The sequence below is a fragment of the Felis catus genome, chromosome E1, assembly GCF_018350175.1.
Source record: "Felis catus isolate Fca126 chromosome E1, F.catus_Fca126_mat1.0, whole genome shotgun sequence".
NCBI lineage: Eukaryota > Metazoa > Chordata > Mammalia > Carnivora > Felidae > Felis > Felis catus.
The window spans coordinates 19,941,682-20,066,510 of record NC_058381.1 but is presented as its reverse complement, the minus strand read 5'-3'; the positions used below and the strand labels follow the sequence as shown (position 1 = coordinate 20,066,510).

At 39.2% G+C, this 124,829-nt stretch overlaps 2 protein-coding genes across 4 annotated transcripts; one reads left to right on the top strand and one right to left on the bottom strand.

Annotated features, from left to right (window-relative positions):
- Positions 1-9,609: 9,609 nt before the first annotated feature.
- Positions 9,610-53,082, top strand: CRLF3 (cytokine receptor like factor 3). The gene is made up of 8 exons (XM_003996532.5): positions 9,610-9,816; positions 24,766-24,973; positions 27,925-28,012; positions 28,504-28,681; positions 31,232-31,454; positions 32,135-32,267; positions 50,654-50,766; positions 51,626-53,082. The coding sequence occupies exons 1-8, from the start codon at positions 9,700-9,702 to the stop codon at positions 51,880-51,882; spliced, it is 1,317 nt and encodes a 438-aa protein (XP_003996581.1). The 5' UTR covers positions 9,610-9,699; the 3' UTR covers positions 51,883-53,082.
- Positions 53,083-61,681: 8,599 nt separating this feature from the next.
- SUZ12 (SUZ12 polycomb repressive complex 2 subunit) lies at positions 61,682-111,244 on the bottom strand. Of its 3 annotated transcripts, none has more exons than XM_023244425.2 (16): positions 110,732-111,244; positions 108,305-108,351; positions 108,153-108,217; positions 103,825-103,893; positions 92,770-92,819; positions 88,334-88,419; positions 86,489-86,720; positions 85,481-85,574; positions 79,209-79,314; positions 75,727-75,904; positions 73,802-73,893; positions 73,453-73,596; positions 72,497-72,654; positions 71,915-72,113; positions 69,867-69,946; positions 61,682-61,953 (listed from the first exon to the last, which is right to left on the bottom strand). In XM_023244425.2, the coding sequence occupies exons 1-16, from the start codon at positions 111,000-111,002 to the stop codon at positions 61,890-61,892; spliced, it is 1,935 nt and encodes a 644-aa protein (XP_023100193.1). In that variant the 5' UTR covers positions 111,003-111,244; the 3' UTR covers positions 61,682-61,889. The 3 variants fall into 3 exon arrangements, with proteins under 3 accessions (XP_023100193.1, XP_011287366.2, XP_023100192.1); XM_011289064.4 differs by lacking the exon at positions 61,682-61,953 and adding an exon at positions 65,025-67,387; XM_023244424.2 differs by lacking the exons at positions 61,682-61,953; positions 103,825-103,893 and adding an exon at positions 65,025-67,387.
- Between the last annotated feature and the right edge of the window lie 13,585 nt (positions 111,245-124,829).

Here is a 124,829-nt window from a genome sequence, read left to right as displayed (position 1 = left end):
GGCTTCGGAGGGAATTCTTGTCAATTGGGTTTTCGCGCCGTCTGGAGCGCATGGGGCGGAGCTTAGGATTGCTTCTAGAGGCTGCGCGGACGGTAAGCAGAGAGGGCCAAAATACTTCTCGGACGAAACTGCAGGAGGCGGGATTGGTTTTACCAAGGGATTTCAGACTAGCGGGGCTTCTCCCGCCCAGTTTCACGGATGAGGACGTGAGTTGACTAAAGTCCGTCGGTGACAGAATTAAAACTGTAGACTTTTGATGCCCTAGGCTAGCCCCTTGTAAAAAGTGGAAATTCAAGGGCGCCTGGGTGGCTCAGTGGGTTAAACGTCTGATTTCCTCTCTGGTCATGATCTCTCTGTTGGTGTATTCGAGCCCCACATCGGGTTCTGTGCCGACAGCTCAGACCCTGGAGCCTGCTTGGGATTCTGTGTCTCCCTATGTCTCTGCCCCTCCCCCGCTCACGCTCTGCTCTCTCTGTCTCAAAAATGAATAAATGTTAAAAATAAATAAAAGTGGAAATTCAAGGGGTGCCTGGGAGGCTCAATCAGTTAAGCAACCCACTGGATTTCGGCTAAGGTCATGGTCTTGGAGTCCATGGGTTCCAACCCCGCCTCTGGCTCTGCGCTGTCAGCTCTGAGCCTACTTGGGATTCTCCGTCTCCTTCTCTCTCTCTCTGCCCCTCCCCTGCTGGTGCGCTCTCAGGAAATAAATAAATAAATAAATAAACAAATATTTTTAAAAATCTTAAAGAAAATTCTGTCTCTTCCCCTCCCCTTTCTCTCAAATTAAAAAAACAATAAAGTGGAAATTCAAAAAAATAAAGTGGAAATTCAAAAAATACAGAAAAGGAAATAATTGATTACATTCCACCCCCATGGAATAAAATGTTATTTTGGCAAGCGTCTTACCTCGAAATACACACACAGGATCCGAGATTTTGACTTTTTTCCCTAAACTGAGCAAAAGAGGGCATTGTTTCCCACGGATTTCTTCCTCCCTGGCAGCCAGGAGCCCAACATCATGGCCTCAGCTGGTTGGAGTGCATGCCAGTTGTTCCAGGGGTTTGCTGGTTTGTAGTGATGATAATCTCATACTTCATTTGCATTCTTTTCACGGATTTGTTTAGCTTTGACTTTTTTTTCCACATGAGTTTATTGTTGCAGTGATATAGACATAGAGTATGTTTATTTTGTTTGAGTGCATACTTTTAACTGCATGGTGTGTAAGAACTGAGTAGGTCAGGTAAAAGGATATACCAAATAATAACGGGAAGCCACCTTGTTGCATCTGGCTATGCAAACTGATTTTAACTACGGATGTCACTGTGTCCATCTCAATACCATAAAGATGGTATTGCTATTGTTTTCACAACATAAAGGGTGCAAATTTCTCCAATGAAATTGGAGGTAATTATTTTTTTCTTTTAAAACTGTTAGCCAAGGGGCACCTGGGTGGCTCAATCAGCTGATCATCCGACTTCAGCTCAGGTCATGATCTCAGTTCATAAGTTCCAGCCCTGCATCAGGCTCTATGAGGACAACCCAGAGCCTGGAGCCTGCCTCAGATTCTGTGTCCCCCTCTCTCTCTGCCCCTCCTTGCTCTCTCACTGTCTCTCTCTCTCTCTCTCTCTCTCTCTCTCTCTCTCTCTCAAAAATAAAAAAAAAAAAAGAGGGGTGCCTGGGTGGCTCAGTTGGTTAAGCGACCGATTTCAGCTCAGGTCATGATCTCACAGTCCATGAGTTCGAGCCCCGCGTCGGGCTCTGTGCTGATAGCTCAGAGCCTGGAGCCTGCTTCAGATTCTGTGTCTCCCTCTCTCTCTGACCCTCCCTCATTCATGCTCTGTCTCTCTCTGTCTCAAAAGTAAATAAACATTAAAAAAAATAAAATTTTTTTAAATAAAAAAAATTAAAAAAAGACTAAAAATTTTTTTAAATAAAAAAATAAAACTGTTAGCCCAGAATAAGGTTTTTCTAAAATAGATACTGTTTTGTTGATCTGGTTTTTTTTTTTTTTTCCCTCACTGTAGAGTAAGAACACTGCCCAAGGAGAAGGAGAAGGAAGAGGAGGGGGGAGGAGAAACAAATGAGAAAATTACAGAGAAAACTGAAAGTCTCCTTGACTTCTATCCCCAAATTCAATCTCCACCTCTTGGCCCAGTGGTAGTCATTATTAGCTGTTTGGTGGGTAGCACTGCACACTTTTCATATTTGTATGTATATCCATAGAAAATGCTTTACTATTGTTTTTATTTACATAAACAGTAATACTGTAAATATCATTCAGCAATCTGCTTTTTTCATTCATCATTGTTTTCAAGAGCTATCCATGATACATGTAGATCTGATTCACTCCCTTTCATTCTTGAGTATTCTGTCCAATTATACACATTTTATTTATCCATTCCCTTAGTGATGAACATTTGTCACCAGTTTTCTGTCTCAGTGTGTCAGCGAACACTCTTGTCTATGTCTCCTTGAACATGTGTAATGTTTCTCTAGAAGACACATCTAGAAGTGGAATTGCGGGGTTATATGCTATATATCTCCATGACTATTTATTCTTCTAAATTTCTAAGTATTTAAACTGCATTGTTTTGTTAAGCATTTGCACTGAGTTTATTTTGAGATATGTAGTTCTTCTTAAGGAGCTCATGGCATTTATACGTTTTAAATTAAATAAGCTCTAACATTTGCATAGCAATTAAGTATTTACAATGTGCTCATGTGGTTTTTTATCATCTTCCCCATCTAGCTAACTGCTACTTTTAAGAATTATTATTAACCCGGGGTGCCTGGGTGGCTCAGTCGGTTGAGCGTCCGACTTCAGCTCAGGTCACGATCTCGCGGTCTGTGAGTTCGAGCCCCGCGTCAGGCTCTGGGCTGATGGCTCGGAGCCTGGAGCCTGCTTCCGATTCTGTGTCTCCCTCTCTCTCTGCCCCTCCCCCGTTCATGCTCTGTCTCTCTCTGTCTCAAGAATAAATAAACGTTAAAAAAATTAAAAAAAAAAAGAATTATTATTAACCCTTATATTTATCAAAAGTAATGCCTGTGCTTGGTTAAGAAATGTCAGAGAGCATTATAAAACTTACTATCAAAAAAGAGCTAATTTCTTTCTTTCTTTTCTTTTTCGAAAGTTTACTTATTTACTTTGAGCATGCTCAGGGGAGGGGCAGAGAGAATCCCAAGCAAGCTCTGTGCTGTCAGCAGCACAGAGCCCCATGTGGGGTTCAATCTCATAAAGCTTGAGATCATGACCTTAGCCAAAACCAAGAGCTGCACATTTAACTGAGTGAGCTACCCCTCTTTTTTTTTTTTTTTTTTTTTTTTTTGATGTTTATTTATTCTTGAGAACTTGAGCTGGGGAGGGGCAGAGGGAGAGGGAGACAGGGAATCCAAAGCAGGTTCCAGGCTCTGAGCTATCAGCACAGAACCTGACACAGGAATCGAACCCATGAACCTGAGATCATGACCTGAGCTGAAGTCGGAGGCTTAACCAACTGAGCCACCCAGGCACCCCTCCCCCTTTTCTTTTTAAGTGGACTCTATGACTAATGTGGGGCTTGAACTCACCACCCTGAGGTTAAGAGTCACATGATCTACTGACTGAGCCAGCCTAAGAAAGAGCTGATTCCCATTTCATAACCTGGTGTAATTTCCCAAGGGCAGCCACTTTCAAAAGGCTTCCAGCACTATAAATATCTCTTTTATTTTTTAAATATTTTTTAATGTTTTATTTATTTTTTGGAAGAGAGAACATAAGCAGAGACGGGACAGAGAGAGAGAGAGAGGGGGAGAGAGAGAGAGGGACAGAGGATCCGAAGTGGGCTTTGTGCTAACAGGCTGACAGCTGTGAACCAGATGTGGGGCTTGAACTCACCAACTGCGAGATCATGACCTGAGGTAAAGTCAGTCGCTCAACCAACTGAGCCACCCAGGTGCCCCTAGATATCTCCTTATTTTTAAATACTGTAATATGCTTATACAGATATTTCTTGATTTAACTATTTTATTTTATTTTATTTCATTTATTTTTATTTTTTTGTTAATTTTTTTTGATGTTTATTTATTTTTGAGAGAGAGAGAGAGAGAGAGACAGAGCGCAAGCAGGGGAGGGGCAGAGAGAGAGGGAGACACAGAATCCCAAGCAGGCTCCAGGCTCTGAGCTGGCAGCACAGAGCCTGACATGGGGCTTGAACTCACGAATGGTGAGATAGTGACCTGAGCTAAAGTCGGACGTCCAAGCGACTGAGCCACCCAGGCGCCCCTTGATTTAACAATTTTAAACAGTATTCATTAATGTCCTTTTTTTCTGGTTAAAGATTTAATTCTCATGTACCACTACCCTCCAATATAGTTTTTATTTTAAATTTTTATTTAACTTCTAGTCAGTTAACATACAGTGCAATATTGGTTTCAGGAGTAGAATTCAGTGATTCGTCACTTACATACAACACCCAGTGCTCATCACAAGTGTGGGCTCAAGCCCACAAACCGGGAGATCATGCCCTGAGCCAAAACCAAGAGTTGAATGCTTAACTGAGGGGGTCACCCAGGTGCCCCTATAGAGCATGTGACTCTTGATCTCAGAGTTGTGAGTTCGAGCCCCACTTTGGGGGCACAGTTTACTTAAAAAAAAAAAGTTATTAAAAAAAAAAAACTAGTTCAGAGATATTTACAAAGTGTTTAGCCAAGTCTCTTAACTTCTTAGCTTCTGTGCTTTTTTGCAATGTTACATTGTAGTCAGTACATGGAAAGACTGTGAAAGATATCCTTTTCTCCCCAATACTATATCTCCTTCCCTTGATAACCATTACTGTTGTTATTCTGAGGTATACACTTGTCCCACTTGGTCAATTCCATCCTTGGTTCTGGATCCTTTGAAACTAATCTGCATAATTCCACCTCCTGGCCAGTTACCATTTCAAAGGTGGGCATGTGTTGGGGCGCCTGGGTGGCTCAGTTGGCTGTCTGACTTCCGCTCTGGTCATGATCTCACGGTTCAGGAGTTCGAGCCCTGCATCGGGTTCTGTGTCTCCCTCTCTCTCTGCCCCTCCCCCACTCACATTTTGTCTCTCAAAAATGAATATACGTTAGGGGCGCCTGGGTGGCGCAGTCGGTTGAGCGTCCGACTTCAGCCAGGTCACGATCTCGCGGTCCGTGAGTTCGAGCCCCACGTCGGGCTCTGGGCTGATGGCTCAGAGCCTGGAGCCTGTTTCCGATTCTGTGTCTCCCTCTCTCTCTGCCCCTCCCCCGTTCATGCTCTGTCTCTCTCTGTCCCCCCCCAAAAAAAAAGTTGAAAAAAAAATGAATAAACGTTAAAGAAAAATTTCAAAGGTGGGCATGTGACCAAGTGTAGGCCAACGTAGGATTGTTACATTCCAAGAGATCTTCTGGGTGCTTCTGGGAGATAAGCAAATTTGGACTACTGATATAGCACAGAAAGGGGTCCTTTCCCTCCTTCCAGAAGGTGGGTAAGATTAAAATAAGGTAATGGTACCTTACCAATGGCAGAAAAAGAGTTGGGAAGTTTGACCTTTGAATCAGACTAACGCTAAAGCCTTTTGAGTTACACCACGTTAGGGAATGGATCCCATTTATTGTCAAAGGCAGTTTGAGTCTGCTGTAACTTGTAACTGAAAGTATCATAAAGAATGCAAGATCCAAGAAGGCATAGAAAGGAAAACTTGGGAGACTGAATGTGTAACTAACTGATCTTTGTAAAACATGTAAACAGATACTAAAGATATTTAGAAACATTCTGAATAAATCAAGAGGCCATTGAGGTAACCCAGGAAAGACTGACAAAACCAAAATGTATTAACATGTATATACTCCCAGCCTTGGCTCTTACATCCCAGCCTATCAACAAAGAGAATTTTGCCCTCACTTTCTCACCTGCAGCTTGTTTTCAGCCTGGCTCCCAAGATTCTGTGGCACAGAATTGAGAGAAATGACCGAAGAGGTAGGTAGGAAGGAGGGAGCTGGGTATCAGGAGATTTGCATTGAGTAGGGAGTAGGAGATTTGCAAGAGATTGGGGAAGAAACTCCAGAGCACTAATGGGGAATTAAAACAAAACGGGAGTGGAGAAGAGAATATTAAGAATGGCTGTGACTTGGGGCGCCTGGGTGGCTCGGTTGGTTAAGTGTCTGACTTCAGCTCAGATCACGATGTTGCGCTCCGTGAGTTTGAGCCCCACGTTGGTTGGGCTCCGTACTGACAGCTCAGAGCCTGGAACCCGCGTCAGATTCTGTGTCTCCCTCTCTCTCTGCTCGCCCTCTATCCCTCTCTGTCTCTCAAAAATAAATAAACCAAAAAAAAAATTTTTTTTTTTTTAATTTCTGTGGCTTAATATGAATTGGAGACTGTCATGACCTATGACAATTCAATGCAACCCATGATTCTGGATTGGATCCACTTGTTATAAGGGGCATCATTGTGGCAATGGATTAAACTTGAATGAGATCTGAAAAATAGACGGTATCAATGTTAAGTTCCTGTTTTTGAGGGTGCATTGTGGGTGGGTTCATAGAAGAATGTACTGAAAGAATCTGTCGACTTATTCTCAAATGGTTTACTGAGGAAAAAATATTTTTTGAACTGTATTTGCAACTTTTCTGTTGACTTCTGAGATTCTGTAAATGTGAGTCCTCAAAATTAAAACTAGATGGCATTAATTAAAATGCTAAGAGTTACAGTCAAAATTAGAATTGTCTCTGAATTATTTTTGATTGGACAATAGTGTTTATTTGTATGAGTCCCTATTAAAAAAAACAGGTATTGGGGCACCTGGGTGGCTCTGTCAGTTAAGTGTCCAACTCTTGATCTCAGTTCAGGTGATTATCTCAGAGTTTGTGGGTTTGTGCATTTGTGCCCTGAGCCGGGCTCCGCGTGGAGCATACTTTGGATTCTCTCTCTCCTCCTCTCTCTGACCCTCCTCCACTCGAACATGCATGCTCTCTCTTTCTTAAAATAAATAAATTCATTAAAAAACAAAAAACTAGACACTAAGGTTTACTTAGTTGTAGCCAGTTGATTTTAAACAATGAATTAATAGTTTTAAGTGTGTAGAAAGGGGAGTCAGAGTTAAAAAAAAAAAAAAAAAAGTCAGTACATGCCCAATACAGTTAGAAGCTTTCTGAGAAAAGGCTGGAGTGAGGAGAGAGGAAATCTTGGCTGACCAGATAATCAAAGTATTCTGGACTGAATCCATGTTTACCAAATAACTCTCTGGTTATAACTTGATTTTCCAGCTGTTGTAATCTTCAGAGCAATTATATCCTTATGTAAATAAATAACTTAACAAGTTGCTTTATTTGTTTCTTCTAAGTCTTATTAGCATGGGGAGTCTGTGACCCTGAATCTGCTTACCTCTGGATAACCTTGAAAAGTCAATTCTAGACCAGTGTGATGTGAAAGAGATAAAAACTATGGCCTGCTGGCTTCTATCATTCCCACCTCTAGATCAATCTTCCTGTCATTGACTAGAGTATTTACTTTGCTCTAAAGCTAAAAACAAAACAACCAAAAATTTTAAGCCTGGGAGGAGTGGTTTCACAAGATTTTCCTTAGTTCGTATTATTTTTTTGTATAATGTGGCTATATTAAATACATATTTCCTGCCTCCCATCAGGTGGTACAGATCAAGGAAAAAAGTTGAATGAGACCAAGATTAGAGTCTTGGCCTTTAGACATTTTCTTTCTTTCTTTCTTTTTTCTTTTTTTTTTTTAATTTCACACAGTAAGCCTTCTGGGGTAGGATCCAATTCTGTTCAATTAGCTTTAGAGAGCACACAGAACACACTGTGTTCAAGAACATTTAGTAAATCCTGTGTGCCTACCCCCTCCTATTCCCTCGAACCATTTGACTATCTTTTCCTCTGCTTTACTTTCAAACCTCTATAAAGGCCAACATCCTAATTCAAGCTTCTATCACATCATAGCTGGACTGGTGCCTATGGTCTTTTCTTATTTACCACTCCGTCTATCTATCTTATGTATTTTCATTTCACTGAACAAATATTTACTGAGAATTTACAATTGGCACCCCCTTCTTTATCTTAAGACACACCCAAATGCCAGGTCTGTCATTTACCATCCTGAAACATTTTTTTTTTTTTGCAAATGTAAATGCAAAAATCTTTAATGTCTACTCATTAAAGTCAAAATGTTTTTTAATCGTTTATTTATTTTTGAGAGAGAGAGAGAGAGTGAGCAGGGGGAGAGAGAAGGGGACAGAGGATGGAAAGCAGGCTCCTCACTGATAGCTGAGAGGGGATGTGGGTCTGGAACTCACCAACGTTGAGATCATGACCAAAGACGCTTAACCGACCACCCAACCGCCCCTACAGTCTAAACTTTTTAACAGGAATTCCATGGCCTTTATTCTTCTCTCAACCTCATCTCGCAATATATTATTCAGCCCTACCTCTCCAAAGTGGTCTGTTCTTTTTTCTTAAACAATTCGCTTACATTCCTGTCTCCAAGACCTATATACCTTTCCTTACTTAATTTTGTCCTACCTGGGATGCCTTTCCACACCCCTTTTGCTTAGTTCATACCTTGATTCATTCCACAGATACTTGTTGAGTATTTACTAAGTGCCCAACTTCCTCACCTTCAAGATAAAGCTAATTTCCCATTTTCTCCAGAAGGGCTCCCCTTTTCTAAATTTCTCTAGTTCCAAGTGTCATTAACCTAGCACAAAACACGGTGGTAGAAAGAGCTTTATTCTGGTCAGAAAAATTGCGATCTAGCCTTTATCACAGTCTCGTTGTGTAACCTTCAGCAAAACCCGTTCTGTCTGTTCTCTTTCCTGGCCGAGGCAACTTTCAGCTCTAACATCCATGGCCAGGGGTCAGGAAACTACGGCCCACGGCCAAATCTGACCCACCGCCTATTTTTGTAGGGCCCCTTGGCGAAGAATGATTTTTATTTTTAAATAGCTGAGAAATGATGCAAAGAATACTTTGTGACACGTGCAAATTATGTGAGGTTCAAATCTGTATCCATAAGGTTTAATGTGCACACGATCACGCCCATTTACTCACGATGTTGCAAGAGACACGGTGGCCCGCCAAGCTCCCAATTTTTACTACTTGCCCCTTACTGAAAAGGCTTGCTTACACCCATCTTGGCCGCTGCTCATCGCCTTGGCTCCCTCATTAGTCTGCGAGCTTCTGGACGGTGGGGCTCTCGTCTGACCCTCTGAGCGTGGTGCCTGGTTCATAGTAAGCCGCTGCAGGGACGCTCCTTTGCTTAGGAGGTAGGACAAGGACGATTTAAGAGCCATCTGGGCTGAAATCTCGAGAAAGTTGATTTCCCTCTCAGCCCGTCTCTTCCTCCGTGAAATGGAGACACAAAGGGGGGCTGGCAGGGAGGCCAGAATGAGATAAGATGTGGGAAGCACCCCGCGAAGTGTCCTTACTAATCCTTCCCTGACCCCACGCGTGTCTGGAGGAAGCACCACAGCCAGGGGCTGCGCGTGCACGCGGTCATTGCGCGGTGGGACTGGAGGCGGGCGGCGCTGGGACCCGGAGGCGGGTCGCGCCGGGCGCCGGCGCGGCTGTCAATCAAGGCGGCCGTGGGGCGGGGCGGGGCGGCGCTTCCGCCTGCGCGTGGTCGCGCGGGGCCGCTCGCCGGCGCCCGGTTCAGTGGGGAAACCGCGCCCGCAGCCGCCGGCCGCGCGGCCGGACGAGGGGGCGATGGAGCTGGAGCCGGAGCAGCTGCTGCAGGAGGCCCGCGAGAACGTGGAGGCGGCGCAGAGCTACCGGCGGGAGCTGGGCCAGAGGCTGCAGGGGCTGCGGGAGGCGCAGAGGCAGGTCGGAGGGCCGCGCCCGTAGGGGCGCCGAGGGCCCCGGGGAGGGCTCGGGGTGCCCGGCGGGTGGGTGGAGGCCAGGAGGGACGGAGGGGCGCGAGTGTCCGAAAACTCTGAAGGGAGAAAGGAGGGGGCTCTGAAGGTGCGGGAGGCCCAGCAGGGTCTGGGAACGAGGGAGGTGGGTGCTGGCGGGGGGGGGGTGCGGTAGTGGGGAGTCTTAAGGGGAAGAGACAACTTTAGGGGATCGCGGGAGAGCGTGAGGAGCGTTCCCTAAACCCTGTGGGGGCGGTGATGGGGATAGGGGTGGGGTCCGAGGTTGGGGAGAGAGAGAGAGAGAGAGAGCAGAGCAAAACCCGAGGGCGTCACAGAGGAGAGGGCAGAGAGGACCGTGGAGCGCTGGGGGAGGTGGGGATTCTTTGGGAAAACCTGCCATGGGGATGGAGACTGATCTTAGAGAGCCTGGGGAGGATATTGGAAGGGGAGGATTGAAGACACAGAGACAGAGGGTGATTGAGAAGCAATTGAGTTAACACCAAATGAATGGGATTAGTAGTACTTAATATCTCATATAACCTTGGATGCATTAAAAAAAAAAAGTCTTTAGCAGAACGCTATTCTATATGGTTTAGAATTTAAGGCGGAGCTATGTTGGAAGGGCAAAAGGAGATCAGAATACTTGAAGGAAAGAATACAAAAGTGTAGGGAAATGGAAAAACAGATTTAAAGAAAGGAGTGCTGAAAGGCGAAGCTAAATATACTTTCAAGTGACAGTTTTATCTGTTCAATGGGGACGTGGTTATCAAAGATAAAGGAACACCCTGGAACGTAGAAGATACAACCCACTGCCAATGTGTTACTAGGACGGATAATCCTCAAGCTACTAGTCACGCAGGTCCTTAGTAAATGCTGTGTGAGTGAATGGGTTCCATCTGAGTGGAATCATTTGGGTGAATGGGATTTTTCTACATCACACTTGATATTAATCTATATTGTTATCCTAGTAACTCCCATGCTGCACAGAATCTGAAAATGTACAACTGGTAAAAAGTGCTATGATAACAGTGCCTTTGGATATTTTCCTCATTAAGGATATTCAGCATACTCTAGGTTTTATATATTTTTAAAACCTTGTAGGGGCTCCTGGGTGGCTCAGTCGGTTAAGCATCCAACTCTTGATCTTGGCTCAGGCTATGATCTCAGGGGTTCCTGTGGGTTCGAGCCCCGTGGTGGGATTCTGTTTGGGGTTCTGTCTCTCCTTCTCTCTGCCCCTCCCCTTCTTGTTCTCTCTCTCTCTCTCTCTCTCAAATAAACTTTAAAAAACAACAACAAAAAAACCCCCAAACAAGCCTTATAGAGCTCCTGTAGGCCAGGCATTATTTGTAGCCTAGTAGTAAAACTGGGAGCAAAATTTAGATATGGTTTCACCAGTCTGGTGAATGCTTTTTATGGCCTTCCAATGCGTTCATCTTGATTTCCACTTGAAAACATCTGCCTTGGGGCGCCTGGGTGGCTCAGTTGGTTAAGCGGCCGACTTCGGCTCAGGTCACCATCTCGTGGTCCATGAGTTCGAGCCCCGCGTCGGGCTCTGTGCTGACAGCTCAGAGCCTGGAGCCTGTTTCAGATGCTGTGTCTCCCTCTCTCTGACCCTCCCCCGTTCATGCTCTGTCTCTCTCTGTCTCAAAAATAAATAAATGTTAAAAAAAAAAATTAGGGGCGCCTGGGTGGTGCAGTCGGTTGGGCCTCCGACTTCAGCCAGGTCACGATCTCGCGGTCCGTGAGTTCGAGCCCCGCATCAGGCTCTGGGCTGATGGCTCGGAGCCTGGAGCCTGCTTCCGATTCTGTGTCTCCCTCTCTCTCTGCCCCTCCCCCGTTCATGCTCTGTCTCTCTCTGTCCCAAAAATAAATAAACGTTGAAAAAAAAAATTAAAAAAAAAAATTAAAAAAAAAAAAAGAAAACATCTGCCTTATTCCTTCTGCTATTTTGAAATAGAGGTTCATTGTTTTGAAAGAGATTAAAGTGTCTCTCTTATTATTTGACTAATGTTTAAGCCAGTTAAGATATCTTATATATGAGCAGGACTTTTGTTTAACTCATCTGCAACTAAGAAACAGTAGTGTTGACGCTAAAAGAATGAGTTTAGCACCTGGGAGTAGTACTTACTAATTTCTTGTGTAATATTGAATTCACTTAACAAATTTAGTATGATCCCATTCTGATTGGGTTAGAATTCAGTTTCCAGGCCTATATTCTTTTAATTCTTATATCCAGTCATTTAAATACAGGACATACTTTCCTGCCATTTGGTGTAGTTCAGTATGGGTTTTTGTTTTGTTTTTTGAGGCCCATTGTGTCAGACTTGAGACAGAAAACACCAAGAGAACATCCATCACAGGTTCCTGATGACGCTGCCTTCTGACTAGACTAATAGCGTAGTTTTCTCTCTTGTGAACTGGAATGTGTTTTGTGCCAGGCCCAGTTACAAGGCGTCTCCCCTCAAAGCTAATTCTAGTGGACTGTGTATGTTTGGGTTTGTAGAATAAGCCCTCTGTCAACTTGCATTTTAAGGAGAGTCTGTGTTACAAAAATGTTATCAAAATAAGCAGCTGCTTTTGTTTAGTGGCTAGGGTATTTTTAGGGTCCCAGTCATTTTCAGAATAACTACATAATATTTGGCTTTTTAGTCAAAGATTTTGTATGGGGGAAGGATGAGCACAGAGGAGAGATCCTCCCCTTTGTGTATATTTTTTTATTCGTTGGTTTTGTTTCCTTTTGGTGTATGATTTTTTATTGATATATAATTTACATACCATAAAATTCATGCCTTAAAATGCACAATTCAGCATTTTTTAGTATATTTGCAAAGTTGTGCAACCATCACCACTAATTCCAGAACATTTTCATCACCCCAAAAAGAAATCTCCTCCCTGTGAGGTATCACTCCCTCTGTCCCTGACAGCCAGTAAACTACTTTCTCTATTTGGATTTGCCTCTTCAGAACATTTCGTGTGGATGGAATCATACAGTATGTGGCCCCTTGTGACTGGCTTCTTTGACTTAGCACAGTGTTTTCAAGGTTCATCCTTGTGGTAGCACGTTATCGATACTTCAATCCTTTTTATGGCCGAATAACATTTGTTGCGTGGATATACCACATTTTAGTTATACATTCATCAATTGATAGATACTTGGACTGCTTTCACTTTTTGGCTATTATGAATACTGTTGCTGTGAACATTCATGTACAGGTTTTTATGTGGATACATGGTCAGTTCTTTCAGTATATACTTAGGAATTGCTGGGCTGTATGGTAACCCTTTGCTTAACACACTTTTGAGCACTTTTTATTTTTTCTTTTGTTTCTTACCCTTTAAACATCTCTCACGAAGGGGTGCCTGGGTGGCTCAGTCGGTTGAGCATCTGACTTGCGGCTCAGGTCATGATCTCACAGTTTCGGCTGAGGTCATGATCTCACAGTTTGTGAGTTCGAGCCCCATGTCAGCCTTGCTGTTATTATCAGTGGAGAGTCCTGTTGTATCCTCTGACCCTCGTTCTCTCTGCCCCTCCCCTGCTCATGCTCTCTCTCTCTCTCTCTCAAAAATAAATTAAAACATAACAAAAAAAAAATGTCTTAACGAAGTTTGTCTCATGTTAAGAAATCATGTCTATGAAAATCTAGAAGGAAGAAGAGTAAAAATATTTTGTTATTCTGTCAGAAACAACTGCCAGCATGTAGCAGTTTCTCCTCTTGTGGTTAGTTTAGGCCCTACCCTCTGTCTTTACAGAAAAGGAAGTTCTGTGTAGGAATGCACGGGTACTCTATAACTCTTGCTGTTTAAATAAGTTAAAGACTAGAGAGGTATGTTCCTTGTCTTCAGGAAATCAGATGATGTTTACAGCCAGCCTGGCCTAACTGATGTTGAAATCATTAAGAATAATTCTCTATAGTTCCCTGGAATCCTTGGTACTAAGATGTAAATACCAGAGCAATTAACTCCCACTCTCCTTAAATACTCATTTGTTCATTCATCAGTAAATATTTATTAGGTGCCTGCTGTGGCTCAGAGATACTTCTAGGTCTTAGAAATACTGTGGCTAGGGAAACAGACTAGTGCTCTCATGGATTTACTCTTCCCTTTGTTGGTGGGTCTTGGGACTGTTACCCCTAAAAACAAAACAAATAGGAAACACCTAAATCCTTGTGTATTCATTTTCAGATTTCACTTCCATTGTGTTTTTCCTCACTTGTTTATTTCTGCAGGGTTGGTTTTCCTGCTTGTTGTAAGTAGAGATAGCTGATCAAGATGTCACGTAGCGATGTCATCTGGCCAGTCAGATGTGCCTCACAGAGTGACACTGCCTTGATGACATTGCCACTGTCTGGGGCCTGGTCCTTAAGCTTTGCAGGTCCAGAAACTCCATCTTTGTATGTGATAAAGGGGGATGGATTAGTTTGAGGTACGGGAGGGGCCTACAGTGAGAAATACCAATTTTCTAGCCTGTGTACAGTTATAATGCATGCTAGAAAGTGAACATGTTGGCCTTCATATACCTTTTTTTTTTTTTTTTTTTTTAAGATTGATTTGTTTATTTAAGTAACCTATGACCTCGGTGTTGAACACAAGACCCTGAGATCAGGAGTTAGTTGCGCTCTGTTCTACTGACTGAGCCAGCCAGGCATCCCCTTCATGTGCCTTTTGGTATGATTCAGTGTCTCTTGGGGCATTGATGAAAGCAAGTCTCTGTTCTTTGAGAATAGAGGGCCAGATCTTGTTACCTAATTAAGATACTCTGGTGAGGACCCTGCATAGCTCTGGACAGTGGTGTCCTTTGTTTTTTTAATGTTTGTTTATTTTTGAGAAAGACAAAGAGCGTGAGTGGGTGAGGTCAGTGAGGGGGGAACGGAGGATCCCAAGTAGTCTCCACGCTGACAGCAGCAAGCCTGATGCAGGGCTCGAACTCACGAAATGTGAGATAACAGCCTGAGCCAAAGTCAGAGACTCAACCAACTGAGCCACCCAGGCGCCCCACAATGGTGTCCTTTTGATCCTCGCTACCACAGATGTGGTTCGTGACCTGAGAGCTTATGAAGAATATAGCAATCAGGCCCTGCCCAGACCTACTGAATCATAGCCTGTACTTGCACAAGATTGTCAGGTATGATATGCCTGCACATTAAAAATTGAGGCATACTCCCCTCTCGGGGCTCCATTCCAAGACTGTGGGATCATGACCTGAACTGAAATCAAGACTCAGACACTGAACCAACTGAGCCAACCAGGCACCCCGAGCCCTCTACTGATTTCCCTAGTTTAAATCCATAGGTGTGTTGTTAAAAATTGCGTCCTTTATCCTCAAGGTTAAAACATTGTTTGAGGGGAGCCTGGCTGGCTTAGCTGGTAGGGCATGTGAACTTGATCTTGGGTTTCTGAGTTTGAGCCCTGCATTGGTTGTAGAGCCTACTTTCTTTTTCTTTTTTTTTTTTTCAACGTTTTTATTTATTTTTGGGACAGAGAGAGACAGAGCATGAACGGGGGAGGGGCAGAGAGAGAGGGAGACACAGAATCGGAAACAGGCTCCAGGCTCCGGGCCATCAGCCCAGAGCCTGACGCAGGACTCGAACTCACGGACCGCGAGATCGTGACCTGGCTGAAGTCGGACGCTTAACCGACTGCGCCACCCAGGTGCCCCGAGCCTACTTTAAAAAAACAAAACAAAACAAAACAAAACAAAACAAACATTGAGATAGCATAGGTTTGTTAATTTTTTAAAAAAAAAATTTAAAGTTTATTTATTTTTGAGAGAGACAGGGCACAAGCCAGGGAGGGGCAGAGAGAGATGGAGACAGAACCTGAAGCAGGCTCCAGGCTCTGAGCTGTCAGTTCAGATAATTTTTTGATTCAAGTAGCAGTCTTGATATTCTTAATGCATAATGCCATGTCCTCTATAGATCATTATTTCCACAGGGTTTGAAAACGCATAGCATACTAAAGACTGGGACAGATCTAGAACTCAGTGGGGAGGAAAAAGTCATTTCAGAAAAGCAGGGCAGGAAGTCTTTAGTAGCTTAGCAAAGAAAAGAAAGCTATCATTGCTTCTTTTATCTCCCACTTCCCCTTCTGTTACCCATTTTCAAAACAGTCCAAAACTCTGACTGAAAATGATGTTACTACAGTAGTAGTGATCATAGTGTCCTAAGAAAAGGTTAAATCTAGAGCTGGGGAAAACCAAGAACAGATGAACTAATTTTAAAATAACCTATAATTCTACTACTTACAGGCAACCACTGTTAACATTTTGGTGTATCCTTCTAGGCATATTATTTTGCAAAACTGAGAGACTCCTGTATATACAACTTCATATTCATTTTTTTTTTCCTTTTGGTTAGTTTTATATGGAACATTTAACAACTTAGGGAGCATTTGTTGGTAGGCTAAAGCTGTATTGACGCAGGTATGCCAGAATACTGGAAGTGACGCTCTAGAAGCAAAACTAACCAACAGCCAAGGGGGAAGAAAAAAGCTGCACACATATTTGTGTGCAAAAGACCACGTGTTTACATTGGCTTTCAAACATATTTTCTCAATTCTTTTCACACATTAAAAAAAATTTTTTTTATTACGTTTCTTTATTTTTGAGAGGCAGAAAGAGACAGAGTGGGAGTGGGGGAGGGGTAGAGAGAGAGAGAGAGGGAAACAGAATCCGAAGCAGGCTCCAGGCTCTGAGCTGTCAGCACAGAGCCTGATGCGGGGCTCGAACTCACGGACCACGAGATCATGACCTGAGCCAAAGTTGGATGCTTAACCAACTGAGCCACTGAGGTGCCCCAACAAATTGTTTTTAAACATGGCACTCTGAAGGCACCTGGGTGGCTTAGTTGTTTAAGCATCCGGCTCTTGATTTCGGCCTAGGTCATAATGTTATGGTTCATGGGATCAAGCCCCAGGTCAGGCCCTGCACTAAGCATGGGGCCTACTTAAGATCCTTTCTCTCCTGCTACCCTGCTCGCTCTCTCACTCTCTAAAATAAAATTAAAAAAATAAAATAAAGCATGCCTTCTGAATCAACAATGTTAAAATCAGTGATGTTAATTACAGAGTGTGTGAACGTCACAGAGGTGCCCAGGTTTTCTCTGTGTAGATGTTGTTTTCGGTGTAAATGTAGTGTACATATAATTTTGATAGAGAAAAACTACTTATTGCTATAAATCTGGTTAATCTGGCTAATTTATGATCTAAAAAGTCAACCAAATGTAGGACAGGCTTTTATTGAGGGTTATCAAGGGGTCACTTATATTTGCAGTTATTTTACTTTGCTAGCATTTGCTCCTATTAGCCATGAGACCTTGAGAAACTTTTTTTTTTAATATATATATATATATTTAATATTTATTCTTTTTTTTTTTTTTTTCTTTCCAAGAGAGACAGAATCCGAAGCAGGCTCTGGGCTCTGAGCTGTCAGCACAGAGCCTGATGCAGGGCTTGAACCCACGAACCACAAGGTCATGACCTGAGCCAGAGTTGGACACTTAGACTGAGTCACCCAGGCGCCCCGAGAAGCTTATCTTTTCTGATCCTCACTTTTCTTATCTGTATGGTGAGGATAAAGATAGTACCTACTTTGCTTGGCCAATGTGGGAATTCAAATGAGCAATGTATTTAAAATGCTTAGCACAATGCCTGGGACATATAAAGCACTTCATAAATATTAGCCATAATAATAATACCACTGAATATCATTGTTATTCAAGGAGACATTCCCTGCTTCTTCAAATGTCTCCTACTGTGTTTCCCAGCAGAATGCTGTTTTTGAGTGTAGATGGCAGTTTGTGGCCATCCCACTTACGTAAGAACTTAATACATTTTATTATAGTTACGTGTGCATGCAACTATCTCTTTTACCAGAATGACAGTTTTTTTGAGGTCAGGCCCATGCTTTATTCATCTTTATAACCCCAGCTCCTGGCACATATTAGACTTCAATAAATGCTGAATAAGTGCCTTTATGAATGATGTGGGTGTAATTTTGCAGACATTCTTTTTAGATTATTCATGGTCTTGATTCATTAATGCAGATAATCAAGAATTAAATTTGTTTTATCATACAGTTTGGTTATTTGTTGTTACATAATAAACTATGCCTAAGTGTAACGGCTTAAAAAACAATCTTATTTGCTTACTGTTCTGGGGATTGACTGGGACTGGGTTGGGCACTTCTTCCAGTTTTGCTGGCGACACTCGTGTAATTGCAGTCAGATGGTAGCTAAGACTGGAAAGTTCAAGAAAGAACGTTCACTTACCTGTTAGGAGCCTTAGTGGCAGTGGGACTCAGTTGGAATGCTGTCATGGCTGGGCTGGATGCTAGTCTCCCTCTCTCCTCCCTCCCTTCCCGCTTCTCTCCTCTTTCCACTCTTTACAAAGGAGTGGCTCAAGACCCTCAAAAGTGCAGAAGCAGCAGTTGCCAGACCTTCTAAAGGCTGAGAGCTGGAACTGACACAGCTTTAGTTCCACTGTGCACTTATGCCTGCAAGTGCATGTCACAGCCCAGCCCGTACTCTCGGGGACTGAACAAAGATAGAGTATCAGGACGTGTGGTTCTTGGTTCCCTGGGGACCACTAATAAATGTTTCTGAATGTTCTCAAATAGATATTAAAAAAAAGAAAGCGCCTGACTCTAAGAGAGGCAAGGAGGAAATGTAGCGGCACTTACGAGTGAGTCATGCAATTCAAATTCTGTCACTTTACTCGCTTTGTGATGTGGACATGTTTATCTCTCTGACTCCACTATGTTACTCATCTACAGATGCTTTCTTCACAGGGTTGTGGTAGCATTTAAATGAGACCATGGCTGTAAGTACCTGGCACACAGTAGGTGTTCAGCAGATGATCGCTGTTGTTGCTGTATTATTATTGCCATCATCATTATTATTTTCAGTGACTGATATCTTGGTGTCCGTGCAAAGACAAGTGGCTGATGCAGTACATTTCACATGAATTGAGAAGAAACATTGTGGTTAGCTCTTCCAATTTCAGTGGACTATTTTATATCTTATTTTTGATCGTTATGTTCTTCAGCTAAGTGTTCAAAGCCAGTCCCTAATTTTAAAATAATTTTGGGGTGCCTGGTTGGCCTAGTCAGTGGAACATGTTTCCTCAGTCTGAGGATTGTGAGTTCAAGCCCCATGTTGGGTGTAGAAATTACTTAAAAATAAAACCTTTTAAAAAAATAACAAAAGAGTTTTAGTTGCTTGTTTGTTAATTGGGAAACTAAACTTGGAGGATAAAAATTATTTTCTTCTATAAAGTCAAAATTGTTTTAGAGGAGATGGAGGAGATTTCAGTTTCTTAATTTTCTGAAATATGCTATTATATTTATTATATCATATTGTTTTACATTATATTGATGTAGCAACTGTATATTGCCCCTGAAGACCACAGATGTTTTAAGTCGCATTCTACATAGGTTTTATAACCTTTTTTAGTATCTAAACTCATGAGGAAAATATATCAGTCTCTGTTACCTTGGAGGGCTATGAAGTATGCATTTACTAGGCTTTTGCAAGCCTTAGTATTGATACGTAAACTTGATGACTTTTTGGCATTTTGTGAACCCATCCTCATGTTAAAACATTAAAAATACAGTTGCTTGGTGGAGCCTGGGTGGCTCAGTTGGTTGAGTGTCCTGCTCTTGGTTTTGGCTTAGGTCATGATCTCACGGTTTGTGAGTTCAAGCCCTGAGTCAGGCTCTGGGCTGACAGTTCAGAGCCTGTTCGGCATTCTCTGTCTCTCCCTCTCTCTCTCTGCCCCTCCCCTGCTTGCATTCTCTCTCTCTCTCTCTCAAAAATAAATAAACTTGAAAAAAAAAAATCACAGTTGCTTAGGGGACACTCAATTAAACATTCAACTTGATCTTAGCTCATGTCTTGATCTCAGGGTTGTGAGTTCAAGCCCTGGTTGGGCTCTGTGCTGGGTGTGAAACCTAGTTAAAAAAAAATTTTTTTTTAATTTTTATTAAAAAAAAATTTTGTTTTTTACATTTATTTATTTTTGAGAGACAGAGAGAGACAGGACACTAGTCGGGGAGGGATAGAGAGAGAGGGAGACACAGGATCCGAAGCAGGCTCCAGGCTCTGAGCCATCAGCACAGAGCCCGACGTGGGGCTCAAACTCAAGAACCATAAGATCATGACCTGAGCTGAAGTCGGACACTCAATGGACTGAGCCACCCAGGCGCCATTCCCCCCCCCCCACCCAGTTTAAGGATTAGATTAAAGGATTAGATTAAACTGCAGTAGAAACTTTGTAAGTAAACTTTAATGGTCTGTTACAGTAGAGGTTTGATGGAAAATTGGTTTGGAATATTATTAATCAGCATAAACAGTGTATATGACAACTTCCTTTTTGAGACCTTGAGTTGCTTATCATTTGTATTCTATTTAAATGTACTTTGTTACTATCACAGTTTTTTTGCCCTAGAATGGCTAGGTAGATTGTGGGGGCTGTTTGGTAGTCTACCATGATTCTTTTTTTTTTTTTTTTTTTTAATTTTAGAAAGAGAACATGAGAGCTGAAGAGAGGAGCTGGATGGAGTGAGGGGCGTTGGGAATCTCAAGCAGGCTCCATGCTGAGTGTGGAGCCCCATGTGGGCTGGATCTCACAACCCTGGGATTGTGACACAAGCTGAAATCATGAGTCTGATGCTCAGGGCACCTGGGTGGCTCAGTCGGTTAAGGGTCTGACTTCAGCTCAGGTCATGATTTCACAGTTTGTGAGTTCAAGCCCTCATTGGGCTTGGTGCTGGCTGCTCAGAGCCTGGAGCCTGTTTCAGATTCTGTGTCTCCCTCTCTCTCTGCCCCTCCCCGCTCATACTCCGTGTCTGTCTCTCTAAAAAATAAATACACATTAAAAAAAAAAAAAAAAAGAGTCTGATGCTCAACCAACTGAGCCACCCAGGGCCCCCAACCACACGATTCTTTATGCAAGGATAAGAAATACAGGGGAGCCTGGGTGGCTCAGTTGGTTAAGCATCCGACTTTGGCTTAGGTCATGATCTTGCAGTTGGTGAGCTTGAGCCCTGTGTCGGGCTCTGTGCTGACAGCTTGGAGCCTGGAGTGTTTTCAGATTCTGTATGTGTCTTTCTCTCTCTCTCTCTCTCTCTCTCTCTCTCTCTCTCTGCCCCTCCCCCGCTTGCACTCTGTCTCTCTCAGAAATAAATAAACATTAAAAAGAAAAAAAAGGATAAATACATGTTATAGCAGGAAGTGTTTTCAGTCAGTACATAATTTATAGGTTTACCTGGGAACTCCTGAAAATGGGAAAAGTGGAAAGACCATGGTCCTTGGAGTCAGACTGTTTCTGGCACCATGAAGCCTTGGGAAAGTTATTTGATTTCTTCAAGATTCACCCTCTTCAGTGTAAACCATGGAGACCCACCTGTTAGAGTCATTGTGAAGTTAATGAGCTAACGGTGAACACGTTGGACCATGGTAACACGTCAAATAAGAAGAAACCACTCAGCAGTCAAGTCTGTGTTGTTTAGTTTCATAAAGCCAAGCAAATGAACTTGATTAGTTACATGATTGGATAAAAGGTGACTGTAGCTTAAATTATGAACTGTTTCAAGGGTGCTGCGTGACTCAGTCCATTGAACATCTGACTTGATTTTGTGCAGGTCCTGATCCCAGGGTTGTGGGGTTGAGCCCCCCCATTGGGCTCTGCGCTGAGCATGGAACCTGCTCGGAATTCTCTCTCCCCTTCTCTGCCCCTCTCCCCCACTTGGGCCCTCGCTCTCTCTCTGTCTGTCTCTTTCGAAAAAAAAAAAAAGGGGGGGGGGGAACCATTTTGTGGAGAAGAAAATAATGCCAAGGTAGGATCAGGTCTGAAACGGCAATGATTGGGATTCTGTGAACAAAAGGGACCACACTTACAATGGAAGCTTAGGAAGTAGATTTGGAAGTGGAGTCTCCCCTCCCTGGCCCTCTCACTGCTTTATGTTCACATACTTCCTTTTTTTTCCCCCCCTCTGAGGTTCTGAAGTAAAAACAACATATTTGGCCTCTGAAACAGTTGAAGGAGCTTTTGAATTCTTTCTAAAGAGGAAATTGACTTTACCTAACCAATGCACTTCCTGTGTGTGCAGTATCCGTTAAAGAGTGAGACAGGACCTCATTGGTATACTTCTCAACTGCAGAATTTCCTCTTGGTGCTGGGAGTGTGAACTGTACTACAGGGTTTTGACATGTTATCTTCATTTATTTTGGAATCTGTAAGGTCTGTCATGATTCACCTAGGGATCTTGTTTAAAACGTAGGTTCTGATTCTGTGGTTCTTGGTGGGGCCTAAGACTCTGCATTTCTTTCTTTCTTTCTTTTTTTTTTTAATGTTTTTATTTATTTTTGAGACAGAGAGAGACAGAGCATGAACAGGGGAGGGGCAGAGAGAGAGGGAGACACAGAATCCAAAACAGGCTCCAGGCTCTGAGCCACTAGCACCAAGTCCGATGAGGGCTTGAACTCATCATGACCTGAGCTGAAGTCAGATGCTTAACTGACTGAGCCACCCAGGCGCCCCAAGAGTCTGCATTTCTAACAGCATTCAGGTGATACATCAAAGTCATAAGGCATTCTTTCCCTAGTTCCTTAAAAAAGGTCTTAAAAATGTACATGATTAACTTCATTTTTATTCAGCAACATTTATTTCCCTGGTGCTATGTATGTTAGGGCCTGAGTCTTAAAGATCCCACAGGTGACTCATGAAGCAAATCAAGTACATTTTGAATATGGCTCCCTCCCTTTTTTTTTTTTCTTCTTCAACCTTGGCTTGGGCTAATTTCATAGAAGTTCCTTAGTAACTGCACAGTGATCAACAAACTTAAATTAGAATCTCTCTTTTTCCTTTTAAAAAAAAAATTTTTTTTAATGTTTATTTATTTTTGAGACAGAGAGAGACATAGCATGAACGGGGGAGGGCCAGAGAGAGGAAGACACAGAATCTGAAGTAGGCTCCAGGCTCCTAGCTGTCAGCACAGAGCCTGACGCGGGGCTTGAACTCACGGACTGCGAGATCATGACCTGAGCTGAAGTCGGCCGCTCAACCGACTGAGCCACTCAGACGCCCAGAATCTCTCTTTTTCTTTATGATTTAAGGAATTCTTTGGGGTGCCTGGGTGGCTCAGTTGGTTAAACTTCTGACTTTGGCACAGGTCATGATCTCGCAGTCTGTGAGCTTGAGTCTGGCATCAGGCTCTGTGCTGACAGCTCAGAGCCTGGAGCCTGCTTCAGATTCTGTGTCTCCCTCTCTCTCTCTGCCCCTCCCCCACTCATACTCTGTCTCTCTCTGTCTCCAAAAATGAATAAACATTAAACAAAAAATTTAAAAAAAAAGGAATTCGTTCACTTCACACATACTATTGTAAGTTAAATTAATGTTGGAAGGAGAAAAAATTATTTCCATGATCCTTCCACTTCATCTAATCATCAGACTGTCCCTGTATTTTCCTCCCTGTATTTCTTTGTACTCTTTGAGCATAGGCATCTTTTGTTTTTACATGGTTGTGAATATTTCTGGAAAACAATTTTGTATTCTGCTTTTTAAATTTAGTATTAGAGAATAAATGGAAACTTTTTAAATTTCTGTTAACTGTTAAAGTCGTATGCTTTGTGGATTTTCTTGGACTTCAAATGCTCTTGCAAAGATAAAGTTAGCAAAAGAGTTAGAGTATAAATGTAATAATATCATTATGAAACTAATATCTGCAAAGTAAGTATGTGTTTGCTTTAATTCAACTTTTTGGCTTTTGTTAGAATTTTCCTGTTAAGTGGGAGTGAATTGTGTGTTATCCATATTCTTAAAAAAAAAAAAAAATCTTGTATCTGTATAGACAACTGGTTTGTTTTCAAAGTATGTCTGAGCTGTAAAGATTTCCCTGCCCTACCTCCCAGAACAGCAGCTCTTACTCTGGGCTCTGTGGACCTGAGGGCAGTGTTTCTCAGAGTCTGGGCTGCAGAATCACAGGTGTGCTTGTGAAACATGAGAACTGTATCCATATACCCCTTCACCCTTCTCGAAGGTTCTGAATCATTAGGTCTGGGATGGAGCCCTACAGTCTAAATTATAACAGGCAGCCTACATGATTCTTCTGCAAACCAAGTTTCAGAATTACTGTTTCAGGCAAGCCATGGTTGAAATTTGAGGGAATTTGTAGCTTTGAAATTGAATTAATTTCTTTAGGGTACGTATTCTTCATTTTACTGGGAAGAGGGTCTATAAACCTCTTGTTGAGATTTGCAAAGAGGAACGGGACTTGGAAAGGATGAAAGCGTTGTCCCAGAGGTGTGTTTTCATGAACATCCTCTGCCTTCTGTGAGCCTCTTTGAATTCTAAATAAATTCTTAGTTTTACCACAATGAGGGCATTTTATCCATTAGGTAATAAAAAAAAATATATTAATGGCCTTCTAATCTACCTTTTATTTACTACTTTTCAGTAAAATGAACCTTAATCCCCTCCTAATTTAAAATTTTTTTGTACTGAAACATACTGTTGCCAAGAACTACTTTGTGTAGATAATAATACTTTCTAACATTTTTTGGGAACATCAGTGTGCCAGTTATTTTACCAAGTGTAATACATAGATTATTTTTATTTAATCCTTACAGCAACTCCATGAGGTAAGCATTACATTGATTTGACAGTTAAGGAAATTGAGGTGTTAGAGTGCTTAATTAACGTAACCAAAATCGACAGGGTTTGTGAACGATGGAACCAGGATTTGAGCCCATTCAGTTTTACCTGAAGGCCAGTTTTATGCATTTCTGCAAGTTTGTGCAAATCAGTCACATCGGATTTATCAAGAAATGGAAGATGGTTGTTGTGTAGTGCCTTGAGATTTTGAGTGATGCCCGCCCGTGTATTAGCCTATTCAGAGATTCTAAGTTTTTATGTTCTTCCTTTTCAGATCAAAGAGAGTGCATCCCAGACCAGAGATGTCCTCAAACAGCATTTTAATGACTTAAAGGGAACCCTTGGGAAGCTCCTGGATGAGCGATTGGTGACCCTTCTGCAAGAGGTGGACACCATTGAACAGGAGACCATTAAACCTCTAGATGATTGCCAGAAACTCATAGAGCACGGAGTTCATACCGCAGAGGACTTAGTCCAAGAAGGTGGGAGTCCAGGGAGCCTGTTAAGTGTGGCACATTCAGATTGGCACTTTGTCGATTTCTCAGGGTGCCAACAGGCTTCTTGCCATCTGTGGGGTGCTTGGAATGTTCCTGCCTTAGGATGGTTTGTAATATAGGACAGCAGATACTGTGAGGTATCCCAGGGTGAGTGCAGTTAAAGTGTTAATTATAATTATTTACAAAACAAGGAGTAAAGGGTTTTTCTCAAATGTTCTATGTTAAGGTCTTACTCACTGTTAACACAGTGATTTTAAGGTCCTTTTGAGTCTATTTAAATGTTTTTCAGTGTTCAAATAATTTAATTCCATTGTTAGTTTTAGAAGGTTACAAATTACGATTGGTGTTTACTCCTGAAATCATAATAGTTCCATACCTATCTGTAGCCCGTTAATTGTGGTTAAAGCATGCCCAGATCTTGCCTTGCTACCTTCCCGTCTTCACACCCACCTTCCTCCCTTCACATACTTCTTTGTTGAGTGTATTAATTAAAAAGATCACAGTTCTGCCCTGTGGGGTTCACAGTACAGTGAGAGAGGCATACATGCTGAGAGCAATCTAAGACCCACAGGAACACAGAAGGGAAAGCCCTTACCTCCGGGAGAGTGTAGGGTAGCTTTCTGTAGGAGGAGTTGCACAGAAGCTTGAAGGAATTCATTAAGCAGACAAAGGAAAAAAGGAGGTAACAGCACAATTTGAAGCAGAAGTAACATCACGAGTGAAGTGAATGGTGTATCAGGGATCTATTGAAGTATTTTAGGCAGCAGAGTTACACAATCAGATTTGAATTAAAAAAAAAAAAAACAGCAAAATGGTACTGCCTACAGTTTGGAGACTGTATTGGAGGTCATAAGACTGAGGTAAAAGAGGCCAATTAGGAGGTTGTAGCACTAATCCAGACAGGAAATGATGAAGGCAATGACAGGTAGAGATGATGTGGAGCTGATTTTAAGATTTTTCAGAAAGAGAATTGATGATTTTACTTGTCAGTGAGTGTTGATTACTGGTGATTGTCTAGATATTGGAGGATAAAGGGAAGGCCTTAGGATGACCAAAACCAGCCTGATTTTGGATTACCAGGTGAATTGTGCTGTTTATGGACATAAACAAAGGAGAAGGGTGGGCTTCACTGGGTAGTTGGGCATTCAGTATGGGGCAAGATGCCCAGAAGGTAGTTGGGAATGTGGCATGTGGCTTAGGAGAGAGATCAGTATGGCAGTATGACAATTGATGGTGTATATATCGAGTCTGAATCCATGAGAGTAAGTAAATCATCAAGAGTTAGTGTACAATATTGAGAAGAGAGGGTGGCAGAGGGTAGACGGTGGGGGATGCCAGCATTTAAAGGACAGTTGAGGAAAAAGGAGCCAGAGGAGACTGAATACCACCCATTCTGCATTGAGTGCTGTGAATGGCATGAGATAAAAAGGGTGAGTGGCTAACAAGTCTGTCATTCCAACTGGAAATTCATCCCTTTGTGGTAACATTTAGAATGTGGTATTGGTATTATCTGTAGATGCTCATTACATTTTGTCTTCTCTTCAGTGAGAACTGCTTATTTGACACTGACCCTAGCAGTGCCTTTGAGAAAATGCTTCTTAGTGGGACCATAGAACGTCTTTCCCTGGAGGCTTTGCATTTGGAAACAAACCCAGAAGTAGTTCAGAGATCATCCATCACCCTGAGGACTGAGAAATGTTTTTATTTTAGAAAAGAAATCCTTTGAGGCACAAACTTGTTTGTTACAGCATCTGATGCTTAAATTTTTTTATATTTCAGAAATATTTTGAATTTCAATCTCTTCCTCTCAAGGGATAAAGACTTATTGATGGAATTTTGAGGACTTTCAGGCATTGTTCAATATGTCTCTGTTTTCCTGTTGGTGAGGGAGAATGTCATGTTATATGGTCCCCAAAAACTTGAGTCACTCCAGGGCACATTCAGATGGAAAGAGTGTCCCGGTACTGTTTCTTCGGGGTCCTGGAAGGACACGGAAGTTGTCTTTATATAGCTCCTCCTTTTTATTTTTCTGTGGAATAATTTTTTTTTTAATGTTTGTTTATTTTTGAGAGAGAGAGTGTGTGTATGAAAGAGGGAGTGGCAGAGAGAGAGGGAGACAGAGGATCTGAAGCAGGTTCTGCGCTTGAGAGTACAGAGCCTGATGCGGGGCTCAAACTCACTGACCTCGAGATCATGACCTGAGCCAAAGTCAGACGCTTAACCGACTGAGCCACCCCAGATGCCCCTCTGTGGAATAATTTCTAATGTGTGATATTCTTTCAGGAAAATAGCTGTATCATTTGACTTTATAAGACCCCGTGCCCTATTCTTCTGTCAGGGTAATACCTGTACTGGCTCCTATTGGAGTTCTGTAAGTCAAGATTCTGTAGGAGAGATGGCAGAAAGTACCTGCACCTTGTCCATTGCATAAAATTGGTTGACAAACTAGGGGCGCCTGGGTGGCTCAGTAGGTTGAGCATCCGACTTCAGCTCAGGTCATGATCTCGAGGTCAGTGAGTTCGAGCCCCGCATCAGGCTCTGTACTGACAGCTCAGAGCCTGGAGCCTGCTTCGGATTCTGTGTCTCCCTCTCTCTCTGACTCTCCCCCGTTCATGCTCTGTCTCTCTCTCAAAAATGAATAAACGTTTAAAAAGATTTATAAAAAAATTTTCGTTGCTAAACAGTATTTCTTTGTTTAGAGCACATTTTTTAATTTCTGGCAAAATGTTAACCATCATGGACCCCTTTTCCTCATGAGCTTCACCTTAGAGTCACTTCTAAAATAGTTTCTACTTTTGCTTTTTGGGGATTTGACTCTGGAATCACTTAAGAATTGTTTGTAGGGAAACCAGAGACCCACCTTGACACGGGTTGTAGTGATTCCTTTGTAACAGGACCGTTTTTCACTGTACTTGTTCTCTTATTCCTGATTGTAGGGGAGATCGCCATTCTGGGTGGTGTAGGAGAACAGAATGAAAAACTGTGGAACTTTACCAAAAAGGCCTCACACATTCAGTTGGACAGGTAAAGTAGTTAGTGCCTTCAGGATTTGGTTTGAAGCATTTAAACTGTCTGCTTTTTTTCCCCCTCCCTATTAAAGATTCTGAGTAAGTGTGATAGAGAATATAGATTTCAAGGTCCACTGCCCAATACCAGTATTAGTAGTAGGAAATAGTTGTGATTGTAATTTTTGGTATAGTTTTATTATAGATTTTCTTCAATTCTAATGTGTAAGAGAATTGTTAAATTTTAGATATTCTGCACATATTGAAACTGAGTACATTGGATCTTTCAGTATAAACTTGACAGTGGTGATCCTACCAAATTTCTATTTTGTTGGTTATATTTATCTGGGAAGAGAATCTTTATGTAACATCCTGCAAAGCCTCTGTTGCCATTGGCATTATTTCCTGGGGGCTTCAGCATCATTATAGTATGTGACTGATTGAAACTCTGCGTCATATTTTTAACTTCCAGTTAAAAGCCTCATAAACACATAAGCTTTGTTTCCTCAGCTTACCAGAAGTGCCTTTACTGGTTGATGTGCCTTGTTTATCTGCTCAGTTGGATGACTCAATTCTGAACATAGTGAAAGACCACATTTTCAAGCATGGAACGGTAGCATCTCGCCCACCGGTACAGATAGAAGAACTAATAGAGAAACCTGGAGGCATCATTGTTCGATGGTGTAAGGTATGTAATTAATTGTAGAAGTGGCTTCAACATTGTGGATTTGAGATTTGAGCGCCTTTAGGATGTTTTTTATTAATTACCTTTGAAGATTTTCTTCTCTTCACAAACAAGTCTCTTCGGCTTTACAATTAAAGTCACAGGGAACTTGAATGGAGGTAGCTCTTCCAGTTTGAGATAGTTTTGAAGATGCCTTTAAAAAATCTCTGTATCACAACAGTATTTCCCATCACATATTTCCCAAACTTAACCCTTAGTGAGTTGAAGATCTCTCCCATTTCTGTTTATTACGAAAGTCAAAAGGTCGTACTGAATATTGATTGGGTGTCTGATATTTTCTGTTCCACGTTGAACTAATATTTCTGAAATAAAGTTCTTAAAATGTGGTTTTTTCACATTCTCAGCATTGCTGAGAATTTTGTGTGTTAAATCATGTTATGTATATGAGTTACCATATATTTTTTTTAATTTTTAAAAAGAATTTTATTTTTGGGAGAGAGAGAGAGAGTGAGAGAGCATGGGAGGGTCAGAGAGAGAGAGGGAAAGAGAGAGAGAATCCCAGGCAGGCTCTGCACTGTTAGCACGGAACTGGACTTGAACTGAGATCATGATCTGAGCCGAAATCAAGAGTTGGACGCTTAACTGACTAAGCCACAGGCGCCCCTGGACATGGTTTCTATCTAAAGTATGGTAACTTGGGGTGCTTGGGTGTCTCAGTTGGTTAAGCATCTGACTCTTGATTTCAGCTCAGTCATGATTTCACCGTTTGTGAGATTAAGCCCTGGATTGGGCTTGACATTGATAGCACGGAGCCTGCTTGGGATTCTCTCCCTTTCTCTGTTCCCCTCCCCTGCTTGTGCATGTGCGTGTGCTCTCCCTCTCTCAAAATAAATAAATAAACTTAAAAAAAAAAAAAAAACCTGTCTAAATGGGTCATAAGTGTCTTGGCTGTTGACAGATAAATACATCATTCAGAGTGGGTGCTCATATTCTGGAAATAATTTTCTTAAATGGGTTTTCTAATGAAGCCTTATTAATAGAAAAAAAATAGAGAGGTTTTTGTTCGTTCAAAACAAAGACTGTCATTCCATTTTTATTCTTTTGCCTGTCAGTGGACCTAGAGTTTCCAGTTTTTTGCTGTAAACATATTATTATTCATGTTTCCTTGTGTACATGTGTAAGATGTTTTTCTTAAGTGTATACCCAGTAAAATTATGAGGTCTTAGAGTATACGATCCATACTCTGCTAGATAATACTAAGTTCTCTTTAATGTGATTGTACCAGTGTTTCCACCAGCAGTGTATGAGTTCCTGTTACTCTGCATCCTGACCAATACTTGGCTTTCTCAGACTTTGTATTTTTGCCGATATGGTATCTCATTTTGGTTTTATTTCTTTATTATTTATTTTTTTCTATATCTTTTTTTTTTTTTTAAGAGTGAGTGTGCCCATACGTGTGGGAGGGGCAAAGGGAGAAAGAGAGAAAGAATCTTAAGCAGGCTCCATGTCCAGCACCATCTCACCACTGTGACATCACAACCTGAGCCGAAATTAACAGTCGGACGCTTAACCGACTGAACCACCCCACCGGGCACCCATCATTTTGGGTCTATAAATTTTTTTTAATGTTTGTTTATTTCTGAGAGATAGAGACAAAGAGAGGGCAGGGGAGGGGTAGAAGGAGAGAGAGTGAGACACAGAATCTGAAGCAGGCTTCAGCCTTTGAGCTGTCAGCACAGAACCTGATGCGGGGCTCGAAACCACAAGACGGGAGATCATGATCTGAGCCAAAGTCGGGTGCTTAACCAACTGAGCCACCCAGGCACCTCCCTCATTTTGGTTTTAGATTTCATTGTCCATGTTACAAATTTGGTTGAGTATTTTTATATATTTTTGGTTGCTTATATTTTAATTCTATAGAATGTTTATTTTGGTCTTTTGTCCATTTCCTTATTGGGTGGTTTTTAAGTTTTAGGAGTCTTTTATATATTCTAGATATTAATTCTCTTGGTTATATGAATGATGTAGTTGTGGGGTTCTTTCTTTATTTAATTTTAATTTAATTTAATTTTTGTTATTTTAGAGAGAGTGAGAGAGCGTATACTAGTGAGGGAGAGGCTGGGTTGGGGGTCGGGAGAGAGTCCCAAGCAGGCTCCACAGTTAGCATGGAGCCTGACATGGGGCTCGATCCCATGACTCTGGGATCATGATCTGAGCCGAAATCAAGAGACACTCAACCAAATGAACCACCTAGGTGCACCTAGTTGTGGGATTCTTATCTTTGAATTTTGAATACTTTACCTTTGGCTTTATTGTATAGAAAACATACAATTCTTCAAAAGAAGAGTTTTCCAAATCAGACTGGGAAGTGTAAAACAATATGGCTCAATAAAGGAAAGAAGGGAAATAATGATGGCATATTTTCTGTGACCTTCCTGTGAATAGCCCACATTCAGTACATGGGCTTCTATGCTTGGCCCAAGAGTTCTTAAGCCATGATGCTGAGAGAAATTATTTCCTGATTTTTACCTAACATAAAGCCTTTCTCCTTAGGTGGATGACGACTTTATAGCCCAAGATTACAGGCTCCAGTTCCGCAAATGCACTTCAAATCATTTTGAGGACGTATATGTAGGCTCTGAAACTGAGTTCATAGTATTGCACATAGACCCCAACGTTGATTATCAATTCAGAGTCTGCGCCCGAGGAGATGGCCGACAGGAATGGAGTCCTTGGAGTGTCCCCCAAATGGGTCACTCCACGTTGGTGCCTCATGGTATGCTGTTGCCTTCTCACTCCTGAAGCTTCACTGTGTATCAGACCACTTGTACCTGTTCCGTCTGCACACTGACAACCACATTTGCTGACAGTAAACCCTGAATTGATAAGAAAAACATGGAAACTGCCCTGTTCAAATTACTTCATGTGAATTTTGAGAAATTTTCATCAGTTCTTCTCTCCCAGAGTCCAAAAATAGTGCCAGGCGGGATTATTAGCGTTCCCTAAATCCAAGGGCTTAAGTATTGCATCAGAATACTGATTTTTCAAATGAATGAGTATCAGGATGGAGGTCTTAGGATTTGAAATTGGTCTCTCCTAAAAAGACAAACCAAAATGAAATTGGTCTCTCCTGTATTACTACCTTAAAACATTTGGACTTACTTGTTAACTAGTTCTTAATCAGGTTGGAATAAGCTCAAACAGTTATGCTTCACCCTGATTTTATGAGGTAGGAGAGAGCTCTCACTTGATCTTCCATGCCACAGTAGACTAGCATGTGTTTCGTGGTTTGTAGGGTTAACCAGGATACCCTGTCACTGCCTCTCTTCTTTTATGGAACTTGCCCATGACCCCTAAGAGCAGCGTCTTCTGCTTCCAAGTTTTATTTAATGTGTCTGTATTGAAGATACTCCTCACAGGGTTTCAATAATTTCAATATTTTTGCTTTTTAAAAAGAGTGGACAGCTGGCTTTGAGGGCTACAGCCTGAGTAGTCGAAGAAATATAGCCCTCCGGAATGATTCTGAATCCTCAGGTGTCCTCTACTCCAGCGCTCCGACTTACTTCTGTGGGCAGACATTGACATTCAGGCAAGTAGATATTACAGTATCTGTCATGCCTTAGCAGAGTGAAGTGCATAGAACATACATGAGCTTTGGATTCAAAGTAGACCTGAGTTTACTTTGTCATTTGTAGGGAGAGTTACTCTGGGGAGAGTTCCTCATTTCTCTCTGCTTTGGTTTTCTCATGTGTGTTCATAGGGTTATTACGAAGATGAACTAAGATAATGTATATAAGATGTCTCGCTTATGCCTGATCCATAGCACATACTTACGTTTATCTCTTTTCTTGGGAGATAGAGGTAAGTAGACCACCTCTCAGAAGTCTGTCTTAGGGGCGCCTGGGTGTCTTGGTCAGTTGAGCATCCCACTCTTGATTTCAGCTCAAGTTGCGATCTCAGGTTCGTGAGATTGAGCCCTGCGCTGGGTTCTATGCTGACAGCACAGAGCATGCTTGGGGTTCTCTCTCTCCCTCTGTCTGCCCCTCCCCTGCTTGTGCACAGGCATGCATGCACTCTCTCTCTCTCAAAATAAGTAGGTAAACTTTTTTAAAAGTCAATCTTAAAAAATCAGAGGCCAAGAATTTTTTTCCTTTATGAATGAATATGAGCAAGTCTCTGTGAAAGACAACCTGCTGGTGTAAACATAATGAGAATTACATACATAATGTATGTGATGTGTATAATTCTTTGTAAAATAGAACTGAAAGCAAACTCTCCTGCCACCAATCATTTTTCTGTTTCTTCATCCATTTCTTCCTGTATTAGAAAAATTTCCTTGTTTTCATGTTATCTGAGATGCGTTCTCTATAGTCCTATTTCTGAATAGGTCCTGCTAGAAACCAAAGCCCAGTTTTGATTTGGAAAAGCAGGGTAGCCAACTCTTCTCTAAGTTTTAAGTCCAGATCATCAGATTTTATGGTGAATGGTTGCTTAGAGTTTCTGTTGTTCTCAGTCCTTTGTCATATGAAGCTTGGAGAGTATCTGAAAGCTTTATGTAAGCTAATATGGCCATGTTCTCCCCCAGCCAAATCACCTTAACTGTCAGCAGTTCTCACAATATACTGGTTTATGCTTTGTCTCATTTAAAAAAAAAAATTAATGTTTATTTTTGAGAGAGAGAGTGAGTGAGTGAGTGGGGGAGGGGCAGAGGAGACACAGAATCTGAAGCAGGCTCTAGGCTCTAAGCTGTCAGCACAGAGCCCAATGTGGGGCTTGAACCCACAAACCGCAAGATTGTGACCTGAGCCGCAGTTAGAAGCTTAACTGACTGAGCCACCCTGCTCATTTTTGACACCTCCTCTCACACCTTAGGTTTTGAACAATGACTTAATAACCAGAAAGATACCAACAGAGAGAGAGAGAGAGAAATGAGTCTATTACCTGAAGTCTTCTTAGTTACTCCCTAAAGGAGAGTTCATGAGTTTTGTTTGCTAACAAACTCTTTTTTTATCTTATATCCTTTGTTTATAGAAATACTGCCATTAGTGAATCTCCGGAGAACAATGTGCTCCTGTGTAATGATAGGGCTTCCTGAGTTGATAGATTCAGGTCTGATATGTCAGACAGTAAGAATAGTACTCGTAGTAATAATAATTGCAGTTGATAATTAAATGACATTTATTACATGTGGGGTACTATTTTAAGCACTTATATTCATTTCTTTGTTTTCTAAGTTTATTTATTTGAGAGAGAGAGGTGGGGGGCAGAGAGAGAGAGAATCCTAAGCACTGCACGGTCAGTGCAGAGCCAGATGCGGGGCTCAAACTCATGGAACCGTGAGATCATGACCTGAGCTGAAACCAGGACAGACGCTTACCTCACTGAGCCACCTAGGTGCCCCTATATTCATTTGATTCTTACAATAACCCAATAAAATAGGTATAGCTACCCATTTTAGGGATGAGGATATCAAGGCACACAGAAGTTAAGTCACTTACCCAGTGTCACATAACTGGTAAATGGCATAGCTAGTCTGTATTGTTTGCTTTTGTCTTCTTCACAGGAGAATAAATGTGATTGTAGTTAGTGTTGAAATGTACAGTTTCTCTGTCAGTATCCTTAGCTCTTTTCCTTTTCCCTCTTCTGTGACCATTTCCCCCCCAGTGATGGTGACCTGATGCTCTCCTGCTCTTAAATGCTTCCTCTGTGAACACAGGGGGAGGTCTGATAGATGGTGTACTCAGGTTTGTTTCTTATGTCATTCAGTAAATATTTAAGACATTGGAAATGACCCAAACTGGTGTCACTCTACTATCTGTGGACCATGACCTGACATTTAGTAGGCCTCAGTAAACCATTTGTTCCTCCTTTTCTAAAGATGTCTGACCGGGCCCCACTTGGCAGAGTGATTAACCGAAACTTAGTTCAGCTCAGTATTATTGTAGCCAGACCCTTGCATTTTTGTCATTTTTCCTTTGAATGCGGAAAGAAAATATCTTCTCTCCGTGTTAAAAGCAATTGCAGGCATCAGCAGCTAAGTCAGAAGATGTGAGAGATGGGGGGCACCTCCTCTGTATAAGGGGGGGAACAGACGGGCCAACTTGACTAAAGGTAAACTTTATTCAGTTTTTTGAGGGTGTTGGAAGGCCTTGCAGTTAGAGGGAAGATTATAGTCCTGTAGGCACTGCCCTGTTGCTCCCCCCAGTCTATTCCTGATGAAGTTGCCGGAATGTGTAGAGCTGCGGAAGCCAAGAAACCTGTTACTGGCGGGCTCCGTCAGTCTCTAGAGCCCTGTCTCATTTGGTGGCCAGGTCTGCAAAGCAAACTCCTCCTGCTAGGCCTCTCCTTGATTTCCTGCCTGAACATTCCTGCTCCCCTCTCCTTGCTTCTAAGATTTCCTGATCTTCCTGTTTTTTTAACCATATTTTTATTTTCTTTTCTCTACCACTTCCTTTCTTTAAAACAGCTTCTTTTCAAACAACCTTCCTTAATCCTAATAGCCTAGGAGGTTACTGTCATCTTTTATAGATGAAGAGACCAAAGCACAGGGAGTACATGACTTGCCACTATTTAGATCCTGCCAGTCTAGCCCTAAAAGTCTGTGCTTTTACCCACTGTGCTATCTGCCTCCCACAAGTCACATGTGGTGGTAAATCAAGGGGCAGTAGGGTGGCTATTTATTGTTATAAACTTTCTCTTTTAAAGAACATAAAAAGTTAATGTTACGGTTAGCATTATCAATTGCTGTGTAACAAATCACCCCCAAACTTAGAAGCTTAAAACAGCAATAGTCATTTATTTTGCTCAGGAAACTGCAGTTTGCAGTGTCAAGGACAGCTCATCTCTGCTTGTTTGTCGGTAGCTGCAGTAGTTTGATTAGGGATGGTGGATCTACTTTCCAGATGGCTCACTCACATGACTGGCAAATTAACCCTGGTTCTGTGTGCCTGTCTGTGTAGGCCTGTCCATGGGTTGCTTGGGCTTCCTCACAGCATGGTGGCTGGGTTCTAAGAATGAGCATCTCAGGAGATAGGAAGTAGAAGCTGCAGAGGCTGTCACTTTTTAAGGCCTGGGCCTAGAAATTGGCATAGTGTTAACCTTACCCCATTCTATTGTACATTCACAGAGTCTGGATCCCAGGAAGGGAATAGACCCCACTTCTTGATGGGAGAAGTGTCAAAAAATTTGGGGGCTTTATCTTAGAAATGGCATGGTTGATAGCTGTAAGAAAGGGGTTGCTTGGGATTTGTGAATTTGCTTTAATGCTTGCCTTTGGTTAAGCGTTAGCATTACCTTTTCTGAATAAATTTAAGCTTGAGGGGATCTTTCTTTTCTGTATAAGGCTGGTCTCTGTCATTACCAGGTGTATTTTCAATACTGATTGTTAGCCCAACAGGTCATAGTTGAATTAAGAAGTTGATTTGTTTTGGGGCGCCTAGCTGGCTCAGTAGGAAGAGTGTGCAACTCTTGGTCTCAGAGTCATGAGTTTGAGCCCTCATTGAATATAGAGATTGTATAAATGAATAAACTTTTTTTTTTTTAAAAGAAGGTAGTTTGTTTTTTATTAGTCTTTGAAATCTTGTCGGTTCCTCCTTTTATAGAGACAGAATGCTCTGTCCTAGGGAGAATACAGCTTTGCTGGGTTTTGTATTTTGCCAGAGTGGTCCCCTCTAGAGATATGATATGTAGGCCTTTCAGGTTGGAATTTGGCTTTTATGACAGATGTGGAGAATGCCAGACAGAGAGTTTTCCCCATAAACTCTTGATTATGTACATTTGGATGAGATAAGATAGCTCCTTTCCTAAATAGATCTCTTTTAGGATTCTATACCCTAGTTTTTAGTTTGTCTGTAGGTGGAGGGTTACATGAAATCCAGAAGGTGTATCTACTCTGAAGTGTTCACATATAGCAACTCGTCCAAATAATCTAAGGAGTATTTCTTGGACCTTTTTCCTGTCCATACTCTTTCTTTTTTAAACTACTTTATTATTTATTATTTTTAAAATATTTAATCTGTACATCCAATGTAGGGCTTGAACTCATAACCTGAAATCAAGAGTCACGTGCTCTTCCAACTGAGCCAGCCAGGCCCCCCTAAAATGACTTGAAAAAAATTTTTTTTTAATATTTGTTTTTGAAGGAGAGAGAGACAGAGTGTGAGCAGGGGAGGGGCAGAGAGAGAGGGAGACACAGAATCCGAAGCGGTCTCCAGGCTCTGAGCTTTCAGCACAGAGTCCGATGTGGGGCTCAAGCTCATGAGCCATGAGAACATGACCTGAGCCAAAGTTGGAAGCTTAACCGACTGAGCCACCCAGGTGCCCCTAAAATGACTTTTTTTTTAATGTAAGGACAGTTCTCCTTATCACCTCTAGTCTTTGAATGAGGCTAATCATTTCATTCAGCCTTTACTCCATTCAGATGGTATTTACATAAAGTACTTGGTATTGCCATGAGTCTGAAGTTTAGGAAGAAAAAACCCCGCAGAATCTTTGATTAATCGTAGAGTAAGCAGTTTATAAATTAGTATAAGAAAGATCCAAGCTACTCTGCAATACAGAGGGAGGAAAAGTTACTTCTAGATGAGGGGTTGATGAGGCTTAGTGCAGGTAGAGGTGGACAGGCAGTTCAGGTGGGGAAACAAAGCAAGAATCAAAGATACGGAGTAGAAAAAGTACAAATAGTAAGTCATGAGTCTGGATCGGGTTAATAGAGATAGGCACTATAGTCGGAGGATCCCAGAAAAGTAGGCTATACTTTTGAACAGGCTGCATATGTTTCTTTTTTAATTCCTCAAAGAAATACCCTTTTGAAGGTCGCCTGTGGCCATTTACAAGGAGGATATTTGACACTGCATATGGAGATCTCCCCACCCCCCAACAAAGGCCTCACCAAGTGAAGTTTACATTTTCATTCTCTTGGGGAGGGAGACATGCTCTCCTTTTTACTTTTCATGAATTCACAAGTTGAGCTAGATGGTACAAAATAATAATGGTCAGCTAACATTTGTTGAGCTTTGCTGTGTGTTTTTTTTTTTTTTTTTTTAAGTTTTTAAATGTTTATTTACTTTTGAGAGAGAGGGAGAGACAGAGGCATGAGCGGAGGAGGGGCAAAAAGAGGAGACACAGAATCTGAAGCAGGCTCCAGGCTCTGAGCTGCCGGCACAGAGCTGGACATGGGGCTTGAACTCACAGACTGTGAGATCATGACCCAAGCCGAAGTTGGACTTGGACGCTTAAACAACTGAGCCACCCGGGCGCTCCTAGTTCTTAAGGACTTAATGAGTTAATATATATAAATCCTCATTACATCCTCGTCAGGTAGACACATTTTATAGATATGGAAACTGAGATGTAAAAAGATTAAGTGACTTGCCTGAGGTTGTGCCGATTGTTTATAGTGGGGCCGAGATTCAAATCTTGACAGTCTAGCCCCATAGGCCTCTATTCCGACTTAGTGAGGTGAAAGGTCGTTGGAGGGTGTTGAGCAAACGAATGACATCATCTGATACATGTTTTACAGGCCATTTTGGCTGCTGTGGGGAAACTAGTCTGTGAAGGGTGTGGGTACAAGCAGGGAGACCAGTCAGGAGACGGTAACAGTAATCTTGGTGAGAGTGAATGGTGGCTTGGACTAGGATGGAACAGTGGAGGTAACAATAAATGGTTAGAATCTGGATATATTTTGAAGGAAGGACTGGCAGGATGCGTTGCTTGTGGGACGTGAGAAAGAAGGGAGTCCAGTGTGACCGCAGGGCTTGTGGTCTGAGTAACTGTTGACATAGAACTGTCATTTACTGAGGTATGTAAGAGGCAATTAGAGTGTATTTCTGAGTGAATATCAGTTTGTTCTTTCACAAATTAGTAAGTTTGAGTTCCTTACTGCACATACGAGTAAAGAGGTGGATAGACAGCTGGATACAGAAATCTGGAATTCAGTGGAGAGAACCAGGCTGGAGATATTAACTTGAGCGTTTTTAGATTGTAGATGAGTATTTAATTTAAAGCCATGAGACTGGGTGAGATCAACCAAGGAGTGAGTGTAGACAGAGAACATTGAAGGATTGTAACATTTAGCAGCCGGGGAGGGAAGAAAGCCATCAAAGGACTCTGAGGAGGAGGAACCAGTGGATGCCGTGTCCTAGAAGTCAAGCGAAGGAAGTGTTTCAAAGAGGAGGTAGTGTGGGCTCAGTCATGTCAGATGGCACTGATCCACCAGGTAAGAAAAAGACTGAGAATTGACTTTTGGGTTTGCAGTGTGGATGTCTGTCGGTGACCTGACATGAACGGTTCCAGGGACGTTGTGGAGAAGCCTTGGTGAGAGGGCTCAAAAGAGACCATGAGAGCTTCTGGGACCAGTGCCTATGTGGTGGCACCTTAGTTCTGAATTTTTTCCACTCGCAGAAACTTTTTGGAGTAATAAGGAGAATAGAGGTAGGAGGACCCGTGAGTGCTTTTTCAACAAAACTAAGATACAGAAAACTCAATTCCAAATTAGGTCTAAAGACTTCAGAAGCCACAGATAAGCAGGAAGTCCACTGAGGAAATCATGACAGTTTGCTGAGGAAAAAAAAAAAAAAGATTAGCGTGGAGGTACCGATCGTAGAAATCTCCAAATACTCAATCCCAAAAGGAGAAGGCCCCACCCTGGAGACTGTAAATAGGGCTAGGACTGAACAGTGCCTCAGTGCTCTGATTGAGGAAGCAGAGAGAAAAGATGTGGAAAATGCCTGAGCAAGTTTAAAATGCTTGATCTTAAGAAAGCAAGTGGTGACCGTGGTCAATGGTCTGTGAAGCAGCCTTTGAAGAAACCACAGAAGCTGAAGTCTGGCAGTAGAAGCTCTTTCGAAACACATTAGGTCTTGAGTGTCAGAGGAGACAGGACTAATAGAGGAGCCACATTATGAGGCAGTGTAGTTCTGCAGCGATGGGGGGATGACAGGCCATAGAGCTGTAAACCTGAGAGTTACCCGGGTTTCCCACCCACCCCCTTCATCCCTCCTATTACAGGAACCCGATGCATTAATACGAGCAACAAAACATGAATGTCCACGGTGTCTATACAAAGATAGGATAAGGGAAAGAAATGAGAAAGATCGGCAAATCTTTTCTATAGATAATGAAACACCAGCAAAAATAATTGCCAGAAACGAAGAGAAAACTGTATTCAGCATTTCAACCTTAATTAAAAAAAAATTAATCACAGTTATGAAGGAAGATTACAAAGATTAAATACAAGAACTCAGGGAAGAGATGGCTGAATAGCAGGAGGTGATGCACAGAGAGCAGGAGTCTATGAAATGCTAGCTGCCAGAACTTAGCAGAGAGATAGAAGAAAAAGGCACTATTTCAGAAATCAAGACCAAATTACAAGAAGCACAAAGGAGATTGATAGCATGGGAAGCAGGGATAGTAATGAAAAATGAGCAAAGTGAAACAAAAATTAAAAAGGGATTCAAGAGAAAATGAAAGAAAAGAGATAAGCAAAAAGAGATCCAGCAAATGTAATTAGAGGCCCTGAGAAAGGAAATCAGAACCGTGGGAACAGAACACCTTAAAATACAATTCAAGAAACATTTCTGAAATAAAAGTTTCTATTTCTAATTTATCTTGATTTTTTTAAATCAGTAATGGCTGTAGAACTTTGTGACGTATCTTCTCTGCATCTCTCTGCCCACTCTCAAACTCTTAACTGCAGTGATATACACCAGGAGATGTTCTTTTTTTTTTTTTTTAATGTTTGTTTATTTTTGAGAGAAAGAATGCACGTGCACACACACGGGGGTGGGGCAGAGAGAGAGGGGGACAGAGGATCCCAAGTGGCCTCTATGCTGGTAGCAGAGAGCCCAGTGGGGGCTCAAACTCACATACCATGAGATCATGACTTGAGCTGAAATCGGACGCTGAGCCACCCAGGTGCCCTGTGAATAGGTGTTCTAATGTTAAATTAACTCTGCATTCCTGGGATAAATCCTACCTGATGGTATTGCTTTCTGTTTCACAGTACTGGTTTGATTTTGGTGCTATTTTTATTTTTTTTAATTTAATCTATATTCATGAATGAAATTGGCCTGTAATTTTTCTCTTACAATTTGTGTGTCAAGATTATAAAAGCCTCATGAAATAATTGGGTGATCTTTCCTCCCTGTTTTCTTTCTGTTTTTTTGTTTTGTTTCATTTTTTAATTTTACATGATAGATTATCTCTTCCTTGAAGGTTTCATAAAGCAGTCTGGATCAAGTAACATTCTTATATGTATATGGGCAGTTTTTTCACTTTTTAAAATTTTACGGAAGTAAAAATCAGTCTTGGGGTGCCTGGCTGGCTCAGTCAGTAGAGCATGTACCTCTTGACCTTCTCAGGTTGTGAGTGCAGCCTCCACATTGGGTGTAGAGCTTATAATTAAAAAAAAAAAAAAGTCGGGGTGCCTGGGTGGCTCAGTCAGTTGAGCATCTGACTTCAGCTCAGGTCATGATCTCACAGTTTGTGGGTTCGAGCCCCACATCCGGCTCTGTGTTGACAGCCTGGAGCCTGCTTCGGATTCTGTGTCTGCCTCTCTCTCTGTGTACCGCCCACCGCCCCCCACCCCCACCCCCTGCCTGTCTTGCACTTGTCTCTGTCTCTCTCTCTCACTCTCAAAAATAAACATGATAAAGAAAAGTCTTTTTGTAGTACAGTTCTGAGTTTTGACAAATGTGTTGAGTCATGTATCCACTGCCACAATCAGGTACAAAACAATCTCATCACTTCGTAATATTCCCTTGTGTTATCTCTTGTGTTAACCCCGCCTCTCTCTGTCAACTACTGATTTGTTTTCTGTTTGTATAATTTTGCCATTTCAGAATGTCCTATAAATGGAGTGATATATTAATAATATGGAGTTCTCTCTATTACATATGTATGTAGTATGTGCAGTTTAGTCCTTTATTAATATTATTTTATTGTGTGGATATATCAGTTTATTTACTAGTTGAAAGACATGAGTTGTTTCCAATTTGGGGCCATAAGAAAGCCTCTTTAAACATTTGTCTACAGGTTTCTCTGTGAACACAAGCTTCCATTTCTCTTAAGTAAACAAATATCTTCGATGACAATTGCTGGGTCATACTGTGTTTACTTATCTGTCTAATGAACTGTCAAACTGTGTTCCAGAATGGCTGTAACCATTTTACATTCCCTCCAGCACATATGAGATTTTCAATTGTTCTTCATCCTTGTTGGTATTTGGTATTGTCAGTTGTATTGGTTCTTCTTTTCTTTTCTTTTTTTTTCTTTTTTCTTTTTTTTTTGAGAGAGAAGGAGAGCAAACACACAAGTGAGCAGGGGAGAGGGGCAGGGGAGATGGAGGGAAAGATCTTATGCAAGCTTCATGCCCAGTGCAGAGCCCCATTTCGAGCTCAATCTCACAAACATGAGATCATGACATAAGCCAAAATCATGAGTTGGATGCTTAAGACTGAGCCACCCAGGTTCTCCATTTGTGCTTTTTTTTTTTTTAAGTTTGTTTATTTATTTTGAGAGCCAGAGAGCAGGGGACGGGCACAGAGAAAGACTCCCAAACAGGCTCTGCCCTGTCTGCACAGAGCCCGATGATCACGGTCGTGATCTTGAACCGTGAGATCATGACTTGAGCCAAAATTAAGAGTTTGATGCTTAACCAACTGAGCTCCAGGCATCCCCGCTTTTGACTGTTAAGTTCAGCTAGTCTATATACATGTAGTTGTACCTCACTGTGGTTTTAATTTTCTTTTCTTTGATAGCTAAAAGATAGCATCTTTTCATGTGTTCACTTATTGGCCATTTATGTATCTCCATTGGTGAAATGTCTTTTCAAACCTGTTGTCTGTTTAAAAAGATTTTTTTTTATTCCTGAAATTTTATGAATATAAGGTTTTGTTAAGTATATGTCTTGAAAATATTTTTTACCGATGTCTTTTGTGGAGAAGTTGTTAATTTTGATGAAATACAATTCATCAGTTCATCTAATACTTTTGGTGTTGTATCTAAGAAATCTTTGCCCAAATGCAAGGTCATAAGGTCTCCTATATTTTCTTCTAGACACTTTATATTTTTAAATTTTACATTTAGATCTCTGAGCTATTTTGAGTTACTTTTAGTATAATGTGTGAAATATGAGTTGAATTGTGTTTGTTTTGCATCTGGTCCAGTAGTCCCTGCGCTATTTGTTGAAAAGACTGTCCTCTATCCATTGAATTGCCTTTCACCTTTGTCAAAAATCAGTTGACAGTGTGGGGAACTGTTTCTGGACTGTTTCATTGATTTATGTGTTTCTCCTTTCCCAGAACTAAAATCTTGATTACTGTAGCTTTATAGTAAGTTATCAAATCAAGTAATGTGATTTTTCCAACTTTATTCTTTTTTTATTTTGGTTATTCTGGTTCCTGTGTCTTTCTGTTTAACTTTAGATTCAGCTTGTCCATTTCTAAGAAAAATTTTTTTCCTGGGATTGAGATTGCCTTGAATGTATAAATCAGTTTGGGAGTAATTGGTATTTTAATATTCTGATTGTTCCAATCTATGGATATGGTATATTTATTTCTTTCTTTTTTTTTTTTTTTTTTTTTTTGAGAGTGAGCTTGAGTAGGGGAGGGTTGGAGAGAGAGGGAGAGAGAAAATCCCAAGCAGGCTTGGCACTGTCATCGCAGAGTGTGATGCAGGGCTCAGTCTCACAAACCATGAGATTATGACCCAAGCCGAAATCAAGAGTTGGTTCAACTGACTAAGCCACCCAGGCACCCCTGGTTATGGTATATTTCTTAATTTAGTTTCTTTTTTTTAAGACAACATTTTGATTTTATTGTTTAACTTTTTTTAATGTTTATTTTTGAGGGACAGAGACAGAGCACAAGTGGGGAGGGCAGAGAGAGGAAAATACAGACTCTGAAGCAAGCTGCAGGTTCTGAGCTGCCAGTCGGCACAGAGCCAGATGCGGGGCTCGAGCTCACGAAACCATGATACCATGACCTGAGCCAAAGTCAAATGCTTAACCAACTGAGCCACCTCAGCCACCCAGGTGCCCCAATTTAGTTTTTTAAACGATGTCTTTCATCAGTATTTTGTCATTTCTCTCTCTCTTTTTTTTTTTTTTTTTTGCCTCATCACACTGGCTAGGAAGCATGATTCTGAATAGCAGTGTTGAAAAAAAGCCTTCAGTCTTTCACATTAAGTATGAATGGTAGCTGTAGGTTTGAGGGTTTTTTAAGACTTGTTTTTTTATATAAATTATGTTTTTTACATGTATTAATTTTGAGAGAGAGGGAGAGAGAATGTGTGCAGGGGAGGGGCAGAGAGTGAGGGAGAGAGGGTCCCAAGCGGGCTCTGGCTGATAGTGCAGAGCCCGATGTGGGCCTCAAACTCAGGAAACTGAGATCATGACCTGAGCCAAAATCAAGAGTTGGGTGCACAACTGACTGAGCCACCCGGGTACCCCTAAGATTTTATTTTTAAGTAATCACTACACCCATTGTGGGCTCCCACTTAAAACCTCGAGATCAAGAGTTGCATGCTCTCCTGACCGAGCCAGCCGGGTGCACCAGGTTTTTTGTAGATACCTTTTATCAGGTTAAGAAAGTTCCTTTCTGGTTGTGGTTTGCTGAGAATTTTATCCATAAATGAGTGTTTAATTTGGTCTAGTTATTTTTATACATCTATTAAGGTAATCAGTTTTTTTTCTGTTGATATGGGGAATTACAGTGATAGATTTTTGAACATTGAACCAGCTTTACATTCCCCAGAGAAACTCCACTGAGTCATGTGCTATTCTTTAGCACTAAATTTGATTTTTAATATCTTTTTTTTTTTAATATAGGGGATTTTTATGTCTCTTCATGAGAGAGATATTTGTCTTTTTTGCTTACGATGTCCTTGGTTTTGGTTTTAGCTAACCTCACAAAGTGAGATGGGGAAGTGTTTCTTCCTCTTTTGTGTCCAGAACTGTTTGTGTAGAATTGGTATTATTTCTTCCTTAAGTGTTTGGTAGAGTTCACCAGTTAACCATCCTAGAATTTTCTTTGTTGGAAGATTTCCAATTTCTATAATAAAGGACTATTCAAGTTATCAGTTTTGTTTTGAGACAGGATAAAAGCTGTTTTAGGATTTGTATGGTAAGGAACGTATTTCTATTTCAAATATATTTCAAAAATCCTTCTTTGCCATGACTTGATAAGGCATCCCTTCTTTCTCTTACTCCTGACGTGTCAAGCTGTGCCATGACCCTCTTTGTCCACACACGGCTCATTCTCTCTTCTTGGGCCAGTCTTCCTGTTAGCGACACACAGACTAACTGGCTATGTTCTGGAAGCACTTGCAGGCCTCCCGGCAGTGTGTGAGGTACTCATGTCGCTGCAGACCTGGCTGTTTTTATTCCATCTGCAGTTGCTAGGCCAAAACAAAAACTTTATTTTATTTCTTCTGTTTATCATAAAGCTGGGTATTTTTCATATATTTCTTAGCGACGCAACTGAATTTTTGGATTTTTGTCCAAGCATTCACTGTGAAGAAAAAAGTTTGAGGTTGTATAATAAAAAGAGTGTCACTTAAACGCAATCAAAGTTAGCCAAAGTGCAAAATAATAGGGATAATAGATTGGCTTTCTTGTTGCCATCGAAATTGCTCCTCTTTGTGGCCCTGTTCTTTCTCAGAATATTTTGCCTAGGACTTTCTACTACTTTCGTCTATGCAGTGGATGCATTTCTAGTGGCTTTGTGCTCGCACCCACGAACCGTGAGATCGTGACCTGAGCTGAAATCAAGAGTCGGACGCTTAACCGACCAAGCCACCCATTTGCCCTGTAGTTTTCTTTCTTATATAGTTTCTTACAAAACTTGTTATGTGAAAAAACACCTACAGTAGTTTTTTTAGGATATAATGTCCTCCCTACTTGTCTTGTAATTTAAAAATTCAGTTATTTTAAACTTTCGTTCTATTTCTTAGTGAACTATGAAAATAATTCTGTGTTTCAGGCATATTGGCTATTTATTTTCCTGGTTCATTCCATTTTCAGAGCAACTTTTGTAAACTTTTTATGCTGTGCTGGTCTTATTTATTACGTGCTGTTTTGGTAAGATGCTTTTAGGAATTACTTTGTGATTTATTCAAATTAGGAGGGTTTTTTTCTTCCTAGGATTTCTTTTCTCTCACTGCGTTGAGGACCTTTTCTGTATTACTATCTTTAATTAATTTCAAGACATTTTAATTGAATTCTTGGTTTAAAATGTTTAATAACTAAAAAAATGTATACTTGCAACAAGTTGGCCAGACACAAGGTTAAAAGCATAGTCCTCCAGGGGAGCCCGGGTGGCTCAGTCAGTTAAGCGTCCGACTCCTGATTTCAGCTCAGGTCATGATCTCACACTTTGTGAGATTGAGCCCCACATTGGGCTCTGCACTGACAGTGTGGAGCCTGCTTAGTATTCTCTCTCTCTCTCCCTCTTTCTCTGCCCCTCCTCTGCTCAAGCTCTCTAAGCAAACAAACATTAAAAAAAAAAGCGTAGCCTCACTTTAGGTACCAGCTGCAAGTTTAGGGGTCTCCAAGGCCTCCCCTCACTTCTAACTACATGGAAAACTACAAATCCCAGGGTTCCCACGACCACCCTCAAATTCTGTAATTTGCTAGGATGACTCACAGAACTTAGGAAAGCACTACACTATGATGAGAGTTTTGTTACAGCAAAAGGATACAAATGCGAATCCACCAAAGGGAGAGACCCATAGTGCAAGGTCTGAGGGGTTCCAAACATGAAGCTTCCATTGTTCTGTGGGATACCTGGCCCTCTAGCATGACAGTACTCAAACTTTCTAGTTTTCCTTCTGCCATTAATTTCTAGTTTCATTCTGTTGTGGTCAGAAAATGTATGTAGTGTGATTTTAGTATTCTTAAATTTGTCGTGACTTGTTGACCTAACATGATGATTCCAGGAGAATGTTCCACATGTGTTTGTGGAGAACATGTATTCATTCTACTTCTCTTGGGTAAAATGCTCTGTATATGTCTATTACATTCTTTTGGTTTACAGTGTTCAAATCCTCTGTTCCTTATTGATTTTCTGTCCTGTTTTCTTAAAAATGGGATATTGAAATCTCCTACTATTATTGTGTAACTTTTTCTCTTCAGTTCTCTCATTGTTCATTTTCTATATTTGATCTGATGTTGGGTGCACATATGTTTACAATTGTTATCTCTTCCTGGTAAGTTGACCCTTTTTAATTATATAATGTCTTTCTTTGCCTCTTTTGTTATTTTGTGACATAAAGTCTATTTTGTCTGATAGAAGTATGGCCATCTCTGCTGTCTTTTGCTTACCATTTGTATGGAGTATCTGGATCTTTTATATTCATCAGCCACTCCAATCTTTCCAGTGGGAGAGTTTAATCCATTTAGATTTTTTAAATTTTATTTTAGAGAGAGAGCACGCGATGGAGGGATAGAGGGAGAGAGAAAGAGAGAATCGTAATCAGGCTCTATGCTTAGCGTGATGTGGGGCTCGATCCCATGATCCTGGGATCATTACTTGAGCCGAAATCAAGAGTCAGCTGTTCAACTGACTGAGCCACCCAGGTGCTCCAATCCATTTATGTTTAAAGTGATTATTGATAGAGAAGGACTTATTATTGCCATTTTGTCATTGCTTTCTGTCTTGTAGCTTTGTGTTTCTCTTCTTCTCTTGCTGCCATCCTTTGTGTTTTATTGTTTTGTTTTGTGTTTTTGTTTGTTTTTTGTAGTGACATGCTTTGATTCCTTTTTTATTTTCTTCAGTGTGTCTTCTGAAAGTATTGTCTTTGTGGTTAGCATGGGGCTTACATAAAACAGCTTATAGTTATAACAATCTTTCAAGCTGATAACAACTCCCACACTGTACGTCATTGATGTCATAAATACATCTTTTCATATTGTATATCCATTAACATCTTTTAGCTATATTTTTTATCTTTTGCCTTTTAACTTCTACACCAGAATTAAAAGTGATTTATCCACCACCATTACAGTATTATGGTGTTCTATGTTTATATATTTACCTTTACCAGGGAGCTTTATACTTTCACGTACTTTCATGTTGCTATTTACAGTCTTTTCATTTCAACGTGAAGGATTCCTTCTAGCATTTCTTGTAAGGCAGGTCTGCTGTGGATGACCTCCCTCAGCTTTTGTAGGGATGCCTATTTCTTCCTCATTTTTCTAAAGGACAGTTTTGAGATATTGTATTCTTGGTTGGCAGAATTTTTTTTCCTTTAAGCACTTTGAGTGTATCACCTCACTCCTTTCTTGCCTGCAAGGTTTCGACTTAGAAATCCACTGATAGTCTTATGTAAGCTTCCTTGTACATGATGAGTCACTTTTAAACGCTGTGTCTTTGACTTTGGACAGTTTGTAATGTGTTTCAGCGTGCTCTCTTGGGTTCATCCTAGTTGGTCTCCGGTAGGCTGCTTCTTCCCAAAACTTCGTATCTGGGAAGTGTTTAGCCATTGTTTCCTTAAATGAACATTCTGCCCCTTTCTCTTCTCCTGTAAGTCTCTTAGACTTTCTTCATGCTTTTTTTCCCTGTGATTGGATAATTTCAAGAGACCTGTATTTTGATGTTTTTTTTCTTCTGCTTGATTGTGTGATATTGCACTCCTCTTGTGAAGTTTTCAGGTCTTACTGTATTCTTCAGCTCCAAAATACCTGTTTGGTTCTTTTTTATATTTTTCATCTCTTTGTTGGTATTCTCATTTTGTTCGTGTCTTATTTTCTTGGGCTTGTAGAGCATCTTTATGATGGTTGTTTTGAATTATTTGGATATTTTCGAGACCTATTTTGTTTTTTTGTTTGGGTCTTTTTTCCCAGCTTCTTTATATGTCCTATAATGTTGTGTTGGGATCTGTACACATGAGAAAACAGCCACCTCTGACAGTTTTTATGATCTGGTTTTGTATAGGAGGTGACCCTCGCACGTGAACCCAGCTAGAGATTCTGGGGGCCTCAGAAACCTTTTTTTGGGAGAACGTGACTTTCCTGGGCTGAGTGTTGCGGGTCTTTCCGGAGCTCATAGTCTCTTGCTCCCTCTGGTGCCTGTTGGTGCCACGGCTGTTCTCTGATGTGACAGCAGCAAGCCGCCTGCCTCTTTCTTGTACTCAGTGACCGCCAGGTATCCAGAGCCTGCCAGCTCCCCAGTAGTGCCCACATCAAGTGAGACAGATACCATTGCCTTGAGCAGCCCTATGAAAAGTTGGCGCAGAAGCACATTCGCCTCTTCTCCCTTCCTCGCGAGGGAGAGAAGCCTGAAGTTATGAACCTTCTTCCAGTCACACCACTCACATTTCTTTGCTCTTTGCAGCATTTGGGAAGCCATACTATGCTCACTCTGTCAGTTCTCCAAATGAGGCATCACAGAAATTAGTCCTTCAGGCAACCTTCCAAAGAGTTAGAATGCTGGATTATGGGGCGCCTGGGTGGCTCAGTTGTTTAAGCATCAGATTTCAGCTCAGGTCATGATCTTGTGGTTCGTGGGTTCGAGCCCCGCGTCGGGCTCTGTGCTGACAGCCCGGAACCTGGAGCCTGCTTCAGATTCTGTGCCTCCCTCTCTCTCCTCCTCTCCTGCTCATGTTCAGTCTCTCTCTCCCTCAAAAATAAACATTCAAAAAAAAAAAAAAATAGAATGCTGGATTAATGCTTCACTCCCCTCCCTCTCTCTCTCTCTCTCTCTCTCTCTCTCTCTCTCTCTCTCTCTCTCTCTCCTTCCCTCTCCCCCCCACCCCCCCCCCCCCCAAAGAAAAAGTCAGAAGCCAGGTGTTCTTACCAGGCACTGAGCTGTGGTAGCTTGGAAGAGGGACTGACTTGGGAAAGTGAAATGTCTCTTGTTACCCATTGCAGTGTAGCTGTTTTCAGTGTTGTGCTCCCCTGGGGGTACTGTCACTTCTTAACTGGATTCTGGAGCGCTCAGAAAGGTGTTTCTGAGTATCATTGTGAAAGCCATGTTTCTGTGGTAGAGTAAGGACTGGGACTCCCAATTCTGCTGTAACGGTGACGTCACTGTCCTCTTTAAGACTGCCGCCAGTTCACAAGTGCAGTGACTTCAGAAACCTGGCTACGTATTTATCTTGATCTTGCATATTTGCCACTTTGCAACATAAGACATTTTGAGGCTCTGCTGACTAGAAATCATCACCTCTTCCCATGGTAAAGCTACATCTTGTTCCTTGCTAATTTTTCTTTTTCTGTCCTTGCAAAGTCTGGCTTTCTGGAACAGAGGGAAAGATGCATCTGGTGGTAGAGATATAGGTTGACTTTATATTTAAGTTTCCTATTTCTGGAGGGCATGATGATGTATTTTGAGACTAAAACACAAAAAGAAATGCTTCAACTTTCCACACATGAAGTCCTCCAAGCAAAGTATGTTCGTAACTATATTACCCATTTGATAAAGACTAGAGTGTCTATTTTTTAAAGGCTTTAAAAACTTGACAAACAGTAATCAAACCATTGCTTACACTCTCACGTTCAAGGTTTAGGTGATGGCAGTAACAGTCACATTTATTATAATGGCAAGTATGACATGACAGGCTTTCTAGAATATATATCCAGAGCCAGAACATAAAATGGAAATGCGTCGTCACAGCTGCAAGTAGTTAACGTACACCCTGCGATTAGAATGCCTGAGTTGCCGTCATGGGCCCAGCACTCAGCCAGGCGATCAGGGTCAGGGTATTTAGCCTCTTTTTACTCCTGTTTCTTCTCACGTATAAAATGGGTATGGTAATAATGAGGTACTACCTACCTCATGGCTTGTTACGTGAATCGAATGAGGTGATTGGCAGATAGATACAGAATGTTTAGAATAGTGCCTGGAATTTAGGAAGTGCTGAATCATTGTTAGCTATTACTAAGAGCAATTATGATGACATTGTTCTTTTTAACCTTAGTAACTGTTACAGATCATATTTAAGAAAAAAAAAATTAATGACTTTCTCCCTCATTTACAGAGTTGAGACTGTGGGCCAACCAGACAGAAGAGACAGTATAGGAGTGTGTGCAGAAAAACAGAATGGCTATGACTCTCTGCAGCGTGACCAAGCAGTGTGCATTAGTACAAATGGTAAGAGATACACAACTGCTCTCCTCTTTGAAATACATGAATTACTGTGGTAACATCTGAACCTATTCCAACATCACGCATTTGTAGCAGGACACGAGAAAGTTCAAGTCTTTATGACATACCTATATGGCTACTACGTACCAGGCATTATTCTGTTCCCTTTATAAATAGTAAATTATTTAATCCTTTTAACAACTTGTTGAAGTGGGGAGTCGTAGTATACCCATTTTATAGATGATGAAAACTGAGCCACAGAGAGGTTAAGTGACCAGCTTAAACTCCCTTAGCTTAGAGGTGACTGTGGGATCTGCACCAGGGAGTCTACCTCTGGATTCTGTGTATATAGGGCATCTAAACTCAACACAGATCGATGAACCGAAGAGAGCGTTGACTTAATTTGTTTTATCTCCATAGGGTTCTTTGGCCCCTTACTCTACCGTAATCACACTTTTAAAATCCCCTCTGAAGATGTGTTACTATTTCCTGGTATGGGTCAAGCAGTAGGTAGAAAAAGACTCTTTATTTCACGTGCAACAACAGTCTTTCTGTTTCACAGGATGTAATCTTGTAATGGAGTCAAGTTTCTTTTGATCCCATCCACATTGGAAACTCAGTCTCTGTTCTAAAAGAGTAGCACCCTCGACCAGAACTCTGAAATGTGATTAAAGCTTTAATTTTTTCTCCTGCCTTGGGGATGGCAGTTAATTAACATTGAGATGCATTGTCTTTGACCAGTTGGCGTTCCAGAATGTTTTCTTGATGTGAGTTAGGAAATTAGCTGTGTTATCAGTAATCTAGAATCCATTTCATTTCTTCATTATTGCTCACATGTAAATGACTCTTTACCTTAACGTTTTAGGTGCAGTTTTTGTAAATGGAAAAGAAATGACTAATCAGTTGCCAGCAGTTACTTCTGGGTCCACTGTCACATTTGACATTGAAGCTGTGACTCTGGGATCCACCAATAATAACGAAGGAGGAAACTTCAAGCTTCGAGTAACTATTAGTTCGAATAACAGAGAAGTGGTTTTTGATTGGCTACTGGATCAATCTTGTGGTTCTCTTTATTTTGGATGCTCATTTTTCTATCCTGGATGGAAAGTGTTGGTGTTCTAGATTTTTGGATGATTGGCTTTGGTTTGCAGGGTTTTAAATGTAGCTGTCCTCAGCTCAGTTTAGTTGAAATTGGTTAAAAAAATTGTTAGATTCATCTCTCAGTTAAGCCATTGAAAATGGAAATTGTTTACTGGATTTATTTGGAACATTTTAGCAAGAAAAGATTTGACTATTGTGGACAAAACCGTAGTGCAGTCAGTTTTACTTTTAGCGTAGTGTTAATTGGAATATCAACATCACGATAAAAATCAAATTGTCTTTTAAAGTATGAGGAGATACAGAAAGCCCTGTACCCTTCTACTGTACTTCTTTAAAAGCTGGTTATTAGAACAGAAAAACCTAGTGTAACATTATTTTATTAAACCTCTATCTTTTAAGGATCCAAGGCCATGCAAGACTTTAGGATAAAACAACAGGACTAGACCAGCCAGAGGCCAGAGTTCTGTAATATGCCTTCACTTGTGTGCTCTCCACGTGAGTGTTGAGTATGCTCTCCATATTCACGTATCTGTAAGCAGTATTGAATTTTATCTCCTGTTCAGTGATCTTGAAGTCCCAAAAGTGTGATAGGCTTTGTGTTTTTTTAAATTACTGAGCACATGTCTACAATAGGCAAGTACTTGCTTTTTTCTTTCCATGCAGTTCGATTCATGATAGTTTGGAGGATTTTTACAGGGTAAAACTACGAAGTAGTACGTACAGCAGTGGCCATTCACACGTATGTCATGTGCACATGTGCATGTCCAGCCTCAGTGATGTATGTGTTACTCCTGATAGGGTATGAGCTACAGTCCAGTTTAATATCAGTTTTATAAATGGTCTGTTAGTGGACCAAACAAATATAGGCTAAATACTTGACCTATTTTTTGGAAAACTTCAATTTGTTTAAAATATTTATTTGAAGGACTTAGTGTGTAAAATGATTAGCTTAACTTGCTATACCAGCCTACAGATTTTTTTTAATGTGAATTTTTTTCCTTCATTTTTAACAGTAGAAATGTGGAAACGCAAGTTTGATATTTTTGTAAGATAATTTATTTGGGGATTCACATTCCCTGTTGGACAATCATGACCTTTTTCCCTTGCCTTTTTATATACAAGTAAGTCGCTTTCACCTGTTTAGTGACCATTAAGAAGATGTGCTAGAGTGTAGATGTCTCGTCCAGCTGTCTGAACCAAAATAAAAACCTCAAAGTTAAATGTGTGTATTTTTTTCTTCTGTGAGATGTGATGAATCCAATTTTAATCTTTACTTTTAAGTAGAGGGAGGAAAGGATTTCTTGTGTCTCCAGTCATTTTAATGCAAATATCATTGTAACTTGTTGTCAGGTTACTTAGGCTTTATCTTCTGTGTATCTGATACTGAGCATCGTGCCTGACATATAACGTGTGTCTAGTAAAAGTTGGATTGAATGAATATGGATGGGTTATTTTCTCCAGAATGTTTTCATCTCATTTCCTTCATTTGTCAGTTCCTTATTGAACCTCATTATTTCTTATTCTCTGCAGGAGGGTGACATCTTACATTTATATCCTTAGAATCTGCCCTTTCACAAAAATGACTAAAACCTGACTTAATTCTAGATAGGAGTGGATTGCAAAATTTCAGCTCTGAAGCTACTTTAAATACTGCGGGGTTTTTTTGTTTTGTTTTTTTAAGATTTTATTTTTGGGGATGCCTGGGTGGCTCAGTCAAGCTAAGTGTCTGACTCTTAGTTTCAGCTCGGGTCATGATCTCCTGGTTTGTGAGTTCGAGCCCCACGTTGGGCTTTGTGCTGATGGTGTGGAGCCTGCCTCGGATTCTCTCTCTCTCTCTCTCTCTCTCTCTCTCTCTCTCTCTCTCTCTCTCTCTCTCTTTCTCTCTCTCTCTCTCCCCCTCTCCCTAGACCCCCCTCAAAATAAATAAACTTTGAAGAATAATAAAAAGAGTTTTTAAAAAAAGGTTTTAAGTAATCTCTATACCCATTGTGGGGCTCGCACCAGGAGTCTCACATCAGGAGTCTCATACTCCACTGTGACAGAGCCAGCCAGGTGCCTCTGCTTTTTTTTTTGCCCCCTTGAACTGTGAACATAAGATTTTGTTAAAAGCCAACTCATTCTGTTTAAACAGATAAAGGAGCCCAGTATTCCAAATCTATTTGTATGCTTGGAGGGATGAGAGAGTTTGGGTGATGATAATTAAAACGATAATAAGAATTGATCTTTATTGAGCCCCTACTACGTGCCAGGCACAATGCTGAATTTTCAGAATACATTTATTATCTCATTTAATCCACATGATATATACTGTACTGTTATTACTGTTATTCTACTTTAGAGACAATAGAACTTAGGCACAAGAGATGTGAACTAATTTGTCTAAGGTCAAGACTAGTAACTAGCCTAGTCAGGATCCTAGCCCAGACCCGATTAGGTCTGGAGCCCCTACTCATAACCGTTGTGCTCCTGGGAAGAGTGGACACTACGGGGAAAGCCTCAGGTGTAGATAAGAATCAGCCATGGGATCAATGATAGCAGTTGTTGGAGTAGCACGTTATCTTTATATGTTCTAGATGCTGGTGGTTTGTTGGATTTATGGTCTGCAAATACCTGGTCTCTGGCTGGTCTTTGCATCCTTATACCAGGGTCTTTTCCAGAATAAAAGTTTCTACTGTTGATGAAATTGAATTTATTAATCTTTCCTTTTATGATTGTGCTTTTGCTCTCCAGTCTGTGAACTCTGCCTAGCCCTGGACCCCAAAGAGTTTTTCCGTGTTTTTTCCTGAAAGTTTTAGAGCTTAACCTATTACATTTATGTTTGTGATCCATTTTGATTTTTTATAAGGTTAAGTTTCACTTAGGAACATATCTGTTCATACGGCTGATCCGTTGCTCCAGTGTCGTTTGTAGCAAAGGCTGTCTTTCCTCCATTGAACTGCTGTTGTCCCTTTGTCCAAAATCAGTTGGACATATTTGTGTGAGCCTGTTTCTAGGCTCTTTGTTCCACTGATCTGTGGCTCTGTCCCTCTGTCAATACCACACAGTGTGATTACTGTAGCTATATAAGGTTTTAAAATTGGGTAGGCTGACTTCTCTTTTATTCATCTTTTAAAAAGTTGTTTTAGGGGCGCCTGGGTGGCGCAGTCGGTTAAGCGTCCGACTTCAGCCAGGTCACGATCTCGCGGTCCGGGAGTTCGAGCCCCGCGTCAGGCTCTGGGCTGATGGCTCAGAGCCTGGAGCCTGTTTCCAATTCTGTGTCTCCCTCTCTCTCTGCCCCTCCCCCGTTCATGCTCTGTCTCTCTCTGTCCCCAAAAAAATAAATAAACATTGAAAAAAAAAATTAAAAAAAAGTTGTTTTAATGGGGCGCCTGGCTGGCTCGGTTGGTAGAGCATCCTACTCTTGATCTCGGAGTTGTGAGTTCGAGCCCCACGTTGGGTGTAGAGATTACTTAAAAAAGAAAAAAGGTGAAAGAGAAGTTTTAGGTATTCCAGTTTCTTTGCCTTCCCATGTAGATTTTAGAATATGTTGTTTATATCTACAAAAAATCCTGCTGAGATTTCTATAGGCATTGTGTTAAACCTATCAATTTGGGAAGAGTTGACATCCTTGCTATGTTGATTCTTCCAATCCATGAATACGGTATGTTTCTCCATCCATTTAGGTTTTTGATTTCTTTTACCTGCATTTTGTAGTTTCCAGCATACAAGCTAAGTTTTGTTACATTGACACCTAAGTGTTTTGTTTTGTTTTATTTTAGTGATTGTAAATGGTATTGTATTTTTAATTTTGGTTTTCACATGTTCATTCCTAATATATAGAATATGTCTTTGTAGTTTATCTTGTATCCTGCAAAATTGCTGAACTCAGTTTTTTTCCTCCTTCAAGATTTCCTCTTCAGCCCATGGACTTCCTAGAAATGTGTTATTTAGTTTCTGAGTGTTGGGAGATCTTCCTGCCATCTTTCTGTTACTGACTTCTAGTTTGATTATACTGTGTTTGAAGAACAGTGTATATGATTTCCATTATTTCATATCTGTTGACTTATATCCCAGCATATGGTATATGCAGTTTTGGTATATGTTCTTTGGGCACTTAAAAAGACTGCGTATCTTCCTCTTAATGAGTAGAATGTTTTGATCTTGTAGAGTTCTATATATATCTTTCCTGATTTTCTGTCTTGTTGCTCTATCAGTTCTTGAGAAGGGGTTGTTGTAATAATGGGTTTGTCTGTTTCTTCTCTTATTCAATCAGTTTTTGACTCACATCTTTTGTAACTCTTTTGTCTTATGAATACACACTTAGGATTGCCGTATCTTTTTGGTGGACTGACCATTTTTTCGTAATGTCCCTCTCTGATAATTTTCTTTCCTTCGGAGTCTACTTTATCTATATGAATCCAGCCTCTCTTGCCTTCCTCTGATTAATGTTCACTTGATATATATTTTCTGTCCTGTGCTTTCAACTTTTCCATATTAATATATTTGGAGTCAGTTTCCCATAGCATATAGCTGAGCCACAGTTTTTTGTCGTTAATTTACTCCGTCAGTCTCTGAGTTGCGTTTGGTCTATATAGACCATTTATATTTAATTGTTATTATTGATTTGTCAGGATTTAAGTTTGCCACTTTTCTTTTTTGTTTTCTGTTCTCTCTGGTTTTCTGTTTTCTGCATTCTTGTGGGTTGCTTGAACATACTTTGGAATTCCATTTTGACTTATCTATAGTGTTTTTGAGTGTCTCATTCTGTAGCTTCTTTAGTAATTGTTCTAGATATTAAAAATACACGTTTATAACATACACAATTGATATACACAGTATATATACATTAATATATGTATAGCATATACATTACATATATATGTTGTGTATGTGTGTTTCTACAGATATACATATGTAGGTATACCTACATTAATACGGTAATGGTTTTTTTCATAAAAGCATAAATCCTCTTTGGATTTCTTTGCATTAGTGAAAACGCACTGAGGTAGGTCTTCTTGTAAAGTGACGTGGCGTAATGTGAACTTTTAGAAAGCAGGGGATATTGTTCACTTTATGCCATTTCAGCTTACAACAAGTTTTTGTTTTTGTTTTTTTTAAGCTTATTTATTTTGAGAGAGAACCAGTGGGAGAGGGGCAGAGAGAGAGGGGCACAGAAGATCCCAAGCAGGCTCTGCGCCGACAGCAGTGAGCCCAATGTGGGGCTCAAACTCATGAACCGGGGAGATCATGACCTGAGCTGAAGTCGGAAGCTTAACCGACTGAGCCACCCAGGTACCCCGCTTATGAAATAGCCATGCTCCACTTTTGGATACGGGGGATATAAAACTTCCCAGTCTGTTGGTGTCATTGTTTTATCCATTCAAGTGAAATAATCTTTACATGTCTTTATCCTCCCCCATGTACAGTAATTATCTTTCTTAAATATTTTCTCTATAAACATTTAGAACATAGACAATGTTGACCTAACAAAAAATGTTTCAGAAAACTCAAGAGAAGTGTCTGTTGTTATTTATCTGTATTTCTGTTTACTGTTTTATTTTCCTTCATGATGTTCCAAGTTCCATTACCATTTCCCTTCTGTTCCAAGAACCTACTTTCGGCATTCTTCTAGAAGTATAATTATGATGTGTCTGTGCCTGGGATTCTTTGGGGTTATCTTGTTTGGGTTCCTCAGCTTCTTGAATTGTTAGGTTTATATCTCTTGCCAAATTTGGAAAGTTGTCAGCCATTATTTCAAGTACTTTTTTCAGCCCTGCCCTTTTTCCTTTTCTTCTAGGACTCCAGTGACACAAACTTTACATCTTTCATATATCCCCACTGACTCTTGAGGTTTTGTTTGGTTGTTTGAAGCTGGCTTTCTCTGTGCTGTTCATTTTAGGCAATTCCTCTTATTGTACTTCCAGTCCACTGATCTGTCCTCTATCACATTCATTCTACTTTTGGGCCCCTACTGAGCTCTTTGTTATATATTTTGGTTATTGTATTTTTCAGCTCTAAAGCATCCATTTGGGTCATAGTCATATCTTCTGTTTCCGTGCAGATTTTTTTATATTCTTTGCTGAGGCTGTTCATTTTCTCATCTGGCTCAAGTGTGTTCATAATTGCTTGTTGAAACATTTTAATCATGGCTCTGGTGATGTCTAGTTGTACGTGTCAGTTCTTCTGGGTGAAGGGATGTTCGGATGGCTAATTAAAACATTATTCTGGGTGTTCTGTGAGGGTGTTTCTGGAAAAGATTGACATTTGAATTGATGGACTTGAGTAAAGCAGGTGGCTGTCCCCAATGTGTTGGGCCCCATCCAATCTGTTGATGGCTTAAATAGAACAAAAGGCAGAGGAAAGTAGAATTCGCTCTCTGCCTGTTGAGCTAGGACATGGATCTCCTGCCCTCAGTGCTTCTGGCTCTAGGGCCTTCCTATCTGGACTGGAATCTACACCACTGGCTCTCAGGCCTACGAACTACATCACCGGCTTCCCTGGGTTCCCAGCTTGCAGGCAGCAGATTTTGGGACTTCTCAGCTTCTCTAATCGTGCACTGGTTCTGTGTTTTTTGGAGAACTCTAATACAGTGCTTTTTAATCTTTGTCAGATAATTCAAATAGCTTTGTCAGCCTGGGGTTGGCATCTGTTGTCTTTCTTTTGAGATCTTTCTGGTTCTTGATGCAACGTGATTTTCTATTGAAATGTGGGCATTTTGTATTATGTTATGAGACTTTGGATCTCTTTCAGCTGGTCTCTTGATACCACTCCAGCGGGAGAAGTTGGGGCAGGCGGTGGGGGTGGTGGGCACTGCCTCATTACTGCCACGTGGAGATAGAAGATTAGCTTCCCCTTGGCCTCTGTTGACAGCCAGGAGGAGACCAGACCCCTGTTACTGGTCGCATGGGCATGGGGGGTTCCTTCTGTGACCCCCGCTGACACTGCAGCAGGGGTGGCCTCGTTCCCCTCAGCAGTGGTGGAAGTCCTGACTCTTCAGTAGGCTTCTTCTAAGACTGCGTATCAGAGAGGGGGAGAGGGATCTTGGTGGTGGGTGTGGAGGTCCAGGCTCCTCTCTCACCGTGGGAGGTGGCTTCCTTGCTGCCCAGTGGGGTGAAAGTTTTGCCTCCCTATTTGGTCTTCTCTGACACCATCTTGGCAGAGGTGTTGGGGTATCTCATTACAGCCTCATGAATGTGGAAGTCTAGACTACCCCGGGCCTTTGCCAACATGGGCAGGATAAGGAAACAGTCTTTTCTGTAGTTATTTTTGTTAATCTTAGGGCTTCCATAACAAATTTCTACAGTCTCAGTGGCTTAAACAGACAGGAATTTATTCTCACAGTTTTGGAGGACCCAAGTCTGAAATCACGGTTTTGGCAAGACTGTGCTCCCTCCAAAGGGTCTACAGGGGACCGTTCTTTACCTCTGCCAGGTTCTGGTGGCTTCAGATACTCCTTCACTTGCCCCTGCATAACTCCAATCTCGGAGTCTGACCCTGTCTTCTCGCGGCCACCCTTCTGTTTCTTACAAGGACACTTGTCTTGGCTTTAGGACCCATCCAGATAATCCACGATGATCTTATCTCAAGATCCTTAACTTATGTATATCTACAGAGATTATTTTTCCAAATGAGGCCACCATCACAAGTTCCAAGATGTGGGCATATTGTTTTATGGGCCACTATTCAACCCTGTACGGTAGCGTTTGCCTGGAAGAAAGCTGTGGTTGGCTAAAGGCTGTCTTACAAGGCTGCCCCTTTTGTGGTCCTTTGGCTAGAGAGAGCAGGCTTTTTTGTTGGGGCTTTTTTTGTCTTTCTTTGTTGGCATTTCCTGGTTGCTGGCTTCTTCAGCCCCAGCTCTGGGATACACGAGACAAGAAAATCCAAGGAACTCACCACTGTGTTGATCCTTGGGTTCTGAGATTCCAAGCCAGTTGACCGGATCTTCAGAGTCTTCTTAGGTGGCTTTTTTTTTTTCACATTTTTTTCCAGAACTTTTAGTTGTGTTTACCAGGAGGAATAGGAAAGACATGATACTCCGTTTTCTTGGAGAAGCATAAATTCTGAAGCTATGTGATAGATTTAATGTCAAAACATAAAAATAGAACAGTAAATAGAAAAGGTAAATGCAGCTCTTAGGAGGGATTTCCCTGTAGAGGGGTAAAAGCAAGCACCTGAGGGCCTCTGTTATTACATGAAGGATTAGTCCAAGGTCAAGAAGTGAAATGTATTAAATTATTGGTAACAGCAAGCTCTTGTGACGACTGTTACTGACAGAAACACACTCATGTGGGTGTCTCCCAACCTGGCTCAGGCAGCCACATGCATGTAGAGCTCCACGCCGGAATGTGGACTTTGCTCAGCTCGCATCCAGTGCCGCCCTTTCTGTTCCCCACATTCCAGGTCTTCTTCCTTGGATTCTTCCATTATTTTAGTGAAGCGTTTCCTCCACTTCCTGGGAATCATTACCCAGGAGGCAAGATTTTGGGGAAAGAGATGTGGAAATTCCTTCCTTTTTCCTCCACTTGAGTGGTGGTGACTGGTTAAGAATTCTAGATCGGAGATCATTTCCCCTGAGAACTTGAAGGCATCGCTCTTTCTAGCTTCTAGTATTGAGAAGTCTCGGTGCTTTGCTGCTGCCTGTTCATTTGTATGTTGTATGTTTATTTTCTGTCTGGAAAACTTTATTCCTGGTCTTCCCAAGTTGGTGTAACAGTCAGCTGCGTAACCCATTTCACTGGCCTTGTGGGTATTTAAGTTGGTAATAACCTGCTTTGAACTCACTAGATTGTAAGTTCCTTGAGGTTTTGTATCTACTGTAGCAGACGTTCTCAGTCCTGACTGCATACTAAAATTTCCTGGAGAACTTCTAAAAATAACAAAAATTCTGATGTAATCCGTATCAGTGGAGATCAGGCTTTTTGTTGTTGTTGTGTGTGTGTGTGTTTTAAGAAACAGAATGGTTCTATTTGGAAGGCAGATTTGGGAGCAACTACTCCAAAGTAACCAAAAGTCAGTCTCCACAGTAATTCTGTTGCAAATCTAAATGTAGTCTACTAAAAAGACTATCCTTTATTCTGAAATAATCCCTCCTGTTCTTTATGTACTGACCTTTTATAAAGTGAAAGTGCCAGTGGACGTCAGTCAGGTTTGATTGTTCTGTTTGCAAATCGTCTAACCAGACAAAACAAAAAGTCAGCAATGTGAAAAATGTGTATTACTCGTCTGTGAAATACACAACTGTGGGATCTCCTTGACACGCTACATTGCCTGATATCTGGGCATCTGAGAAATACTTTTTTTCTTTTTTTTAAGGTTTATTTATTTTTGAGACAGAGACAGAGCATGAACAGGGGAGGGGCAGAGAGAGAGGGAGACACAGACTCTGAAATGGGCTCCAGGCTCTGAGCTGTCAGCACAGAGCCCGACGCGGGGCTCGAACTCACAGACCGTGGGATCATGACCTGAGCCGAAGTGGGCTGCTTAACCAACTGAGCCACCCAGGCACCCCTGAGAAATACTTTTAAATGAAGACCTAGTACTTTTCTTCTTAAAAGACAAAAGCTGTATTTGCTAAAATAAAACTAATCTCTCATAAAAGCTTTTAATCTCGAGGCACCTGGGTGACTCAGTTGGTTAAGCCTCTGACTCTTGGTTTCCACCCAGGTCATGATCTCGCAGCTCATGGGGTCGAGTCCCACATCAGGCTCCACGCTCAGCATAGATTCTTTCTCCCTCTCTGCCTCTCTCTGCCCCACCCCTGCTCATGGTTTCTCTGTCTCTCAAAATAAGTATTTTTTTAAAAATGGGAAAAGATAAATACAATAGTCCAGTATCAACCCTGTTTTCTAGAACCAGCTTTATAAAGTGATTCATCCCATGTGACATTTAAGTAACAATCTTAGGCTTGTCTAAGAATGTACTTAGTGAGTTTTTAGCCTTTTATAAAAATCAACCTTACCCTCATAGGAAGCAGTACATAGGAACCCAAGATACTCCAGGAATTGGATCATAGACTATATCCTGAGAACAACAGAGTGCATGGTGTGTATTTAACTTCTGCCATGTCCTGGTACTCCACTTGGTTGGAGGGGAGACTGCATACATGAGGTAAGACTGGAAAGATAAATAAAGTCAGGTCAGGAAGAGTATGAATTTCATTCTGACAACAACCAGGAACCATTAACGAGATCTCTCCTTTAATATGGTACTTGGTGTAATTAACAGAACCTCGCATATTTCCACCTTTCTAGGAGCGGCATACTATTTATATTTAATAAAATGGAATTTTAATTTTTTTTTTTTAAGTTTAGAGCATGAGTGGGGGCAGGGGGAGAGAGAGAGAGAGAATGAATATGAATGAATCCCAAGCAGGTTCCATGCTGAGCTCGATCCCATGACCCTGAGATCACGACCTGGGGGCCAAAGTCAAGAGTTGGACACAACCGACTGAGCCAACCAGGTGCCCCCAAATTGAATTTTTAGAAACTATTTTTGACAATGACTATTTTTACTTCATAGAAATTTACTGTGCTCAGAGCTCTGTGCTACACACTTACCCATTTTGCCTTTTTCCTAGTGAGAATACCATCCTTCTTCAATTACCTTTTCTATTGTCTGGACTTAATTTTTTAAAGATTTTTTAAATATAAGAACTATAGGAAGGGGCACCTGGGTGGCTTAGTCGGTTGAGCAGCCGACGTTGGCTCTGGTCATGATCTCACGGTTCCAGAGTTCCAGCCTCACGTCAGGCTCTGTGCTGACAGCTTGGAGCCTGGAGACTGCTTGGGATTCTGTGTCTCCCTCTCTCTCTCTGTTCCTCCCCTGCTCGCACTCTGTCTCTCTCTCGAAAATAAAGATTAAAAAAAACTGGAGGACACCTGGGTAGCTCAGTCAGTTAAGCGTCCAACTCTTGATTTCAGCTTAGGTCATGATCTCAGGGTCATGGGATCAAGCCCTGTGTCAGGCCCTGCGCTGACAGTGTGGAGTCTGATTGGGATTCTCTATCTTCCTGTCTCTGCTCCCCAAACCCCAAATAAATAAAACATTTAAAAAAACATATAAGAACTTGGGGCTCCTTCGTGGCTATGTCAGTTAAGCAGCTGACTTTGGCTTAGGCCATCTCATGGTTTGTGAGTTTGAGCCCCATGTCGGGCTCTGTACTGACAGCTCAGAGTCTGGAGCCTGCTTCAGATTCTGTGTCTCCCTCTCTCTCTGCCCTTACCCCACTGGCGCGCTGTTTCTCTCAAAAATAAACATGAACTATAAAAAATACATAGTAAATTGAGATGTTTCAAAAATGGCAATGTGAAAAGACTCATCTGTTCTCTACTCCAGCTATCTTCCCCCAAAGCAGCTATTTCTATGTATTCTTCAGACATATTCTATAACCAAATGGGGTATATTCGTTTTTCAATTAAATTTGAAGCATGCTAGAAACTGTTCTGTACCCTTTATCGTTGCAAAAAACCTTGATCCTTTTTCATTGCTGCATAGTATTCCACATATGGAGTGTATCATTTAACTGGTTCCCTGGTGACTTCTGTCTAACGTGTTTTCAACAGTGGTAGCAATTTGTCATTTTACACATGTTCTAGTTTATCTGTAGGATAACTACCTAAAGATGGAATTGTTAGGGCAAAACAAAATGCATGATTTTAATAGAACATACCAGATTGCTCTCTAGACTCGTACCAACTTATTTTCCCACTGGAAATGTCTTGAGTGCTTGGTGATGTGCCGGTAGTGACTTTCTAATGACTGTATTAGCAAAACTTCCTCCTTTAGCAAGCTGAGTCCATCTGTGTTCTTGCTCTTATTCTTTCTCTTTCTGGTAACTTTTATCTTTGGCTTCTGTCTCGTCTTAGTCTGCATTCATGCTTAAGCCGCCCATCCATTCTCCCCCAAATTCTTTGCCTGTCTTGGTAGAGCCCCATTTTCCACACACTCTTCATAAGCCTAACTCCTTTCCCATGCATTCAACGCATCAACACTGTTTCCGAGCACTTCACTCCCTTCAAGTGGCTCTTACTCCTTCTCTACACTACAGGACTACTGCTTCCTTTCTGCAGTACTCTTCTTCACCTCATCACTCCTTCATCCCACAACACCGCTGAACGAGGGCTTCTCAGGACGGGCTGTTGCATATCTCACCTGGGCTATTACAGTAGCATCCTAGTGATTGATTCTTCCTGTGCAGAGCCTCTTCCCTCCCAGATTCTTACCGCCACGGCTCACCAAAAACACAGGTTGGTTTGTGTCCTATCTGTGCGGTAATCTCCAAATACTCCTACTGGCTGAAATCCAAACCCATAGCATGGCTTATAAAGCCCTGAGCTTGTGTCACCAAATATCTGAGCACCAACTAAAACCGTGAGGCAGTACTAAGGCCAGTGAGATGGGCCTTGCAACGTAATGAAAGGCGAAGCAACTGCTTAGAAGATACTACATACAGTAAGCTTTGGAAGCACAGGGGCACTCAGCTCAAAGAAGACACAGCAACCTGCATATGGGCCACAGGCTATTACCAATCAAGAGCAGCCGAACTGTCAACTCTTCTGTAAAGCTTCCCCTATCTGTCCAGAGTTAACTTCAACAACTAACCTCACAGAATGTAGTATATAACTTTATTATACGGCGTATCCTTTTAAAGTTTATTTTTTTGAGAGACAGCAAGCGGGGGAGGGGCAGAGAAAGAGCGAGAGAGAGAATCCCAGGCAGCCTCTGCACTGTGAATGCCAAGCCCCAAGCAGGGCTTGATCTCACAAAGCACGAGATCATGACCTGGGCCGAAACCAAGAGTCGGACACTTAGCTGAGTCACCCAGGCACCCCTCATTTTACTTTATAATTCTCATTTGTACCCCCTCTACGAGCTTTTTGAAGGCCAAGATAAATTCTTTTTCATTAAAAAGAAAGAAAAAACCACAGAGATGGATAAGCTATTAGGTTAACATTGCCATTGAACTGTAAAAATATTTTTAGACTATTACCAAAATTACCATAAGTAACATACTAGTTGCATTTGACGTCACTGGAACTGAAAGCAGGATTTTACATTAATTTTTTTTCTTAATTTCTAGTTCTGACCAGTGGGTGTACTTTTTCTGGATCCTTACTATCATAGCCAAAAGAATATTTTAGTATACGCATTAACAATGCATAATAAAACCAAAACCAAAACCAAAACAGAATACAGCTTTTATATTATTGAACTTTATGTACAAAATCATTTGATTTCAAATAAACATTTAATGTAAAAACAAACGTTCTTTTAAACTGAATTTTTTTTTTTTACATCTACTGTACCATTCAAATGCTTTATCATCTTACATGATTTCTTCAAAATCTCTTATCAAGGGTACATATAGAAAAGCATTTTTTTATAAATAGAAACAAAGGGATTTTTTCAGCTTTTATTATAAGATGACATAAAAAGTTTACTCAACAGAAGTAATTTCATTACTATTTGGGGGAGGGAATCACCGACTTTTTGTGCAAACAATGCTAGCCTTCTTTTAAGCATTAAGAGCATAACTGCTTAAGAAATGACATAAGCAATAATTCTACACCTACATCTCCCCTAAAATAATCTATTTTTTTTTTTTTACATATGTGCACAGCTTTAGCAAATTAAAGCCCGAGAGAAATGCTCGAGATTCACTATCCAGAGGCATGATCAGAGTTGACTGTAACTCCTCATGTAGAGAGCTTACCAATCAAGGAGTCTGTAATGAAAGCTGCAGTTTCCCTCTTTCCTATTTTTTTAACACAAAAATCAATGACTAAGAACTTAATACTGGATGACAAATCACATCCACACTATTAGTTAAATAGCCTCACAGTTAAACACATCTTAAAAGACCAATCAAATCAGTATTTACATTTTATAAATTTCTGAAGACACCATTAGAAAGCTTATATATCCCTTCATTAAACAAAATAGGGAACTGCATCTGATGGTGGTGGAATGAAATTAAAAAATTAAAAATACCTGTATTTACAGCAGCATTGATCCTTTATAAATAAAGAATATGAAAATGCAATTATCTTTAAGGATAATAAAAAATTGAGGTGATGTTACTCAACCACAGTGCTTGGAGTTGGAATAAAAATCTATTGGTGCTTGTTAATGTGCCAGTAGTGAAACCACTTTCTGTTGGAGAAAATCCAACTGCAAATATGTGCATAAAACACATATCTCACAGGGCAAAACTGCTCACAATTCAAGTCAGCTTATCTGTATTGGATATTCTAATCATGAAATACATTACAAAGACATCCTTGCAAAGAAAAAAACAAGTTATAACATCTTCTGGTTCATTTTTATAGAACATTTCCTTCCTCAAAAGTGGCATCTTAAAAATCCCAAACTCATTCTTCCCTTAGTTTATAATGAAAAGATGCGGACAGCTGAATTTTCAATGTGATTACCATGTTGGAAAAAAAAAAAAAAAAAAAAAAAACCAAACAGCAAATGTTCAAGTTTAAAAAAATATACTGGGTGAGCAATGCAATAAAATTATCCACATAAAAACAAATGGTCAGTAACCTTGTAAGCCAATATGACATTTCACTGTCAACTATATGAAAAATTAACATTTCCTCAAACAGGCATAAGATGAAGAAGTGCTATTTTAAAATTGTAAAATGAACTTAGATAAAATATCTCATTGTAATCTCATTCCAAATTGATAAATGATTTCAAAATCAAGGATCAAGGTTTGATTGCAAATAATAATGCAACATAATTTTTAAGAAATCTCCAATTTTTAAAAAAGGGAATCACACTCCAATTTTCCCTCCCCAAGAAAAGGTTTCACAATTACAAAGTAGAAAAACAGCCAGTCACAAATGCAAAAAACATTGTAATTTAAATATAGGAAATAATTTCTAGCTTATCAATTCAATATATTTCATAAGACAATTGTTAAAGTTAAAAATACTTTCTTTGAAGTATTGCTTTTCATGCTCAAACTAGAGAGTGTTTTAATGACATCAATAAAACTGATATACATGTAATGCTGCATAATGAAGTGAAGTAGAACCCTGATACAAATACCCTTGTTGAAATCATTTACTTCATCTAACAGTGCCTGTTTGAAACCTATGATTACAAACAAAAACAAAACCCTTCCTAGAGGCTGAATTCCCTAGAATGACAATTTCAGTGTTTGTCCGTAACATGGGGTTAGGCCTTTTCTTTTCAGAGTTTTTGTTTTTTGCTCTGTTTTGAAACCCCTGAGACACCATCTGCTTCCAAAGCTTTCTCTTTTGAGTTAATTTCACTAAATCCATTTGCTGTCCCATTTTGTTCTTCAGTGATTTCTTCATTTGCAGGGGAAGCAGATTCTCCTTTTTCTAATTTTTGCTGCATTTCACGGAGCTTGGTAACAGCTTTATCTATTGACATTATGCTAATAAGATTAAAGTCATGCATGCTGACTAGATGAAGCATGAAGTTTCGACATAAATTCTTCTTAATTATTTTCTGTCCATAGTTTTCTACAAACAGCATACAGGCATGATTCATTTGATTGTCAGCAATAAACCTATTTAATAAAAATAACACAAACATCAATAGTAATACAAAGCATTTTTGTCAAATGCAACATAACTATGACGATACTCCAGTAAAACTACAATGAAGCTGAGATTCAGTGACCTGAATGGGCTTACAGTTTTTAAATTTTTAAGAGATTTAATTTAACCAGAGCTTAAATAGAAATCATTTCTGTCTGTCCTAATGAAATTGCACACAACAGTATTAAGAGTATATAAAGCATTTTCTCTTGCCAGCACCACCTTCATGAACTCTCTACAAACAAGTTAGCTATCCCCTTTATTCTCTCCCTTGACCTTGACACACTTTGCTATTTCAGAAGCAGCATTTCTCTGCATTTTCAGTTCATGGAAAACCTTTAAAGAAACAAAGATGTCACATTTGTGACAATATGGATGGACCTTGTAAGCATTCTGCTAAGTAAAAGAAGTCAGAAAGAAGGACAAATACTGTATGATCTCATTTATATGTGGAATCCAAAAAAAACAGGGGCATCTGGCTGGCTCTGTTGGTAGAGCATACGACTCTTGATCTCGGGGTTGTGAGTTTGAGCACCATGCTGGGAGAGAGTACTTAAAAAAAATAAAAACAAAACTCATTTTAAAAAAAGATCAAACTTACAGGCACCAAAGGCAGAAGGTGGGGGGAAGGGGGGGGGGGTTGGAGGAAGGTATTCAAAAGGTACAAACTTTCAGTTGTAAGATACATAAGAACTAGGGATATACTGCACAACATGATGACAACAGCTAACACTGTTGTATGATATATAGGAAAGTTGTCAAAAGAGTACTAAGAGTTCTCAACACAAGGAGAAAATTTTTTTCTTTATTCTTTGTATTATATCTGTATGAGAACAGGGATTTTAGCTAAACTATTCTGGTAATCACTTCACAATCTATGTAAATCAAACCATCATATGATACGCCTTATAAAGTGATATATGTCAATTATTTCTCAATACAACAGAAAAAAAAGCCACGTTAAAAAAAGATTTGAGGGGCGCCTGGGTTCGGCGTCCGACTTTGGCTCAGGTTATGATCTCGCGGTTCGTGGGTTCAAGCCCTGCGTCGGGCTGTGTGCTGACAGCTCAGAGCCTAGAGCCTGCTTTGGATTTTGTGCCTCCCTCCCTCTCTCTCTGCCCCTCCCCAGGAAGCACTCTGTCTCAGTCTCTCTCTCAAAAATAAACAAACATTTAAAAAAAAAAAAAAAAGATTCGAAGATGTCACAACAAATGTGGTACAGTGTGGTTGTGTTAGTAGAAAGCATGCAGGGTGCACCCACAATGAATAGAATTTGAAAAAATAAAATTAAACCAAACAGGAGAATGGCTGCTCAGTTACCCACTGAAACTGTGAGTTCAACAAGGTCTGTAAAGTCTGCCTGCAGATATCGTAAAATCCAAAGTTTACCCAGCTACCTGCCACTTTATAATGTTGGCAAATCATGAACCCCAATAGTTGTTATTCTAGCAGATTTGGATCAAGGAATGAAAATGGAACTCAATATAGTAATACAACTAAAATTCTATCTTGAAACTGGCATATCAAGACAAAAGAAAAAATAGACACTAAGCTTCCACATACATACTTTACTCACAATGGAGTTTTAATGACTAGACCACGGACCAGGCAAACATTTTCTATGAAAGGACAGAGAAACATTTTAGGCTTTGCGATCCGTTGTCTTCCTCTTTTTTTTTTTCTTTCAACCCACTTAAAATGTGAAGACTATTCTTAGCTCAAGACCATATACAAAAAAAGGCTATGGCTCATGCACCCTAGACATCTGGGCTAGACAGAACTTCTGCACCAATTCCTCTTCACTCCCAGGAGTAAAGAAACAAAAGTGCTCCTTCCCATTTATTTCATTACAAATGAAAAAACCTTGGCTGCTTGTACTATAGAAGAAAGCCTTAAATGAGGATCTAATAATGGAGTCAGAGGAGAAAAAAAACGTGTATTGATGGGCAAACAGTTCCCACAGGGAAGGAGACAGAACTGTAGGAAAAGCAATGTCGTGGAACACGCTTTTAGCCATAAAGGCACAAGAAGTACTGGTCTACCCTGACTTCTATGGAACGGTAGTAAGAAATCAGAAAAGCTACTTATATCTTATTCTTCATAATTAAGCAATTTTAAAAATTATGGTAATAACTGTGATAAGTAATTTTCAGCATTTCCACACATACAGCACAGGACGTTATCTTTTTAATCCTTGGCAATAAAAGAAATGAAAATTGGGTCATTAAAAAGACATATTAAAGATAAAAAATGCCGTTAGAGGTTACACCTTCCTTACATAAATCCCTTTTTCCTTATGCAGTTATAATAGTTTGGATTAGAGTAAGATTAGGGCACATTATGTCGAAGCTAACAGAATTTTAAATAAGATTCAAACAGATTTATAGAATGTGAAGTAGCAAGAAGAGCAAAAAGGAAATGGAATATTTAAATTTAGGAATACCCTACCCATGTTTCATGACATGGAGATTCCATAGTTTCATCACCTCCTTCTCTCCTTCATTAACATCAGAAAATTCCTCAATTTGCTAAAAAAAGAAAGAAAAAATATCTATTAAGTGCACAATAAACAGAATTGGCATTTCTAAGAAAAAATTGTGAGAATGTAAAAAACTGAACTTTTGTAACTAATACCACAATTTACTTACACAGCAAAGTGGGAACATCAAACAGCTTTTATTTTAAGTAGTAATTTTAAAAGGGAAACCCTAAGTTACGAAAGAGTTACCTATTAAAAAATGAAAACACAATACAAAATCACAAGAAAACCTGTATTTTCTTTAGTTAGTAACTTTCATTTTTATTTATGAAAGACTTCTTTATGCCATTCGCAACTTTGTGGATGGAACTAGAGGGTATTATGCTAAGCGAAATTAGAGAAAGACAAAAATCATATGACTTCACTCATATGAGGACTTTACGACACAGAACAGATGAACACAAGGGAGGTAAAAATAATATAAAAACAGGGAGGGGAACAAAACAGAAGAGACTCGTAAATATAGAGAACAAACAGGGTTGCTGGACGGGTTGTGGGAGGGGGAATGGGCTAAATGGGTAAGGGGCATTAAGGAATCTACTCCTGAAATCATTGTTGCACTATATGCTAATTTGGATGTAAATTTAAAAAAATTAAAAAAAAAACAACAAAAAACGGGAAAAAAAATTTTTTTATTTTAAAGTTGATTTATTTTGAGAGAGAGAAAGAGAAAAAAAGAGAATCCCAAGCATGCTGTGTGAAGCGTGACATAGGGTTCGAACTCATGAACTGTGAGATCATGACCTGAGCTGAAACTGAGTGGGACGCTTAACCAACTGAGTCACCCAGGCGCCCCAGTTGATAACTGTTTAAATAACACAATTACAAAAATTGTGGAGGGGCACCCGGCTGGCTCTGTCGGTGGAACATGAGACTCTTGATCTCAGGGTTGTGAGTTCGAGCCCCAAGTCAGGTGTAGAGATTACTTAAAAATAAAATCTTTGGGGTGCTTGGGTGGCTCAGTTGGTTAAGCATTCAACTCTTGACTTCAGCTTACAGTTCGTGAGATTGAGCCCCATTGGGCTCTGTGCTGACACTGTGGAGCCTGTTTAGGATTCTCTCTCTGTCTCTTCTCTCTGCCCTTCTCCTGCTCACACTCTCTCTCTCTAAATAAATAAATAAATAAACTTCCAGTAAATATCAAATCCAATCAAATCTTTAGGGGTGCCTGGATGGCTCGGTTGGTTGAACATCCAACTCTTGATTTTGACTCGGGTCATGATCCCAGGGTTGTGGGATGAAGCCCCATGTCTCGCTCTGTGCTGAGTGTGGAGCCTGTGTAAGATTCTCTGCCCCTCTCCCCCACTCATACGTGCTCTCTAAAATAAAAAAAGAAAAGAAAATCTTAAAAAAAAAAAAACAAAACCTGTGGGGGCACCTGAGTGGCTCAGGTCATGATCTCATGGTTCAAGAGGTTGAATCCCACATTGGGCTCTGTGCTGACAGCTCATACCTGGAGACTGCTTCCGATTCTGTGTCTCCCTCTCTCTCTGCCCCTCCCCCATTCACAGTCTCCCTCCCTCTCCCTCTCTCAAAAACAAACATTAAAAAAATTTATTTAAATAAAATATAATAATAAAAAAATTGCAGATTCCCAAATTCCTTCATTTACTTTATTAATTTTTTTTAACGTTTATTTTTTAGACAGAGAGAGACAGAGTATGAATGGGGAAGCGTCAGAGAGAGGGAGACACAGAATCTGAAACAGGCTCCAGGCTCTGAGCTGTCAGCACAGAGCCCGACGCGGGGCTCGAACTCACAGACCGCGAGATCATGACCTGAGCCGAAGTCAGCCGCTTAACCGACTGAGCCACCCAGGCGCCCCATCAAATTCCTTCATTTAGAAAGAGCTCCTGTACATTAAGTCAAGATTTTAAATCATATTAAACAATAGTTTTTAAACACAAATCCGTAAGATTCTAAAGTCACAGTCAATAGTGATACTAGTAATACTTACCGTAATGGTTTTTTCTCTTAGCCATTCAGGATCCTTTTCATCTTCACTGTCTACTTCCATTTCTTGTGGACGGAGAGGTAAACAAGTATCACTATGGAAATACAGACGGTTGTGTCCACTACTGTACGTTCGCTGCTGTTCCACTTCTCCATCTTCAGATTCAAGAAATTCAGACATGCTTGCTTTTGTTCGTTTTGGTCTAATGGAAAGAGATGTTGATGGAACACTGAGTGACAGGGATTCTTTCTATTTCACATCTCTCAAATAGAGTATGTTCCTTGTTTCCTATCTAGGTATGCACATAGTAACTTCCACTGGAAAAATTCCTTAATCTCTCGAACCACTAGAGCAGTCGTGATATTAACATTTAAAACACAGGAAAAAGTTCTAAGGACGAAGTAAGAAAATCACTGTGGGAGCTGGGGAGGGTTATAAAGCAGTATACCACCCCAGAGACTTAGCTAACAATCTGAAATAATGACTCCCACCTAAATAGTAGCTTTGTCTGGCTCTCCTTTGTTCTTCCACCATCATCAATAAAAGTCAGAGGATAAACTTTTGTTGTATGACCTTTTTACCTACCTGCACACAAGAATGTGTGTGATAGGCGTTCTTTTTACTGGTCCATTTCGGCTAAAAGCAAATCCAGGTTGGCGATGAATATCCTGAGGATTTCCTGCATAGGAGCCATCGTAACACTCGTTGATAGAAACATCTATCCTAGCACCTTTTGGATGATACTGTAAGAAAAATGGCAAGATGCTTATAATAAGGAAATATTAATTATCCCTACCCTGAACACCTAACATGCCAATTTATTTTAAAAAGTACTAGTGGGTTCTTAATGTTTTGGAAACTAAAATAAACTACACATACCAGCATGGTGAAAGGGAAGTCAGAAGATCTGGACTCAAGAAGATCTGTGTTAAAATCCTGGCTGTGACATTCACTGGCTTGGTAATTTTGTACAAATTATTTCTTGTTTGAGCAAGAATAAAGAAATTACCACTTAATTCAAAGAGCTGGTGTGAGGATTATGTGTGTCAATATAGGTGCAATATGCAAATATATACAAACCGAATCACTGTAATTCATGCATTAAGCAATCCATCAAATGCAAAGATTTTGGTATTTTTTGCAGAAGGGAAATTTATTTTATCATGTTTTAATTTCAATATAATTAACGTACAGTGTTATATTAGTTTCAGGTGTACAAAAGTGATTCAACAATTCTATACATTACTTGGTGCTCAACATGCTAAGTGTACTCCTAAAAAAAGCACAATTTTTGAAAATCAGACTGTCTTATATATTACTGGTAGGAAAAAAAAAGGGGGTGCCTAGGTGGCGCGGTCAGTTAGTTAGGCATCCGACTTCAGCTCAGGTCATGACCTCACGCTTCGCTGAGTTCGAGCCCTACATCTGGCTCTCTGCTGTCAGCACAGAGCCCATTTCGGATCCTCGGCCTCCTCTCTCTCCGCCCCTCCCTTGCTCACCCTCACTCTCAAAAATAAACAAACATTAAAAAAGTTACTTACAACATAATTGAAGATAAATCTGCTGTGGCAGAGTTTAAGATGCTTGAGTAAGCTATAAAGTTTGCGGCAATTCAGAGTACACCATGGGCAATGTAGGTCGTCTCTTGCTTCGGTTTGTTGTCTCGTGTTGTTGTTATAAAGGAACTTGAAAATAACAAAAAACAGCAAATCTCCAACTTAAACATCTCAAGATATTGTTTCATCATCCCCTTTAAAAATAGTTAAAACGACTTAAAAAGAAAATCAAATTAGAGACATTCTTTCATTTAAATATGCAAAATATTTCAGACGTGATGTGCAAAACAAAGGTGTTTCATGATTACTTAAAAATGAAGGGCCAGATGTTTACCTGGTAAAATATTCTTAATTTTTGTCGGTTTTCGTTTGAAGTATCTTTTTCTTTTCTTGTTTGTAGGTCCGTATTCAATGATTCTTTAACAGCTGAAAATACATACTTTTATATTTAATGCAAATACCTGCTTATAAAAAGTGAAATAATGCATCTTGTGAAAATAATTAAACATGAAAGGTTTCAAAGAATTTTACTTATGGTACTTAAAACGCTTTTTGTTCTCATCCTCATGTGATGATTATAGGAACGATCTCCTTAACCAGCACCCCTAATCAGTTAAGGTCTTTACTGGCAGGAGCCATTTTTTCCCCTTTAAAAACCACCTCTTATATTCTAAACCATTATAAAAGTACCCCAAATAATTATATGTAGTCACTACAGTATTTTAAGCACTCTGAAGGTCAGAGTGTGGTTCTGACTGGTCTTTGTATTTTCAATGCACAGCAGTGAGCAGACTTCCACTAAGTGTTAGTTTAACAAAAATTAAATTAAAAATGATTGTATTAATTTCATTGCAAATCCAAAAGATAATGGCCATCAATAATTTTGTTCTATTTCTTTATAGACTTAAAATGTTTTTACTTTCCCTGACAGCACAATTTCATATGTACAATTTTGTATGAAACTTTTTTTCTCAGTTTCTTTGAAACTCTTTACCTAGCAGACTGACCACAGAGTATTTTCAGAAGTACCCAGACCACAATTTACTTGGGAAATCTTTGCCCTGACACAGGCCACTTCTTACATCTCTTGGACTCTAACAGTAACCTGCACACCATAAATGGACATGAGGGGTCAATGTGAAAGACAACTGTCCTACACCTTCTGTCTTTAAACAGACTTAGACAAAAACACATAGATGCTCTTAATCAAGGACAGTGTTCCTATCAGGCAGGTACAAGATGACAGAACACTGCACCTGGGCCTTAACTCAGCAGAATTAACTTCATTTAGAAGTGTTTTTCCTCTAAAAATTGACTGCAAAATTTAACCTGGTAAAGGGGCACCTTGAGTGGTTCATTCAGTTAATAAGCCTCTGACTTCAGCTCAGGTTATGATCTCACCGTTCAAGAGGTTGAGCCCCACGTCAGGCTCTGTGCTGACAGCTCAAGAGCCTGGAGCCTGCTTCAGATTCTGTGTTCTCTCTCGTTCTCTCTCTCTCTCTCTCTCTCTCTCTCTCCCTCTCTCTCTCTCTGCCCCTTGCCTGCTTGTGCTCTCTCAAAAATAAATAAACATTACAAATAAATAAATAAATAAATAAATAAATAAATAAATAAATAAATAAATAAATAAATAAATAAATAAATAAATAAATTTAACCTGATAAAATTCAAGTTATGATGATCCACACCTAGAACTGTGAAAACACTCTGAAATACTGAATTCAGTTCTATAACATATACAAATCTTTACATGAATTATAAAAAGCATACAGTTCCAAAACCCTTAATATAGCTGCAGTTCCAAAATCTAAAAAGTTAGAAAAACTAATTGTTTTTCTCATGAGCTTCTGAGAAATGTATTTACTGGAAAAACGTGTTCTAAATAGACATGAGGCTATCTCTAGACCTCATCTGGAGGCATTCCGTAACACATGGCATATATATATACTATATGTTCCATCAGACTTTTAACGTTAAAAACAAAAGCCACAAAATTCTCAGACATATCTGGCAGAAAACATAAAGAACTGCTGAGATTTCTAAAAGAATAATTATTAGCACAAAAGGCAAACAAATTAATCCGAAGCCAAGTCCTAACTCTGTAAAGCATTATTTTGTAATTTTTTACAGTTTATTTATTTTTGGTAATCTCTACATCCAACTTGGGGCTCAAATTCACAATCCAGAGTTGCATGCTCTTCTGACTGAGCCAGCCAGGCACCTATGCAAAGTGTTATTTTGACAGCAATGTTTTCTTACCTATAGTCTGAGTAGGTTTAACTGAACCAGGCTTGTTTTCTTGATGAAGACTCTCTGAATTTCTAGTGGCAAGAGGCTTGGCAATAGGAGCTGTAGATTTATCATTGGTCTCTCCTGTCCAACGAAGAGTGAACTGCAATGTAGGTCCCTGAGAAAATGTTTCAAATGGAGGCAGCCTCTAAAAAACAAAGCATAGGAGAAGAGTGAAGATTCCATATAATGAAAGAAATCATAGGGGAGAAAAAAAAGCCTCCCAATATTTATTATGATAAATTAACGTGGATTTGAAAACATCTAAATGCCTACAGAGATGGCCAGGCAGATAAAGCAAATCCGTGGCGCTGTACAGACTGTAGTACTGGAGTGCTCAGGTTGTGTACAAAGAGCCACTTAACAGCAACAGATGAACTGTTGCGATGTGCAAACAGAAGCCCAGTACCATCACATTTTCAGATTTTTTTCAAAAGTCAGAAATCCAAGTTTGCGTGGGAAATCTTCCTATTTTTACATGTTGGCAATCAATGGAATATGGCTTTAAAGGCAACAAAGAAAAACGTGGTGACCAAAGCCTGCCAGTTTGCAACCTCTGTTAGATGACCAACTACTTTCTTTTTGTAAACTGAACGATTATGGCAATTTGTAAATTTTCCTGGACTTCTTCAGCTTCAATGATAGCTGTCCTTGTTTCTCCTGTTTGGGTTTTGGGACCCGGAACTATCAGCCTTCCTCCTCAACCTCAAATCATTTATAAAACGACTCTTCTGGTCTCCCTTAATTCCCAGCTAACATTTAGCCATCTGCCCTAATCTCTCACCTATCGTCAAGGATTTGCCTGTTAGGCTGATGATCCCAAACTGATCCTCAATTCTTTGTGCTTGAGGTCTAACCCCATATATCTCCAACTGCGGAGACGCTACTGCTTGGATGACATCAATGTCACCTTGAACCAAAAATATGTTTAGATATGAATCTATTTTCTCTCCTTCCCAGGCATAATTATTTTTGTTCCCAGCATTGTCATTCTACTAGTGATCCTAAGCTAAAAACTTTAGAATTGCATTTGACCATATTTTTCTTTTTGTTTCTCTTACATAATCACCAAGTATAGATCCTTATTACATTTTTACTACAGTATCTCACCTGCTCTCCTGCTTCTACTTTTTACCTCTCAATTCATATGTAGGAGACCAAATAATCTTCTGAAAGACTACTTTCATTTTATTCCATAGAAACCTTCAGTGGGCTCCTGTATATTTTACTGCCATACAAGCCTAACCTCCTACATCTTTATTACAAACAGTCCTCTTAAAACTGTAATTTTAGACAGGAATGAAGTAAGTGTGCTTTTATAAACTAGTTTTAAAACAGTTAAGTCTGTATCTAGGTATTTATCTTGTAAATATACTTACAACGCATAAAGATACATGTACTAGTATATTTACCAAAACATTTGTGGAAATGTAAAAAAAATTTAAGATAACTGAATTACCCATTAAAATAGCATTGGTGTAGTAAATTATGGGACATTTATTTAAAAGAATACCACAACACTTTTAAAAGTTAGAACCAAATCTAAATGTTCCAATTTTAGAAGGATGCTCATTTCATATTGCTTTAATTTCCTGGGAAAAACCATCAACTCATATATATATATATATATAATTCTTATTTTCTTGTGAATAAGAACTTTAAACAAGAAACTTAAAACATAATGAAACACTTGCATGAAATTCAAACACTGTAGATAAGCATAAAAAAATAAAAATTTAAAATTCCATCACCTAGAGGTAACCACTATTAATTTTAGAAAAAGTAGGAATATGTATACTATTAAGTAAAAATTAAATACCATGGAAATCCTATCAAAGTATTGTTCTTTTTATGTCTACCTTTGTAGATTTAAGGTACTTCCAATTTCTCATTATTTAAAAATTTTGCCAGGACCTGTTACTTACAACTTATCAGTTAACCAGTTACTACACCTTGTGACAAAATTGAGTAACTGGACTTAATTGCTAATGCCTACATACACAATCTAAAATGTCATCCATATTGCCAGTCTGCCCTCCAGTAAGGGTGTCCCAACTTACTCTTACATTAAAGCATTATTTGAGAATATGTGTCCTCTCACCTCCAACTAGAAACTGTCAATCTTTTTAACTGTCAAACCAGTAGTTAAAATAAGATCTCTGATTTTATGTGTCTTTGAATGCTAATAAGGTTGAATATCTTTTTAAAAGCTTGCTAGCCATCTATATTTGCTGCCCTAAGAATTGCCTGATTGTTCTTTACCCATTTTTCTAATTAGATACCTTATCTTTTTTCTGGTTGATTTATAAAATTACACATTCTTAATACTAGCTTTTTGTATATTACATTTTCCCCAGCCTATCGTTGTCTTAAACTTTAGATTTTTTGCAGTTTTAGAAATGATCCACCTTTAGTTTTTTATGCTTTCTAGCTTTTGCATCATACATACAGTGGCTTTCTTCACACTAAGATTATATTAATATTTACCATTTTTTTCTGCAGTTACGTAGTGTTAGTTTTTACATTTCATTTATGAGACTTCTGGAATTTATTAGGTCTGTGTTTATTTCCAAATGGTTAGAGGCCAGTTTTGTCACAATTAATGACAAACAGTCATTACAAACAGTCCATCTTTCCCACACAGATTTAATACTAATTTTGTCACAGATTAAAGTCCAAATGTACATGAAACTTTTAAAACTATGCTTCAGTAATCAGCACTTCTATTCCTGTTTATTATACCATACAATTTGGGTTTTTTTTTTACCTTTATACTATGTTCTACTATTTATTAAGTAAACGTTCTCAGACAACTTCCACAGTTTTCCTTAGTATTATTATAAATTGTTTTATTTTAACTTGAGACTAATTTTCAGGCTTAAAAAACTGCTGGGATTTTGCTCATGATAGCACACTGACCTAACATATTTAAAAACAAACGACATCATTATTTTGTTGAGTCTGCCTACCCAAGAAATGTTATTCATTCTTTTTAGTCTCTTAGAAAAGTTACTTTAAGTATGGTTCATCTAAGTTCTTGATAAATTGGTCATCATATGTTGCCTGCTGTTACTATGAATGGGATTTAAAATAGTTAACATTTATTGAGCACTTATTTTATGCCAGGCACAGTGGTAAGCATATTTCATTATTTCATTAAATATCAATTCTATGCCTCATTTTACAGATGAGAGAACTGAGACACAAAAGATTAAATAATTTGCCAGAACGCCACACAGTTTGGAATGGAGATTTGAACCTGGCCGTCTGGCTCCAAGGACAGTGCCTTCCTTTAATACTCTGACTAGGTAACTTTTACTTTGTGTATTTTAAGGTATAAAAACAAAGACCTTGTTACTTCCAACAAGAATTTGCATTTGGGAAAGAACACATCGATTAAAAAAATGGGAGTTCGTAACTATAACGTGCTCCACCTTCTAAGTATTCCATACCTTCCCATCAAGAATAGTCTCCCATGTTGCTCTTTTCTTGCTTATTGGACATTCTTCCATTTCCTGCATGGCTACTTCATATTCCCCATCTAAAAGCTGTAAGCGCCTGTTAGACAAACACATACACTTTAAAGTAACCTGTGTATTACTGTAAGTACACAAATCTACATCTTTAGATTTATACTAAAAAGCATTTATTAAATTTATAAACTAGCTTACATACCCAACAAGCTTTTGAAATATACCTACTCTCCACTCCTGACAAAAGCAATTTTAATGATTTGCACTAATAACTATTATTACTAGAGAATTGTTTCATTATTGTAGCTACTCAGATATCAATTTAAACATTTAAAGTATAATACATGCCTCAAGTCTCAAAACTTGGTAAATTTTAAACATTAAGTATAAAGCATAAGTGTAAGCTTTATACTTTTAAAAAAATAGGATAACAACAGTGTTACGATACTTGCCTTAGGGAACCACTAAGAATTATGCCTCTGTTATTTCTAACTATTGAAAATATCTGAACTAGAATTCTTCACTTTCATTCATCATGACCAATAAACTTGATGATTATGACTCTGATAACTACACGATCCTGGGGGCACCTGGCACATATAGGTGCTCAATAAACATTTCATGAATGGATGAATGAAATACCAACTGAAACAAATAATTAATGCCCATATTCACAGTGTAGTTTTAATGTGTGTGTACATGTATGTGTGTGTATGTAAGGTTTATATATATTTTTTTCCATACCTTAATCACTGGTAACACTACTACCCTAAACACCATTCTTCAACCATGCTCAATAATTCATTGTATACAGCAACAATCTGGCTTCTATTCGTCAGTCTTGGGAAAATTCTGTTAGATGATAACAGCTAACATTTATTGAGTGCTTACTATGTGCCAGGCACTATTTTAAAGACTTAACGTTTCATTTAACCTTCCCATCTCCATAAAGTAGATTACTCTGCTTTTCAGAAGAGGAAACTGAGGCACCGAAAGATTAAGTAGCTTGCCTTAAGATGACACAGGAAGTAGACAGAGCTAGCAATTGAACCCAGGTAGTCTAAGTCTGATCTTAACACCAAATGATTTTGAGACTTAACAGTTTTTGTCTTTATGCTATGCTCCTTGTATTTATTCTTTGACAGTACATCAGCAAAGCTATTTAACTTAGTATTTTACAAAACTATTTTTATTTATTTGAATAGGCAATACATTCACATACTTCTAAACTGAAAAGAAGCTTCCCTCATGCGTTTACATGGCTACAAAATATCCTATGTTATAGTTGCACATTTGATAGCTACAATCCAGTTTACTCTCCTACCTGTAATGCATGAGGAGGCCCTTTTTTCCCCACAGCCTCATCAACAGTGCTTTATCAGTTTTTTGATCTCTGCCAAACTGGTAAGTGAAAAAATGACATCTCAGTGTACTTTTATATTCAGATGTCTTATCTTTTAAATGTTTAAGAACCACATATATTGTTTTGTAAACATCTTTATCCTTTGCTCATTCTTCTATTGTGCTGTGAAACAGCCAGACTCTATAGTATGAGTTGAAATTACTTTCCTCTTGTCGTTTTTGACTTAGCTTGTGACAACCTTTGTTTTCAGAGTAAGTTCTTAATTTTGCTCACTATTTCATACTTTTTCTCTATGGCTTTTGAACTGTAGTCATTCTTTAAGGAGACTTTAACTTCTCTGAGATTATAAGAAGAATTTTTATACACCTAACTCCTCACATCTTGGTGTGTAAAGTACTTTTCCTCCACTAAAAGGGATCAAAACTCTTTGAAGTGGCCAATTCCAGAGCAGAAGTAGAGAGGGAAAATGTAAGCCTGAAATATCTTACTATTCAAAAAATAAGGAAAAACTAACAAAAAAATAAATAAAAGTAAAAAAGACATATAGGACCCTGTTGGGAGGGCCTCCTCCTGACTAAATTTGGGACAATTTGGACAATAAAATGAATGACCAATGGCTAGATTAAAACAGACGTACTAAAAATGGTATTTGTTACTGATTAAGAAAACATACTGATTAAAAAAATAAGTTGAGGGGAAGAATGCTCTTCTATGTCATTTAAAAAATGCCAATAAACATGAAAGAAATAATAGAATGTTAAAAGTTGGCAACTGTCCTAAGAATAATTTTTTCAGGCATGCCTGGGTGGCTCAGGTGGTTAAGCATCGACTCTTAATGTCAACTTGGGTCATGACACCAGAGTCACAGGATCAAGCCCTGCCACTGGGCTCCACTCTGAGCATGGAACCTGCTTGGGATTCTCTCCCTCTCCCTTTGTCTTCTCCCCTGCTCACGCTCTCTCTCTACAACAAGCAAAATGAAAAAAAAAAATTCTTTTTTAAAGAATAATTTTTTCAAGGAAGAATCATCAATGGATGCTAAACTGTTGGGTAAAAGGTTGTTGGGGAGAAAATGGACATTTACCCAGTTTCACATATTACCACAGAAATTACCTATTTAAAATTTTTTTTAATGTTTATTTTTTGAGGCGTGCACATGCATGCGCACGCGCGCGCGCACACACACACACACACACGTGGGGGAGGGGCGGGGGGGGGGGGGGACACAGAATCTGAAGCAGGCTCCAGGCTCTGAGCTGTCAGCACAGAGCCCGATGTGGGGCTTGAACTCATAAACTGTGAGATCATGACCTGAGCCAAAGTCAGACGCTTAACTGACTGAGCCACCCAGATGCCCCGAGATTACTATTATTAATTAAAGGAAAAGGTACTATTACATTAGAGAAATACTATGAACACCACCTTAACCAAGTGACCAAACCTAATTTTACCTGTGCCTGTGATATACACAAAGAACACATCACCATTCAATGTTCCTGCCCAAAATGTTTAACCTGAATCTAATTATAAGGACATATCACAAAAGTCCAAACCGAGAGACGTTTTGCAAAACTACAGGCCTGTACTTTAAAAAGTATCACAGATAAACAACAAAAAGAGAAAGGACACAGGTGCATAAACAGAAAACAAACTAGTGGTTGCCAGAGGGGAGGGGTGTGGGGGATAAACAAAATAGGTGAAAGCAGGACTCCTGGGTGGATCAGTCAGTTAAGCGTCCAACTCTTGATTTCAGCTCAGGTCAAGATCTCATGGCGTGTGAGACTGAGCCCTGCAATGGGCTCTGTGCTGAGCCTGCCTGGGATTCTTTTTCTCTGCCCTTCTTCCACTTGCACACACGTGTGCTCTCTCTCAAAATAAATAAACAAACTTAAAAAAAAAAAAAAAGAAGTGAAGGAGAGTAGGAGGTACAAACTTCCAGTTATAAAATAAATAAGTCACAGGGATGAGAAGTACGACATAGGGAACATAGTAACACCGTAATAACCTTCTATGGTGACAGACGGTGACTACACTTATTGCAAACCCTGCAAAATATACAGAATTGTCAAATCACTATGTTGGAATTACTAGTTGTATCCCCGAAAGGAGTATCATATGTCACCTATACTTCAATGTACAACAACATAATACGAATTATAATTAACAGTAGAAAGTGTAGCAAAGGCAGAAAGAACAGAAAAAAGAAAAAGGTTGAAGAACTATCCCAAACTGAAGGAGACTGAATAGATATGGCAATTAACAACTAGCTCACAGATCACAACCCTTGACTGGGGGCGGGGTGGGAGAGGGGGAATAGCTATGAGGGGGGCATTATTGTGGTCAGCTGGGAAGAGTATTAAAATTCCTGAGTATGACAGGTGTATTGTGGTTATGAAGGAACCGTCCTTGTTTCCAGGAGATGCATACATACTTTAGGAGTGAGGAATGAAAGTAGAGTGTCACAAACTAACTTTCAAACGGTTAAGCACAAGAATAAAATACACATTCACAAATAAAGCAAAGGTAAAACGTTAACAACTGATGTTAACAGTGAAGGGTTATGTGGGTATTAATGATATTTATTGTTCAACTTTTTCACAGTTCAGAAATTTTCATAACGGGGCGCCTGGCTAGCTCAGTAGGGAAGAACATGCAATGCTTGATCTCGAGGTCGCGAGTTCAAGTCCCACATAGGGTGTAGAGATTACTCAAAAATAAAATCATTACAAAAAAAAAAAAAAAAGGAAGAAAGAAAATTTTCAACATAAGTGGGGGGAAAATTCTGTGTTTTCTTCTTGGTACTTTTATTTATTAAACAGAAAGCAGTATTTCAGGGGTGCCTCAGTCGGTTGAGCATCTGACTTTGGCTCAGGTCATGATCTTATAGTTTGTGAATTCGAGCCCCACATCAAGCTCTGCTCTGCTGTCAGCGCAGAGCCCACTTCTGATACTCTGTGCCCCTCTCTCTCGGCCCTTCACTTGCTCACACATGCACTCTCTCTCTTAAAAATAAACTTAAAAAAAAAGGCAGTATTTCATAAGTAAAAGGAATGTGTTAATACATATATAAGGTAGAAAGAATTTTTTTTAATTTTTTTTTTTCAACATTTATTTATTTTTGGGACAGAGAGAGACAGAGCATGAACGGGGGAGGGGCAGAGAGAGAGGGAGACACAGAATCGAAAACAGGCTCCAGGCTCTGAGCCATCAGCCCAGAGCCTGACGCGGGGCTCGAACTCACGGACTGTGAGATCGTGACCTGGCTGAAGTCGGACGCTTAACCGACTGCGCCACCCAGGCGCCCCTGTAGAAAGAATTTTAAAAGGCACGCACGCACACACACACACCCCGTGCTGCCTAAAATAGAACACTGACCAACACCAACAAAGCCCAGTGTGCTGCATCCTACTTGCTTCTCCCACAGACATAACTACTATCTCCTAGAACATTTGTTTCTGTTGTTTTCCATTTAAATCTCTAACTCATGGGGTGCCGGGCAGGCTCAGTGGGTTAAACGTCCGACTTTGGCTCAGGTGATCTCATAGTTTGTGAGTTCAAGCCCCACATCAGGCTCTCTACTGTCAGCGCAAAGCCAGCTTCAGATCCTCTGTCTCCCTCTCTCTCCGCCTCTCCCCTGCACTCTCTCAAAAATAAACATTAAAAAATAAATCTTTAACTCGTAAGTTAAACTTCACGAAGACACTATATTGTTTTAATATTAAGTGATATATTCTAATAGTGATGTTAAGTGATTTATTCTAATACAGTAACCAGAACTTATGGCATTTTTCCTAACCATCTTTACTTTTCTATTAAAGGCCTCGTGACTTTCTTTACCTGGTGGCTAACAAGTGATTACATAAAGCAACAATCTAGTACTTTTTAAAGAGTAGGGAGAATGTACTAGTTGCTGTCCTTGGCTCTTTCTCCTATACCTGACTATTAGTGAACTGTGTTAACCACTAGCAAGCAGCCTGAAACAAGAACTCATGGCACATTACAAGTTCCATTCTCCAACTGGGTCAAAAAAGAATGCTACTGGTGGCTCAGTCGGTTAAGCGTCCGACTTGGGCTCAGGTCACGATCTCATGGTCTGGGAGTTCAAGCCCCTTGTTGGGCTCTGTGCTGACAGCTCAAAACCAGTAACCTGCTTCAGATTCTGTGTCTCCCTCTCTCTCTCTCTGCCCCGCCCCTGCTCAGTCTCTCTCAAAATAATAAAAATAAAATAAAACCATTAAAAAAAAATGCTGCCTTTGTTTCCTAGATCTTCTTTCACTGGCACTAAGATGCTTCCCTCCCCAATGAAAACTGCAGAGATGATGACAAATCCAGGTCGTCTTTGCTACCCTGTGCCAAATGCACATAGAGCTACATGATGACACACAGATTTCTTCCTTATCTCTACAGGAAATACATAGTGTCAAGATGCGCACATGGCCCACTTAATTCAGATTTCTGTTCAAGTATTACCTTCTCCTAGAGGCTTTCTCTATAAAACAACCACTTAACACTCATCACTAAGTGACATTAGTTGATAGAATTTTGGGGGCAGTGGTGTCTGTTTTCTCCACTAGAAGTTAAGCTCCATGAAGGGAGAGATTTTTTCTTTTTTTTTCTTTTGCCTTTTCACTAACCTAGAACAGTGTCTGACAAAGAAGGGACACTCAGAAAATACATGCCTAATACACAATCTTAAATGAGCCATTCCAGTAACAACTCGTCTGTGTTTATTGCTTTCTATGTGACAAAGAGAAAAATTCAGTATTTACACATTTTTTCATTTTTAAGAATGAAGAGAAATTTGGCAAAGAAATATCACACTATATTATGCTTGAGAATAAAAACATTCCAGAACATTATGGGAACCTCACTTGTCCATCAACATTACCTGTTTTTATCAAATACTGTCATTTGTGCAACAAATGTCTTTTCCCCATCTTCACGATTTCGTTTTCTTCTAGCTGGAAGTTCTTCATTGACATCTGTATTTCACAAACATTTCTCATGAATCACATATTCAAACAAAAATGTCATATTTATGGTATATGGTCCCTTATCCCAAATTACGTATAAATTACGATTAAGTTGTGATACAATATCCAGATTTACACTCTTCAATTTTATGTTTTACCATATGTGTATGTCCTTACTAGGCAAGGAGAAAAAAAATCCTCATTTATCATTATTTTTCAAGAACTTCAAAGGATACTTCAAGACTCAAAGATTATTTCTCCCAAGGTGCTTCTCCACTAAACTTCACATGTACCTCTATTATACCACTCATCATTTTGCTACAATTATTTATATCTCTGTACTCTTAGGTCAGTTTTTGTGACCTTTGGAAGACAGAACTGGATGTTTTAATCTTTGTATCCTCAGCACCTATATTTTGGTTGAATGATTCCCTCAAAGGTGGATTCAGAACTGTTGGGAAGACAGAGGAATAGATATGTGATAAGCAAATACAGTAAAATCTTAATTACAGAATCTAAGCGGTGGGTAGTTAGATGTTCACTACATAAACTCTTTCAATGGCTGTGTATGTATGAAATTTTTCACAATAAAATTCTGGGGGGGGGGGGGATGAAATCCTGTTTGCTGAGAGACTAATTTGAAATACCAGTCTTCTCTATCCACTGTTTAATATAATTTTTTTTACTACATGAAATACGTTTCGTCATGGAACAATGAGAACTTTACAGATTAAATACCTAGTACAGCACAATAGCTAACAGTTTAAGATCCAGGGCAAGCTACCATAAGATTAATGATCTTATCAGACTGTAAAAGATTTGCAGATAAAGGCCATGCCTTTAGAATGCATGCAATTCACTTCTACTCCTTTCTTGGAAAAGTAAAGTTTAAAATAAATTAAAATTATTATAACAAAAATTACCAATATTTTCATTGGTTTCTCCATTAATCATTCCATTAAACTCTCTTCTTCCCGGACGAGTCACTCTAAATAGCAATGAGTAAGACTTCACCATATGGCTGTTACTAGGTTCAAATTCATTACTGGAAACTGCAAGGGACGGGAAATTTCCAGGTTTTGTTTGATTGAGATCAGGATTCAAAGGCACCTGCTTTTTACCTGTAGGAACTTGCCTTATTGGACAACTTACATCCTGCAAAGGCAAAGATTATGAAATTATACTTATTTATCCATATGCAATTATATGAGTTATAATAAAACTTCTAATCACAGATATAGGAAACATCATTACCAAATGGCATGCTGAAATTCTAACCATAGTTCTGAAAATTGTGATGAAACAAAAAAAAAAATTTGGAATAACCATATACCAAATCTTAACACAACTGAGCATTTCTCCAATCCAATGTGATAAAGATAATAATACAGTATATCCAATATTTAGCTGGTGGTCATCTGAAATACTTTTACCTTAGAAATATGGAATTAAAACCATGCTTAAAATGTTAAGCTCATATAAATTAATAATCTTTTCCCTTAAATCTTCTACTTTAACAAAATAATTGATGGGACCATTAGAAATGAGAAAATTATAATAACACCACTGTCAACTTTATGAAATAGTAAATCCGTATGTTTAAATGCTGCTTAATAAAAGCAATATTAATCATCTTATGAGTAATGTTCTATAATTATATAAGTGGAATCGCTTCTCGGCCTTTTGGCTGAGATCAAGTGTATAATTATATAAGTGGAGTTATACTGAAAAAAAATAATTGAAAACTGAGAAGATATGGAAGACCTTTATAGCAAGTTAGCAGCTTCTTTTTGAAAATAGAACATATTCTTACTATCTTAAAAAAAAATTCTACTCTACAAAAGAGTATAAAATGAGAAATATTTATGTCCGCCCCACTTCCCCAGGTCCTACACTCCAAAGATAACTAACATTAGCAGTTGGTTGTGTATATCCTTCTAAGCAAATGTTTACATCTATTATTTTTTTGAAACACAAAAACGGCCACTATCGTTGTATTCACTTTTTTTTTTGCCTGAATATAACATATCTTGAAGAATTTTCACATCACTGTTTATCATGCATACCAGGATTGCACTATCACCTTAGTGTCTATCACCTTAGTGCACTCCATACAAGTGCTCTAGTAGTGTTCAAGCCCTGTATCACCTTACCATGATTTTGGAAGGACATCAGCAATAGGAACCTCTATACAGGTCATTCCTACTCTTAAAACACCCTAGCTCTTGAAGCTACCAGAAGTGTAACTGTTGGCTTTAGTGGGTTGCCAAGGTAATTTAACTATCGTAACATGTGTTTCTATGATGAAATGATTTAATCTTACAAATAAAAATGTGAAGCAACAAATAAAAATTATCAGCAATGGCTGATAATACTGGCAACAAAATTTCTTTCCTGAGAGTAGTGTTACAAGAGGTAACTCTCTCAGCCCTTACTTAAATTTCAGTTGGTTCAAATAGCTAAAAAAAAAATTAGCTAAGAGACTGAAGTGGTAGAGCAGCAACTGAATTTATGTCCTAAGATGCTAAAAGATAGTTTTTTTCCTTCAGTGTCAAACTCCTATAGAAGAAAGTTTTATGCAGACATCTACAGCCAGTCCAGAAAAAAACATGAGTCTGCAAGGTTGGCAAAAGAGGCTATGAGTTTTATAATTCAGCATCGACATATTTAAAAGCTTTCAAGGTTTAAAAAGCACAATACATATGCACAAACATATTCAATTACAAAAATTATTCCACATAATCTACCAGTATCATTTTACATGTTACCTTTCTTTTTTTGTGGCAAACTTTCACAAGCAGGACTTCCAGGGTAACAGAATTTTGTTCATTTTCTGAGTTTTGTGATGGCTTATCTAAACAGAAAATCAATACTTTAAAATGTATTTTTTAAATATAAATATCATACTCATTTTCCTAAGTAATTTCCAACAAAAGACTTCCTATAATGAATACTTCTCAGAAGTTTACTCATTTTTCCCCCAAAATCATTTTCGAATTTGCAGCAAACTCTTTCAAAGCCTTCATATTCATTTAAATAAACCTTTCACAATACAATTATAATTACCTTCCTACAATACTGTGATTTTCCTTTGATTCAAGTAAGATGCTCAATTACTTTAATACTAAAAATATTTACTTATTTGGCTATAAAGATAAGTAAAATTTATTTGGCTATAAAGATTTAACATTTACAGTAATAAGAGAATATAATACACCGTTAGTCAAAAATATTTTTTGACAAATACAGTTAAAGCTTCATGGCAGAAAACACGAATGAAATATTCAGGAGAGACAACCACACACAAAATTAACATTAAAAGGTTTTTTCCTTCTCCCAAAATATATTACAAAAATTATTTAAAGATACATATAAACTGAACTAGTTATTATTATATATGTTCATTTTGAATACACAGCGATGTTAAACCAGAAAAATTCTTTGATTTGACCAGGCCTTGTGACCAATGGGATTAAAATAATGGATTTCTAAAACATTTAACAGTGTAAAAGTTACCTAAACAACTATAATATAATTTCACAAGAAAAATAGCTAGTTTTTTACCTTTTTCCCAGAATTTCTCTAAAGCCTACACAGGCTAGCAAAAACTAGGATATTATTTACTACCTGGGTTTACAAATCTTAAGGATTTTAATTTAAAATCCTGTATTTTATATATATTCCCTGTATCAATTAATTAACAAAGGCTTTTGCAAATTGCGGTTCTAAGAGTACTTTTCTGTAATATACTTGTCTTCGATCCTAAAGGCATTATTAATAGTTCAAACTAATCATTTATCATTGTTTCAATAATATATATAGAACTACCATAATAGATGAATCCACAAGACATAAAAAAACTTAATTTTTGTTCTGAGATTTTGGATAACTCTTTTTTTTACTTGAAAACATTCTTTTTATGTAGGGGTGTACATAAAATACGTTTGAATTAGTATCTTTGAAAGTTATATCCAGGATAAAAAACTTTAATACAGCAGGAAAAAAAAAATCCAATGTTTAAAATGCAGTAACAAAAAACACTCTCCAAACAATACTAACTATGAAAATAGCACCCTAATATCTTTGTATATTCATTCTAACCAGTTTCAAGTAGTAATAGCTAACAAAAGTCTTCATTTAAAAACAAAAGGAAAAAATAAATAAATAAAAAATAAAAAACAAAAAGAAAAATAATCACATTTTAGGAATCTTAATGTTGCTTTTCTATCTTGGTTTCTTTAAAAAAAAAAACAAGTATGGGGCGCCTGGGTGGCGCAGTCGGTTAAGCGTCCGACTTCAGCCAGGTCACGATCTCGCGGTCCGTGAGTTCGAGCCCCGCGTCAGGCTCTGGGCTGATGGCTCGGAGCCTGGAGCCTGTTTCCGATTCTGTGTCTCCCTCTCTCTGCCCCTCCCCTGTTCATGCTCTGTCTCTCTCTGTCCCAAAAAAAAAAAAAAAAAAAAAGTTGAAAAAAAAAAACCAAGTATAAATATAGCTTAATTAGACAAGAGAGGCAATATAGCTGCTTCTTCCCAACTTTCACTAATTTTCAAAAAGTGGCAAATTATTTTCTGGAAACAGAAGTATCAACAGAGTTTACTTTCTTATTTACTTCAGTAACATCAAGAAAAAATTAAAACTTTGAGTTTGAGCAATTTTGAACTTTACATATTTTTGTTATGTAGACAGGAAAAAAGTTTAATCAGACTACTATCCAGTTAATTTCAACTAAGTAAAATTAATTCAACTTAAATATTAATCAAGTAACTTTAATTAGTAAATATTCAATTAATATCCATCACCAATTTCAGTTATGACTAACGTTACATGTTTTATGTATATCCCTGGGAACAAAGGGCTAACGAAACTATAAAATTCAAACTATAAGCTTCTGAAGTATTATGATCCATGTACTGTATTACTACTTTTCTTTTCAATTTTTTATTTTAGAGAGAATGTGAGCAGGGGAGATGGACAGAGGGGGAGAAAGAATCTTAAGCAAGCTCCATGCTCAGTGTGGAGCCCAATACGGAGCCTGATCCCACAACACTTGGATCATGACCTGAGCTGACATCAAGAGTCAGAGGCTCAACCGCGTCATCCAGGTGCCCCCCAGAGTACCTTAAAAGTACCACAGAAAACCAATAAAATGAATGAGTAGAAAAAAGGACTCTACAAGGTGATTATAAGTAATTCAGGAAAAAACATAAAAATGCTACTCAGTTTACTTATATATAAAAAAAATGGACCAGATCTAAGGTAAAGCTAGAATTAAAGTTACAGTAGCTGCTAATACAGATCTGACCAGATTTCAAACTTCTCACGTAAAAAAACCTGATAAGGGTTTTCAAAGTGTTGTAATATATTATTATTAAACTTTGTTTCTTATTAAACAATACCAAGGATTACCAACTTGACATGTTTCTTTTTTTTCAACGTTTTTTTAAATTTATTTTTGGGACAGAGAGAGAGACAGAGCATGAACGGGGGAGGGGCAGAGAGAGAGGGAGACACAGAATCGGAAACAGGCTCCAGGCTCCGAGCCATCAGCCCAGAGCCTGACACGGGGCTCGAACTCACGGACCGCGAGAGCGTGACCTGGCTGAAGTCGGACGCTTAACCGACTGCACCACCCAGGCGCCCCTTGACATGTTTCTTGTAAAGATTTTATTCCATTACACGATAATTAAAGATGGATAAGCCAAGTGGCATTTTATCCATTTTGAAACCAAATGAAACTCTACCTAGCATACTTTAACTTCTTTTAATGAAGTGACATTTAAGATAATATACTTCTCTTTGTAAAATACCTAACATATTGATATATTCCACTGGTAGCAGTGGTTGCTTCTGTTGTTTTATTACTGTATTTTTTAAAAATTATAATGCGGGGTGCCTGGGTGGCTCAGTTGGTTGAGTGTCTGACTTCAGTTCAGGTCATGATCTCAGAATTCATGAGTTCAAGCCCCACATGGGGCTGTCTGCTGTCAGTGCTCAGCCCACTTCGGATCCTCTGTCACGCTCTCTCTCTCTGCACCTCCCCTGCTCGTGCGCACTCTCTTTCTCAAGAACAAATAAAAAAAAAATAAAATTGAGGATGCAATAACATCAACTAAAAATGTTTATGCAGAAAGGGTTCTACTCAGGAGACACTTCACCTACTCCAGATTCTAAGACAGTTAAAGTTCAAAATACATTGGAAGTAAGAAATAACAAAATCTAAGAAACTTAATTACATGAAAAGATTTTCCCATTTTCTAGTTATGATCTCTGGAAAGATGATGGCTCTGAGATGGGTAAGACAATATTATATAGCCTTTTTTATAGCAATAGTTAGTGCCCTAAAAAGTACCATTTACAGTGAAGAGGTGGAATTCCATCTATTTCTACATAAGCCAGATGCAGCTAACACTGACCTTCAAGAATGATCACACACAACACTAAATAATTTTAACAATTTCAAAATCTACTTAAAACTTAAATCAATAGCAGGAAAGCAATAAGGAAACCAGGCTATGAACAAGATCTTATGTATAAGGTCCACCTAAAAAAGCTCTTAAGCCAGTTTCATAAAATTTATTCCTGAGACAACCAACTTCTGAATTACCTTGGTGCTTTATTAAAATGCAGACTCTTAAGTTTTACCAAACGTTGGTATACCAAAGCTATATCCTACTAGATCTGAGTCTTTGTAGGTCCAGGTATACATATTTTAAACAAACTGTCAAAATATTTCTACAAACACTAAAATTTAAGAACCACTACTTTAAAAGTTTAAAGAGTGACAAGTTATATCTTCCACATCGCATCATTGACCACATAAAGCAGTAACTGAATTGTTGGAAAAATCAACTAAAGAGAAACTGAATTATCAGAATCGACATCTTTTCCATTAAATATAATTTTATAAATATTTTTTAGTGTTTATTTATTTTTGGAGAGAGAGAAGGGGGTGGGGCAGAAAGAGAGGGAGAGACAGAATCCGAAGCAGGCTCGAGGCTCCAAGCTGTCAGCACAGAGCTCGACGCAGGGCTCGAAACCATGAACTGTACAATCATGACCTGAGCCCAAGTTGGATGCTTAACTGACTGACCCACTCAGGCACCCCTAATTTTAGAAATTTATACATACACGCAAAATAATTTTTTACATTCACAAAGGTGTTTTGATGTTAGAATGCCAATACATTTACTTTCAAGTACATACCATTTTTGTGGAAGAAACCAGTAAATGTAAGCTGTAGATGAGCTGACAAGCTAAAAAAACAACAAAAAAAAATTCATCACTTTAACACTCTATAATAAAAATAGCCTAAACTTTAAAAATTAAGATTGAAATCAAATTAGTTACTTCAGGTAATCTACAAATAATATTTGACCTTCTTACTCTTAATTCTATGCAAGCCCACAACTTCACACAAGCCTATGAAAAACAAAACATAAAAATACACCATACAAAAATACCAAAGGAAGCAAAATTAATACAAAAACAGGGAGGGGGACAAAACATAAGAGACTCTTAAATACAGAGAACAAACAGAGGGTTGCTGGAGGGGCAAGGAGCTAATTGAGTAGGAGACATTAAGGAATCTACTCCTGAAATCATTGTTGCACTATATGCTAATTTGGATGTAAATTAAAAAATAAATTAAAAAAAAATACCAAAGGAATAAGGCAGAAAAGAAACAGATCAGCAAATACTTTATTGTAATTTAGTACCATCTACCTATAAAATGTGAACACATTTCCCTTCCCAGGCCTTAAAAAGAAAATTTTGATAAGGGTAGCTGAGTCCATACAAAAATGCTTGAATATTTTCAAGCTGGGGAAATTCAATCTCCTAACAAATGATGCAGAACCATCATTTTCTTCTTCCATTAGGGGTGAAATATACAATTACAGATCTGTTATAGATTTGTAATTTATTGTTTCAACATGTCATTTTCACTGTTTGTTTTAGAAGCAATGGAAAAGGAAACATAAACTATACTGATCCTTTTGTTTTGAGAATCATCAACTGACGTGGAAAAACTATGAAGATGAGACAGAATAAAAAGAAACATCCGTAGGCTTTTGTAGTACCTTTAAACTGAAAGAGAGAGCAATCTATTAGTTGACCAGGAGCCATTCATAACTTTCTAGAATACGGTTTTTGTAGTGTGATACTGACAGATACCAGATTATAGAGAACAGATGTTGGGGAAGGGAAGGAATATTGATTCCTTAATCAAAAAATTTACTAGTGTAAAAGACAATAAGGATCAATAAAGGGTATGGTTGTATGTTTTTTTTTTTTTTTTTTAATGATGGTGACAATCTAGTCATTCTTATAATCAGGGAAGAGTTATGTAAAGACATTGAGGCAAAAGAGTTTTAAGGAGCAAGTAATGATTGAAAATGAGGTCATACTACAAAGAGATTAGCTGTGTAACTGTGCCCAGGATTCCTTTCTTTCTTAGAGAAGTAAAAGGAGAGTGATCCTTCAACAGAAAATGTGAGAATGTCTCTATCTTCTTACTGAGGTAAGCCATGAAACTGTATGCTAAAAAAACTACAGGGTGAGTGGTCTCAAAAGGCATTTCTAGAACAGTACTAAGTATGCTAGGATACCAATAGAGGACAAAATGATTATGAAAGAGTAGAAATGTAAGGGTCCAAGCAGAGTTAGAAAGCATAAATATAAGGGGAAAACTAACAATAACAACTATAACTTAAGCATCAACAAAATATAAATGGGATAGAACAGGATCCTTGAAAACAGGTAAATAATGTATATTACTCACTTTCTGACATGCATCAGATTTTAAAAGAAGGGGTGGGGAAGAAGAGGGCTGACTATAAAAGGGTCATGAGGGAATTTTTAGGAATCTTTATCATGATTGTGGTGGTTGCTACCTGACTGCATGCAGTTGTCAACACTCAGAACTATACACCAAAAAGACTGAATCTAACTACATATAACTCACATCCCCACCCAAAAAGTACATTAAGGAGAAAAACTTGAAAGAGGCCCAAAGGGATTTTTCAAGATGATAGAAATGTTCTATCTTGGTTGTGGTTATGGTTATGCAAGTGTGTACATTTGTCAAAACTCTATACTCTTAAGGTGGGTGTATTTTATTGAATGGTAGTTATATCCAAAGCTGATTTTAAAAAGTGTATCTGTGGGGCGCCTGGGTGGCGCAGTAGGTTAAGCGTCCGACTTCAGCCAGGTCACGATCTCGCGGTCTGTGAGTTCGAGCCCCGCGTCAGGCTCTGGGCTGACAGCTCGGTGCCTGGAGCCTGCTTTGGATTCTGTGTCTCCCTCTCTTTCTGCCCCTCCCCCGTTCATGCTCTGTCTCTCTGTCCCAAAAATAAATAAACGTTGAAAAAAAAAATTAAAAAAAAAAAAAAGTGTATCTGCCATCTACAAAATCTACATGTCATTTTACTAGAAGAAAACAAGCACTTTCCTATAAAAAAAAACAGTTTCATAAATGTCACCTTACAATAAAGCAGAATTACCGAAACTCCAAAGCATAACTGAAAGACAAAGAGGATTATTCTATAATTTCCACATGTTAGAAGATAATCCATTACAACCCATCTATCCTATTCTTCATTGTTTGAGTTAAACCTACATCTCAAGGCCAGGTTAATTCTCTTAAAACACCATTCTGTATGTATCATTCCTTTCTCCAAATTTTCCAATGAGCCCCAACTGCCAAATCTTTTGTCTAATTGCTGTCTAGAATATGGCTCCCATTTCTTTTTATCTCCACTAAAGCCCTACAGAGGAAAATTAGATACAATGGTAAAACAGAGACAGAAAAATCCAAGTTTAAATTCTGGCTCAGTTATGAGCTGTGACCTAATACCTGTAAAATGAGGAAATGAGCTCTCTCAAAACTGTGAGGCTTGTATAAAATAATAAAGTATCCATCAAAGTACTCATCCTCTTCTACAATGGTCCCACACCCAACCATCCCAGAGCTTAATGATCAGAGCTTAATCCCAAGTACTTTTATTTCCCACTTTTTTGTCATTGTTGTTTCACACACAATCTTTTTATTACATCAGTGTCCCTACCACCTAGCAATGCTTTTCATTAAGAATAGCGATGTCCTCCTAGAGTAATAGGGTTTTTTTTAAAACTAAAACTCGATGCCAAACATGAGGCTTGAACTCACAACCCCGTGATCAGGAGTCGCATCCTCTACCAACTGAGGGAGTCAGGTGCCCCTAGAGTAACAGATTTTTAAGGCCAGGGATCATGACCCATTATACTTCAGTGCTCTGCTTATAGTATTATTTACATTGTTTTATAGAATATGTAATTCTAAATTCCAATTCTGAAATGCCAGAAACATCTGACATTGATCTACCCCAGAAAATATTTTAAATTTGTGTTATTCAAAATGTGTTCTGCAAACTGAGGTCACAGGGGAAACTTGTTTCCATTCCACAACAAGAAACAGAGGAAACTTAAAAACTTTTACAGAAATCTAACATTGCCATAACATCTAAGCTTGTGATCTGTAAGTGTATTTACAAAGGTATCTATCTATGAAAGACTGAAAATTAAAGACAAACAAAAAGGTCCCTTACCACAGACAGATTGAGACAGTTTTAAATGGCACATTGTTAGGGGGGGCGCCTGGGTGGCTCAGTCAGTTAAGGATCCGACTTTACCTAAGGCCATGATCTTGCGGCTCGGGGAGTTCAAACTCCACATCGGGCTCTGTGCTGACAGCTCAAAGCCTGGAGCCTGCCTCAGAATCTGTGACCCTGTCTCTCTGCCCCTCTCCCACTCATGCCCTGTCTCTCTCTGTCTCTCAAAAAATAAATAAATGCTAAAAAAAAAAAAAATTTGTTTTTAAATAAATGGTACAACCTAGGGGCACCTGGGTGGCTCAGTCAGTTCAGCATCCGACTGTGGCTCAGATGATATCGCGGTTCATAGGCTCAAACCCTGCATTGGACTCTATATTCACAGATTTGGATTCTATGTCTCCCTTTCTTTCTGCCCCTCCCCCACTTGCTCTCTCTCAAAAATAAATATCAAAAATTTTTAACGAAACATAAAAAATAACAAACGGTACACAGTGAGTTAAATAAGATACAAAGCACACATTCAGCTATCAGCCTAACATTGTTTCTTAAAAAAATTTTTTTTTAATGTTTATTATTTTTGAGAGAGAGAGAGAGAGAGAGAGAGAGAGAGAGACACAGAGAGCAAGCAGGGGAGGGGCAGAGAGAGAGGGAGACACAGAATCAGAAGCAGGCTCCAAGCTCCGAACTGCCAGCACAGAGCCTGACCCAGAGCTTGAACCCACAGACCGTGAGATCATGACCTGAGCTGAAGTCGCCTGGTGGTAACCGACTGAGCCACCCAGGTGTCCCATAACATTGTTTCTTTAAGAAAAAGAATTCCAGGGGTGCCTGGGTGGCTCAGTCTGTTAAGCATCTGACTCTTGATTTCGGCTCAGGTCATCATCTCAACAGTTTGTGGGTTTGAACCATGTGTTAGGCTTTGCGATAACAGCACTGAGCCTGCTTAGGATTCTCTCTCCCTCTCTCTCACTACCCCCCCCCCCCGCCTCAAAAATAAAATATAGACATTTTAAATAAACAAACATTAAAGAAAAGAAAAAGAACACCAAGTTTCAATTAACCAACTTAAAAAATAACTTTGGGAATGTGATTTGCTATGCAGAATTTCCCCTGTACCTCCCCCTTCTAAAAGTAAAAACTCTAATATATACCTGGAATAAAATGTTAACAATGAGGCCTAGTTGCCCTCTTCCATAGCTGGCTTCAATCAAGGAAAAAGGGCAATTTTCTTTCCCTTCCTGATACTCTATTCCCCCTCTTTTTAAATTTTTTTCATGTTTATTTATTTTGAGAGCGCACACATGAGAGGGTGATGGGTAAAGAGAAGGGGAGAGAGAGAATCCCAAGCAGGTTCCATGCTGTCAGCAGAGCCCAACGTGGGGCTCGAACTCCCTAATCATGAGATCATGACCTTAGCCGAAAGCAAGAGTCAGACCCTTAACCGACTGAGCCACGCAAGCGCCCCTACCCTCTTCCCTCTCTTGTGGCTACTATATCCACATCTTAATAGTTAAGAATGGAAAGCAAAGAAACATGTAGGACTGGTCAGGCCTATTTGGTTCCAGGCTGCACATGATCCTAACTTAATCAAGACAAGACACCGGTTCATCTTTGTGATGTGTTCCCTAGCTGTTTTTTTTTTTTTCTTTCTTAACATTTATTTTTGAGAGAGAGCGAGAGCAAGCAGAGAAGGGGCAGAGAGAGACAGAGACACAGAATCTGAAGCAGGCTCTGAGCTGTCAGCACAGAGCCCCAAGCAGGGCTCGAACTCATGGACCACAAGATCATGACCTAACCTGAAGTCAGATGCTCAACCAACTGAGCCACCCAGGCACCCTCCCTATCTGTATCTTCTGAGGAAGCAAGCTATGGGGCAACAGCAAACTATTATCAGGAATTTGAAATTCTGAGGTAAGATTCCAAGCATAAACATCTAACAATTCTAAAGCTGTCTACGGAATGAGGTTAAATAAATTTAAATTCATAAGGGATTAACATTTTGAGATGACGTTCATGTAGAAAACTCAAATTTTAAGAATGTGCCCTCTCAAAAAAACCAATAGCCAGATCTCACTGAAGGACCAAAGTTTTTATGGTGGAAAGAGACCAAGATTAGTGCCTCTAATTTGTACACATTAATCTGACAGTGGTAGACGTAAGGCTTCAATTCTAGAGTTATAGCTATATTACCTCAAAACAGGATAAGCTATTTCTGTTAGAAGTATACACTTAATGTATTTAACATATAATTTCTTATATATTTAATGCTATGATGTATAAAATTGAGGAATTGATGACTACATCAAGCCCATTATTCTGGAATCTAGCGTATCTTCTGAGGTTTAGATACAGATGGGAACACTTTGTAATGAGAAGATAAAGTTGAATGAGGTGAGGGAGTCCATTACAAATAAATAAATCTCCTTTCAGAAGTACAGCAGACAAAACATAAAGGAATTATTGTAAACCCAAAGATTATAAAAGGAGAAACACCTTAAAATTGTTCTTAAACACTTAGATTTTAAGAATCAGATATGCTCAGTAGCAACCGATAAGACACCTTTAGGAATAGGTAAGTAAAAAGAAATCTATGGCTTATGTTCTGAAAGAGGAACAACTAAAACTTGAACATGAAAACATGCTGATTTGAAAACAACTTCAAAATTTATGGTCAATACAAGATTGTTTAAAGAAAACAGAAAGGGGAGAAACACCTAAGATCTTATTAATGGTGAAAAAGATGTACAACTGAGTTAAAGAAGCAGGCTGAAGTTTTAAAAATTCAGCTAAGCTAAAAAGGAGGAGGGTGGGGAAATGACATTAATTCAATACATCTATTTAAAGTAATTTATGGGTTTCTTGGGATAAAGACCAACATCCTCAAATAGCCTTCAAGCCTCTGCATTATCTGGCCCTGGCCATATGCTCTAGCTTTATCTAATACCACGCTCCTTATTCTTTCTAGTTAGCTACTCTGGCCTCAAATGACATATATATAATATTCTCTTTATTTAGAATCACCGATCTCTTCACCCTCTCTCCCCATTTTATTCCTATATTCACCTTTCTTATATCTCACCTCATTTTTTAAAGGAAGGCCTCCCTGATCATCACTATTCCCAAATCCAACATCTGAAACAAGAACTGGTTCTCCTGCTCCATCCAGTTTCCCTATCTTTTTCTTTCCTAGCAATTATTTTTTTAGTTGTAATTATTATATAATTATGCCTTTTTTCTTCCTAACAGCAGGGCCTTCATCTGTTTTGCTCATCATCCTATCCCCTAGGACTAGTATAGAATTTTGGACCTGATACACCAAAAAAACTACAATCTCAGACAAAAATAGATACAAACTTCATTATACAAAAGATGCTCAAAAAAGGAAGATTACTAACTCAAAAGCTTAGGTTGTAATAACAACAATAAAAAGCGATGAAAGGCAATTTATGTTATTGATCTACAAAAACACTGGCTTGAAAATATCCCTAGTAAAAGCTCAAGTTCTGGAATCTCTCTTTTTTTTTTTTTTTTTTTTTGAAAGAGTGAGCATGGTGTGCAAGCAGGGGAGGGGGAGAGGGAGAGGAAGAATCTTAAGCAGGCTCCACACCCAGCATGGTTTGATCTCAGGACCATGAGATCATGACCTGAGCTGAAATCAAGAGCTGGATGCTTAACTGACTGAGCCACCCAGGCGCCCCTAGTTCTGGTATCTTTTAAGGGGATTTCTTAAAAAACTAACAGTGGACCAGGAAGGGATAATGATTAAGGGAAAGAGAGAAAAGACATTTTGCTTCTCATCTGGCCCCAGGAAACACTTTTGGAAGCAACTCAAATTTGGAAATCTTTTCATGCTACCATTTAGCCAGTGGATATACACTTAAAAGTCAGAGGAGTTATGACTACAGAATTCCGAAACTGGTAGTACTAACAGCACAAAAGGCTCCTGGAATCGTGCCAGGATATAAAACTAAAGAAAGACTAGAGACTTACTCCAATAAGCCACAGTGCTTGGTCAAAACCCAAAATAAATTAAAACTCATAATATACTGGAATGTCAAAATTAGAGCTGAAGATGACAGGATATAAGGAATTATTTCAGACATTCTAAAAAGACATATTTTAAATATACCCTAACACACTAAAAAAAAAGGCAAGGAGAAAGAGCAGGAAAAACTTGAGACTGTAGGTGCAACCACTATGAATTTCTAAAATTTGCTACTTGGTATGGAGTTTTCAGAAGTCATTCTTCAAGAAAAGAAACAATCTTCATAGATGGTAAGGCTTATTACTGAGTTTTAGGGTTATAAATGTCAATTCTGGTCTATTGCCATGAATTGACCGGCATGTTAAAGAAGTAAAAACCATAAAGTGTCCATGTTTTTCTTTCTTCTATCAGCTGCTTCCCCTAGTAAGTTTTGCCAATATCTGTAACTAGGTAAGACAACTGTAGATCTAGAATACAAAATAATAAAAGATCCTTGAACACTAGCTTCATTTTGCACAGATAATGCTGGGAATTTGGTTTGGTTTATGAGTTATTACAAATGTCATAAATAGGTCAGGCAGCTGATTGTTCTAACTTTTGGGCTGTGGGACTACAATATTTTTCGTATCATGATATTCCTCTGGAACTTTGGAGAATGAAATACATGGGATTTAGGAGTAGAAATGTAACTTGGGAAATGCTGAAAGAACATGAGTTCCAATGAAAGACTCCCAGACTACCACTACTGAACAAATCCAGGGTCCAATGAGACTGAATAAGATCTGTCTGAGATGGTACAGAATAAAAAATATAGATGGAAGAGAGATACGTTTTTATGTATGACTTAAGATTTTAACTTCTACTAATTAATGTCAAGGAAGAACAAAGATTCGTATTGTTCTCTTGTAGGAGAATTTGACCAAATTTTACAAAGTTTTACAGTGCTGGCATTACATATTTTGCTGTGTAAGGAACTTCTTACGATCCTATGTGTTACATTCAGTGGAACAATAGGATTATGCCTAATTTTATTGTATTTTTTTTAAAGTTTGGACACCCTGATGCAGGGCCCAAACTCACACACCATGAGATCATGACCTGAGCCGAAACCAAGAGTTGGACGCTTAACCCACTGAGCCACCCAGGCACCCCAGGATTATGCCTAATTTTAGATGAGATACACATTCAAATAATTTAATAATATAGAGCCTTAGGGTAATAAACTTAAAATGAAGCAATCTCCCAGTTCATTTTAGTGACTCTGTGAGTGACATTGAGACATTCATAAAGACTGGGGTGGGGGGTGCTGAAGCACTTAGCATAGTAACTCAACACCTCCAGGGCCTAAAGTGCCTTCCTGGGTATTAAGCATAGTCAGCTCCAACATACATAGGTCTGTAATTAAAAAAGAGAGAGAAAGAGGGGCACCTGGGTGGCTAAGTTGGTTAAACGTCTGACGTTAGCTCAGGTCATGATCTCATGGTTTGTGAGTTTGAGCCCCGCGCTGGGCTCTATGCTGACAGCCCAGAGGCTGGAGTCTGCTTTGTATTGTGTCTCCCTCTGTCTCTGTCCCTCTCCCACTCATACTCTGTCTCCCTCTCAAAAATAAACAAACATAAAAAAAAGTTTTTTTAGGGGCGCCTGGGTGGCGCAGTCGGTAAGCGCCCGACTTCAGCCAGGTCACGATCTCGCGGTCCGTGAGTTCGAGCCCCGCGTCGGGCTCTGGGCTGATGGCTCAGAGCCTGGAGCCTGTTTCCGATTCTGTGTCTCCCTCTCTCTCTGCCCCTCCCCCGTTCAAGCTCTGTCTCTCTCTGTCCCAAAAATAAATAAACGTTGAAAAAAAAAAAATTTAAAAAAAAAAAAAGTTTTTTAAAAAGAGAAAGACGAAGGGGGGAGGAGGGAGAGGGATCTTGGGGGGTTCAGATGGCTAATTCACTAGTCCTAGTTGGATACTAAAGACTGAAAAAGTTGTTTTTATCAGAATCACAGATATTCTTACAAGCTCTGACGTTTCTGTGAGTTAAATATACCCGTTACAGTACTGCCCTAGCTACTGAACTCACTGCGTCAAAAGGAACAAAATTATTGGGTGATTATTCAGAGAGAACTGACCAGTATTACTGACCTCCCTCACAACACACATTCTAAGGGAAGCTCTGTAGTATTTATCAAAGCCAGTATCACAATGAGATAGTAGTAGGGTTTAGCAGTGATAATCATGGAACCTTGATGGGGAAGATGAAGAAAAGGGTCAAGTTTTCTTTTTGGTTTATTATTCTTTCTCACATAAACCCTGAAAGACCTGGAGAGCAAACTATTAAAATGTTCAGAAGAAGCAGGAAGCTCAGAGATCAGGGTTTGACTCTACAGCTTATACTTTAAATTAAAAAGACCCTGAGGATCCCAAGAGCTCTGTCTACGGTAGGTGACCAGACAAGGATCTGGAATAGAAATTCAAGCAAAAAAGTGTACATGTACTGAGAATATTCTCAGTCCTATGTTGTAAGGCACTCCTTGGGCAATAAGAGATTAGGTAAAAAGTTGGGATCTCAGCTTCTAGAATAGACTATCACAGCTTATTCACAAGTCAAGACTGCCTAGATATGGAAATATAAATTACAGTTCAGTCCTACAAAAATGCAAGATATAAAATAAAAAATGTGATTTTACAATTCAAGTAACAAAAGAACCTAATTCAAAAGCCAAACTTAAAATATAAGCAACTACAAAAATGACATTTTACACCAGTTACTACAGATGAGAAATCATAAATGAAGCATCATTAAGTCATCATTAAGTGTACATCATTAAGTGTACATGCTATCTAAATCAATATGACTTAAAATTTTTTCAAGAGAAAAAAATCTACTGTGGCAATTTTACCAGCTTCATTTTTTAAAAATCTAGTATTTTTAGTTCTGTATTCTCCCTGAAAGTAGTCAATAAATAAAAACGACCCAAGTTCCTGTGTCTCTTTAGAATAATACTCAAATGTCTTTAGTTTGACATATCAAGAGTAAATGGAAGCACACTATCTAGCTTAGGCAGATATTAGGCTAGTCAGAACATTTAGGGATTAGTTCTGGGTATTACACTTGAAAACATACAATAGATTCTATCCAAAGGGTCAAGTTTCTGAAACTGTAATGTGATTAACATATTTCAAGTATAAAATAAAGTTAGGAATATTCTGACTGAAAGATGTAAATATGGGGAAGGTCAAGATAGAAAGAGAGCCTCTCTCAGATTTGAAGACAATTACTGACAAAAAATGTGATGTGTAGCACCTGGCAGAGCATCTGGTATGTAGTAAGTACACCATAAATATGAGTCTCTATCCCTCCTTACATAAGGTGGCAGGACTAATACCAACTGCAGAAGTTATAGAAACTTGGAGTAAAAATGCAAGAAGCTGGTAACAGAGATAAACAATAATGAATACAACTGCCTTAGAAAACAGCAAGTCCCCAATGTTGGAAGTATTCAAGATGAGGTTTAAGGGTTCTCTGTCACGAATGCTATAGAATTAGTAATTCCTGATTTGTGCATGAGTTTAGACCAACTGGCCCCTAAGGTTCCTTCTAACTCCTTACAATACTGGGGTGATCACTAGAGAAATGATCACTATAATTTCTCCTCTTTCCTCAAGTATGTCACTTAATGTAAACTGATAGGTTATCTTACCTATGAGATTCTTGCTCTCCTTTCATTTTCTCTACTTTTGATAACATATCATCAACTTTAAATGTTTTCCTGGAAGAGACAGATAAACAAAATAATCACTTCTCCACTGGGGAAAAAAAAACAGATTACACTTTATTGTCACTATAATAGGCAAGTTGGAAATCTGATTTTGATTATTTTTAATAAGATAAATTGTGGATGGTTAGCCGTAACAATGAATACTATATTGAGACAGTGTATGTTATATTACAGCAGTCGAGCCTTCAAGTCCCATCTCAAATGCTAACTTTTCCATGAAACCTTTTGTAATTATTCCCAAACCAGAGTGATTTCCCCTCACCTACGACACTTGGTTTATATTTATTTTGACATTTAGTCTCCTAAATGTGAACTTGCATAAATATTTTATTTCTCCTCCTAGACTATAAGCTCCTGAAGGGTAGAGATTGCTTTTCTTCAAGGAAAGTCACATAGTGCTTGGCACAGTACCTTATATTTTGAAGTTATTCAAGCATCTGCTGGACTGAACCAAACAAATGCAAATCATGTATACTGTGAAATATTCATATTTCTATTAAGTAACTTGACAAGTATATGCTAGCACTATCACATAAAATGTATCTGGAGTTAATAAAACGGTCTTAAAGATTATTAGCAGTGGCTCAAGTTAAATGATATGTCATATTAAAGAGATGGGTGTCAACCATCATGAAAAAATTTTGAAGTTTAGGAGATACACCCATCAAATCATAATAAAATTATTAGCTTTTAACTTTACAAGTTTAAGAGAAAAAGGTATTTTTTCCACAAAACAGAAACTCAGATTAAGAATAACCCCCAGGCACTCCCAAGCAAAGTGAGAATGAATGGACTCTAGAACAAGCTTCACCTTAGTTTTTAAGGTGGTCTATTATTGTACCTGTCCTAAGACAGAGGCTAAAAATCTAGACCCATATGTTAACTGGAAATGAATACTTCTCTTTATACTCATATATTTTCTTAAGTTTAAAACATGAAAAGCTTAGTGTATTCTATATAAATTACTTTGTAAAGCTTGAATTCAGATATTAGAAATTATTAATGTGCTCATTCCTCAAAAATAGCTATCGTACTCAATTACTATAATGTAAAATTATCAGTAGAGAAATGTTAATGTAAATATATTACAATAAAACACCAACAGGAAGAGAATTGATGCAATCTATAATTCAGGTGAATAGCCTCCATTAACAAAAGATCTTTTTTTAAAAAAAGCTTCTCTCTTTACCTTTAGAGTTACTGAAAACTTCAATATTAAAGTTTCATCCAATGAGCACAGTTAAGAAGTATTTTAGGAAGGATGGCAATACATTTTCAATCTCCACAGATAAGAGAGAAGAAAGAAGAAAAATGTAGGATTATTTTAGGCTATTTACAAAAGAACTTTTCAGTATAAATGCTGAAACGTACTACTGAGGAAGGTTGTAAAGTTACTGGAAACTTTTAAGAATATGTTTATCTTTATGTAATGATTAAGAAGAAATCCTGTCTGTAGGAAGAAAAGTTAAGACTAGAAGTCACAAGGTTCATCTCTTCCAACATTATGGACATGTGCATAGGACAAGTGCATAGGAAAGTTGAATATTAACAACCATTTGAAATAAGTAAGATCATAAAGGCAATCCAGCCTTCCTTAGGAAAAAAAACAAACCACATAAGCAACTATACAAAAGCAGCCCCACTCCAAGCACCAAGTATTTCTACTTCTGTTCTTTAGAAAGGTACTGCAACAGTAGCTCAGATTTAACAAGGGAAATAGTTATCAAAAGATCATCAAAAAGGAGAATATTTTTAAAATTCAAGAAATTCCAGGAAATTATCTTGGGAGGATTCAGAAACAACTTATGTGAAATCTAGTGAAATGAATTTAATAAAAGATGCCTGTCTCCTCATGAGTATTTCTCCTGTATCAGTGTTGTGTTAGTCTAAAGCATTTGAATACCTCTATGAAAGGAGACTAAAGTACAAGGTGAGTTTAGCAAACATACCAGAATAATATTACAACTGAGTCTAGGACTTCAAAGGGAGTGATATATTTATTCCAACAAGGGATATTATGCTGTTACAATAGTAAAAAGGGAATTCCAAAAACATTTTGAACAAAAGGATAGTATTAAAAGCAATTTTGTAAAAGGAGTCCCTAAAACATGTTTAACAGAGACCACAATCACTAGGCTAAATTCACCACCCTCCAAAGTCACCAATTACTCTGAAAAGAACAGCTCTCATTTGAACATGTAGGTCATATAATTTGTTAAAACTTAGTTTTAACATCTCTCACAGGCCAGGTATATAACAAAAGCATTAAGTGATTCCTAATGCATTTTTGCATGAAAATAAACTGGGATTTATATGTTTCTTGGCTGGTAAACTGCTGCAGAACCCCCCCCCCCCCGCCAAAAGACAATTTGTTGCCTAAAGTACAACAAATTAAGAAAAGTAGTTTCTACTACCAAACTTTTAAAACTGTCTCCACCTATTAGCTGACAACAGAAACGTATCCCACGATGAGACAAATAGTCCATTAACAAATATGACAAGAAAATGGGGTTAGATTTTAAACATATTTTGTATTTATTTATGGGTTAACTCACTTATTTTGAAAAAAAAAAAATCTTTAAAAGATTTTATTTTTTAGTAATCTCTACACCCAACGTGGGGCTCAAACTTATACCCCTCCCCCCCCCCCCCGACAAGATCAGGAGTTACATGCTCTACTGAGTCAGCCAGGTGTCCCTAAAAAACTTAATCACTTTAAAATTAAAATCAGGCAGCAACCTAAATGATAACTCAATTAATCGTCCATATTAAAAATACCAGAGTAAAAGTTAACTGCTTAATCAAATTCTCCTAGTTTTATAGACTAAATCAGCAGTCAGCACACTATGGACCATAGGCCAAATCCAGCTTACTATCTGTCTATGCACAGCCCACGAGCTAAGAATGATTTTTATGGATAAATATTTGCGACTGATTTGATAGAGAATTCTAAACCCCAATTAAGGAGAATGTTATCTCCTCCCAAGCCACAAAAATAAAAGAATCTCACATTTCTCACTAGTAGGCCCATATTACAAAACATTGTACTGAGTTATTATATTTTAAATCTCATCAATAAAAATTTGCAGCCATTTGTTACCTCTCTTTTTGTGTAAGTACCCACCTACATTCTACTTAATAACCTCAATTCTGCCTCATGGACCACAAAGCCTAAAACATTTACTAACTGGTCCTTCATAGAAAAAGTCTGCTGAACTCTGTCATAGATCAAATAATTGCATAGACAGGCAAAAAGCTGACAAATTTAATTCTGTTGCCTAATCCATCACCTTCTTCCTAGTTATTTAGGCTCTTGGCAAGCTTCACCTATTAAATGTAATGCGCACAAGTGCATAATCGCTCCCACGCTCTCTGTTCAGAAAAGATTACCAGAAGACAAATAGTTTTAACATTTCCATCCTTCAAAATACACACAGGTATATCTACAAAGATAAACCAAGTCTTGCTATTGAAACATGATGCTTACTTAGTAACCTGTATGAGCCTCCAAAGGAGTTTGGTTTCAAAGTCTATTGGGATAACTTAATGGTTTTAGTGAGTCAAGACTAACAACTAACAACTACCAAATGCTTAATACAAGATCTCTCCTTTAAACTTAAAACTGTTCACTTGATGTGCTCAATAATCTTGCACACAGGATAAGAAACTAGCATTCCATAATTACATATAGTTAAATATCACATGTTATAAACAAAAATAAGCTCTGATCAACACCTCCAGACTCTACCTGAAGACTAGATAATTAAGACTTCTTGTTTTTTAAGGACATTCAGTGTAGTGACTTCAAAAATATTTCCTCTTTTACAAAGACCACCATCAAAGGTATAAAATGAGACTTTCTGAACCTATCATTATGGAAGCAAATTCTTTGTTAGAACATATAAGAAATACTTAAAAATTAACTTAATTTTATGTATCGAAGATAGTTCCCCTGAGCCCTTTAATATTTAAATCCTCCACTTCTATCAAACTTGAAAGAAACTCAGCACAAAGGAAAAATATGAATCAGTAAAACTACTTCATATACTTCACTACTAAATCATTTCTATTAGAAAAACTTTGGTAATAAACTGGGATTTATAAAAATGTACTTATTAAAAATCACTTGGCAATCAATTCAATCACTCTTTTACCTCAGTTTTCATATTTAATCTTTAATTAGAAATAGTACTTTAATACAAAACTTTAACATCGTTTAATCAACTCGGAATAAAATTCATAAAATGTACCTTTTTATGTTTGTTCTCGAGTTTCGATGAGACATGTAAGTAAGAGTCCTGTGCAAAAATATTGGCTATAAAAAAAGTTTTAAAAATATTAAAATTAAATAGATGAAATTTTTAGTAAAAAATAATATTCATTAATTGTATTGATTACTTACAGCTATAAGATTTCGAGTTCGAAGAAATCTATAGATCTGTGTTGGTTCTAGGTAACAGGAAACAAAAGGATTATTTAAGTTCTCAAGAAAATAACCAATCTAGCCAGTGTTGTAACCAATGTAAACCAATCAATCACCTGTACGAAAATCATGTACTAAATATCTTGACATCAAGAAAATTTGTATGCACAATAAAACCAAAAGACATTCAATCTATGGCATATATTCACAAAACTCACCTACATTTATTTTATTTTATTTTATTTTATTTTAATGTTTATTTTGAGAGAGTGAGGGGGGAGGGGCAGAGAGAGAATCCCAAGCAGACTCTGTGCTGTTTATGAAGGGCCCCACGCAGATCTCACCAACCTTGAGATGATGACTTGGATGTTTAACCACCTGAGCCACCCAGGTACCCCTCTACATTTATTTTAAATTTAAGGTTCTCTACAATCTTGTGCTTAAGCCTTGCATTTCTAAGGTAGCTACTTTTTAAAAGTAGCTGAAATGAGGTAGCTGGCATTCAACAAAAGAACTTATTGATAACAAATAGCAAAATGAAATTTTCATTTTTTAACTGGTCTTTTAGAAAATTTGCAGTAAACCAAAACAGAATACAGCTGTTTCCTAGATGTCCTAATACAGATAGAAAGTCTGTCAATAATGAAAAAAAATGACTCAAATTGTAGCTGAAATTTCCAATGAATATTTAGTTATACTTCAAGTTTGTATCCATTTTGTTCAATGTAAATATTATCCCAATATGTAAATACCACCTCAAAACATATTTAATTAATTGAGATTCCTAGACTTTTTAATGCTATTTAGTTAAAATCAGTTTGCCTTTATAGATAAAAAGGACCTGTATACAAATAATACCAGTTACATTAATGATCTATTAGTTTCACACTTCCTTTAATAAAGGAGTATCAAAACAAACTAAAGATGACTGACTATATCAGTAAATACATCAAAGCATTCCAACCTCTCTGAAATTAAGATCAACGTTACAGAAGAATCAAGCTGTTGTGTGACAAAATCTAGCCCTTAATGACAGTTTGCTCCTCCCAACGTAGACTCATCAGAAAGCAAAACAGCTAAAACTTTCTTGGCAGATTTGTCTTCTCTTAACATTTAGAAGGAACTGTTTAAATGTCCACTTAATCTTCAGGTAGTTTAATTTTAGAGGCAAATAAACGAAAAAGAGAGATGATCTTTTAGAAGGAGTACAAACATGTATGTTTATTGTCATCACTGCCCTTCAATGCTCTATCATTTTTCCAATTTAAAGCATCTCCAGAATTTTCAAAGCAGATTAAGCAAAAGAAATGTGAATCTCCCTCAAGCAGGTTCAAGATTCGTTTCAATAAAAACTGAAATTCCTTGTATTAAATTCCAATTAGAATTTCATGAGGCACTAATCAGAGAGAATGAAAGAAGGGTATTAAACAATGTAATACGTCTTTTCAAGCACAGCTGATACCATGGCCTTAACATATGCCACGGTAAAATTGTAAATAAAGACATTCCGCGGTAAAGCCGAGTTTATTCAAGTTTCTCTTATTTAGCTATTAGCGATCGTCCGAATTGTAAAATGTACACAAAAGCAAAAAAGGAAAACAGAGTATAATACTCACTAAAGGACAATTGAGATTATTTACAATCATGATGTTTTTAATAAATTCTATTGTTTTATTTCCAGATAACCTTGCCTGCCTTCCCAAATCATGTCATAGCTTTTGCCCTTTCAACAAGACCATAAAAGCCGAAATTGACATAAGAAAATGTTACGGAATTAAGTACAACCGGCTGCATTCCGAGGTCGCCGCAAGATGCGATGCTTAAAACACTACCTGACTCAGTTTATGTACCCATGAAATGGGTGGATAGATTTGAAAGGTTAAAAGCACCAAAAGGTGCCATGTTAACATGCAGCACCAAGTTAGTGCGAAAGCATTTCAGACAAATGACAATTTGGTCGATTTCACTGCAACTCATCCCTTCACAGGCTTCATTTTGCTCCTCAAAACCTACAACCTACAACCCCCTTGTACTTCCAGAGTAAAAAAGACATGAAAGAAAGCAAGAACTAGTCTTGGGATCTGACTGCATCCTCCGTCCAACTGTAACCTCCTCATCTAAAAGAAACCTGCTCTTAACGTGGGGCCACACTGCCCAACCTCTTGTGTAAATCTTCGGGGAGTCAAGAACCTCACCTGCACCCCCTATTCCACCTCCCCCGAAGGCCCTAGACTTCGGGCCCCCTTGGCCGTAATCCCTGAAGTGGGAACAGCCCCCTCAAATTTCTCCCTCCACTCCCAAATCAAGTCGAGTCCCAGAGAGGCAGGGGGGCCCAGCACGAGCGTCCCGGCCTCCTAATGCTGGACGAGGGGGTATTCCTGCCCTCAAAGCCTCAAACACACTCACTCTCAAAGGCCTGGAGGAAAAGCTCGTGGTCAGCCTGGACGTGCTCCATTTTCGGCTTCTTCACCGGTAACACCGCGGCCCCCGCCGCTGCCGCCGCGGAGGAGGAGGAGGCCGAGTAACTGCCGCCGCCTCCACAGCCCCCGCCGCCGGATTTGCCGCCCGACGCCGTCGCCGCCGCCACCGCCGCCGAACCCCCGAAGCCGCCTCCCCCGGACCCCGCGCTGGGCCCCGAGCCGCCCCCTCCCCCACCGCCGTGCTTCTGAGGCGCCATCGCGGTTCCTGCCTCCTCCCCCCGCCAGCTACCCGCCGGGCGGCCCCGGAGAGTAAGCGCCTGCAATACCAACCGCTCGCCCCAGCAGGCTCCGGCGGACCGAGGGGGGAAGGAGGAGAGAGGGGAGGAGAGGGGAAGGGAAGGGAGGAGGAGAGGAGGGAAGGAGGGAGGAAAAAAAAAGTGTCTCCTCCTGAGAGCCCCGCTCCGCTCGGGAGGCCGCTCACCCTAGCCTGGCCTCGCTCCGCCCACTTCCCCCGCCCGGCGCCCCGATTGGCCGGCGGGAGCGCGCGCCGCCCGGCCGCCCAGCCCGTTGGCCCGCGGATTCTCCCGTCAGTCACGCGGAGGCGCTTCTCGCGGAGGCGCGGCTTGGTTGGCCCGTGCGCGCTGCCGATCGCGGGCCCGGCCGCCTCTTTGAACTGAATTCGCGGGAAAATTAGGGGTCGGAGCGGCCTTCCTGCTGGCCCCGGTGCATTGTGGGGAGAGAGGGACCCAGCGAACGGCTTAGGGAGCCGTTTCTCGCCTTCTGAGCGTCGTCAGTCACCGCCCCCAGGGGGGTACAAGACCCCTGAAGAGAGGCGGGCCTCTGAGGAACTGGGGGCGAGGGGCCTGTTAAACGAACCGAGATCCATTACAGATCATCGAGTCTCTAACTTCACAGGAAGGGGCCTGGCTAGGGGTTGGGTGGGTCGTTTCTCGTCAGAGGGGCGCCCAGGGCGTGGATCGCGCGTCTCCTGTCCCCTCGCCACCACGTGCCCTTTGCCACCCAAGGCCAAGTCCCACCCAGCAAAGCCCTTGAGAGGACTGGGGGCAACCAGGGGGTTGTGGCTGCCGCTCTCGGACGCGACCGGGCTCCACCAAAGGGAGCGACTTCTATGTAACAGGAATCACCTATGAAATGAGGAAAACTATTTTTGGTAGGTGCTTTGAAGCTTCAGGATCGTTGCTGAGAAAGTCGTGGTTTCTCAACGTGTCGGAAGCCAAACGTAGATACCTGATCCCACCCCCACTCCATCCTCCTCCCCCCCCCACTCCACCCCTCTCCCCACTCAGCCCCGCCAGGCATCATCGGAGTGGGCAGAGATAAACTGAACGATTTCTTAAAAGTATGTGTATACCCTTGTTGGGAACCTGCTCGTGTTACGCTCAGAAACTCGAAGGAATCCGTGGTTTTGCCGGTCCTGCTAAAAAGACATGCATAGGCCCGATTTAGTCTGCTCGTACAGACCGGTTTGGAGGTGAGCTGACCTTCTCCAAGATTTGAATTTCAGCTGGGACAAGGTGATGTCTGAGATGTTCTTCCAGTTCAAATACTGTGATCTTGCATTACGTTAAAACGAAACATTATCTTCAAATATCCCAATCTCCAAGCACAGAACCATTTCATACTTCCAATAACAATACTTTCACACTTTCACATGGCTGCTTGGGGACCTTCGTAGAAGGCAACTGCAAACACTGTACCTTTGGAATGGTTGGTTGTTCAAGCTGTTTACAAAACTAGTGTCTTTGGAACAGTTATTCAAACATCTGAAGTACTGATTTTAATCCAAGCATTTGCTACCTAAGCTCTACAAATGGTGTGTTTAATATAAAATACGGCAGTTCAGGAACGCATCTGAAATAAGATATACCTGTTGCTGATACATAAGTACAGCCTGTATTTTTAGTCAGATAAAAAGTTCAGAATGCTCTCATTTCTTATACTGCTCTGTGCTCTCTGGAAAAACTCCCCCCTTCCACAAAAAGAAGGGTTTTTTTTTTCTTCTTTTTTTAGATTTCTGAAATAAGTCTTTTCTGATTGATGCCACCCCACAATTTTAGATTGGGGTTTTAGATGTTGGTAAACTGCTTGTCTTTAACTTTGCCTGGTTAGAAAATGAGGCTTCATCATTCGGTCGGGGTTTGGAGAGTTAAATCACACTAGGCAAATCACAAAATATCAAGTTAAAAACTAGAATGCCAATTTATTCGCAGTAAACCTAACCCGTAAGTGATCCATTATTTATACAGGGTTTTTCCTGTGCAGGGGAGTGTGGGGGACAGGTATGATCAAAGAAAAAGAGCAAGGCACAGGCTGTCGTCAGTGTTTGATGAACAGAGAAATGGAGCTAAGGGAGCTGGGATGTTCTTAAGGGGTATTTCCCATAAGAATTCCATGTTAGGTAGCATTCTTGGCTAGGCATGGGCATGGTTTTGATGTACAGTAGAAGAGGCAGAGTAACAGATTCTCCCTTTTTGTATTCTTTGTCTAGAATACATGTAAAACACTGAAAAAATCGTATTACCTTGGACAAGGTAGAGTTAACTGATGAGTTGTGTTTTACAGTCTGCCTAATGACATTTTGTTCCATAGGCATAACTATTTAGAAATCATCACGCGGTTGGTTGTTTCTGTGGCCAGCTTACTTATTTTGTGTTGTTATTTCTAAGTTTGGGGTGGCAACTGTTTTGGAAACTTGTCATGCCTCTTTCTGAAGGCACTAAATAAGATCTAGTAGCAGTTCAATCTGATAACTTTCAAAGTAATGATGACGGCAAATAATATTTTGAGATACCTGCAAGAACCGTAATGTGATACGGAAATATCTGTAATTTCTCCTGGAGACAAAGCCACAGGCACTGCTAACACTACTGTGATTTATCACTGTTATGAGTAGTTGAAGGAAATGCTCACTTCATTTAGGGACTCCTCGAATCTGATTCAAGTTATTAGCAACCCGTATGTTATAGCGCCAAATCTTTTTCTTTTTACTTTGCTGTAACCTCTTGGGTGCAGGGATGATGGGTGATTGATTTGTCTTAGTAACTTAGATAGATAATGTCTACCGTTATGCCTGGCATAGAATAGGAACTCATCCAACGAGTTTTGGTGGATGGATACCAGTGCACAAGTATAACTAACAATAATGATTACCGGTGCCAGTGACAGGCAGTATTTTAAGGTTTTGTTTGTTTGTTTGTTTGTTTGTTTGTTTTTTAAGTGGGCTTCATGCCCAGTGCATGAAGTCCAACATGGGGCTTGAACTCCCAACCCTGAGATCAAGTCCTAAGCTGAGATCAAAGTCAGTCACTTGGGGTGCCTGGGTGGCTCAGTCCATTAAACGGCCGACTTCAGCTCAGGTCATGATCTCACAGTTTGTAAGTTCGAGCCCCAGGTCAGTCTCTGTGCTGACAGCTCACAGCCTGGAACCTGCTTTGGATTCTCTCTCCTTCTCTCTCTGCCCTTTCCCCACTCGCGCTCAAAAATAAATAATCAGGGGCGCCTGGGTGGCGCAGTCGGTTAAGCGTCCGACTTCAGCCAGGTCACGATCTCGCGGTCCGTGAGTTCGAGCCCCGCGTCGGGCTCTGGGCTGATGGCTCAGAGCCTGGAGCCTGTTTCCGATTCTGTGTCTCCCTCTCTCTCTGCCCCTTCCCCGTTCATGCTCTGTCTCTCTCTGTCCCAAAAATAAACGTTGAAAAAAAAAAATTAAAATAAATAAATAAATAAATAAATAATCAAAAGAAAAAATTAAAAAAAAAAGAAGAGTTGGTCACTTAACCAACTGAGCCAGCCAGGCGCTCCAATTAAAATTTTTTAAATTTTTTTTAAAGATTTTATTTTTAAGTAATCTGTACACCCAACATTGGTCTCAAACTCACAACCCTGAGATCAAGAGTTGCCTGCTCTACCACCTGACCCATCCAGACACCCCAGTATTTTAAGTTTTTCACACATTCAATCCTTATACCAACTCTCTGAGGTAGGTAATTATTATTATCCCCATTTCATAGATGAGGAAACAACAGCAAAATTTGTAATGGAGCTAGTATTCTAACCCAGACAGTTTCCAGAGCCTTCACTCTTGACCATCATGCCATGAACCTGGAGAGTTTTAGAGATATAAGATGCTGAACATGTCATTTCTAGGTCAAGAAAGATCAGTAAATATTACCTCTGAAATACTGAGATAAATAATCATCAGCATTGAATGCATTTGCCGACAAAACCTAGATATCAGTTTTGCATTAAAAATTTTTTTTAATGCTTATTTTTTGAAAGGCACAGAGCGTGAGCAGAAGGGCAGAGAGAGAGATACAGAATCCGAAGCAGGCTCCAGGGTCTCAGCTATCAGCGCAGAGCCTGACGCGGGGCGTGAACTCACAAATTACGAGATCATGATCTGAGCCGAAGTTGGACGCTTAACTTACTGAGCTACCCAGGCACCCCTCAGTTTTCCTTTTTAAATTGCACAGTGTCTTTCTATCCTCAGTCCATTCCTATCACCTTAACTAAGTGCTGAGACTATTGAAACAAGACAATAAATGCTATATCAGAAAAAAATTTGTTTTAATCTTGCTTTAAGGAGACTAAAACTTTATATTTGCTAATAAGTTCTTAGAGAAATATAATCAAATTTGACTGAAAAAAAGGAATGGCCTCCCCTTAAGAATGGCAATAGCCTTTCTAATAAGAGTGTAAAGGAATAATTTTAACAGTTCTATTTGAAATTTAAAGTCAAAAGTTACTTTTGTTTCTTTTGTCTAGAAAAGAAAAACAGGGGAACCATGGAACATTTACTGCGTACTATGGAGTGTTTGTAACAAACAGCTGATTTGAATGTGTGTGTTTATCTGGAGTTAACTAGATATAATAAGGATGGTAGTAGGCCATGGTTAGAACCCCTGGGACAAGAAGAAACTTGATACTAATAACCTGAGGGATGAAAAAACACCTGAGACAAATTGGAAATATCTAAACCTGAATTTTTGGGAGGCCTACATCTGGAGACAGCTATTACCCCTGTGTGTGTGTGTGTGTGTGTGTGTGTGTGTGTGTGTGTGTGTGTGTGTGTGTGTTTAACTGTGGGATCAGTGTTTCATGTTTAATTTTAAACAAAAGCACAAGCGAACTGATATTTATTGGACGTCCTATCCATACAACAATCATAAGCTGTAATTTTAGTTGCTATCGGTGACCTCACATACACGTAACTCAATCTCAAAGAGATTAACTCATCCTCCCACAGCTTGTAAGAGGGTCAGCTGAGATTTGAGCCCAGTTACAGGAGACTCAAAACCCCACGTGTTTTCCAGTACAACAAAGGTATCTAGGCTGTCATGTTGAAAGCCCCAGGGTTTCAAAAGCTACCCCAGGGAAAAGACAAGCCTGCAAAATGGTGGGGTCTGCACCCGCAGGCAGCTACTCTGATTTTATCTGTTTGAAAATTTGTTTGAAGATAAGTGGTTGTAGTTACTAAACAAATTTGTTTTGAAAACACCACACGATGTGTTTTTTACCTTACCAAGTCTGGTAATGAGAGACAATGAGTTAAAGTGGCAATAATAATATATCCTGGGCTATACTCATCTCCAAAATCAACAGCACTAAAAACACACCTATGATAAGAATAATGAAGACTATTTCATTTCATAGTCATGAAATATAGATGAAGGAATCAATCTGTGTATCTCTTAGGCATGCTCTGCTCAGGAAAAAAAAAAATTAGTCTTGCTGTTGTTCCCTCTTAATCTGTGTGTGAGCTTATTGTTTCCAAAATGTTTTCTTTATTTTCTGAGGAAAAAAGAGCATTGCTGTGTAGCTGTCCTTGATAAATCAGGTCAGTATAACCAGGTATTATAACCACTTCCATAATACTACTGTAGTCTGCATTTCCATTGAAAGTATAAACTCATCTTTTCACCATTACTAATTACTGTTAATCAGAACAAATTACGAGATAAAAGGGAGCCTTAATTTTTAGTTAGTTTTTATTGCAAATATCGTTCTTATTTCCGTGATGTGATTTTTGTTTGAAGGATATTATTTAGCAGTTCTGTTTAGAAATTTAGTTATATGAAGACACACTTATAGCTAGAGGAAACTTAGTATCTAGTTTAAGCCTCTTCCTACACCTGAGGAAATGGAATCCCAGAATTTAAAGTAATTTGCCAAGATCATACCAGAGGTTAAGTACATGTTGAGAGAGAATCTATTTGTGGAAGAGTTGTCTCCTAGCCTAGAAATTCCGTGTTCTTTGAGATGTTTCACGTACCTCACACGAGAAATGCCTTTACCCACCTTACTCTATGCAAGATTTTACTTCTGCTTACACTTCTCAGTGGAACTAGTTTCTGGTGAAATGTTGCTGTTATTCCTGGTCGAACTACTAATTTTTTCTTCCTATCTCTTAATTTCAGTCCGCAGGAAGATTTTTCCTAGGACCCTGTAGCATTTGAAATTTGCTGTGAATCCATTGAAAGGCATTGTCATTCCACATTGCCTGTACTTATTAGCACTCGCAAAAATTTTTGGCACGGAAGATTCTGACAACTTACTCATGTGACTAGTTTTAGAAGGTTGCCACCTTCATGACTGAGCTGAATAAGAGATGTACTGACGAGGCCACAGAATGATTTAGCAGCTGTTTTTGATAGAACAAGGGCTTATATGTTGTCACTAGTAGGAGAGTTTGTACTCTATGTGCTTGGAAGAAATTCCTTGAGATTACAAAAGCATTCAACAACAGAATTCAGAATTCTGTAACCACTTTCTATCATACAGGCACTCAAAGAGGAGGAACGGTTGGAGGAGTAGGACTTCTAGGACTTTTACTTTATATCGAGATAAATTAAGTTTCTAAATTAACTTTCAGTTTATAAGGATCAAATTAACATACAGAGGCCAAGGAATTTTTATTTGGTTGGGCTTTCTTCAGAAAGAAAGAAGAGTTCTCTTTGAAGAGAATTCTCTTAACAGGAGAGAAACGCTTCTGGCTCTATTTCTATTTTTAAAACCTATTTTATCCTCAAGTTCCCCTTTGCAACAATCTTAGGAGAAAGAACATTGTATTGTACTATAATCAAGACTTGACTTAATCATTAATTCACAGTGTGAGTTTGAGAAAGTTATTTAACTTCTCTGATCTTAGTTTCCTCAAATAGAAAATTAAGGTTTGATTTAGGTCAGTGATTTTTGGCCATGATCTCTGAAAATTGAGGATGGGTCATGTGTAATTTGGAAAATCATATTCAACATTATAATTTTATTTTTCGCAAGCAAAAACAAAGTCCATTTGTAGTTTTTCACTGTAATCACTGAAAACAAAATTCTTCATCATTGGATGTTAGGATATACAGTGTAAGACACATTGCTCTAAAGAGATAATTTCAGAAGTGGGGGATAGGAATTTTTAAAAAATCAATTTAGACATTGAGAAAAACCAAGAAACAATGATGTAGCTTATTGTTAAAATTATCATAGTTCTTTAATTCTAAGAAAGTCACTGAAATTTCATTGTGTTATACCAAAGTTAAATTCATACTATTGTCCCTTTTCTATAAAATTATGTAGCTTGGGGGCGCCTGGGTGGCGCAGTCGGTTAAGCGTCCGACTTCAGCCAGGTCACGATCTCGCGGTCTGTGAGTTCCAGCCCCGCGTCAGGCTCTGGGCTGATGGCTCGGAGCCTGGAGCCTGTTTCCGATTCTGTGTCTCCCTCTCTCTCTGCCCCTCCCCCGTTCATGCTCTGTCTCTCTCTGTCCCCCAAAAAATAAATAAACGTTGAAAAAAAATTAAAAAAAAATAAAAATAAAAATAAAATAAAATTATGTAGCTTGGATTCCCTTTTTGGTTCCTGAATGATCAATAAACAAAAGGAAAATCGTGTCATACTTTCTCTAATATAACAGAAGGGGATTACAAATTCAGCTCAAAACATGTCAAATGATGTCGAAGAGTGCCCAGTAAGAAGGTGAACTGCACAACATTTAGAATTGGAAATAAAAGGGAGAGTTTGTATCACACTCATCATGCAAGAATCTCAAAATCCTCTTTCACAAATGGCAGAAATACCTGAAAAATACTGAAAGTACAAAAAGATAGGGGCATTCTAATAGGTGTATCACAAAATAAAGAAGTTAGGCCTATTTTTCTTTTTCTTTCTTTTTTTTTTTTTAATGTTCCATAATTTCTTTAACCAATCTTTTATTCTGCGTTGCAGTATAGTAAGGGGGAAAATGCTGTATAATATCTGTTTTTGAGAATTTGCTGAATTTTTTTTCAAGGCCTAAAATGGTCAATTACTTTAAATGTTTCATGGCTGTAAAATAATATGCATATTTCCTGTTGGGCAAAAGTTTACTGTTTATGTCTATCTACCTATCTCTCCATCTATCATCCAGGATACCACACTACTTTTAATCCTCATATCTCCTTAGTCCGCTCTGGTCTGTGACCTGTGACACTTTCTCAGACTTCCCTTGTTTTTAATGACCTTGACAGTTTTAAAGAGCTCTGGTCCCAGGTATTTTGTAGAATGTTCCTCAGTTTGGGTTTGTCTGGTGTTCTTCTAAGAGTGGGGTTATGGGTTTGGGGGAGGAAAATGACAGATGTGAAGTACCATTCTCATCACATCATATCCAGGGTACCTCCTATCAACATGACTGTCATTGATAATGTTAACCTTAATCACCACCAACTTAGTAGTTGACAGGCTTTTCCACGGTAAAGTTACTTTGTCTCCCTTGCTCCCTTGCATTCTGGAAGCAAGTCCCCAAGTGTAGCCCACACTCAAGTGTGGTGATAGTGATTGGGTGGTGAATTAAGGTCCACCTTCTTATTTGGGGAGTATCTATGTAAATTATTTCCAATTCTTTTGTAAGGAGATTTTCCTCTTTTCCTTCATTTCTTTCTTTATTCAATCATTTATTTGTATCAGTATGAGTTCTTGGATATTTGATGTATCTAATACTACATTATTTGTTTTGTTATTCATAATGTTCTTTCTTTGGCCATTGGGAAATCTTTTAGTTGATTCCTCTGTCCCTTTGACATGACCCTATCATTGTGGGTGTTTTTTTGCCTTTAGCAATTCCTTACTTTTTTGTACTATGAGAAGCGTGTCTCATTTTATATATTCCCTTCCCCAGTTCTAGATCAGCCATTTCTCCAAGGAGCCCTGGTTCCTTTCATTATGATAAAATGATACAGGAACCAAGATGTGGGTGTTAAGTGTGTTTATTGCCTCTGGGGTGTCATTGCTTCTAGGCTCTCAGTGGACAGAACTAGGAAATATATGTATGTAAATTAATACTTATATGCATACAAATTTATAATTATTTCTGTATCTATCCATCTCTATATTGATAAACATGAGTTCATACTTCTGTCTCTGACTCTAATCCTTTCTTGTTTCTTTGTTATTTCTTTTTTAAGTTTATTGTGACAGAGAGAGAGCTCACGTGTGAGAGTGCAGGGGAGGAGCAGCAAAGGGGGAGAGAAAGAATCCCAAGCAGGCTCTACATAATCAGCGTGGAGCCTGACGTGGGGCTCGAACTCATGCACTGTGAAAATCATGACCTGAGCTGAAATCATGAGTCGGATGCTAAACCAACTGAGCCACCCAGGTGCCCATTGTTTCTCTGTTGTTAATGAGAGTAGTCCTATTCTTTTCAATCTCTCTCTTTCCTGAGCACTTATTCCAAGGGGGCCCAGTTGTTGTTGTTAATACAATTACATACGCGTTTACCATATTTTAGTGAGAACTAGTTTCATTTTCCCAGGAAGCTTGAAATGTCAGGGAGGAAATATATGACAACCAAATTCTTGAGTTATAGGAAACACAGCATTGCTCCTAGCTCTTCCCAGCAAACTCTGGTGAGGGAAAGAGGCAATGAGGGTAGCGAATGAGTTGAAGGTCTACTTAAAAGTGATGTCTCTTCTTCACTGACAGAGCTCACTCTCTAGACTGGGGGCTTACTCTTCACTTAAACATGAATCCCCATCATAAGAGGCATGTTTTGGGTTTCTGTCTTTAAGGGCTCCCGGAAAATTGTATTAGCAACTATATTTTAATGGTTGTGATTATGTTGCTTATATACTCGATTAAAGCAGAGGTTTTTGTTTGTTTGTTTCTCATTAGAAGCTACTTTGCAGGGGCGCCTGGGTGGCTCAGTTGATTAAGCGTGCCACCCTCGAATTGGCCCGGATCATGATCTCCGGGTTGTGGGATGGAGCCCTGCATGGGCTCCGTGCTGAGCATGGAGCCTGCTCAAGTTTCTCTCTCCCTCTCCCACTGCCCCTCCCACCCTACTCTCTCTCTCTCCCTCTCTCTCTCTCCAAAAAAAAAAAAAAAAAAAAAGATGCTACTTTTCATTACTTAGAAATCTTGAAATTTTATTGAAGTGTTGGAGTAGAAGAAGGAAAGCAGAATATAACATGAACAGAAAGAATGAGTTCACCATAAAACTCCCAAATAAAGGTGGGGAACTTGTTTTATTCTGGGCTAGACGTTTCCTGACACTGAATTCAGGAGTATTTCAGAAGAAAATATGGCACATAACAAGTAGTTTGGAAAGCCATGAAGACTTTTTTGAATGCCTAAGCTACTGATTCCTGACTGAAACAATACCATGATAGCACCTTTTGCAAAGTTAATCAATATCCTCAATTTCTTAGGTAAAGGCCTTGCAAATAAGAATCTTCCCACACCCTCTTACCTCATTTCTTTCTATTCCTGCCCATACTGCCTGCTCTGGGTCATACTAGGTTCAGGATTATTCCATGAACATTTTTGTACTTTCTTAATATGCTTGGAATGCCTCTCCCCCCACCATTTCCTCACCAAAGTTCTACACATTCATCACTTTAACTCAGATGTCATCTCTGCGCATGAAAATATCCCCCAATATTCCCAGATAGAATAAGTTACCAATAGTGCATATGTGCTTGTCTACCCTATTAGCTAATGTCTATTTCATCTGTGCATCTCTACAGCCTGTTATTGAATAGGCATGCAACAAATCTTGGTTGAACTAGTCAACAAAGGAATGAACATATGGACATAAAGTTGTTTCTCTACTGCTTGGTGGACATCAGAGCTTGCCCCTAGGTGAATATTTTAAGTATTTTGAGGAAAAGACACACTAAAGTATGAGCCAGGATACCTAGGTCCTCTAATCCTAGCTCAGCCAACATCTATGTAGCCTTAGAAAAGTCACTTCAACTTTTCAGGCCTATTTCTCTACACAATTCGAAGAATTTTTTTTAATGTTTAATTTTGAGAATGAGAGAGAGGGAGAGAGAGTGAGAGAGCATGAGCTGGGGGAGGGGCAGAGTGAGAGGGGGACAGGGGATCTGAAGCGAGCTCTGTGCTGACAGCAGAGAGCCTGATTCGGGGCTGGAACTCACAGACTATGAAATCATGACCTCAGCCCAAGTCAAATGTTCAAGCGACTGAGCCATCCAGGTGCCCCTGCACAATTCAAAGATTCTACTAGATCGTTTATTCTCACTTCTGAAATAGGATCATCGCCTAAAATATTTTGGGTCAGAAAAATCTTGTTAACTTAGATTTAAATTTAAAAAATTCTCAGAAACTATAAATTGTTTGTATACATTTGCAGATCTAGAAATCACTTATTTTTGAAAATCTGGCAGCAAATCAGAAAGCACAAGTAAAAAGTAGGACAAAGCCAATGCTGTGTTAAGTGAACTGAATGGTAAAGAAACTATTTTATACTTCGAAGGAGACTAAGTTTATTAGTGAGCAAGGTCCAGGAATCCAATTTGTGAAGATAATTGGAGATTATACATATGACTCCTTGGCTCTGAAATACTCTCCTGAATATAATAGGTTCTAGAGGCCTGAAGAAAAGAAAAGAAAAAAGAAAAATCTTTGTGATCTTCTGATGATTACTAACCCTATGAAATCATGAAATACATGATTTCTGTCTAGCCTATAGCTCATTACATCTTTGAAGCATATTTTTCCACTGCCTTATACTCTAATACTTCCATTTATTTTTCATATTATTTCCATGACATTTCTTCCATTCACATTTGTAAATACTTCACAAACTTAGCAGCATATACTTTAATATTTCCACCTTTCCCATACACTGATAGCTTAAAGAAATCCTTTGTTGGTTCACTCTGAAATTTTTGTCCTTAACCGAATAAACCAGCAGTTTGTTCTGAGGACATCTCTTTTCACTTAAAAAAAAAGAGAGAGAGAGAGAGGGGTGCCTGGGTGGCTCAGTCGGTTGAGTGTCCCACTTCAGCTCAGGTCATGATCTCATGGCTGGAGAGTTCGAGCCCCGTGTCAGGCTCTGTGCTGACAGCTCAGAGCCTGGAGCCTGCTTCAGATTCTGTGTTTCCCTCTCTCTCAGCCCCTAACCCAGTCACATTCTGTCTCTGTCTCTCTCAAAAATAAATAAACATTAAAAAAAATTTTTTTTAAAAAGAGAGATTAGCAGTCTTCAAAATGAACTCTTTTTTTTTTACCTTTAGGGCTTGTGATGAGAAAGCATATAATGCTTAACAAAACAAAAATCCCAACCCACTAGTAGACCTAAAACACAAGGAAAGACAAACTGAGTTTTTCCTTGGCAGATCCCCCATGCTGAATTAGTCATTTGCTAGGCATTCCTATAGTACTTGTGCATGGTGTGTGTGTGTGTGTGTGTGTGTGTGTGTGTGTGTGTGTTTTACGGTACTTATCACATTCAATAGTATGTAAGTTTTTCTTCTCCTACACTGGGAGTATCTCAAAGAAAGGAAATGTGTATTATTCATCCTTGTATCCTCACTCTCTTGGTTAAAACCTTGCTTATAGCAGATGCCTGATCAATATTTGTTTAATAGACAAGTAGGAAAGGTGGAATGTGAATTGAGGGTTGACTGTTGAGGTTTTCAGTAGGCAGAGAAACAACAAAGAGTTTCACTTAGGGAAGTAATGTGATCAGAACTGTGTTTAAATTATTCTGATTTGATTTTACTATGTTAGGGACCACAATTTTTTACTTTGAAGCAGTAGTTTGCAGGAACTGACTCCTATCAGTTTGGAAAAACCAATTGTTGATTTTTCAGGAATTTTGCAAGCCATTTGTTAAACACAGTCATTATTAAAAGTTCAATTATATAAAGCTACAATTAAATATATTAAAAACAAAAGTAATAAGTACTAAAAACTTCTCACTTCCAAATTACTCTCCTACATATATTATCTATGTTCTTGAGATTATTTGTCTGTGGTATGTATATGGTAGAAACACTAATACACTACCATGCCTCACTTCCAAGTCTGCATTCAGTGATGTCATTTGGTAGCTTGCAAATCAGCCATGGTGGAAGTATTTACACTATGGAAATGGGCAAACAAGGCTTTTTCCTCCCCTTCTAAGAGCTGGTTGTTAGACATTTACTAGCACACCATTATTTAGAAGACAAAATGGAAAAGAGAAGATGAAGAGTTTAGAAATAGAGTTGAGAAAATTTGCAGACAATAAAGAGACCAAGGAGAAGTGAAAGAAAAAACGATTGAGAGGATTAGATTTACAGATCCCAGGATACAAATAACAGGAATTTGTGAAAGTGAGAACAGAGGCCCCTGGGTGGCTCAGTCAGTTAAGCACTGGACTTCGGCTCAGGTCATGATCTCATGGTTGGTGGGTTTAAGCCCCGTGTGGGGCTCTGTGCTGACTGCTCAGAGCCTGGAGCCTGCTTCCGGTTCTGTGTCTCCCTCTGTCTCTGCCCCTTCCCTGCTCGCACTCTGTGACTCTCTCTCAAAAATAAAATAAACATTGAGAAAGTGAGAATGGAAAAGATGGGTGGGCAATAGAATAGGATAGAGCACAGATGTGTAGAGGGGAGAGATCTCATGAAGAATGCAAAGGAAAAATAAAGTAATGCAAGAAATTTTCCAGAACTGAAGGGCAAAAGTTTCTAAATTAAAAGGGTCTGTGAGTGTCTACCAAAATGAATGAAAATATCCATATCAAGGCATATCATTGTGTATTTTCAAAACATCAAAGATAGAAGATAAAGCTTCCAGAAATAGTAATAACAACAGA

Bases quoted from the DNA above. Each gene is read 5' to 3' on its own strand.
- CRLF3 (XM_003996532.5), top strand. From the start codon at position 9,700: ATGGAGCTGGAGCCGGAGCAGCTGCTGCAGGAGGCCCGCGAGAACGTG. The intron at 31,455-32,134 runs GTATGCTGTTGC...CTTTTTAAAAAG, and splicing joins CTCCACGTTGGTGCCTCATG to AGTGGACAGCTGGCTTTGAG. The intron at 50,767-51,625 runs GTAAGAGATACA...TTAACGTTTTAG, and splicing joins AGTGTGCATTAGTACAAATG to GTGCAGTTTTTGTAAATGGA.
- SUZ12 (XM_011289064.4), bottom strand. From the start codon at position 111,002: ATGGCGCCTCAGAAGCACGGCGGTGGGGGAGGGGGCGGCTCGGGGCCC. The intron at 103,894-108,152 runs GTACATTTTATG...TGTCTCTTCCAG, and splicing joins TCGAGAACAAACATAAAAAG to GAAAACATTTAAAGTTGATG. The intron at 73,597-73,801 runs GTAAACATCTGG...GTTATTTTCAAG, and splicing joins AATTAAGAATATTTTACCAG to TTCCTTTATAACAACAACAC.